General features: G+C 52.5%; 10 protein-coding genes and 1 long non-coding RNA gene across 17 annotated transcripts; 6 read left to right on the top strand and 5 right to left on the bottom strand.

Moving 5' to 3' along the window:
• Window positions 1-15,444: 15,444 nt before the first annotated feature.
• CAMSAP3 (calmodulin regulated spectrin associated protein family member 3) lies at window positions 15,445-30,233 on the top strand. 3 transcript variants are annotated; one of them, XM_059918590.1, is made up of 19 exons: window positions 15,445-15,701; window positions 21,169-21,422; window positions 21,723-21,845; window positions 21,929-22,024; window positions 22,210-22,242; window positions 23,113-23,160; window positions 23,420-23,558; window positions 24,166-24,305; window positions 24,393-24,486; window positions 24,566-24,620; window positions 24,771-24,844; window positions 25,158-25,227; window positions 25,364-26,744; window positions 27,932-28,071; window positions 28,150-28,406; window positions 28,759-28,858; window positions 29,271-29,383; window positions 29,462-29,580; window positions 29,666-30,233. In XM_059918590.1, exons 1-19 carry the CDS (start codon window positions 15,554-15,556, stop codon window positions 29,969-29,971), a joined length of 3,690 nt encoding a protein of 1,229 aa, XP_059774573.1. In that variant the 5' UTR covers window positions 15,445-15,553; the 3' UTR covers window positions 29,972-30,233. The 3 variants fall into 3 exon arrangements, with proteins under 3 accessions (XP_059774573.1, XP_059774572.1, XP_059774574.1); XM_059918589.1 differs by having other exon boundaries at window positions 25,313-26,744; XM_059918591.1 differs by lacking the exons at window positions 22,210-22,242; window positions 23,113-23,160 and having other exon boundaries at window positions 15,446-15,701; window positions 25,313-26,744.
• A 1,187-nt stretch (window positions 30,234-31,420) lies between these two features.
• XAB2 (XPA binding protein 2) lies at window positions 31,421-41,161 on the bottom strand. 2 transcript variants are annotated; one of them, XM_059918587.1, is made up of 19 exons: window positions 41,064-41,161; window positions 39,813-39,961; window positions 39,386-39,509; window positions 38,955-39,152; window positions 37,829-37,963; window positions 37,585-37,749; window positions 36,112-36,256; window positions 35,486-35,637; window positions 35,254-35,373; window positions 35,003-35,134; window positions 34,768-34,899; window positions 34,551-34,664; window positions 33,097-33,259; window positions 32,803-32,993; window positions 32,460-32,582; window positions 32,204-32,375; window positions 31,863-31,992; window positions 31,628-31,731; window positions 31,421-31,533 (listed from the first exon to the last, which is right to left on the bottom strand). In XM_059918587.1, the coding sequence occupies exons 1-19, from the start codon at window positions 41,112-41,114 to the stop codon at window positions 31,472-31,474; spliced, it is 2,562 nt and encodes an 853-aa protein (XP_059774570.1). In that variant the 5' UTR covers window positions 41,115-41,161; the 3' UTR covers window positions 31,421-31,471. The 2 variants fall into 2 exon arrangements, with proteins under 2 accessions (XP_059774570.1, XP_059774571.1); XM_059918588.1 differs by lacking the exons at window positions 31,421-31,533; window positions 31,628-31,731; window positions 31,863-31,992 and having other exon boundaries at window positions 32,285-32,375; window positions 32,803-32,970.
• Window positions 41,162-41,292: 131 nt separating this feature from the next.
• On the top strand, window positions 41,293-42,916 carry LOC132363490 (protein PET100 homolog, mitochondrial). The gene is given in 4 exon segments (XM_059919177.1): window positions 41,293-41,448; window positions 42,178-42,264; window positions 42,419-42,451; window positions 42,757-42,916. Coding segments are annotated over 4 exon segments (360 nt in total). The 3' UTR covers window positions 42,841-42,916.
• A 54-nt stretch (window positions 42,917-42,970) lies between these two features.
• Window positions 42,971-44,799, bottom strand: PCP2 (Purkinje cell protein 2). The gene is made up of 5 exons (XM_059919176.1): window positions 44,752-44,799; window positions 44,542-44,637; window positions 44,053-44,185; window positions 43,698-43,822; window positions 42,971-43,090 (listed from the first exon to the last, which is right to left on the bottom strand). Exons 1-5 carry the CDS (start codon window positions 44,797-44,799, stop codon window positions 42,971-42,973), a joined length of 522 nt encoding a protein of 173 aa, XP_059775159.1.
• Window positions 44,800-45,821: 1,022 nt separating this feature from the next.
• Window positions 45,822-49,262, bottom strand: LOC132363124 (uncharacterized). Its single transcript, XR_009502553.1, has 2 exons — window positions 49,086-49,262; window positions 45,822-46,045 (listed from the first exon to the last, which is right to left on the bottom strand). It is a non-coding gene; the product is annotated as an uncharacterized LOC132363124 (long non-coding RNA).
• A 2-nt stretch (window positions 49,263-49,264) lies between these two features.
• Window positions 49,265-57,559, top strand: STXBP2 (syntaxin binding protein 2). 2 transcript variants are annotated; one of them, XM_059918584.1, is made up of 19 exons: window positions 49,265-49,348; window positions 50,621-50,670; window positions 50,951-51,032; window positions 51,534-51,610; window positions 51,737-51,815; window positions 51,903-52,006; window positions 52,417-52,565; window positions 52,739-52,823; window positions 52,911-53,041; window positions 53,133-53,240; window positions 53,528-53,585; window positions 53,741-53,806; window positions 53,902-53,982; window positions 54,319-54,457; window positions 54,942-55,051; window positions 55,883-55,978; window positions 56,727-56,812; window positions 56,927-57,084; window positions 57,408-57,559. In XM_059918584.1, exons 1-19 carry the CDS (start codon window positions 49,312-49,314, stop codon window positions 57,491-57,493), a joined length of 1,782 nt encoding a protein of 593 aa, XP_059774567.1. In that variant the 5' UTR covers window positions 49,265-49,311; the 3' UTR covers window positions 57,494-57,559. The 2 variants fall into 2 exon arrangements, with proteins under 2 accessions (XP_059774567.1, XP_059774569.1); XM_059918586.1 differs by lacking the exon at window positions 49,265-49,348 and adding an exon at window positions 49,504-49,581.
• Window positions 57,560-70,132: 12,573 nt separating this feature from the next.
• On the top strand, window positions 70,133-71,435 carry RETN (resistin). Its single transcript, XM_059919857.1, is given in 5 exon segments — window positions 70,133-70,168; window positions 70,171-70,277; window positions 70,438-70,568; window positions 70,926-71,003; window positions 71,302-71,435. Coding segments are annotated over 5 exon segments (486 nt in total).
• Window positions 71,436-78,096: 6,661 nt separating this feature from the next.
• Window positions 78,097-80,258, top strand: MCEMP1 (mast cell expressed membrane protein 1). The gene is made up of 7 exons (XM_059919855.1): window positions 78,097-78,169; window positions 78,494-78,577; window positions 79,153-79,275; window positions 79,425-79,475; window positions 79,552-79,698; window positions 79,980-80,048; window positions 80,170-80,258. The coding sequence occupies exons 1-7, from the start codon at window positions 78,097-78,099 to the stop codon at window positions 80,184-80,186; spliced, it is 564 nt and encodes a 187-aa protein (XP_059775838.1). The 3' UTR covers window positions 80,187-80,258.
• A 1,412-nt stretch (window positions 80,259-81,670) lies between these two features.
• TRAPPC5 (trafficking protein particle complex subunit 5) lies at window positions 81,671-83,858 on the top strand. 3 transcript variants are annotated; one of them, XM_059919853.1, is made up of 2 exons: window positions 81,671-81,708; window positions 83,236-83,858. In XM_059919853.1, the coding sequence occupies exon 2, from the start codon at window positions 83,248-83,250 to the stop codon at window positions 83,812-83,814; it is 567 nt and encodes a 188-aa protein (XP_059775836.1). In that variant the 5' UTR covers window positions 81,671-81,708; window positions 83,236-83,247; the 3' UTR covers window positions 83,815-83,858. The 3 variants fall into 3 exon arrangements, with proteins under 3 accessions (XP_059775836.1, XP_059775837.1, XP_059775835.1); XM_059919854.1 differs by lacking the exon at window positions 81,671-81,708 and adding an exon at window positions 81,757-81,954; XM_059919852.1 differs by lacking the exon at window positions 81,671-81,708 and adding an exon at window positions 82,318-83,108.
• Window positions 83,859-88,365: 4,507 nt separating this feature from the next.
• On the bottom strand, window positions 88,366-95,961 carry FCER2 (Fc epsilon receptor II). Its single transcript, XM_059919851.1, has 10 exons — window positions 95,940-95,961; window positions 94,758-94,877; window positions 94,385-94,438; window positions 91,752-91,814; window positions 91,517-91,579; window positions 91,329-91,391; window positions 91,125-91,214; window positions 89,035-89,186; window positions 88,821-88,927; window positions 88,366-88,504 (listed from the first exon to the last, which is right to left on the bottom strand). The coding sequence occupies exons 1-10, from the start codon at window positions 95,959-95,961 to the stop codon at window positions 88,366-88,368; spliced, it is 873 nt and encodes a 290-aa protein (XP_059775834.1).
• Window positions 95,962-109,575: 13,614 nt separating this feature from the next.
• On the bottom strand, window positions 109,576-112,406 carry CLEC4G (C-type lectin domain family 4 member G). The gene is made up of 9 exons (XM_059919850.1): window positions 112,352-112,406; window positions 111,919-112,020; window positions 111,560-111,613; window positions 111,307-111,369; window positions 111,066-111,170; window positions 110,637-110,726; window positions 110,270-110,418; window positions 110,040-110,155; window positions 109,576-109,750 (listed from the first exon to the last, which is right to left on the bottom strand). Exons 1-9 carry the CDS (start codon window positions 112,404-112,406, stop codon window positions 109,612-109,614), a joined length of 873 nt encoding a protein of 290 aa, XP_059775833.1. The 3' UTR covers window positions 109,576-109,611.
• Window positions 112,407-136,881: the final 24,475 nt, after the last annotated feature.

Below are 136,881 nucleotides of genomic sequence, written 5' to 3'. Positions count from 1 at the left end.
CTGTTTATATATTTTGGAGATTAATCCTTTGCCGGTTGATTCATTTGCAAATATTTTTTCCCACTCTGAAGGTTGTCTTTTCATCTTGTTTGTAGTTTCCTTTGCTTTGCAAAAACTTTTAAGTTTCATTAGGTCCCATTTGTTTATTTTTGTTTTTATTTCCATTACTCTAGGAGGTGGATCAAAACAGATCTTGCCGTGATTTATGTCAAAGAGTGTTCTTCCTATGTTTTCCTCTAAGAGTTTTATAGTGTCCGGTCTTACATTTAGGTCTCTAATCCATTTTGAGTTTATTTTTCTGTATGGTGTTAGGGAGTGTTCTAATTTCATTCTTTTACATGTAGCTGTCCAGTTTTCCCAGCACCACTTATTGAAAAGATTGTCTTTTCTCCATTGTATATCCTTGCCTCCTTTGTCAGAGATTAGTTGACCATAGGTGCATGGGTTTACCTCTGGGCTTTCTATCCTGTTCCATTGATCTATATTTCTGTTTATGTGCCAGTACCATATTGTCTTGATTACTCTAGCTTTGCAGTATAGTCTGAAGTCAGGGAGTTTGATTCCTCCAGCTCCGTTTTTTTCCCTCAAGACTGCTTTGGCTCTTCAGGGTCTTTTGTGTCTCCATACAAATTTTAAGATTTTTTGTTCTAGTTCTGTAAAAAATGCCATTGGTAATTTGGTAGGGATTGCATTGAATCTGTAGATTGCTTTGGGTAGTATAGTCATTTTAACAATATTGATTCTTCCAATCCAAGAACATGGTATATCTCTCCATCTGTTGGTATCATCTTTAATTTCTTTCAACAGTGTCCTATAGTTTTCTGCATACAGGTCTTTTGTCTCCCTAGGTAGGTTTATTCCTAAGTATTTTATTCTTTTTGTTGCAATGGTAAATGGGAGTATTTCCTTAATTTCTCTTTCAGATTTTTCATTATTCATGTATAGGAATGCAAGAGATTTATGTGCATTAATTTTGTATCCTGCAACTTTACCAAATTCATTGATTAGCTCTAGTAGTTTTCAGGTGGCATCTTTAGGATTCTCTATGTACAGTATCATGTCATCTGCAAACAGTGATGGTTTTACTTCTTCTTTTCCAGTTGTATTCCTTTTATTTCTTTTTCTTCTCTGATTGCCGTGGCTAGGACTTCCAAAACTATGTTGAATAATAGTGGTGAGAGTGGACATCCTTGTCTCTTTCCTGACCTTAGAGGAAATGCTTTCAGTTTTTCAGCATTGAGAGTGATGTTTGCTGTGGGTTTGTTGTATATGGCCTTTATTATGTTTAGGTAGGTTCCCTCTGTGCCCACTTTCTGGAGAGTTTTTATCATAAATCGGTGTTGAATTTTGTCAAAAGCTTTTTCTGCATCTATTGAGATGATCATATGGTTTTTATTCTTCAGTTTGTTAATATGGTGTATCACATTGATTGATTTGCATATATTGAAGAATCCTTGCATCCCTGGGATAAATCCTACTTGATCATGGTGTATGATCCTTTTAATGTGTTGTTGGATTCTGCTTGCTAGCATTTTGTTGAGGATTTTTGCATCTATATTCATCAGCGATATTGGTCTGTAATTTTCTTTTCTTGTAGTATCTTTGTCTGGTTTTGGTATCAGGGTGATTGTGGCCTCATAGAATGAGTTTGGGAGTGTTCCTTCCTCTGCAATTTTTTGGAAGAGTTTGAGAAGGATGGGTGTTAGCTCTTCTCTAAATGTTTGATAGAATTCACCTGTGAAGCCATCTGGTCCTGCACTTTTGTTCGTTGGAAGATTTTAAATCACAGTTTCAATTTCATTCCTTGTGATTGGTCTGTTCATATTTTCTATTTCTTCCTGGTTCAGTCTTGGAAGGGTATATCTTTCTAAGAATTTGTCCATTTCTTCCAGGTTGTCCATTTTATTGGCATAAAGTTTCTTGTAGTAGTCTCTTAGGATGCTTTGTATTTCTGCAGTGTCTGTTGTAACTTCTTTTTCATTTCTAATTTTATTGATTTGAATCCTCTTCCTCTTTTTCTTGATGAGTCTGGCTAATGCTTTATCAATGTTGTTTATCTTCTCAAAGAACCAGCTTTTAGTTTTATTGATCTTTGCTATTGTTTCCTTTGTTTCTATTTCATTTATTTCTGCTCTGATCTTTATGATTTCTTTCCTTCTGCTAACTTTGGGTTTTGTTTGTTCTTCTTTCTCTAGTTCCTTTAGGTGTAAGGTTAGATTGTTTACTTGAGATTTTTCTTGTTTCTTGAGGTAGGCTTGTATAGCTATAAACTTCCCTGTTAGAACTGCTTTTGCTGCATCCCATAGGTTTTGGATCATCGTGTTTTCATTGTCATTTGTCTCTAGGTATTTTTTGATTTCCTCTTTGATTTCTTCAGTGATCTCTTGGTTATTTAGTAACGTTTTGTTTAGCCTCCATGTGTTGGTGTTTTATACGTTTTTTTCCCTGTAATTGATTTCTAATCTCATAGCATTGTGGTCAGAAAAGATGCTTGATATGATTTCAATTTTCTTAAATTTACTGAGGCTTGATTTGTGACCCCAGATGTGATCTATCCTGGAGAATGTTCCATGAGCACTTGAGAAGAAAGTGTAATCTGCTGGTTTTGGATGGAATGTCCTATAAATATCAATTAAATCTATCTGGTCTATTGTGTCATTTAAAGCTTCTGTTTTCTTGTTAATTTTCTGTTTGGATGACCTGTCCATTGGTGTAAGTGAGGTGTTAAGGTCCCCCACTATTATTGTGTTACTGTCGATTTCCTCTTTTATAGCTGTTAGCAGTTGCCTTATGTATTGAGGTGCTCCTATGTTGGGTGCATATATATTTATAATTGTTATGTCTTCTTCTTGGATTGATCCCTTGATCATTATGTAGTGTCCTTCATTGTCTCTTGAACATTCTTTATTTTAAAGTCTACTTTATCTGATATGAGTATTGCTACTCCAGCTTTCTTTTCATTTCCATTTGCATGGAATAACTTTTTCCATCCCCTCACTTTCAATCTGTATGTGTCCCTAGGTCTGAAGTGGGTCTCTTGTAGACAGCATATATATGGGTCTTGTTTTTGTATCCATTCAGCAAGCCTGTGTCTTTTGGTTGGAGCATTTAATCCATTCACGTTTAAGGTAATTATCAATATGTATGTTCCTATGACCATTTTCTTAATTGTTTTGGGTTTGTTTTTATAGGTCCTTTTCTTCTCTTGTGTTTCCCACTTAGAGAAATTCCTTTAGCATTTGTTGTAGAGCTGGTTTGGTGGTGCTGAATTCTCTTAGCTTTTGCTTGTCTGTAAAGCTTTTGATTTCTCCATCGAATCTGAATGAGATCCTTGCCGGGTAGAGTAATCTTGATTGTAGGTTCTTCCCTTTCATCACTTTAAGTATATCATGCCACTCCCTTCTGGCTTGTAGAGTTTCTGCTGAGAAATCAGCTGTTAATCTTATGGGAGTTCCCTTGTATATTATTTGTCGTTTTTCCCTTGCTGCTTTCAATAATTTTTCTTTGTCTTTAATTTTTGCCAATTTGATTTCTATGTGTCTTGGCGTGTTTCTCCTTGGGTTTATTCTGTATGGAACTCTCTGTGCTTCCTGGACTTGGGTGGCTATTTCCTTTCCCATGTTAAGGAAGTTTTCGACTATAATTTCTTCAAATATTTTCTCAGGTCTTTTCTCTCTCTCTTCTCCTTCTGGGACCCCTATAATGCGAATGTTGTTGCATTTAATGTTGTCTCAGAGGTCTCTTATGCTGTCTTCATTTCTTTTCATTCTTTTTTCTTTATTCTGTTCCGCAGCAGTGAATTCCACCATTCTGTCTTCCAGGTCATTTATCTGTTCTTCTGCCTCAGTTATTCTGCTATTGATTCCTTCTAGTGTAGTTTTCATTTCAGTTATTGTGTTGTTCATCCCTGTTTGTTTTTTCTTTAATTCTTCTAGATCTTTGTTAAATATTTCTTGCGTCTTCTCAATCTTTGCCTCCATTCTTTTTCCGAGGTCCTGGGTCATCTTCACTATCATTATTCTCAATTCTTTTTCTGGAAGGTTGTCTATCTCCACTTCATTTAGTTGTTTTTCTGGGGTTTTATCTTGTTCCTTCATCTGGTACATAGCCCTCTGCCTTTTCATCTTGTCTATCTTTCTGTGAATGTGGTTTTTGTTCCACAGGCTGCAGGATTGTAGTTCTTCTTGCTTCTGCTGTCTGCCCTCTGGTGGATGAAACTATTTAAGAGGCTTGGGGAAGTTTACTGATGGGAGGGACTGGTGATGGGTAGAGCTGGCTGTTGCTCTGGCGGACAGAGCTCAGTAAAACTTTAATCCACTTGTCTGCTGATCGGTGAGGCTGGGTTCCCTCCCTGTTGGTTGTTTGGCCTGAGGCGACCCAACAGTGGAGCCTACCCGGGCTCTTTGGTGGGGCTAATGGCAAACTCTGGGAGGGCTCACGCCAAGGAGTACTTCCCAGAACTTCTGCTGCCAGTGTCCTTGTCCTCACGGTGAGACACAGCCACCCCCGCCTCTGCAGGAGACCCCCCAACACTAGCAGGTAGGTCTGGTTCAGTCTCCCCTGGGGTCACTGCTCCTTCCCCTGGGTCCCAATGCGCACACTATTCTGTGTGTGCCCTCCAAGAGTGGAGTCTCTGTTTCCCCCAGTCCTGTCGAAGTCCTGCAGTCAAATCCTGCTAGCCTTCAAAGTCTGATTCTCTAGGAATTCCTCCTCCCTTTGCCAGACCCCCAGGTTGGGAAGCCTGACGTGGGGCTCAGAACCTTCACTCCAGTGGGTGGACTCCTGTGGTATGAGTGTTCTCCAGTTTGTGAGTCACCCACCCAGCAGTGATGGGATTTGATTTTATTGTGATTGCGCCCCTCCTACCATCTCATTGTGGCTTCTCCTTTGTCTTTGGATGTGGGGTATCATTTTTGGTGAGTTCCAGTGTCTTCCTGTCAGTGATTGTTCAGCAGTTAGTTGTGATTCTGGTGTTCTTGCAAGAGGGAGTGAGAGCACGTCCTTCTACTCAACCATCTTGAACCAATCTCCCCTATCTATTTCTTCTTAAGTAAGCTTTCGTAGTTTTGCATTTCAAGGAATTTGTTTATGCCATGTAAACTGTCAAATTTATCAACATAAATCTGTTCATAAAAATCCCCTCATTATCCTTTTAGTGTCTGAAGGGCCTATAGTGATATCCCCTCTTTTATGACAATGTGAAAGTTCTTTACAAACCTCTGCTTCTGTCACATTTGTTATTGTCCCGCTGACCAAAACAAGTCGCATGGCTAAATCATTACTTCGATAATCTGGCACACGGTTCCTCTTTGTGGTAAGTTTCTGCCCCTAAGGAACAGATTTGTTCATATTACTGGCTTAGTGATTTTGCGTGACCAGTTTTATTTATATAGGTGTAACGTGATTATTGGCCATACATCAAGACTGCTTGTTGTATGGTCTACCTCTCCACACTTCACCCTACGTCTCTTCCTCTCAGAGTACTCACTGCAGCTGTAATTAATGAATTGTGTCTGCAGCTATTCAATGTCTGTTCCCACTAGAACATAAGCTCCACAACGACAGAGACTGTGTCTGTCTTTGTCTGGCTTGAATCCCCAACTTCTAGGGCCGCGTAGGTGCTCTTTAATTAATATATTCTAAATGAAAACCTACAATGCTACACATGACTCACACCTTGACAATTATCTTCATGTCTTGGATACATAATTTAATGGGGAAGCTGAGCAACTAGGTGAGGGGGGCAGTGAAGCAGATTCCACAAGCATGAATTGAGGACCTACTATATGCATGATTCTGCTAAAGGAATGACTCTGTGGCCAGCAGAGCTAGAAGGGGCTGCTTCTCTCAGAAGTGAGCTCCCTGATCATGGAAAGAATCAAGGATAGGCTGGATGAGAGGAGACAGAGATGCTCTGCGTGTGGGGGGGGGGGTTTGTTTGAGCTCTGGGCGAAGATTTGTACTAGCCAATGTTTTGAGTTCCTTTCGTGTCTAATATTCTTTTTTGTTTTCCCCAGAGTTTTTTTATCTTCCAGTTTTATTGAGGTATAACTGACATACAGCACTGTCTAAGTTTAAGGTGTAGAGCATAATGACTTGACTTACATACGTCATGAAATGATGACCACAATAAGTTTGGTGAACATCCATCATCTTATATTGATACAAAATTAAAGAAATAGAAAATGTTTTGTCCTTGTGATGAGAACTCTCAGGATTTATTCTCTTAACAACTCTCATATGTAACATAACATACAGCAGTGGTAATTACATTTATCATGTTGTACATTACATGAGGTACAGAAGTTTGTACCTCTTTGGTTTCTAATAGTCTACAGTTCTGCTGCAGGGTTTAAGTTTGGGGAATGATAGGAAGTGGAAAAGGAGCACAAAGGGGGAATGCTAGGAGGAGGAAGGATGGAACTGTTGGGGGGAGAACAGCTTTGGAGAGAGCAGAGCATAGGCATGGATGGTGGCTGGGAAATTTTAGGTGAAGTTTCCACTCTCTCTCATCTCGCTTCTTCATCGGACTCCCTCCCTTGGGCCTCCCCACACAGATACCCTTGAGACCACTTTCCCCAAGGTCACCATTGAATGCTATGCCCTTGTATCTACTTGTGACTGCTCACTCCTTCTCCCGTGGACCCTCCAAGCCAGCCCTGAACACTGGGGATCCCTCTCACGTTCCAGAAGCTCTCACCTGCTTTGTCCTCAGCCTGTGTCTCATTTTCTCTGGGGCTTCAATTTCTCTGACTCCACAGGGTATCCCCAGCCCTGACCATGACTCTTGAGGGGCTCGCATGCCATGGGATCATAGCAGATGGGGCCATCACAAGACCCCAAAGTTTGTGTGATTTGCTTTTTCCAGTGTGTCCCTTAGCTGTGCCCTTGGAGTTGAAAAGGGTGGGTGGGCACAGCAATGAATTCAGAGGATGATAACAGAACCTTCATTTGCATTGAATGCCCACAGGCTTCACCAATGTCCAAAGAGCAATCAGAGCCCCCTTCTCTCTCCCCCTCTTCCTCCTTCCCCTACGATCACCTTAGACCTTGCTTTTCTAACCTGCGAAGTCACTTCCTCCCTTCTGTCTGCCCACAGACCTCCTCCTACCAGAGGAGGGAAAGAGAGAAAGGAATGAAGTGGATAGAAAATTTCTTCCCATCAAGGACATGCAGAGGACAGAAGGCACACTTGAGATAATCTCTTTCCCTTGACCTACATCAGTAACGAGTATGTGCATGAATGTGTGTGTGTGTGTGTGTGTGTGTGTGTGTGCCTGTACAGATACTTGCATTCATGAGTGTGATCGTGTGGGTATTATAGGGTATTTTAAAAAATTTTATTGGAGTATAGTTGATTTACAATGTTGTGTTAGTTTCAGGTTACAGCATAGTGATTCAGTTATACATATACATACATTCATTCTTTTTCAGATTCTGTCCCCGTATAGGTTATTACAGATTTTTTTTTTTTTTTTTTTTTTTTGGCTGCACTGCATGGGCATGTGGAATCTTAGTTCCCCAACCAGGGATCAAACCCTCAACCCCTGCATTGGAAGCACGGAGTCCTAACCACTGAACCACCAGGGAATTCCCTATTACAGAATACTGAGTAGCGTTCCCTGCTGGTTATCTATTTTATATATAGTAGTGTGTGTATGTTGATCCCAAGCTCCTGATTTATCCTTCCCCCCCAACCCCTCATGTTTCCCATTAGGTATATTTTAAATGTCCAAGTATGTATTTATGGATATTTATTTAGTATTTATATATGTGTCCCATTGCATGTGTTTATTATAGACTAATTTTTAGAGCAGTTTAAGTTCACAGCAAAATTGAGCACAGAATGCAGAATTCCCATATACCCCCTCCCACTCCCACGCATAGCCTCCCCTGTTATCAACATCTCCCACCAGACGGTGCATTTGTTACGACTGATGAACCTACACTAACACATCATCACCACCCAGAGTCCACAGTTGACATTAGGGTTCACTCTTGGCGTTGTACATTCTATGGGTTTGGACAAATGTACAATGACATGTATCTGCCATTATAGTATCACACAGGGTGTCTTCACTGCCCTAAAAACCCTCTGTGCGCCACCTATTCATCCCTCCTTCCCCCCCTAACCCCTGGCCACCACTGATCCTTTTACTGTCTCCATAGCTTTGCTTTTTCCAGAATGTCCTAAAGTTGGAATCCTACAGTCTGTATCATACAGCCTTTTCAGATTGGCTTCTTTCACTTAGTCATGTGCATTTTTCAAAGTTCCTCCATCTCTTTTCATGGCCTGATAGCTCATTTCTTTTTAGCACCAAATAACATTCCATTGTCTGAATGTCCCACAGTTTATTTATCCTGCTGAAGGGCATTTTAGTGACTTTCAAACCCTGTTGTGGGACTTCCCTGGTGGTGGAGTGGTGAAGACTCCGTGCTCCCAATGCAGGGGGCACCAGGTTTGATCCCTGGTCAGGGAACTAGATCCTACACGCGTGCCGCAACTAAGGAGCATGGCTGCCGCAACCAAATTTAAAAAAAAAAAAAAAAAAAAAAAAAGGTTCTGCTGTGTTTTTGTGTGAGGAGCAAAAGGGGCCAAATTATCCCTTTGAGACTATTTTACATTCGTGGAAACGCACGGGGCATCAGCCATCGTGATCTGTAAAAGATTATGAACTTCTGCCCTCTTTACATCCCTCCGGGACCTGAAACTCAACCTGTCCAAGATGAAACTCATCATCTTCCCCTCCCTCACCCAACCCGGCCTCTCATCCCATGTCCCCATCTCAGCCCATGACTCCACTGTCTACCCAGTTGCGAAAGGTAGAGAGATCTGGGCATCTTCCAAAACTCCTCCCTCCCCCCTCCCCATTATTAAGCAAGTCCTGTCAATTCTCTCTCTCTTTTTTTTTTTGGCCTGGCCGCATGCAGGATCTTAGTTCCCGACTAGGGATTGAACCCGGGCCCTCGGCAGTGAAAGCACCAAGTCCTAACCACTGGACCGCCAGGGAATTCCCCAATTCTTTCTCTTAAACACATTCTGAATGCTTGCTTTCTCTCTAGCCCCAAAGCCACACCCTAGGATCGGCCTCCTAAGCCACGCACGCTTCTGTGGTCCACCTGGCACAGGTAGGATTGTTTTGGAGATCCCAAGGCCCTCAAAGGCAGCCTTGAGTCTCGTACACATGCCTAGGTCATTCTGGACTAAGTTTCCAGATTTGACCTCATCACCTGCACACATGCATGGTTTCCAATGGGAGAGTGATTAATTCAGGCTGCCGGGGGACCTTTGGCAATGTCTGGAGACATTTCTGGTTGTCACAGTTGGAGGGTGGTTGCTACTGGCATCTAGTGTGTAGAGGTCAGGGGTGCTGTTAAACATCCAACAACGCACAGCACAGCTTCCCACAGCAAAGAATGATCTGTCCCGAAATGTCAATAGAGCCGAGGGTGAGAAACATTGTCCTAGAACCACTCAGATCCATCCACAGACCAGTGCTGGCCCCATCCAGCTGATTACTCATCCAGATAAGCGAGTACAGAAAATAATAAGCGTTTAGAAACTTTCTAGTAACTTGGCCTCATCATTTATGGACTATTGGGCTTGTGATTTGCATGTTTTATAAATTCCTTTTTTGTTTAACCATTTTTTATTTTTTTAAGATTTTTTTTTTATGTGGACCATTTTTTTTTTTACAAGTCTTTATTGAATTTTGTTACAATATTGCTTCTGTTTTATGTTTTGGTTTTTTGGCCACGAGCCATGTGGGATCTTAGCTCCCCCACCAGGGATTAAACCCTCAACCCCTGCATTGGAAGGTGAAGTCTTAACCACTGGACCACCAGGGAAGTCCCCTTTAACCATTTTTTAAATTGAAGTATAGTTAATTTACAATGTTGTGTTAGTTTCATGTGTACAGCAAAGGGATCCAGTTATACATATATACACACATATACATATATGTGTGTGTATATGTATATTCTTTTTCAGATTTCTTTTCCATGTAAATTCTTTTTTTAATTAATAGACTTTTCTAGAACAAATTTAAATTTACAGAAAAATTGAGCAAATAGTACAGTTTCCGTACAGTCTCTCCCCCAACACACACACATACAGTTTCCCCTATTAGTAACATCTTACACTAGTCTGGGACTAGTGAACCAATATCAATACATTATTATTAACTAAAGTTCACGCATTATTCATATTCCTTCAATTTTCCCCGAATGTCCTCTTTCTGGTCCAGGATCGCACATGACATTTAGTTGACACGTCTCCTTAGGTTTCTCTTGGCGGGGACAGTTTCTTGAGCTTCCCTTGTCTTTGATGACCTTGACAGTTTTGAGGATTATGGTCAGGTATACAGGAGGGTGCCTCTCAACTGGAATTTTAAAAAATATTTCCCTCGTGTTTAGACTAGGGTTATGGGTTTGGGGGGAGACAGATCACAGAGGTAAAGTGCCATTTTCATCACAACATCTCAAGAGTACATATTATGACTTTGGTGTTGACCTTAATCACCCAGCCAGGTGATGTAGTGTATTTGGCAGTTTTCTCCACTGAAAAGTTATTCTTCCCCCCCGCCCCGCCCCCTTTACTCACTGTTCCTTTTGGAAGGAAGTCACTGTGTGCAGATCTAACCATCCCTCAGGGTGAAGCACCTACATAAATTATCTGGAAACCTTCCATACCTGTCCTTCATTTGTTAATGTATCCGATCATTTCTTTGTATCAGTGCAAACTCATGGACAGTTATTTTATTCCTGGAGTTATAATCCAATACTATATTAATTTTTTTGTTCACATGGCTCTGGCTTTGGCCATCGGGAGCTCTTTCAGTTGGCTCTTGTGGACCCACAATATACCCCCATCCTTGATCCTTGTCAGCTGTTCCTTGGTTTCTGGCACTATGCATGTCTTTTTCTTATTTGGCCTCACCGCGTGGCTTGCGGGATCTTAGTTCCCCGACCAGGGATTGAACACATGCCCTCTGCAGTGGAAGCGTGGAGTCCTAATTACTGGACTGCCAGGGAAGTCCCATGCATGCCTTTTTCAATCTTATTTTCCTATTGAAATTCATTTTTATTGCATTTTAGGGATTGGGGATAAAAATTGGTCTGCACTGGCAAGAATTTGAGAAGCACTCCAAAACCTTCCAGCATCTTCCTCTATGTCCTTCACTCACACCCAGCTACAATGACCCATCCCGAGCGCCAAGCTTGTGCCTGCCCCAGAGCCTTTGCCCTGGCAGCTCTCTCCGCCTGGAATGCTCTCCCTCCAACTGTTCCGGGTCATCATTCCTGTCTCTGCCCATCTCCCTCTCCTCAAAGAAGCCTCCCTGTTCCAAACTAAAGCAGCGCCACCCTGGTTATCTCCAGTACACTCGCTTTGTTTTGTTACGATCCCAATAGTTTGTCCCTTTCTGAAATGATGTCTTTGATGTATTTGTTTATTGCCTCTAAATGGGAGTGTCATGAGGACAGGGACAACCCTGGGCATGCACAATAGTGTTTTGGTTTTTAAAAACATTATTTTGAAATATGTTAGAAATGTTTCCCTGAGGTCCCTGGGGGTCTGATAATAATCTCCCTCTACTCTGGCCAAACTTCAGAGGGGCCACCATGCGATACTGTCGGGGTGAGGGGGACAGAAACAGTGGCCATACCTGAATCCCATCACCACAGCTTGCTTTGGGCTAGAGGCACAGAGAGGGGACCCCCAACTCTCCTCCTCTGCTCTTAGATCCCCACAACTACAGGCCTTACCCAACCCCATTTGAAGGTCATAGATATTTAGAGAAGGTGGGCCAGCCTCGGGATGGAAGTTTCAGCGGGTGGAACTTGGATCCAGGTGACTTGGGCTCAAAGCCTCCTTCCATTCTCCTCGCCATGTGACTTCCGGGCTCTTGGCTTCAGTTCTTCTGTCTATAAAATGGGTATAATACTCACTATGCTGGGGTGGCGGTGAGGATTAGATGAGATTGTGCTGGGCATATAATACTCTCGAAAATTGTTACCTGGTAGCATGATCCCCGAAGTGCACACACGTGCAGAATTTTGCAGATGACTTTTTGGGGGTTCATACAGTTCCCTAAACCTAGTCCTGAACCCTTGACCTATAAAGCCTCTAAGTCATCCCCACCCCCAGCTTAATAAAACCAGGGCCCATCGAATGAGTTAGGAGGCTTGAGAGCCAGGCCCCCGGGTGAGCGAGGAGGCTGGAAGCAAAGATGCCGGGAAGACGAAAGGGGACGGCGGGGAGGGGGCCACCCGGTGCACAAAGGGGAGCCAGTGTGTCCGGAGCTGCCTGGGCCCCAGGAACAGGTCCCCGGGGAGAGGTGGGACGTCGATTCCAGCAGGCGTGGGTGGGGCGGTCCAGCCCAGCAAGGCATTCCAGTCCGGCCGGTGTGGGGCTGGGCTCCAGGAGGCCCCCGGCTCCTGCTCTGACGCCGCCGGAAGTCCCCTGGCTCTCGCCTCCGAGGACGGCTGAGTGCCTGCGGGGAACCTCCCAAGGCGAGAAAACCTTTGCCTGTGTGGTCACAGCGCGTCCCCCGGCAGAGTGTGCCAGCAAGCGGCAGGCACCGTCTTCACCCATGTTTGCCCTTGGGGTTCACAAAGGTCACGAGAATCTCCCCAGGGAAAGCAAACACACGTGTGAGCCGGCAGGACACGCCACGCTCCCAGGAGGCGATGGGCACGAAGGCATGCCCTTTCCCGCCATGTCGCCTCCCCATGCCCTGAGCCCCAGATCCCCCGACAGAGCCGCAGATGGGGACACAGAAGCCCAGTGTGAAAAGGACTTGTCCAGGTCTTTCGCGGGGGGCCAGGGCACACGCACCACACACATCCCACACGTGCGCTCAAACACATCTACACTGGCCCCTTGGTGCGTGCGCCCACACCTGCTCCTGCACGGGCACATCCAGACAGGAGGGCCCACGCCCCAGCTCCCCTCCTTCAGGCACACCCACCCACTGCCCCGCACCATGACACCCACACCTCAAACACGCCTGTGCAATGCATGTGGGATGGGGATGGGGAATTTCTACAAAGGCTGGGGCTCAGGGGCCACCATGGGTGGGGGGGAGGGGTGGTTCTCAGGAGCCTGACTTCCTGTAGTGATTTCTCATCTAATAAAAATTTTTTTTCATTTACTTTTTAAAATTAATTAATTAATTAATTTTGGCTGCGTTGGGTCTTTGTTGCTGCACGCAGGCTTTCTTTAGTTGTGGCGAGCGGGGGCTACTCTTTGTTGCGGTGCGCGTGCTTCTCATTGCGGTGGCTTCTCGTTGCGGAGCATGGGCTCTAGGCACGCCGGCTTCAGTAGCTGTGGCACACGGGCTTCAGTAGTTGTGGCGCGCGGGCTTGGTTGCTCCGTGGCATGTGGGATCTTCCCGGACCAGGGCTCGAACCCGTGTCCCCTGCACTGGCAGGTGGATTCTTAACCGCTGCGCCACCAGGGAAGCCCTCAGCTCATAGAATTTTATACAGTCAAGAAAACACTGTTCTGTGTGTGTGTGTATAGATTGAAACCCCCGCCGTAGTTGTAAAAATTCACCCACGTGGTCTCACTTATATATGACATACAAGTGCATCTAGATGCACACAAATACTTACCCTTACACACCCACAAAGCCATTCAAAACACAACTCCTTACACATGTACACCTACTCACACACTACAGCCATATGTTCACAACCAGGCACCCATAAATGCACTTACACATAAAGAGATACGTTCAGATACTCAGTTTACATTCAGAAACCAGATACACAGACTCATACATGTGCACCTTGTCAAACTCACACTCACAGATCTGTGCAAATATCCACAAATCCACACAGATATAAACACCAGCTTCACACACACAAATACACAAAATACACTCAGCGATACATGTCAACAAATAAACAGATAACATATAAACCCAAACACATACGTACACTTATTATACACACGAAACTACACTCAGGTATACACATCGGGACATATGCAAGGACCTAACACTCACAAACACAAACACTTGTGCATTCACAATTACACACAGTTAAGAGGCACACAGTAGATATCTTGACAAAAAAACACCATGGAACACACAGGCATATATTGAATATCCACAAATAGAGGCTCAGACATTTACAAGTATACCAGGTAACATCCACACAGTTGCATCATGTACACAAATATCTGCGTTCACACACACACAAATATATTCTCTCTCTCACACACACACACACACACACACACCTCCATAGTGACATACACAATCAAGCTCATACCACACATAGATTTGCTCACACAAATATGCAGTTCCTAGAGAAATAGGCACACTTTCACTCTCATGAATGCATCCAGAAATGGACATTCTTCCACAATTATACCCACTTCCACTGTTTACACACCCTGTCACACCACCTTAGCTCACACCATATACCCAAACACAGTCACCCACAAATACACTCACATGTAAATACACATATATGAGCAAAACACATTCCACAATCGCTCCCCCCACACACACCCGTGTGCACACAGTCATACTCATAGACTCATATACAAATGCACTTAGATACAAATTCATCATCCTCACTTACACACAATCGGAGCCCGGCCCCCAACAAATTCTGTTGATACCACAAATGCACGCACACACCTTTGCAAATATACCCAGTAATAGCCATTCAACCACACTCACAGATACAAGCAGTCACACTCCTGCATAATTACACACACTCTCAATTTCTCGCACATACTCCTTCACTGACATTCGTCACACCCTGACACAAAAGAGAAGTACATTCAGATGCTCGCAAATAGGCAAACTCACAAATGCACTGACAAAACACAAATACACACACACTCCTGAATCCTCAGGACACCAACACCTACACAACACAGATCCTTGTACACACAACACACATGAAAAACAAGGACACCCAAACGCGCGCGTTGTCACACTCGCACAGATACGGACACGCAGACACCCTCACACTCAACACCCTCCTTCGCCACCCAAACACGTCCAGAGATGCACACACTGATGCGAATACAGACACACGTTCTTGCACGCTCACAAGACACAATGAGAAACAGGTGCACACGCGCGCGCGCTGCCTCCAGGCCGGGGATGACAAGCTCACGCTCACATCTAAGGAAACACTTCGGCAGGCACACACACCCGCAAGCAGAGGGTCCCTCATCCTCCCCGGCGCGCGCGCGCACACACAGGCGCGCGCGCGCACACACACTCCTCCGCAGCCTGCCCCGCCACCACCGCAGTCTGGGCCCGCCCCACCCTGCGGCGGCGAGGGGCCGGGAGAGGCGAGGGGACAGGGTCGGGGGCCAGGCCCGGGGGCGGGGCGCACCTGGGCTCCGCCCCGGGGCGGGGCCGACGCAGCGTCGCGAGCGCGAGCGGCCGCACCTGGCTCGCCTGCGGCCGCGGCGGTGACGGTGGTGGTGACGGCGGGCCCGGCCCGGGTGCTAGCGCGGCGCAGCCCAGCCCAGCTCAGCCGGAGCGAGCGCAGAGCCGGTGCCCGCAGCCCCGGCGCCGCCATGGTGGAGGCGGCGCCCCCCGGCCCCGGGCCGCTGCGGAGGACCTTCCTGGTGCCCGAGATCAAATCGCTGGACCAGTACGATTTCTCGCGGGCCAAGGCGGCGGCCAGCTTGGCGTGGGTGCTGCGGGCCGCGTTCGGGGGTGCAGGTACCAGGCCGGGGGAGAGGGGGCGGCAGGTGCGGTGGGCGGGGCGCCGCGCCGGGGAGGCCGGGGCCGTGGGAACAATAGCGCCGGTCGCCGGGGGTCCCCGGGCCCGGGCCCCTGCGCGCCGGGCCTCTGGGCTTCCTGCTCGGCCCAGGCGGTGGACTTTGCCCGGCCGGCTGCGGGAGCGCGGTGGGGGTGGGGCCGGCGGCCCAGCTCCGCGCCGGGACCCGGGCGTCCCGGCCCCCAGGTGACCCGGGCAGGGTGTGCGGGCCGAGTGGTGTCTCCCACTGCGGGCCTCGCCTGGCCGCCCTCCCCCCCTTTACACACTCACATCGTGCGCGCCCGCGAGGACCCCCGCCCCCGTCCAGCCCGGACGCACACCCCGCGTCGGCCCTGCCTGCTCTGCGGGCGGTGAGGGGAGCGGGAAGCCCCTGTTTCGCCTCCACGGCCCCGGCCGGCGGCTGGCAGCTGTGACTTATTGCCCCATTTTGCTTAGGAGGCGGGCGAGCCCAGCAGAAGGGAAATGGCTTATCCAAGATCGCCGGGGGTGGGGGCCCAGGTGCAGGGCCTTCTCCCACTTCCTCCCCCCGGTCCACGTGTGTGAAGAACTCAGGCCATCCCACCGGGGAGGATGCGAATGGGTCCCTAGGATTTGCGGCCCAGGGAAGGCTCAGTAATGGCCTCATGCCAGAGCTGAGAGTCAGGGCCTGGCCGTGGGGAAGACGAGTTAATTAATTAAGGTCTGGGCCTTCTGGGGGGACGCCCTGCCCTCCCACTGGTCCTGCCCACTGGTCTTGGCACCAGCTGAGCACAGCCCATCCTCCCTTCAGTGGCCTTCCCAGATCAACCTGTTCTGGGTGTGGGTCTTGGTGACAGCTGTCCGTCTCCTGGTTCCGCCTGAGCCTGTCTTTCTCCCAGTCTCTTTCCCTGCACCCTCCCAAGCAGGGCCCACTCTGGGGCTCACCTACCCCCAAGGATCTGCTTGAGAAAGGGGGTGGGGGGTGGGGGGATGGTTGGCGGGGAGAGACCCAGGTCTGCCCCAGCCCCTCGCATCCCAGGTTATGAGGCCACAGAGGACTCAACTTTGAGAATCAGAATTGGCTTTGAGTCCCACGCTCCACCAGAATGTGGACGAATTAACCCAATTCTCTAAGCTTCTGTTTAGTCCTCTATAAAAGAAGGCATTTGTTCACTTTGTTATCCATTTCACAAATGTCTGCGGGGCACCCACTAAGTGCCAGGGCAGTGCTGGGGTGATTGGGGTCCCAGTTCCTTCTTTCACAAGGTGAGGGAGACTGAGCACAGGATTATTCTGTTTCTGGCACACAGTACATACTAAGTGGTTGTTGCTATTCCTGCTGCCGCGACCAGTGGTATTTTTATTAATGATAATATTATTCATCATCTGGTCAGGGGACAGAAGAGAAATGACTATTCCATTTCCCAGAAAGAAAAGTCAGGTCCCTGGGGGATGCCCTGACTCACCCGGTTCTGTTCTCACTGACCCAGCTCCCCTGCGTTGTGTGACATCCTCCCCGAAGTTCACGTTGCATCTGTCCCCCACCCACATTCTCTAAACAGAGGGGGACTGAGGAAGGTGGGACCCCAGGCTCTGAGCGGGAAGTGGGGAGCAGAGCCCTGCTTGGTTCCTGAACTCTGGGACTCTTTACTGATGCCTGTTGGGTGCCAGGCCAGTGCTGGGCGCTCAGGATGGAGAGAGGGGGATGAGACTTGAAACCAGATCATTGCTGCTTGGAGTGATAAAGTCGGTGATGTCCAGTTAATGTCGAGGCGTGCTGCGGGCCTTCCAGCGAGCAGGCTGGGGGAGGAAATCCCTGAAATCTTCCAGGAGAAAGGAGGAGAAAGGAAGGCTCCCAAGAGGAGGGAGCATTTGAACCTTGAAGGGTGTGTAGGAGTTTGCCAGGGGGAGGAGACCAACAGCGAGTTCTCCGAGAAGAGTGTACAGGTCCCGGTGGTGGCCAGGAGTGGCCAGGGAGATGAGGGAGTCTGGTGCAAGTGATGAGGGCCTCTCAGGCATTGGATGGGGAATCTGAAGGCCCTGGGGAGCCATGGAAGGTGTTTGGGGACTGACCAGATGAGATCAGATATGCAGTTGCCCCGGGGGAATAACGGCTGGGGGAAGGGGTAGTTCTGATGGCCCCAGGGTACAGGCGTGAAGAGGCTGGGCAGGAATGCAGGCTAGTGGGCGCCACAGAACTCAAGCTCAGAGATAAGGAAGGGTGGCATCTTTATGCAAGTTTGGGAAACACCACATGCAGTCCCTTAGGCCGCCAGAACCTCCAGGTGATGCTTAGGGAAGTAGGGTCCCATCGGCTCTACCCCTTACTAGCTCTGTGATCTTGGCCAAGTCATCTTAGCTCTCTGGGCCTGTACAACAGATAAGAATAAGTCTCGGAATAATGCAATGAGCAAATGCACACAAGGCGGTGGTGGTGGTGGTCCAAGGGCTAGCTGCGCTTTAGCCGTGCTGTCCAGTGTGGTAGCCACGAGCAACGTGTGGCCTGTCTGAATTGTGAGGTGCTGTAAATGTAAAATACACAGTGGCTTTGGAAGACTTTGTGTCTTCCAAAAAAAAAGAGAAAGTGAAATATCTCGTTAATAATGTTTTTATGTTGATGACGTGTTGAAATGATGATAGTTTGGATATATATTGGGTGAAGTATATTACTAAGTTAATGTTACTTGTTGCTACTTTTTTAATGTAGCGACTAGAAAATTTTAAACTTCCTGTGTGGCTCACATTCTATTCCTATCGGACAGGACTGCTGTACAGTAAATGCTCAATAGAGCACTTTATAGTATAGAGCGGTGGTCCTCAGCCAAAGATGAGTTTGTCACTTAAGGGACATTTGGCAGTGTCTGGAGACATTTCTGGTTGTTGCTACTTGAGAGGACAGTGCTCTTGGCATCTAGTGAGGAGAGACCAGGGATTCTGCTAAACATCTTAACAATGCACAGGACAGCACCACCCCCTGCCCCAATTCCCCACACCTCAGCCCCACTAAACACAAAATTATCCAGCCCCAAATGCCAATTGTGCCGAGGTGGAGACAGACTGGTGTAAAGTAAGGAAGGACTTGATAAACATTAGCTATCGGTAGCTCTAGCTCAAGTTGTCATCTTCAAGGCCCTGACAAGCCCTGCAGGAAAGAAACTTTAATTTTGCCGATGGGAGCAGGAAGCAACCGGGAGCTGGAGAGAGGAGGAGGAGGGTTTGGCTTCAGGGGATGCCAGGAGCTGAAACCAGATGACTGATTGGATGTTGGAGCGGGGAGGGGGGGCGGAGAGAAGGAGAGATGGTGATCTCTCGCTGTGATGGGAACAGAGAGAGGGAGCACGTTTGGAGTAAGACGCTGAGCATGATGGGCGATGGGTTTCGGCAGGTGGCAGTGCTCAGATGGCCGTGGAAGCCATCATAGTAGCGGGGGCAAGTCCATTGACAGGGCTGCTCAGACAGAGCTGTTGGGAGCCCAGCATCAAAGAGGCAAGTCAGGAGGTGGCCTGGCTTGAGTGGTGGGAGAGAGAGAAAAAGATGCCAGGGGGAGGAAGTTTTCCGGAAGAAGGAGGTACTCGGCAGAGAGCCCAGGCAAGATAGTGGGCGTTGGAAGGCCACTGCTGGCCTTGGGGAGGCCGGGAGCTAGGAGGGCAAGGGCAGATCAGGGAGGTTGGGACGGGCGTAGGGTGGAAAGAAAGAAAACCTGGAGAACTTTTTTTTTTTTTTAATTGAAGTGTAGTTAATTTACAATGTTGTGTTAGTTTCAAGGGTACAGCAAAGTGATTCAGTTATACATATATGTATTCTTTTTCAGATTCTTTTCCAGTATAGGTTATTACAAGATAATGAGTATAGTTCCCTGTGCTATACAGTAGGTCCTTGTTGTTTACCTGTTTTATATATGGTAGTGTGTATATGTTAATCCCAAACTCCTGATTTATCTCCCCCGCCCATCATTTTTGGTAACCCTAAGTTTGTTTTCTATGTCTGTGGGTCTATTTCTGTTTTGTAAATAAGTTCATTTGTATCATTTTTTTTAGATTCCACATATAAGTGATATCATATTATGTTTGTCTTTGACTGACTTCACATAATATGATATCTCTAGGTCTGGAGAACTCTTCTTTCAAGGGGCAGAGAGATGGCCCAACTCTACACAGGGTTTGGGTATTAAGTAGGAAGGTCAAGTGTGAGTTTAGGGTGTAGGAAAAGAGCGGGGGGGGGGGCAGGGAGGGGCTGAAAGCCAGGGTGCCTGGGTCCTTGTAGGTGAGGGCAGGGGCCTCTGGAGAGCATCGCTGTGAATTCAGGCACCTGAGGAAGGCCTGGTACGACACGTTCAAATGTTTTTAAGCAGTAGAATCCTGCCCCCTCCCATCCTTTCAAACACACGCAGAACCCCAGTATACAAAGCAGCAGCTCTGATTGGGATGAGCTGGGGCCTCCCTGGAAGACCCATAAGGGCACATCCAAACGCGTTGGCCTCTGTTGCCTCCTGTCTACCTCCCAGATCTTCCTGGTGGCTTATTCTGACCTTTCTCCTCCCCACCCTTGGGTCCCACTTGGTTGGGGCTCTGCCACCCCTCCTCCCTCCACATGGGGCTTCCTCAAGCCTCTTCCTACGCTGCCTCTGTTTCAGGGTTTCTGTGGCTGCCTCAGCCCCAGCCCCTCCTGTACCCCCATCTCAGCCACCACCCTCTTTCCCTTGCCTTCCGCCTCCCTCTGTCTCTCTTCCCCCTCACTCCCAATGGGGCCCTGGGTGCCTCTCCCCCCCTCCCCTTCAGTCACCAAGTTCAGGCCATTCAACCCCCACAAAGTGTCTGCAGTCTGTCCCCCCCCCCCCCATGGCATGCCCTGCCAGCCAGCCCCCCGACTCCACAGCTCATCCCACCCCCTGCTTAAGGCCTGGGTTTGAATCCCAGTCCAGAGCTGTGTGGCCTTCTTGGTGCCTAGGTTTCCTCATCTGTAAAGCGGAGTTACCACGTGTGCCCTGGCTGCTTCTTCCTAGGGTTGCCTTAAGGCAAAGCGAGTCCGTTGGGGCGGTGTAGGGCACCCAGGGAGATCGATTAAGTCACATTGTCCATTGTCGTGCAGTCCTTAGGTGAGGGCGAGAGGGGTGGCTACAAGACCCCGCCCATCTGGCCTCCGCCGCCTCTCCTCCGGGTCCGAGAGCCCGCCATCTCCCCGAGGCACGTGCTCTCTCCCACCTCCTCGCCTTTGTATGCAGACCCCCTGCCTGGAATACCGTCACCCCTTCCTCTGGCAAACTCCCCCACACCTGCGCCTCGTGTCTCAGCCCAGGTGCCTTATTCTCCCGTCCCGGTTCCATCCTCCCTGGTCCACACCCGCAACGACCCCCTCCCTTTAATTGGGTCCATGTAATTGTATGTATGCGGAGGGCTTATGTCCGGTGGCCCTGACCCGCCATGATCCACCTCCCCCTCCTCGCCCCGGCAGAGCTTGTGCCCTCGGAGCTGTGGGAGCCCTTCTACACCGACCAGTATGCGCAGGAGCACGTGAAGCCCCCGGTGACGCGGCTGCTGCTCTCGGCTGAGCTCTACTGCCGGGCCTGGCGCCAGGCGCTGCCGCAGCTCGAGACGCCCCCCAGCCCCTCTGCGCTACTGGCCCTGCTGGCGCGGAGGGGCATGGTGCCCGCGCTGCCCGAGCGCCCGGTGCAGGAGGCCGACCTGAGGCACCAGCCTATCCTCATGGTAGGCCACGCCCCTACCTCGTTAGGTCCCGCCCACCAGGCCAGGCTCCTCCCCTCATGGCTGCTCCCACCAGGCCAGGCTCCTCCTACCAAGCCTGGCGCCTCCCAAAAGGCACTAACTCTGGCTCCTGAGGACTTGCCTACCCGGCCCACCAGATCCCTAAAGGCCTAGTTTGTAACCTCAAAGCTTGGACTGCCTCCCAAGCCCCTCCCACTTCGAGCCCCTCCCACCGCCAGGTTCTTCCTCTTTCTTCTCCCTGGGAGGCGCTCTGGTCTCACCCTTCAGCTCTTGCCTCCACAGGGAGCCCACCTCGCTGTCATTGATGCCCTCATGGCTGCCTTCGCCTTTGAGTGGACAAAGACACTGCCTGGTCCCTTGGCCCTGGCCAGCTTGGAGCACAAGCTCCTTTTCTGGGTGGACACGGTAGGTGGGGCTTGGGCCAAGGTGGGCTGGCGGGGGCCAGGATCACCCAGTGACTGGAGCACTGACCTCTCCCTGCTCCCCAGACCATCCGGCGGCTGCAGGAGAAGACGGAGCAGGAAGCTGCCCAGAGAGCATCTCCCACGGCCCCTGCCGATGGGGTGGCCCCAGCGCAGACTTCGGTGAGCCTGGGGCGATGGATGGAAGGAAGGAAGGAAGGGCGGACCCTCGAGGGCTGGGTGGGCAGGTTGGAGCTGTGCCTCGAGGCCGTTCCTGCACTGGGGGTGCTGGAGGTGACTCTCTCTCTCTCTCTGCCCTCTCCCCTCTGCCACCCCTGCCACTCTCCTCTCTGCCTCTCTGGCATCAGTGTCCCACACGCTGGTACTGGAAGCTGGTTCCTGTAAGTGGGGCTGTTTCTCCGCCCCGTCTGCCTGCCCCGCTTGTCGCTGTCGGTCTGTGTGTCTGTTTCTGCCTGCCTGTCCTGCTCCCTCTCCTATCTCTCCCCAGATATGAGCAAAGGAAGTAGGACCCCAGCCCTGGGGGGACAGAGAGAAACCCTTTGGGAACCAAGGGAAGGGGGGAATCTCTGCTGTTCCTGAAAGGACAGACTTCTCCCCCGTACATGACTCACCTCCCAGTAATCAAGAGGCTTGTCCACTTGAGCCAAGGTGGGGAGAGGGAGGACCCCAGACCGTCAGACACATGGATCTTGACCCCAACAGGCAGGGCACATGGAGAAGACCCCTCTAGCCAAGAGAAAGATCCTCAAACCCAAAAGAGGGTAGAAGAACATTCCTAACTGAGACTCCAGCTTCCCTAAGGACAGCTCCCTGGTCTCAGTTTTGGGGGCAGTGGGGTGTCCATCCCTGAAGTGCAACAAGGGGAAAGTGACCACTGCAAGTGGCGGGGGTAGGTTTTGGGCTGAAGTCCCTGCCTTTGCTCACTTCAGGGCCTCCTTCCCCCCACACTAGGGCCTGGGTTGGGGGTTCCTCTCCTGCCTTCCTGCTTCCTCTGCATCCCCTCCCCCAGCTGGGACCTGGGTCTTTTGTTGGGGGGAGAGGATTCCCTGCATGAGTGGCTGCTCTGTGGGGTCCCTCCTGGCTGGGAGGAGCTGGGGTCCCCAAAGCCAGCCAGGGCGCAGTCAGGGAGCTGGATGGCCAGGGCTCAGGACAGGGGTCAGGGCTGTCTCCTCCCCCGCCGGAGGTGTGCTTGGGGGCCCAGCAAGTCAGCACCCCTCCCGCCCCGCTGACAGCTGCTCCTCTCCCCCCAGCACGCAATTGCCTTCTGTTTGAAGGAGTCGGGGAGCAAACCCCCCATGGTAACGTATCCCCCACCCCAGGGTCCCAGGAGTCCCTGTCCCCAGCCCCCGCTGCTGGCCTGGCTGCTCGCAGACACCTCCTCTGCCTCTTGCTGCTACCCTTCCCCTGCTCCAGGCTGGCCCCCCCACTCTGGCTCTGGGACCCCCGGCTTCACGCCCCCTCGTGGCGGAAACCCCAGGCCTCCCCGCCCAGCCTGCATGACTGCTGACCTGGGGGGGGCCAGCTTGACCTCTGACCTGACCCGGCTCCCACCCACAGATCCGATATCGCAAGGACCGCGCCGTGGCCCGACGCGCCCCCTGCTTTCCGACCGTGACCAGCCTCCAGGACCTGGCAAGTGGGGCTGCGCTGGCCGCCACGATCCACTGCTATTGTCCCCAGCTCTTGCGACTCGAGGGTGAGTGAATGCACCTGAGCCAGACCCCGTCCTTGCAAGCCTGGCACCCAGGCATTGGCGTCTGTCCCCAGAGTAGTGCAGTGATTATAAGTGCAGCTCCCAGAACTGGCAGACCTGGGTTTGAACCTCTCTCTTCCCGTAATGAGCTGTGTGACCTTGCACAAGTGTCTAAACCTCTCTGCGCTTTATTCAATTCACTCCCGCAGCAAATACTGATAGAGTACAAACTGCCAGATCCTGTTTTAGGTGCCAGAGATCCAGCCAGAACAATACAGACACGTTCCTGACCTCAGGCGGCTCACATCCTAGTTGGGAGAGAAAGACAATAAGTTCAAGAGGAATGTTCCGGATGTTAGGTGCTCTGAAGGGCACTGGGTAGTCAGGATTAGCTTTCTGAGTTGAGTTCTTGGGGGAGTAGCACTCCAGGTGGTGGGAACAGCAGATGCAAAGGCCTGAGGAACAGCCTGTCACGGTGCACACCTTGTGAAGAGGGCCTAGCCTGGCTCGTCAGAGGTCCTCTGTGCATGTTGGCTGCTGGGCCCCCGCTTCCCCGGGGCCCCATCCTCCTTCCCTTAGAGCTGGGGACACAGGCATCCTGTCCTTACAGAGGTGTGCCTCAAGGACCCCATGTCTGTGGCGGACAGCCTGTACAACCTCCAGCTGGTGCAGGATTTCTGCGCCTCCCGCCTTCCTCGGGGCTGCCCACTCTCTCTCGAGGACCTGCTTTATGTCCCACCGCCCCTCAAGGTAAGGCCATCTCGGGGCCCTGTGGGCCGAGGGGGGGTGTGTCGGGGGCCGTGCGCCTGGTTGGCTGACCCTGCTTTCCACCTCCAGATCAACCTGATGGTGCTGCTAGCGGAGCTGTTCATGTGCTTTGAGGTGCTGAAACCCGACTTCGTGCAGGTCAAGGATCTGCCTGATGGTCATGGTGAGGCCCGACCCTGGGTCCGGGGGGCATGGGGGCGGGGGAGGCCAAGCCCTGCCTGACCCTCCGCTCTGTGCTGCAGCTGCCTCCCACAGGGCCACGGAGGCCTCCCCACCTCAGAACAACAGCGGCAGCAGGTACCACTCCCCTGTTGGGTTGAGACTACACAGCCACAATGGGCTCCTCCTGCTGCGGGGACGGGGAAGGGAGATGATCTGGTCTCCACTCCCAGGAGGGGCGAGGGAGGGGGAGAGGGGGCCCCTCGGCTGATGCGCATCTCTTGGCAGTTCTCCTGTCTTCAACTTCCGCCATCCACTCCTGTCGCACGGCAGCCCCCAGTCCCCACTCCGAGGCTCCACAGGTGAGGGCAGGGAGATGGCTTGTCACTGGAGACCCCCATCCAAAGACCACCCCAGCTGACCTCATGTTGTCCCTCTAGACCCCTCCATTGGGTCCCTCTGGCACCTGAATGACTCCTTGGTGACACTCATTGGCCCCCACAGTGACCTCCCCAGTGGCTCCACAGGACCCCCTAGTGACACCACCCACAGTTATCCATCCGCATAATGACCCATCAGCGACTCACCCACTGACAACCCGTGGCTGACGCCACCCAGGGTCCCCAGTGACCCCCCAGAGTGAGCACTGAGTGACCACTCACTGCCCCTCCCCAGGCTCACTGAAGTCCTCCCCGTCCATGTCCCACGTGGAGGCCCTCGGCAAAGCCTGGAACCGTCAGCTCAGGTGAGCGCATCGCAAGGGCCCGGGCAGTGGAGCGGGTGGGGCCCAGGCTTGTCCCAGGGGCTGACCCCTCCCTCCGGCCGCCCAGCCGTCCCCTTTCCCAGGCCGTGTCGTTCAGCACTCCCTTTGGCCTGGACAGCGACGTGGATGTTGTCATGGGAGACCCCGTCCTGCTCCGCTCCGTCAGCTCAGACAGCCTGGGTCCCCCACGCTCCGTGCCAGCCCGGACCCCCACCCAACCACCCCCGGAGACTGGCGACCTGCCTACCATCGAGGAGGCCCTGCAGATCATCCACAGTGCTGAGCCCCGGCTGCTCCCGGATGGGGCTGCCGACGGCAGCTTCTACCTCCACTCTCCCGAGGGGGCCTCCAAACTGCCACTGGCTTCCCCCTACCCACCCGACGGGCCCACCAAAGCACCCACCTACTCGCCCCACCCCGAGGGCCTCTCGAAACCGTCTCCCTGCCCAGCAGGGGAGGTATCGAAACCGCCAGCCCTGTCTGAGGGCTCCCCGAAGGTGGCGGCTTCGTCCCCAGTGGCCAGCAACTCTGAAGTGAAGATGACCAGCTTTGCTGAACGCAAGAAGCAGCTGGTGAAGGCCGAGGCTGAGGCAGGGTCCCCGGCAGCCACCCCAGTGGCACCAGAGGCCCTGAGCTCGGAGATGAGTGAGCTTGGAGCCCGGCTAGAGGAGAAACGCCGGGCCATAGAGGCTCAGAAGCGACGGATCGAGGCCATCTTTGCCAAGCACCGCCAGCGACTGGGCAAGAGCGCGTTCCTGCAGGTGCAGCCGCGGGAGGCCGGCGGGGAGGCAGAGGCGGAGCCGGGCCTGGCCCCTGGTGGGGAGCGGCCGGCAGGCGAGGGCCAGGGTGAGCCGTCGCCACGGCCGAAGGCAGTGACCTTCTCGCCGGAACTGGGCCCGGCGCCCCCCGAAGGGCTGGGGGAGTATAACCGGGCGGTCAGCAAGCTGAGTGCAGCGCTGAGCTCGCTGCAGCGGGACATGCAGAGGCTCACGGACCAGCAGCAGCGGCTCCTGGCTCCGCCAGAGCCCTCCGGGCCCGCCCCGCCTCCCGCCGCGTGGCTCATCCCTGGTCCCACGACGGGCCCCAAAGCCGCGTCCCCCAGCCCCGCCCGGCGCGCTGCAGCTGCCCGGCGCAGCCCCGGGCCTGGCCCCAGCCCCACACCCCGGAGCCCGAAGCACGCGCGGCCCGCGGAGCTGCGGCTGGCGCCCCTGACGAGGGTGCTCACGCCTCCCCACGATGTGGACAGCCTCCCCCACCTGCGCAAGTTCTCGCCGAGCCAGGTGCCCATGCAGACGCGCTCCTCTATCCTTCTGGCGGAGGGGCCGCCTCCCGAGGAGCCCGCGGCCCGGCCTGGCCTCGTCGAGATCCCGCTGAGCAGCCTGGAAGAGCCCACGGCTGAGGATGAGGGAGACGGGAGCCCCCCTGGTGCTGAGGATTCCTTAGAAGAGGAGGCGTCTTCAGAGGGAGAGCCCCGGACCGGGCTGGGATTCTTCTATAAGGTGAGAGTCACCTGAGCAGGTGGGGGAGGGGCCGTGGGTGGATGGATGGATGGTCAGGGATGGGGGGTGTGGATGGGTGGGCAGGTGGCTAGACAGGTGGACGCATGGATAGGGCTTTCCCAGTGGATGGACCAACAGATGGAGCTGGTGGGGGAACAGAGGTGGATGGGTGGTTAGCCAGGCGGCGGCTGGCAGACAGACAAGGTGTGTATGTCCAGATGGACACATAGATGGGGTGGGTGGATAGACAGAGGGAGAGCAGGTAGTAGACAGTTGGACAGGGGTGGGCGGATGGATGGATGGGTGGGTGACGGACAGATGGACAGGAGTGGGTATACAGACAGATGGGGCTAGGGTCCTCTATGGCATCCCCTCCCTCCTGCTCCCTCCTTCATCCCCTACCGGCTCCCCTTCCTGACTCTTCCGTATCCAATCACTCTTCTTCCTGTTGGCATCCCCAGCCTGGGCCACCACCTCTTACCTGGACACCTGCAGTCACGTCCTGATTGGTCTCCACTGCCCACCCCTCACCACACACCAATCCCTGGCCATTTTCAACTGAGCGGTCAGCAAGATTTATTTAAAATGTAAATTGGACCTTGTCACCCCCTTATTTAAAACCCTTCTGTAGCTCCTCTTTGCTCTTAGAATAAAAGTCTTTCCCATGGCCGTAGGCTCTGCTCGCCCCTGACCTCATCCTATGGCATCCTCCCCAGCTCTGCATCCCAGCCACACTGGCCTCCCTGCTGTTCCACACCTGCTAGGCTTGTTCTGGCCTCAGGGCCTTTGCACTTGCTATTCGCGCTGCCCAGAATGCTCTCCTCACTGCTCACCCCTACCCAGTTCAGTCCTCATCATCCTTCTCCGAGGTTGCTTCCTCCGGGAGGCCCCTCTCGGTGTCCCCAGGCCAGGATAGGTCCCTCCCCACAATGTAGACTGACAGCAGCCTCTGCTGGTGTTCACCAGTGTTGGTGCGATACCTGATTGCCTTCCTCGCTGGGTTAAGCGCTTGGTGTGCCCAGAACCCAGCATGGGGCTATGCGCACAGCAGGTGCCCACCCAGTGCCTTCAGACCAATTACAAAAACTCAAGGACAGGTGAGCGGCTGGCAGGCTGGGTCGACACAAGATCAGACTCCAGCCGAACCAGGGGAGGGACAGCCAGCTACACTCGGTGCCTGCCCCCAGGATGAAGACAAGCCCGAGGACGAGATGGCCCAGAAGAGGGCCAGCCTGCTGGAGCGCCAGCAGCGGCGGGTGGAGGACGCGCGGCGGCGGAAGCAGTGGCAGGAGGCCGAGAAGGAGCAGCGGAGGGAGGAGGCTGCCAGGTGAGGCTGGGCCCAGCCGGGGGAGCCCTGCCACTGGCGTGCCCACAGCCTGACCGCTGCAATCCCCTCAATCTGCAGGCTGGCCCAGGAGGAAGTAGCCCCTGCCGGCCGGGCCCCAGCCGAGGAGGAGGTGGGCCCCCGGCGGGGGGACTTCACACGGCTCGAGTATGAACGCCGGGCCCAGCTGAAGCTGATGGACGACCTCGACAAGGTGCTGCGGCCCCGGGCGACAGGGAGCGGGGGGCCAGGCCGGGGCGGTCGGAGGGCCCCCCGGCCACGCTCCGGTTGCTGTGATGACTCGGCCCTGGCACGGAGCCCAGCCCGCGGCCTGCTGGGTGAGGCCCCCGTGGGTATGTGGGGCGGGCGGTGCAGGGTACGTCCGCAGGGCCGAAGCGTGGGCTCACAGGGGTCAAGGCTTCCACAGGGATGTGGGGCCACAGCGGGGTGAGGGCCGTGGGCAGAGCTGGCCTGGGGTTCTCTCCACAGCGTAACAGGTGAAGGGCCGCTTCGCACAGCCTGGCGTGGTGGGGTGAGGTGGGGCGGTCATTCTCCAGCGAGGCCGCGCAGGGCGAGGGTCTTGGACAGGGCTGACGGCACATCCCTCCCCAGCCACTCAGCTAAGGTCCCCTGGGCGAATGTGGAGGCGGGGGGACTCAGGGGGGCCTGACCCGCCGCCCTCTGCTCCAGGCTCTCGGCTCAGCAAAGTCTACTCCCAGTCCACGCTGTCTCTGTCCACCGTGGCCAGCGAGGCCCCTGGTAACCTCGGCGTGAGGAGGCCCACGTCTCGGTGAGTTTAGCCTGGGCGGGCAGGCGTCTGTGTCCCAGGTGGCCTCTCAGAGAGAGAGAGAGAGAGAAGAGAGAGTGTGTGTGTGTGTGTGTGTGTGTGTGTGTGTGTGTGTGTGTGAGTGCCTTAGGAGGCTGATAGGCTGATAGGGCACGAAGGAGTGCATCTGCCACCAAAGATGCAAGGATGCACACCTGAGAGACGGGACCCGAGGTTGTGCCTCTCTGCTCCCATGTTCAATGTGCCCGGGGCCAGAAGAGGGCCCTGCGTGGACTTGGTAGCCCAGATGATGTCAGTGGACGCGTCCTGCCTGCTCGGCTGTGTCCTGGGCTCGCCCTTCCCGGGTCCCACCGCATACTGATTGGGAGGCTTCGTCCGCCGCTGACCGCACCCCACCCCACCCCTCCCCCCGCAGGGCTCCATCTCCATCCAGCCTCATGTCCCCAAGCCGCCTGCCTGGCAGCCGAGAACGTGAGTGGGAGAACGGCAGCAACGCCTCCTCCCCGGCCTCAGTGCCTGAGTACACGGGTAGGTGGGACTTCGGGGGGTGAGCACCGGGCCCCACCGGCGGCCCACGTCGTCCCTGCTGACCGCCCCGCCCCCTAGGTCCACGGCTGTACAAGGAGCCGAGCGCCAAGTCCAACAAGTTCATCATCCACAACGCCCTGTCGCACTGCTGCCTGGCGGGCAAGGTGAACGAGCCGCAGAAGAACCGCATTCTCGAGGTGGGCCTGGGGCGGGGCTGGGACATGGCGGCGGGTGGGTCGCCGGGGCCCTGCTGGCCTGGCTAACTGCTTCCGCCCCCGCCAGGAGATTGAGAAGAGCAAGGCCAACCACTTCCTGATCCTCTTCCGCGACTCAAGCTGCCAGTTCCGGGCCCTGTACACGCCGTCCGGGGAGACGGAGGAGCTATCGCGGCTGACGGGCTACGGCCCCCGGACGGTCACGCCCGCCATGGTGGAGGGCATCTACAAGTACAACTCGGACCGAAAGCGCTTCACCCAGATCCCCGCCAAGACCATGTCCATGAGCGTGGATGCCTTCACCATCCAGGGGCACCTCTGGCAGAGCAAGAAGCCCACCACTCCCAAGAAGGGCAGCAGCACCCCCAAATAGCCCCGTCCCGGGTGCTCCGCAGGCCGGGCCCCGTGTGCTCTGGCCACCGCCCTCCTGGGGGACAGCCCAGAGGACAGTCCGTCGGTATGCCTGGGTCCTGTCTGTCCCCCCGTGACCTCGCCTGGGTGGGGCTGGAGTCCCCACCCCCTAACTTTGGTCCCGTCCTACTGTGGGGGCTGAGCTGGGAGGTTCAGGGACTCAGGGCTCAGCTCAGTCCCCCGTCTGTCCTCCCCACCTTCTCGAATAAAGTAATTTAAAGAGAGCTCGACTGCTGGCGTCTCCCCGAGGCTGGCTGGGGTGCCCGGTGACATCTCTGCCCGAGACGGGTTCCCACACTCGCCGGCTGTTCCCTGTCTCCCGTTCCCTCTTAAACCTGCTCCAGCCTCTCCTCTGCCCCCTCGACACGACCCGCCCCCCAGGGCCCCATGGCCGCTTCCCAGCTGTCTCTTAACTGACTTCTGGGCACCTGAGGCCTCTGGCCAGCCCTCCCCGCCCCGCTCGCTTCACTTTTCTCCTCAGTGTGGCTGTTATTATCGGCCCCTCCTGGCATTTGGTCCTTGGCCAACTGCTAAACGTGATCTCTCCTCCAGCTGTCTGCCTATGTTTCTAGGCTCCGTGACCACCTCTGGGCCGGGGGTTCCTGTTTCCCTCCTCTGAGCTCCACGTCCAAGGGTCTGGTTGCCGCCTTGGCATGGCCGCTGGGCGTCTCAGGTGGAGGAGCTACATCACAAGCTCGAGCCGGGCAGAGCTCGGGTCTCCCTGCAGCTCAGCCTCTCCAACGCCACCGGATCCCGCACATTCTCCTCCCGAGGGCCTCTCTGGCTCGCTCGCCTCTCTCTGTCCCCGTGACTGCACCCCCAGTCACCTCCTGCCACAAGCCGGTCCCCACAGCAGCCTGCCTGGCCTGTTCAGGGCACAAATCTGATTAAGTCCCTGAATGCTTAAAATCCTTTACTAGCTTAGAGCCCGCTAATGGCTTCCCAGAGCTTAGGACTAAGGACCACACCTAGGCCACGGCCCATGGCTGAGGTCTGGCTCCTGGCAGCTGTCCAGGGAGAGAAGCACCTCGCTAAGATCAGAGCTAGCTGGGGCCCGCCTGCCTCCAGAGCTCTCAGCCGTCTCTGCCCAAGGGGAGGGGGTGCCCTCACCCAGGAAAGAAGGGTTAGTGGTGGGGAGGCTGAGTATCTCTACTTGCTGATAGGGAGGGGGACAGGGGCCCCCTCCAGGCTCAGGGCCTCAGGCGGCAGAGAGACTGGCCTCTCAGAGCCCAGAACTGCTCTGCGGGGTTAGGGTGGAGCGTGTGCCCTGGCCCGGAGCCCAGCTGCCCCACCTCCCCACACCAGCCACTCTGGGGGGTGGGGTGGGGGGCAGGGCGGCACTGAGCTGGCAATCCCACGGGCACCTAGGCAGTAGGAGAGGTCGGGGAGGAAGGAGGCTCAGACCAGAACGTACGAACACAAGCTTCACTGGGGGAGCGGTGGAGGGGGTAGGGGATGGGAGTCAGTCTTCCTTCAGGCTCCCGAACACGGCGGCCGGCACGCTCTGCTGCTCCAGACGCACCTCTGGGGGTGAGGCGAGGAGGACTCGGTCACCTTCCAGGAGGGGGTCCTGCCCCCGCCTCCGCCCACCACCCCGCCTGGCCAGCCGGCCTCTTACCGTTGGGCTCCAGGTCCATCTCGTCCTCGTCCTCGCCCAGCTCAATCTCCTCCGGGTTGGCCTGCTGGGCCAGCTCGGCCAGCTCCTCCCGGGAGGCGTCACTCCTGGGGAAGGTAGGCGGCCGGGGGAGGGGGCCACACTGCTCAGCTGGGCCCGGCAGCCCCCCAGCCTCCCCACGCCTCCCCTGCTGAAGAGCTGGCTCGCTCCCAGCCCCGCTCCGCCGCCCCGCCCTCACCTCACAAACAGGATCTTGCTCTGGGCCCGCGAGGGCTGGTCCTGCTCGGCCTCAGCCGCCAGCTGCTCGGCCCGCTGTTCCAGCAGCTTCATGTCGTCCATGCCGCTCTGCCCGGGCGCCAGGTCGGACACTGCGGGGGAAGCGTGGGGGTCAGATGCCGTGGGCAGGCTGTCCTCAACCACTGCCTTAGGTGCCTGCGTCGGCCTGGGTGCCGCTGGGCGCCCCCCGACCTGGGCCTGAGGCCCCGGCCCTCGAGGCGTCCCCAGCCTGAGGCACGGAAGGCAGAGGAGACCCTGATGCTCCCAGACCCGGGAGACCCGCACTGGGCCGCAGCTGCTCACCAGTGCCCGTGGCGCTGCCCGACACCTTGAGCATCTGGGAGGCCATGAAGTTGACCTGGGTGTTGTACGTGGCCTGCACGCTGCGGCGGATCCGCAGCATCTCCCGGATGGTGTCCTCGTTGCCGTGCCGGACCTCGAAGTCCTTCCACGTCTGCCAGAAGGCCCCGGTCGTCTGCGGAGGGGCGGGGCCGGGGGACGTGAGCCGGCTGGCTCAGCCGCAGACTCCCACACCCACGGGCCCGGGACCCGTCCCTACCCGGGGGTCACAGATCTGCGAGCAGAAGCTGTAGATGGCCCGGGCGCGGTCGATCTCCCCGAGCTTGCACTCCATGTCCGCGAACCGCAGGCACATCTCCCGGGCGTGCTCGTCTGACAGCACCTGGGCGGGGTCGGGAGGGATCAGGGAGGGTGGGATGTGAGGCGGAGGGGGCCGCCCCTCTCAGGGAGCCCTGGTGGTGCCCAGCACACCAGGCCGGCCCCTGGGCGGGCGGGCCTCCCCACAGACGCATCGCGCAGGCTCGCTCGGATCCCTCGCCTACAGGACCCCTTCTTCCCCCTCCCTACCCCCAGCTCCCCACCCCCACCCCTGCGGCGGGCACCTCGATGGCCTTCTGATAGATGCTGCGGGTGTGGGTGACCCCGTAGATCTCGGCTGCCCGCTTGATGTAGATGTTGAACATGTCGTACTGCTGGGCAGGCTCCACGGCCCTGGTGGCGCGCTCGTACACGGCCATGGCGTGCCGGGCCAAGCCCCACTCCTCCTCCAGCTGCGCGTACAGCAGGTACAGGGCTGTGACAGGATGCGGCGGGGTGGGGGTGGGGGGGTCAGAGGTCAGTGGCTGGGCCCGTGATGCCCCCCCACCCCCACACTGAGCCTGCCTGGCCCTCCTCACTCTTTGCGTATTTGGGAGGGCAGCCATCCAGCGCCTGCTCAAAGAGGTCCCGTGCCCGCTCCAGCTTCTGGCCCCCGTAGCGGGCGATGAACTTGGTCAGGTAGGTGCTCCAGATGTCGGACACGTTGGGCCACTTGAACAGCGAGATGCCGCGCTCGTACGCCTGCCCCGAGGGGGAGTCGTGTGAGTCCGCAGGGGGAGACTCCTTAGGGCTCAGCAAGTGGGCCCCTTGTCTGCCCACCCCTCCCCATCCCACTTCTCCCTGTGATCACGTGATCAGAGCGCAGCCAGAAGGGTCTGTGTGCTGCCTGTCTCCCTGGACAGACTGCAAGGACCCCAAAGACAGAGCTGGACTAGGACTCACTGAGATCAGTCAGTGACTTTATGGCTGAAGAGGCGCGTGGAACCTCAGCTCGGCAGACACTGGGGCCCGGTGTCCTGGAAGACGGTTCACCACCCAGGCAGAGGGGCGGGGCCTGCCACTCAGGCAGCAGCGGCACTCGCGTGCGTGCGTGACCACCCCATCCATGTATGTGCACAGTCCCCACGTGTACACGAGAAAACCTCAGACAGTGGGGCAAAGCCCCGCCACACATACACATGCACGTGGAAAACACCCCACGTGCCTACAACCCGTAGCCTGAACAGCAAGGCAGGGACACCCCCACACACAGAGGAAGAACTCCGTGCCTGTGACAGGCTGACCTGTGTCCCCCCAAATTCAAGTTGAAACCCTAACTCCCCGTACCTCAGAACGAGACTGTGTTCTGAGATAAGATCTTTAAAGGAGTAACTAAGTTAAACTGAGAGGACTTCCCTGGTGGCGCAGTGGTTGAGAATCTGCCTGCCAAAGCAGGGGACACGGGTTTGAGCCCTGGTCCGGGAAGATCCCACATGCCGCGGAGCAGCTAAGCCCGTGCACCACGACTACTGAGCCTGCGCTCTAGAGCCCGCGAGCCACAACTACTGAGCCCGTGTGCCACAACTACTGAAGCCCGTGTGCCTAGAGTCCGTGTTCCGCAACAAGAGAAGCCACCGCAATGAGAAGCCCGCGCACCGCGGGCTCTAGAAGAGTAGCCCCCGCTCACCGCACCTAGCGAAAGCCCAAGCCAACCAACAAAGACCCGATGCAGTCAAAAATAAATAAATTTTTTTAAAAAAATGAGATCATCAGGGTAAATTTCATTCCAATACAACTGACAGCCTCACAAAAGCAGATCTGGGCACAGGAGGGACACCAGAAACACACAAAAAGGTGTCCACGTGAAGACACAGTGAGAAGGCAGCCTCTACAAGCCAATGAGAGGGGCCTCGGAGGAAACCAGCCCTGCCAACACCTTGATCTCGGGCTTCCGACCTTCAGGACTGAGAAAACACATCTCTGTTGTTTAAGCCTCCCGATCGGCGGTGATGGCAGCCTGGGTAGGGGACAATGCCATCCGGGGCCCCCTCACCTTGAAGCTCTCTTCAAAGTACTTGTGCTCCTCCAGGAACATGGCGTAGTTGATGACGATTTGGGGCGTGGCGATGCGCAGGTCCAGGATGCGGTCATAGACGGCTTTGGTGGACTGTGGGGCAGGGGGCCGGTCAGAGCCTGTCCCGGGGGCGGAGTCAGCGGCCCCCCGCGGGGCGTGTCCCATCCCACGCCCCCATCCCATCCTGGCAGCTCACCTGGAAGGTGCCGAGGCTCTCCTCCAGGTCGGCCAGCATTGACCACACCTTCAGAGACTTGTATACGCGGTTCTGCACGGGCTCTGAGCCGTCGAAGTACTCGGCGCGGCGGGCGGGCAGCGCCGTCGCCTTCTGCACGGGCAGTGCCAGCAGGGGGAAACCCACGGCGGGTGTCCAGGACCAGATCACACACCCTGAGGCTCCCCCACCCCCCCCATCCCGGGCTTGTGTTTACTCGCAGCAGCCGCAAGGCCTGGTCGTAGTTCTCGTGCCGCAGCTCCAGCTCGCCACACTCGCACCACACGCTGGCCAGGTCGTCCACCTGCTTGAAGCTCACCTTGGTGGCTTTCTCCAGGATGACGCGGGCCTGTGGGGCGGGCAGAGGCCAGGTTGAGACCCCGCCCGCCCGCCCCGCCTGTGGGCGCGGGGCGGAGGACCTGTAAGTACTAGTACATGCGACGCGCACAGGCGACACACGGCACTCACGTCATCCAGCTGCCCGTTGTCCTCGTAAAACTTGGCGAACGCAACCCACAGGGTGTGGGGCTTGCCGGTGGCCTTGAAGGGGTCCACAGTCTGCACGGCCTCCGTGTACGTGTTGATGATCTGGGCAGGAGGGGTGGGGTCAGGCTGGGCGGGGCCCTGGTCGGGGAGGGCGGGGCCTGGGGACGGAGGGCGGGGCGCGGATGATGCCCCTGGGGGCGGGGCCGCCACGTACCTCCCTCGGGCGGCCCTGGTGCAGGGCCACGCGCTTGTGCCACTCGTGCACGTGGTGCGGGTTCTGGCGCAGCAGGACGCTGTTGAGGAGCAGGGGCCGCCGGCTGATGAGCTGCTCAAAGCGAGCCAGGCGCAGCTCCAGGTCCACGTCGTCTGGGACCCGTGGGAAAAGCCGGGAGCAGGGGGGTAGGCTTCAGCACACGGCCCCCTGGCCACCTCCGTCTCTCAGCTCTCTCTCCCTTCAGCCCCCAGCTCCCCCGCCACTGTCCATCCGGGCACCCCCTCCCTGAGCTGCCCCAGGGCCACCCTGACCCCGTGCTTGCCCCGGGGCCAGCCTACTCTGGAACCCCCTCCAATCCCCACCATGCCCCCCAGCCCTTCTTCCCGGCCAAGCTCTGGCCCAGGCCCCCCTCCCCACCCCTGCTGTCCACCCAGCTCTCCCTTCCCGCCAGTGTCTGGCCCAAGCCCCACTGAGATGTGTTCCCAGTCCTGGCTACCTGCCGACATCCCACCCGCACCGCCCATTCAGACTCCCTCCCTGCTGGCCTCTGACTCCAAGACCCACGTCTCCCCTGACCCAGCCACTCGGGACACCCCCAGCCCCTGCGGTCCACCCCTCCTGCTCACCCTCCTCCTCCCGCCCCAGCTCCGAGGCAGTCTCCATCTTCGCCGCGATCATGCTCTCCTCGAACTGGGCATAGCTGTCGAACACCTGGGTGAAGTCCCGCACGGTCATCACGGTCCGGATGGCCTCCTCGTACACGTCCCGCGCCTGTGGGGATGGGGAAAGTGCTGGCAGGGGAGGGGCACGTGTGCCCACCGCATGGACACAGGGCATCCGGCAGCACCGCCCTTGGCACCAGTCCCAAATCGGCACCGCTGCAGGGCCTTCCCCGGGCCCACCCAGCTCCGTCAGTGCCCAGCCATGGTCAGAGCTCCCCTCCCCTCCTCTGCCAGAGTGAGCTGGGGGCCTCGGCTCCTCATCAGTAAACCAACGGTGACAGCCCCTCATGCAGACTCACTGTGGGGCTCGAGTGAGATGCACAAAGGGTCTGGCCCCAGTGAGACCCAACAGGAGACCAGCCACCCTGCAGGGACCCTAATCTCAGCTTGCCACGGAGTGCTCAGTCGTTGCTACAAAGTACCCCTCACGCCTGCCGGACCCCCCTTCTCCAGCTCACATTCTCCCAGTCACCCCCCCCCCAACCCCCAAGGGCAGCATGAAAGGAAAGTGCTGGCATGGGCGAGGCGCATCCCCACCAAGGGCGGGCCCATCACTCTGCCCCGTCCCTGGCTGATCCTGCCCCTGGCTGATCCTGCCCCTCTGCCTCTGCCTGGCCGCTGGCTCCAGCAGCCTCCTGGCCGGTCTCCTGCTGCCGGCCTCGGCCTGTGCATTCTGCTCAAAGTGTCAGCCTGAAGGGTCTTTGTAAGACACACACCTGGTCAGGCCTATGTCCTGCTCGCGGCTGGCTGGCTGGCGGCTCCCCGCAGCAGGACACAGCCCGCCCCTCCTCAGCCTGCAGGGCTCCCCGTTCCCAGTCCTTCACCACCCCCTCTGAGCCCCGACTCCAGCCCCTCCCTCTCACTCTGCTCCCCCCGGCCCACCCCCTCCCCAGCCAGTCCCAAGCCAGCCCCTCTGGGGACCTCTCAGAGCTCCACACCCCGCCCCCGCCCGGCCCCAAGCTCGCCACTCCATGGCCCGATGAGGAGAACAGCCAACACGGACACTGACAGAAACACCAACGCCTCAGAGGGACCCTCACACCGGACACCCGCTCGGTGCCTGAGTCCCAGTAGGCAAGGAAGTGACTGTTGCTCTCATTCTGCAAATGAGGCCACCCAAGCTGAAGCAGGTCCAAGGCCAGAGCAGAGAGATCCAGGTCTAGCTGGCCTGAGGTGGGTGCACTCGCCGGCAGGGCCGTGACGCCTGCCTCTCCCCACCTTCAGAAAGGCAAATGTGCACGGCGTACACATGCACACGTGTGCCCAAGCGGTCCATGTGCGCGTTTTCTGCTCACACGCGTGTCCTCAGGCATCCCCCAATACTACGTGCTGGAGGGAGACCCCGCCCCGCTCCCAGAGCCCCGCGTGCTCAAGCACCTTCTCGAAGTGACCGCTGCGGATGTAGTAGTCGGCCAGCGAGCACCAGAGCTTGCCCAGTTGGTCGGTGAAGCGGGTGAGGCCCCCGCGGATGATGGCGTCCACACTGAGAGACTGCACCTTGTCTGGGTTCTGGGAGATGAGGTCGCAGAGCTCGTGCCACAGCTGCAAGGCACGGGAAGGAGCGTCAGCCTTGTCCCTGAGGGGGCGAGCCCTCCCGCCCAGCCGCCACCCCGGGGCCCACCTGGTAGTTGGACTTGCCGGCCTTGGACACGAAGCGCTCGTCGTTCACCACGGTGGCCAGGCGCTGTGCGGCCTCGTCCAGCCGGTCGCTCGACTTGAGGTACTCGATGTACTCCTCGGCACTCTCGGGGCTCAGCTGGGCACCCACCCACCCGCCAGCTGTCAGTGGGGCCACGGGGCCATGCCACCGTGCCCCCTCCCACTCTGGGCTCTCTGTCAGCCGCCCACCACTGTCCCGGGCAAGAGCTCGCCCCGCACACCCACTCACAGCCACACCTGTCCAGCCTGGGCCGCACTGGTCCAGCTCCAGCCCTGACTGGTCCACTCTGGGCCCTGACTGGTCCAGCCTCAGCCCTCACTAGTCCAGCCTGGGCCCTGACTGTTCCAGCCTGAGCCTCACTGTTCCAGCCTGGGCCTCACTGGTCCACCCCCAGCCCTGACTGGTCCAGCCTGGGCCCCGACTGGTCCAGTCTCAGTCCTGACTGGTCCAGCCTGGGCCCCACTGGTTCAGCCCCAGCCCTGACTGGTCCAGCCCCAGTCCTGACTGGTCCAGCCTGGGCCCCACTGGTCCAGTCTCAGTCCTGACTGGTCTAGCTTAGACATCAGTGGTCCAGCCTGCACAGGCCAAGACTTGCTTTCATCACAAGCCCCTAAACAGTACTATGCTAAGCATTTCACGACGCATAAGAGACATTACAAGTTCAGGAAAACTGCACAATGCCTCCCCGCTATTTGCACCTCGACTCTCAGCCCTGCCTGTTATCTGTTTCCCTAGTCGTTTATCTCCTATTCCCTGCCCTCCCATGGTTGCACTTTTACTCTGATTTGTGTGGTCAGGTCACATGCATCTGTCTGCAAAGTTAGACTGAAAGCTCCGTGGAGGCAGCGACTGTCTTAGCCACGCTGTCCCCGGCACCTGTCTTAACGCTTGATGTGGTAACTAGCAAACTGTCTGGAGATTAAACACAGAACTCACAAACAAAACTCTGTCTTAAGAAGCCTTGTTCCCATATTCTGTCTGTTAGGGCAGACAGTGTCCCAACGAGCCAGTTTCTGGAAAGTCTTGACCTGGGGGAACTGGCCCACCTGCCTGAGCCTGGCCCCATCTCGCCCACTGAGGGGCTTACCTTGAGGAAGCGCCGGTAGCCCCGCACGGCGGTCTCAGGCAGGGGGTGTGAGCGCAGGAAGCGCAGGTACAAGGGCCAAATACGAGAGTGCTGTGTGATGGGCAACGCTCGGAGGGCACGGTCGAAAGTGCGGCGTGTGTGTGTGACGCGTCCCTGGTCCATCAGGAACTGGCAGTAATCTAGCCACAGCCGGGGCATCTGGAGGTGTGGGGAGAGGCAGGGTCTGAGCTGCCAGCACCACCACCAGGCCATGAAGACACCAGATGTCCATTGCAGCAGGACCCGGAACTCCCGTCCCCCTGGAACCAAGTCTCGCTCAACCCTGAGTGCACAGAGGCCACAGGACTCCAACGCCCTGCTCTGTCCACCTCCGTGGACTCTGAGCCCCACCTCCCCACTCATCCCCTGGCCCAGCCAGGCCCCCTCCCCACCTTGTGCATGAACACAAAGGCCCTCTCGTGGCAGTTGTTGACATCTTCGTAGGCAGGGTCGGTCACACAGCGATGCTTCACCTGTGCCCGGCGCGCCTTCAGGTAGCGGTACCAGAGTTTGTAGCTGGGGGGATGGGGGGAGAGGGGAGGGGCAGACAGCGATTGGTCAGCTTTATGGACCTCGGGACCCTTCATTCTGCCCCACGAGACAAGTGCTGGGAGAAGGGGCCCAGGGAGGGGTGACAAGTCTCTGCGATGGGGGAATGGCCGGGACGTCAGGGAAGGTGTGCTCACTGATCAGGGGATGTATACTCGGCGACACAACACATAGCAGTCACGTGGGACCTACTAGCAAGTTCTGGGGTGACTGGATAAGGTGGGGTGGGTGTGGGGCTGCGGCAGGCAGGGCAGCTGCAACCAATCTCACCTGCAGGGCAGCAGCTTCAGCGCCCGCTCATACAGCTGATTGAGTCTGGGCTTCGGGGCACCCTGCTTAAACTCAATGTAGCGGAGCCAGCATTTGACGGAGAACTGGTTCCGCATGATTTCCTCCTCATAGGGGAGGTCCTCCTCCTCCTGCCAGGGCCGGGGTACGGGGAGAAGACAGACCTGTTCTCAGAGCCTGCGTGCAGCACGACTCCACTCCAAACTCCAGACCCCTCCCCAGGTCCCAGATCCCACTCCCCACCATCGGGAGCCCGGTCACCAGACACCCAGATACCAGGAATCTGGTCCAGACCCTTCAGAATACTACTGCCTACAATCTGACCCAGACCATCAGACTCCTTGGTCATAGCGTTCTAGGCCAGATATGAGACTGTCACCCAGACATCACTCGTTTGGCCTTCCTAATCAAGCTATCCACTCTCTGGCCCAGATCACCAGACTCTTTTGCCACCAAGACCCTGGTCCGACGCCAGGCCTCTGCCCTAGACGTCAAGTGTCACCTCCTCACAACATGGCTCTTCCCAGACACCAGACGTTTGGCACCTCAGGCCCCCGCTAGCCAGAGTCTAGCTCAACTCTGCCCCAGAACTTAGAAGCTAGACCCTTATCTCAAAAAGAAAAGTATGTACAAGATGCCTAGCCTTTAATCGAGACACCAAGAATCTAGTGAAGATGCCAGGCTTCAACTTCAAACACCAAGCCTTTGACTCTTCAGGATTCCACGGGCCATCGCCTGATCAGCTCCACATCACCCGGTCTTTACTTCTGATTCCAGGGTTCTCCCGGTCCAGACACCATGCCCTTATCCCAGAAACTATAACGCTCAGGACCAAACCTAGACCGTTACCCAAGACACCAAGATTTTACCACTGAAACCAGAGACCTGGACTGGTCGTCATGCCTTTACTTCAAACACCAGGCCTCTCAAGATTGAGCTACGCGAGTCTCCCTTCTCGCCCACTCCCATTTCCGCCCCAGGCCCAGGACGCCAGGCCCTGAACTTCAACCACCGGCTCTTTACTCAGGTCACCTGGGCTCTAGCACCAGACCTTTGCTCCTGACCAACCTGGTCCGTACATCATGATCCGGTCTCTGGCCCGTAAGGGTCCTCCTGCCCTCAGACCGGCATAACTTTGGCCTAGATCCCCCGGGCGGCCAGGCCCGAATCTCCTGAGGCATCTAAGTCCCAGTGCCCCCAGGCAGGCCACCCCCGGGCCCGCCGCGGACTCACGAAGACAAGGTCCGGCCGCTCGGGCCTCGAGAGGCGCGCCATCACCACCATTTTCCTGGCACTCCAGGTACGCGCGGGAGTCGCGTTATAATGACGTCTCCGGCTGAAGGCCCGCCCCCTCGAACCAGGCCCATTTCCTATTGGTTGAACCCTCCCCGATTGCGCGCCCTGCGTTGTTGACTTTCACGTAGACGTCCAGCTACCGGAAGCAGAGAAGAAGCGCCCGAATATGACGTCATCACGAAACTCATCGGACCAATCAGGTTCAGCAGTGGAACCCTCGGACTCCCAATGAGCTGCTGTCTTGCTGGATGGTTGGGTTTGGGCGGAAGTGGCTTTGAAGCCTGAGAAGAGCGAGATGGGGGTGAAGCTGGAGGTGTTTCGGGTCAGTGAGGAATGGAGCGGTTGCAGGCCTGAGCGCGGGGTCTTCCTGGTTGAGGAGGAGGCTCTGAAAACGGGGACCTCTGAGAGAGGGAGCTCTGGAGCGAAAGCTCCTGAGATTTGAGAGGGACCTTTACGGTTGGAACCCCATAGAAGGGGGCACAGGGTTCGGGGCTCTGGGAGGGCTGGTGTGAGGAAAGCCTTGTGAGAAGGGTGATCTGGGGAGGGGGCTCTAAGAAGGAAGGCTTCAGGTTCTGGGGGAGCTCTCGGGGTCATAGTGGGTGTGCGTCTTTCTCGTAGGCATACTCCTAGAGTTAGGGGAATAGACTGAAGAATGAGGCCTAGGTCTGGATGTGCTCCGGGATCTAACTGGGGGTGGGATAATGAGGTCTCAAAGAGATGCCTTTACTGTAGTACGAGATTTTCTGTTCCTGGGGCGAGTGTGTGTGTGTGTGCGTGTGTGTGTGAGAGAGAGAGTGTGTGTGTCTTTCTTTGAGAGGGAGTCTCCCAGACTCGGAGGGGGCTTTTGGAGGGGGCTCTTGGATTATGGAGGCTAGGCTTTAAGGTGTGTGGCTTCTGTACCCTTGATGGGAGTTTTGGGGTTCTGGGGGCGCTGGGGAAGCACCACTGGTCTCTGTCAGGGGATGGTCCTCCAGGCTCTAAGCAGCCTCTGCACAGTTTTGGGGGGTGGGGGTGACTCCTGGCTCTTCTTATCCCGCCCCTGCCCTTCCAGATGACCATCTACCTCACCTTCCCTGTGGCTATGTTCTGGATTGCCAATCAGGCCGAGTGGTTTGAGGACTATGTCGTACAGCGCAAGGTGGGCACAGGTTCATTCCGGGGATGGGGGAGGGTATGGGGCACCAACCTGATGGGGACCAGTGTCTGCCTCCCCTGAGCCAACCCTGCCCCGGATGTGGGGCTCTGGAGGCTCCTCCTGGCTTGTGTATCCAGCTGTGACTTTGTCCCTACAGAGAGAGCTGTGGCCCCCTGAGAAGGAAGACCAGGTAAGCAACTTACTTTTTCTCCCATCAGAGGAGGGAGGAGCCTGGGTTCCTGTGGCCATGATGGGACCCTCAGTCATGGGCAGGGAACCGAGAGTGGAGGGACACGTGATTTCCTTACTGCCCTCTCCCTGAAGGTTGAAGGTAATCCCACTTGGACCCGGGTTATAATTGGCACAGGCTTCCAGTGTAGACACTGAACTGTGAAGTGGTGGTCTGGGGGATTAAGGGGAGGGGTGCTGGGAAAGAGGTCCAGGCCCTGAGGTGTGTACGCCCCTCCTTCGTTCCCATCCCACTCCCTTACCCAGCGCCAAGAGCTAGAAGAATTCAAAGAAAGGATACGGAAGCAGCGGGAGGAAAAGCTCCTTCGTGCTGCCCAGCAGAGGTCCTGAGGCCTCCAAGTGCCTGAATCCCTGCCTCTCCGCCCACAGAATGACACACATACACGGTTCTTCGTTGCTCGTGGAAGTGTTTTATTGTCTGCTTTTGGGGGCCAAGTGGGGCCCAGGACGCCTCAGGCCCTCATGGGGCTTGTGTCTGGGGCTGGGGGCTGCTGTTTCGACGGAAGCTGAGTGCAGTCGGGTCCTGAGGGGTGAGGAGGGGTTGGGGGCTGAGGGTCCCGGCTCGTTTCTGCACTCCATCCTGTGGATGCAGAGGGGTCAGCCAGAGGGCCAAGGGCAGTGCTGGCCAGTGCAGGTGGCAACCGGAGTCCCACCTCCCCCCATCTGCCCCCACCATCCCTGAGCTTCTCCACTCCTCAGTTACTCAACATTTAGGGTGGTATTTGGGAGCTGATGGGTCTTGGGGACATCCCTGGGATCTTGATCAGAACCCAAGCTGTGGGTGAGTACGTGTGACATAGACACATGGGTGTCTGGATGTGTCCTGGGCATGAGCTCGCGTGCTCTCCACCCTCAAGGTGTCTTCCCAGGAGCGGGTCTATTCTCTCTCGCCTCCTTGAAGTTCTCAGACTTGGGAGCAGGAGCCACAAGTTCTGACCACAGCTCTGACTTTAACATGCCCCCTGCATGATCTTGATCTCTTCCCAGCCCTGTCTGGGCCTTTGTCCTACCTCTGAACTGGGGTATTGGATTGGCCGGGGTCTTGTGACTGGCAAGTACGCAGGGTGGGCGCTCCTACCAGGCGTTCATCCCCAGGGGCGGATGATGGACAGGGGTGGGGGTGGGAGGCAGGGTTAGAGGGATCAGTGTGGCTGGTCTCTCCTCAGCCCTGGCAGAACATCACCTACCTTGGGGCCCACAGGCTGGAAGCCAGGCAAGGCGCTGACTGTCACACGCTGGTCATCCATGCGGCGGCCCTGGGTACTGGCCAGCATGTCCATGAGACTGTCCATCTCGGGTGCAGGGCCACTCTCTGCATGAAGCAGAGGCCGTGGGGAAGAACTCAGACAGCCCAGCTGGAGGCCCCCGACCCACCCCTCCACCCCGACTCACACCCTCCAGGAAGCATGCTCACATCTGCCCGCAACCCACAGGCATCTCTGTCCCCACTTGCCTGCTCACTTTCTCAGACCCTTGCCCACTGGTCCCCCAGATGGCCACTTGCCCCATGCACGCCCCCCCATCACACCCACTTCCGCACACCTCCCTGCCCACTCTCACGGCTCTCGGAGGCACGGCCCGGCCCCGCCTGCAGTGAGCAGCGCTGCTCCTCCATCCGGCCGCCCTGCACGTGGCTCAGCAGGTTGAAGAAGCCCTCCTGGTCTGGGGAGCCTGCCTGGGGGACAGACACACTCAGTCCGGCCGGCCCCTCAGCTGGAGGAGCCCTCAACTCCCCTCCTGGCCGGCCAGCTTCCCCCCGACCCCCGGGCCTGCCCTGCCCCTTCTGTGGCTCTCACCATGGTGCCCGCCGGTGTGCTGCTCTGCAGAGCTGCTCCAAATGAGACATGAGTGTCCTTCTCAATCCCGGCCCCCGCCCCAGGGGCCCCACCAGCAGTGCCACGTCACGTGGTGCTGCCCCGAGGGAGAGGGCCACCGTCCTAGATTGGGGCCTGACTGTGGGGTGGCCCGGGGGCTGGGACACGAGCCAGGGGAACGTCCCCCTGACAGCTCCTAAATCCCAGCATCCCTCACCTCACAGGAGGTCAGCACTGAGAGCCCTGACCTCTGCCCTGGGGTTGGGTTAGGCACTCGGACCCTCCCGCCCACCAGCACCTTCTTGGGCGGCAACTGGGTCGGGGGTCCCAGGAGACTCACGTGCTAATTAGGTGCCCTACAAACTAATTAGCCTTGTCATTCATGGGTCCTTGAGTTGGCGGTGTGGGGGGGGCGGGGCCTGCTCACCTTGTCGCAGGAGGCCGAGCCCCCATCCTTCTCTTCCTGGTCCATCATTGTCCGTGCTCCCCTCCCCTGGGTCCTGTCCACCTCTCCACTGGCCTCTGCCCTGGCCCCGTGCCAGAGGAGGCTTTTTAAGAGACTGGGACATGGCGGGGAGTGGATACCCAGCCCCAAATCCCCAGTTCACGCCCCATCTGCTCCCACCCAAGCTTAAGCCCCATAAAGATGATCCAGATAATTGTTTTTGCAGCATGAGGCTGGGGCTGCTGTGGGGGGTAGGAGGCAGGGTGACCTGGGTTCGGACATTGTTGGCCCAGCAGGACTCGCTGGGCCCCAAAGACTCTCAGGTGGGGTGCAGCAGTTGGCCAAAGCAGCGTCCCCACAGTGGGGAGCTTGGGCTGGCTGGGTCCCCTAGGGAGAGGACAGGGCCATAGGGCAGCCGAGGTGAGGTCTGAAGCTACCCAGCTTGCCCACCCATATCTGCCAGAAAGGCAGTTGCCATCTGCAGGTGGTGGGAGGAGGGGAAGCTGGGCCCGAGGACCCCTGAGGCACCACCAGCTGGCCTCTGTCTCCTGGCCACCCTTCCTCTACTCACTCTCCCCTGGTCTGGTTGCCCACCCCCGACTCCCAAAACAGGAAGGTCTGGTAGCTCCTGTCTCCCCACCGCCAATGCCAAGTTGGTCTGTCTCCTCTGATCTTTCCCCCCAGCCCGGCCTAGGGACTGGAGGCTAGACTCCTGGGGAGGAAAGCCCCTGCCCCCTCTGCTGAGCAGCTATGGCTCTCCCTCAGCGCCCCGTGAGAGGGTGCTGCTGGGAGGATCCCACCTGCACCCCACCCCATCCCCAGGATGCCTTTCTGGAAACCAGTTAAAGTTTCTTCTCGGAATACATGGGCCACGCTCTCATCACTTAATTGAAAAGCTTGGTCCTCCTCCCCAGGCAGCCCTCCACCATCCGGAGCCCCCATTCACACCCTCTCCATGGCCCCAAGACCCAGATGCCAACGTGATGTCCTGCTCCTCCCCGGACATATTAGTTTCCCAGGCTGCCTTAACAAAGTGTCCCAAACTGGGTAGCTTAGAGCAACAGACGTTTATTGTCATACAGTTCTGGAGGCCGGAAGTACAGAATTGAGGTGTTGGCAGGGCTATACTCCTGTAGCATGGAAGAGAGGGTCTTTCCTTGCCTCTCCCTGGGTTCTCGTGGCTGCCGGCAGTCCTTGGTGTCCCTTGGCTTGTAGCAGCAGGACTTCAGTCTGTGCCTCTGTTGTCACAGATGTCCCCCTTGTGTCCTTCACATGGCTGTCATAAGACATGGACACCAGTCACGTTGCTTTAGGGATTCACCCTCCTGCAGCACGACCTCATCTTTACTAATTGCACCTGCAGAAACCCTATTTCCAAATAAGGGCACGTTCTAAGGTTCTGGGGGTTAGGACTTCAACACGCTTTTTTGTTCCGTGGGCAGCCTTGAGCCCATAACAGCAGAAGACCTTGGTCACCCTCACTGAGTATAATGAGAGGTGGCAGACCCTACAGAGCCTCACCACCAGGGGACAGGCTGAGAAGCTAGAGGTGGTCCCAGCTTCCTCAGGGTCTCCCAGCTCCCTCCTTTGCCCCTGCAATCCATCCTTCCTCCCAGGAGCTGCAAGGGTCCCCTCCTTCCCCTGCTCAGAACACTCTTGGCCCCCATTGTCCTCAGGAGAAAACCCGAGCACCTTGGGATCATGGGAATGTTCTAAACTTGACTGGTTATGCTGGCCATCATTTAAAATTCTACAAATAACAAATGCTAGTGAGGGTGTGGAGAAAAGGGAACCCTCCTACACCATTGGTGGGGATGTAAATTGGTGCAGCCACTATGGAAAACAGTGTGGAGGTTCCTCAAAAAACTAAAAATAGAACTACATTATGATCCAGCAATCCCACTCCTGGGCATATACCCAGACAAAACTATAATTTGAAAAGATACATGCACCCCAGTGTTCATTGCAGCATTGTTTACAATAGTCAAGACATGGAAGCAATCCAAATATCCATTGACAGAGGAATGGATAAAGATGTGGTAAATATATACAATGGAATATTAGTCATGAAAAAGAATGAAATAATGCCGTTTGCAGCAACATGGATGGACCTAGAGATTATCATACTAAGTGAAGTAAGTCAGAAAGAGAAAGACAAATACCATATGATATCACTTATATGTGGAATCTAAAATAGGATACAAATGAACTTATCTACAAAACAAAAATGGACTCACAGACATAGAGAACAGACTTGTGGTTGCCAAGGTGGGGAATGGGGGATGGATTGGGAGTTTGGGATTAGCAGATGCAAACTATTATACATAGAATGGATAAACAACAAAGTCCTACTGTCCAGCACAGGGAACTATATTCAGTATCCTGTGATAAACCATAATGGAAAAGAATATATACATAGGGACTCCCCTGGTGGCGCAGTGGTTGAGAATCCACCTGCCAATTCAGGGGACACGGGTTTGAGCCCTGCTCCAGGAAGATCCCACGTGCCCTGGAGCAACTAAGCCCATGAGCCACAGCTACTGAGCCCGCACTCTAGAGCCTGCAAGCCACAACTACTGAGCCCATGAGCCACAACTACTGAGCCCGTGTGCCACAACTACTGAAGCCACCACTCCCAGAGCCCTGCTCTGCAACAAGAGGCCACCGCAATGAGAAGCCCGTGCACGGCAATGAAGAGTAGCCCCCACTTGCCGCAACTAGAGAAAGCCTGCACGCAGCAAGGAAGACCCAATGCAGCCAAAAATAAATTAATTAATTAATTTGAAAAATATATATATATACATATATGTATATTCTGAGAATCACTTTGCTGTACAGCAGAAATTAACATTGTATATCAACTATACGTCAATAAAATAAATTTAAAAAAACAAAATTGACTGGTGATGGATACACAACTGTGAATATGCTAAAAGCCATTAAATTGTATGCTCTTCGTGATCAAATTGTATGGTATGTGAATTATATTGCAATAAAACTATGAAAGAAAGAGGGAAAAGGAGAGGATGGGAGGGAGAGGGAGAGAGAAAGAGAAGGTGAGCAAGAAAGAGAAAGAGAAAGAAATAGAGAAAAGGAAAAAGGAAAGAAAACCCCAAACTCCTACATAGAGAGAACAGCCATCCTGGTTTGCCCAGGACTGTCCCAGTTTTAGCACTGAAAGTCCTGGGTCCTGTGAACCTCTCAATCCAAGGCAAATCGGGTTAGTCCTACCATGTCCCACAGAGGTCTGGCCTCCGTGGCCCCTCCAACCTCACCTCACTCCAGCCACTCCTCTGAGCTCATCCCTCCCTTCTCTCTGCATGGTTGCTCCCTGATGTCATTCAGGGTTAAGCCTAAAGGCCACACCCATAGAGTACCCCTCTGGCACCACCCTCAATAAAGCGCCCCCCACCGGGGCACTTGTTATCAGGTCACTGTTTATTTCCTTAAGGCATAACCGATTATTTTCTATCCCCTCCTCCTCCATTCAACTTTAAGTGCTGCCTGGCAGGCTTTCTGGTCTTATTCACTGTGGTCAGTCCCATGCCTGTCCCATGAAAGTGGCAGAGGACCTGGCACCTGGCCGACTCTTAAGAAACACCAAATAAAAGCACGGGTTCAGGACTGAACCAGCTTAGGACTCTGCATTCACACACGTGTGTCACACTTTAAATCCTCATTTAAATGATGAGGTGCTGCTGGACTGGGCCCTTTGCAATGATAAGGTGTCAACCCTTTGCTGGTGCACAGCAGGGGCAGGCCCTGAAATTTCTAGTCGAGCGTGAATTGAGGGGTGTGTGTGTGTGTGTGTGTGTGTGTGAGAGAGAGAGAGTATGCAAGCGGTTGAGCATGCCACTGAATCCACGTGCGTATCAGCAAGGCCATGACCAGCATACCTCCTGGGACAGACTCGTGTTTCAGATTGCAATAGGCCTACTCATCACGTGGCCTTGGACAAGGGTCCGGCCGAGCCGCTGTTTCATTGTCTATCCCGCATCTCCCGTCAGGGTCTCTGGCAGGATCGACCTGGCACAGGTCCCTAGCACACAGTAGGTGCAGGCTTAGCTTCAACCAGGCCTCCTCCCCGGTTTATCAAGTGTTGCCCAAGCCCGCTGCTGCTGCTAAACTCGCGGACATTACATAAGTGGGTCACGGGTTTGTGGCCCCGCGGCTCCGGGTGGGCACACAGTATCTTTCAGACAGAGAGAAACTTCGGGCAGGGTGGAGCTGTGCCTGGGAAAGATGAAGAGGTTATTACTGCCTTGCGATCCCACTTTCTCGCTGCACACAAGCTAGGGAAGTGTGTCTGAGCTCACGTCTGTGAGTGCGTCGTCCGGCGACTTGGTGCGCGTCTGCGTGGACTCATTCGCGGGTCGGCTCCACACGGAACCCATCTTCCTCTCTGAAAACCGACGGCGGGGCGGGGCCAGGTGCGCAGGGGGCGGGAGCCAGGCCCCGCGGGGCGGAGTCCACGTGGATGACGCTCAGGGCCACGCCCCCACCTTGGAACAGACCCGGAAGCGGCGGCGCCCTTAGGGGAAGATGGCGCCCTCGGGGCTGAAGGCGGTGGTGGGGGAAAGTGAGTGCCGCCCCCTGGGGGCGGGGGGCCGGGTGCGCACGGACTCTGGGACCCAAGCGGCGGGGAGTTGGGGGCCTGGCTGGGCGTCGAGCACCTGACGCTCGAGGGGGCGGACGGGGACTTGGCCTCAGCTGGATGTCCCGTCTCTCCCTGGAGGGAGCGGAACAAAGTTGGGAGACAGAACTCCGGGGACCCAAAGGAATCAGACTAAGGGTGGCGTAGACAGGCGCTGGGTAGGGACTCCTGGGCCCCCTAGGGTGCCAGCGGGGGGAGGGCACAGCTGGACATCCAGACTCCCGGATCTCTGGGCCGGGCGAAGTCCGGCGAGCTGGACTCTTGGGGCCCCATGGTGCGGACGGGGGCCGGGCCTGGGTGCGCTGGTCAGCGACCCCAGGTGGTGAGAGTGCTCAGGGGGCGCGTCCGGGCCCCTATCCAGGTCCATGGGTGGGGGACGCCTTCCTCCTTGCCCGGTCGCTAAGAGCCCCATGCAGCGTGAGGACCCAAGCATCCAGGCCCTGCAGGCTGGGTTCTTGGGGGAGGGGTGGAGGTCGCCCCCTCCCCCACCTCCGGTAGTTCCGGCCTCAGCGGCTCCTTCCGCCCTGGCCGTCATGATAACTGTGGACACGGCACTCTTGCCAGGCGGGGCTGCCTATCCACTCCCTCCACTAGGCAGGGCCCAGTATGGCTCAAACCCCCAAAACCCCAACTGAAAAAGGAGCCTCCTACATAGGAGTTAATGGGGAGACAGGAGAATCGCTGATTCCATTTTACAGATGAGGAAACTGAGGCTGGATGTTGGGTAATGGGATGACCACAGCCAGGCATACCTCAGACCAGGGATCCAGGGGTCCTGCGTTCTGGTCCAGGGGAAACTGACGGAGATGGAATAAGGGTGTGGCTGAAATATACAGGCCAGGAGTACTTGAGTAGCAGATAGGGAGGCTGAGAGCCCAGCTCTGGAGGCAGGTAGACCTGTTATGTGAGTCTTGGCTTTCCACTTATTCGTTTATCTAAAGCATAGTTATCCAGTGGCTACTTATGCCTCAGGCACTCGCCACTTAAGTGCTGAGGGTGCTTATGCAACTTACTTCTCTTCTCTGAACCTCAGTGGCCCTGTCTATAAATTGGGGGTGACTAGGAGCTACCTCACAGGACTGGGGGGAGGAGTAAATGGGAGTTCAGATGGAGGTCCAGCCCGGGACCCAGAAGGTCTGGGGGCACAGTGGGGCCAGAGGACCTGGCATCCTGATCCTGCCCCTCACTTCCCCGCAGAAATTTTGAGCGGAGTCATTCGGAGCGTCAAGAAGGATGGGGAGTGGAAGGTAAGGCTGAGACTTGGAATGCCTTGTCCAAACCCATGTGGGGGGCCCTGAATATGGGACTCCCTCCAACTCCTCGAGGAGGTTGCTGGTCCACAGAGGTGGGGTCAGGTGGGCCAGTCTGGAATGGGGTGGAGTGGGGATGGGGTCCTGGGTCCTCGTGTTCAACCAGCTCTTGAAGCTGTCAGGCCTGCCCACTGCCCCAGCCCCTCCTCAGGGACAGCTTCAGCCTCTCCCGCCCCCTTGTCTGTCCACCGGTCCATCTGTCCATCCATCTGGACAGGTGCTCATCATGGACCACCCGAGTATGCGCATCTTGTCGTCCTGCTGCAAGATGTCAGACATCCTGGCTGAGGGCATCACCAGTGAGTGGACACTCCCACCCCATGCTGCCCAGATGGGACCTGAGTGTGGGATCCCCTCAAATTCTCCAGAACTCCCAAATATGCAGCTTACTGCACAGACAGCCCTGATTTGGGAGCCCATGATAGGCAGACTTCCCATGCAGGGCTCCCTGGCTGTGATCTCTAAGGGGTCAGCCTCCCTGGCTGTGCAGCCCCTGTGTGTGGAACCCCATGTAGGACTCTCAGTGCGTGACCTCCAGAATGGATAACTTTCTGTGGGCGATCCCCAGGGGGTATGACTATGTGACCCCCCCGAATGTGCAGAGCCCTGCCCATGTAGCTCTTAGCCGTGTGACCCATGGGTGTGCACCTCCTGCTTAGGACCCTTAGGGAGTGCAGTCCCCCTGCTTCACCCCAGGATCTGACCCTCCTTCCCAAGTGTCCAGCTCCCTGAGTCAGAGACTCCCCATGTGCCCTGGCCTCACTGCCATCCACATGTGCCCCTTCCTCTGTTCCTACTAGTTGTGGAGGACATCAACAAACGGCGAGAACCCATCCCCAGCCTGGAGGCCATTTATCTGCTGAGCCCCACGGAGAAGGTGCCTATGTGAACGGGTGTGTGCGCGCATGTCTGCAGTGTAGGGGGGACAGGCAGCTGGCTGGAGGCTGGGGCAGGGGGTGGTCGGTCTAGGGGCCAGGCCTGGAGAGTGATCCGCATTCCTCAGTCGGTGCAGGCCCTGATCGCAGACTTCCAGGGGACCCCCACCTTCACCTACAAAGCGGCACACGTCTTCTTCACCGACAGTGAGTGAGGAGAGCCAGTGGGGTGGGGGTCAGGGCGAGGGGGTGTGTGGGCTGCCCTGGCCTGATGCCCCCTCTTGCTCACCCCAGCCTGCCCCGAGCCCCTGTTCTGTGAGCTGGGCCGCTCCCGGCTGGCGAAGGTAGTGAAGACGCTGAAAGAGATCCACCTTGCCTTCCTCCCATACGAGGCTCAGGTACAGCCCAGCCTCGTCCTGGGCAGGGGTGGGGGTCTGTCACTAAACGTCCCAGGTTCCCTCAGAAAGAGGCACCGAGACAAGTAAAGGGGACACTGAATCAGAAAGCAAAGGAGCCAACACCGGGCAGAATGAGCTCGTAGCGCTGTGGTGGCACCCGGAGTTCTGTCCCACTGGGCAACGGCAGGGGGCAGCATAGAGCTCACCTCAGCGTCGTCCCACCCAAGTTGGAGGGGGCTGAGGTATTTCTCCACCTCCTCCTCTAGACAGGAATTGGGGGCTGCCCCAGGCCTGCCTCCTAGATGGCAGAGCAGGCTCCAGAGACCAGAGGAAGCCCCGGGGAGTGGCAGATGGCGGCTGCTGGAGTTGGGCAGGGGTACACCTCCAGCGGCGGCTCTGTGCCCTCCCAGGTGTTCTCCTTGGATGCCCCGCACAGCACCTACAATCTCTACTGCCCCTTCCGGGCCGGCGAGCGGGCACGGCAGCTCGAAGCGTTGGCCCAGCAGATCGCCACCCTGTGCGCCACACTGCAAGAGTACCCGGCCATCCGCTACCACAAGTGGGGACCCCACCTGGATGCCACCCTCTGACCTTGACCCCATCCTGTTTCCAACCCCAGCCCCAGTCCTCACCCTGGTCCCCAACCCCATCCCCGACCCCCAGTCTGTGCCTGGCCCTCCCCAACCCCAGGCCCTGAGCTCCCCCACACACATCTGCCCACCCCACCCTCAGGGGCCCAGAGGACACGGCCCAGCTGGCCCACGCCGTCCTAGCCAAGCTGAACGCCTTCAAGGCAGACACTCCCAGTATGGGCGAGGTGAGGGGGCTTTCTGGGGAGGTGGGGGGAGGGCCCAGCCAGGGTCAGGGTCAATGTCCTCATCCCTGCCCACCCCCTCCACCCCAGGGCCCTGAGAAAAGTCGCTCACAGCTACTCATCATGGACCGGGCGGCCGACCCCGTGTCCCCACTGTTGCATGAGCTCACCTTCCAGGCCATGGCCTATGACCTGCTGGACATCGAGCAGGACACGTACAGGTGGGTGGACCCCAGGACTCGCCATCTGCCATCACTGTGGCCCTGGGTCCTCAGCCAGTGCTCCCGACCCTCATGTCTCCTGCTCCCCCAGGTATGAGACCACGGGGCTCAGTGAGGCCCGGGAGAAGGCCGTGCTGCTGGACGAGGACGATGACCTGTGGGTGGACCTACGGCACATGCACATCGCAGATGTGTCCAAGTACGTGCACGTGGTGGGCGCCGGGGGTGTGGGCTCTTCCGCACGCGGTCCCCACCCCCTCCCCCCGCTTTGTGGACCGGGCACGTGGCCTCCCGCTCTGGGTGAGCGCCCCTCGACGAGCCACACCCCTCCGCTGGCCTCCCCGATGCGTCCCCATTGTGGGCTCGCACGTGGCCTGTGTCTCCTGGCTCCCATCCCCTGCCCGTGCAATGCCCCCCCCACTCTGCCGTCAAACTGCGGTCTTGGCAGCCGTCCCCACCCTCCCCCCTGCCCGCTCTCACCGCCAGGAAGGTCACGGAGCTCCTGAAGACATTCTGTGAGAGCAAGAGGCTGACCACAGACAAGGTAGGGTGTGGGCCTGTGTCAGGGTGGGCAGCTTGGGAGGAACGCCCCTCCCACGCCCCCCCCAAAGATGGGGGCGGGGCCTCAGTCTGGATCCCTAGCCTGCAGCAGGGGCCTCCGGTAGGCAGGGCCTGGCTCACGCCCCTCCCTGTCCCCAGGCCAACATCAAAGACCTGTCCCACATCCTGAAAAAGATGCCACAGTACCAGAAGGAGCTGAACAAGGTGAGCGGGGGCGGGGAACCCGCCCCCTCCAACTGCCACCCCGTCTCCGCCCTGACTCAACCTCTGTTACCCCAATTCCCACCCCTGCCCCTCAGTATTCTACGCACCTGCATTTAGCCGATGACTGCATGAAGCACTTCAAGGGCAGTGTGGAGAAGCTGTGCAGTGTGGAGCAGGTGGGGTGAGCCCGGGGCAGGGGTAGGGTCTGTGGAGGGGAGGCTGGGCATGTGGGGGCGGGGCCTGTGGGGGCGGGGCCTTGGAGGGGCGTTTTCTGGGGTAGAGTATGGCTTGTGGGGGTGCCAGGCCCATGGAAAGGTAGGACCAGGGTAAGGGGCGGGGCCTATGGAGAGGTGTGGTCTGTGCGAGGGGTGGGGCCTCTCTGCGAACACGTGTAGAACCTTCAGAGACCTGGTGGTAGGATGAAATGAAGCCCAAAGATCTTGCCGAGGCCCCTGGGATGTCCCTGCCCTGCCCTGTCCCCCCACATAGTGGCTGACCCCCATGCCCCACAGGACTTAGCCATGGGCTCTGACGCAGAGGGCGAGAAGATCAAGGACGCCATGAAGCTGATCGTGCCGGTGCTTCTGGACGCCGCGGTGCCAGCCTATGACAAGATCCGGGTTCTATTGCTCTACATTCTTCTACGGAACGGTGGGTAGGGGGCAAGGGGGCGGCCTTGGTATACCGCCACTCACCGCAGTCTCCAGTGATCCTGGGACTCTCTAAACCCCACAGTTGCCCTGTCCTCGGGATGCCCCCAAACCCCACAGATACCCCTCTGGACCCTGGGCCTCCCTCCATTGGCCTCCGTTGGCATGGAGAGCCTGCAAATCTATGACGTCTCCAAATTTGGCCCCCTCAACTGATTCCAGAGGATCCCCCAGTCTACTACCCCCTCTGGGATTCGCATCCAGAATTCTAACATCAGGAATCCCCCCGCGCCAGCCTGGGTGGCTCCCCTGGTCCCGAGGGCCTCTGAACTGTAGGCTGCTCATGGTTCTGGCACCTCCTCACCCCACCGCAAGCCCCTCAACCCAGAAGCGGGCATGGCCACCTCTGTCCCCCCACCCTCCCCTCCCCCCCGCCACCCCGTGAGTGTCCCATCCACATCCGCCCGCCCGTCGGCCTCCTCCAGGTGTGAGCGAGGAGAATCTGGCCAAGCTGATCCAGCACGCCAACGTGCAGGTGCACAGCAGCCTCATCCGGAACCTGGAGCAGCTGGGGGGCACTGTCACCAACCCCGGGGTACGCTGGGTCAGAGACTGGGAGGGGGAGGCGGATGTGGGGGTGGGGCCGCCTGGGGAGCGGGCACTGAGTCAGAGGCATGACTGGGGGTGGAGGGCACATCACCAGGGCAGGGATACGCAGGGCATGATGTGGTTCTTGGAGGACAGGGAGGCTTGAGTGGGGTCTGGGGACCGGGGGGCACCAGGGCTGTCCCCAGCCTCGGCGGTCATAGGAGAAACAGGGCGGGTGAGGCGTAGCCAGAGCCCCAGTCCGTGTGGTCCGAGTCCCGGGGGCGGATAGCCGGGTCACCAGCATGGGGCACACAGTTGACTCTGGGCTCCCAGAGGTCTGAGGGCCACCAACCCGGCCGGGACACACATGGCAGCTTCCTGTGCTCCGATCTCCACACATCCCGCTTCCCCCGACCCTGCCTCCGCCTCTGGCCGCGCGCATCTCTCATGTTCTCCCCTCGCCGGTTGGTCCTCCGTCTCTCTCCCAGGCACCCGTCTGTCGCCCTGTCCGCCACCTCTCAGTTCCCTTGTTTCTGTGTCCTCCCACATCTGTCTCCATCTTTCTCTCTTAGTCCTGATCTCTCTCTTTGTCGCATCTTTGTCTCACTGCCTCTGTATTTCTTCCTCCCTCTCTCTCATTTTCCCTTCCTCGCTCTCTCTGTGTTTGTCTCTCTCTCTGTCTCCCTCCCTCCTTCTATCTTTCTCTCTGGTTCTCTGTTCCCTTTCTCCATCTTTGTCTGCAACCTTCCCAAGTCCGACAAGCCCCCAGCCCCATTTATGACCCGCCTCCTTCTCCCTGATTCCCCCACTGACCCCGCCCCGCCCTGCCCACCTGTAGGGCTCTGGGACTGCAAGCCGGCTGGAGCGGAGGGAGCGCTCGGAGCCCACCTATCAGCTGTCCCGCTGGACCCCGATCATCAAGGATGTGATGGAGGTACCGCTGGTGGGGGGTTGGGGCCTGACCCCCACTCCCCGCACCTATCCAGGCAACGCCCAGCCCTCTTCCTGCTCACCGTCCTAAGCCCGCGGGCTTAAGGGGAAATCCTTCATTATGGGCATCCCTGTGGCATCCGATTTGCTGTGTCGTGGGGGCATCCCAAGCCCACACTGGAGGAAGTGGGGTGTCAGAGGGGTCCCTCATAGGGGAGCTTCATTTCCTCTCCACCTGCTGGTCCCCTCCTCTGTCCCCCTCTGTTCGCTCCTGCCCCCCCAGAAAGCCCCCTGGGTCCCCCTTTGCCCTCCCCATGCCAGTTCCTGCCCATGCTGGGAACCAAAAGCAGCGGCAACAAAGAGGACCAGGCCAGGGACCTGGCTTCCTGGCTTCCTGCCGTCTGTGTGGAGTCCTGGCGCCTCCGCCTGCTTGGAGGCCAGTGACCTTGGCCCCCATATCCCCATGGACTCTGGATGCTGAGACTCCTGGGTACCTGAGGGGCAGGGAGCTCAGAATCCTGGGTTCCCATGGGTCTGTGGGTCCACACTCCTGGGTCCCTGAGGAGCTGAGCGGGAGCAGGGTCCTTAAGAAGCTAGGGGCCCAGGGTCCTGGGTACCTGAGGGGCTGGAGATACAGATGGTGGCTCCTGTCTGCCAGGACCTTGGCCCATGAACACACCCTATGGAGGGGGCTCCAGACCCTGGGCCCCGGCGCCCGGGCCCCTCTCTTCAGCCTCCTCCTCTGGCCCCAGGATGCCGTAGAGGACCGGCTGGACCGGAAGGTGTGGCCCTTCGTGTCTGACCCTGCACCCACGCCCAGCTCCCAGGCTGCCGTCAGGTGAGGCCCAGGGATGCCCCCCCTCACTGTGCCCAGGCCCGTGGGAGGTGAGGCTTGGGTATGAGGGTGGTGGTCTGCTGTTGAGACTGACCTTCCCCTGTCTCCCCCGGACAGCGCCCGCTTCGGCCACTGGCACAAGAACAAGACGGGCGTGGAGGCACGGGCAGGGCCCCGGCTTATCGTCTACATCATGGGCGGTGTGGCGATGTCAGAGATGCGGGCCGCCTATGAGGTGACCAGGGCCACTGATGGCAAGTGGGAGGTACTTATTGGTGAGTGGCCAGGACTGGGGCCCCTGGGCTGGGGTGGGGCCGGGAGCCTGCCTCTGTGTGTGTGGGTCCCTGGGGGACTGACATCTGCGTGCCTTCTGGGTCCCCAAAGCCTAGAGCCTCCGCAGGGCCTGGGTGAGAGGATACCGGATACCTGAGGGGCTAGGGCTTGGCTTCCCAGGGAAGGGGTCACCTAGGAGTGGACCCCTCTCTTTCCAAGGGGTGAGCCTTCTGAGTCCTTAGGGTCAGGGCCTGGTTTCCCGAGCACCCCACCTGGGGGGTGTCAGGGGCCGAGGCCGCTCCCCCAGCCCCATCCTCCTGCCCAGGCTCCTCACACATCCTCACCCCGACCCGCTTCCTGGATGACCTCAAGACGCTGGACCAGAAGCTGGAGGACATTTCCCTGCCCTGACCCTCCCACCCCCGCCTGACCCGCCCCTCTCCCTTTTCAGAGAAATAAACTCCCATCTTTCTGCCAGCTGGCACCCACCTCACTTTCTTTCCATGGGAGCTAGATGGGGACTGCCACCCTTGGGTCCCATTCCCTGACCTGTGCCTCAGGCCCCACCCCACCCTGTGGTCCTTCCAGAGGGCATCCGAAGCTCTAATTTGAATATTGGCTCCAAGATCTACTAGCTGCTAGGTTTTGGCCAACTTCTTGGGTTCCCCTTCCAAAAAATGGGGGCCAATGATGGCAGTGGCTTTGCAGAGGAGGTGAAATGGCGCCGAAAGCTGACGGCACGGGAAAATGACAGCAGCTGCTCCCCTACTGGTACTAGGGTTACCTCGGCTGCTCCGACGGGACCATCAGTAGTAGTAGTAACAAGCAGAACAGGCCCTGTATCCCAGCACCCCCAGCCCTTCAGGAACTGTCTCAGTGGGGCCTGGAGCCACACAAGGCCAGGGGTCTTCTCAGGCTCCTAGGATCAGAATCTGCATTTGTGTGAGGATAGGAACACAGCAAACGATGCCCAGTTCCCGCCCCAGAGAGTAGGAACTCCCCCTGCTTATCCTCCTCCCCAACCCCACTTTCTCCAGGCTGTTCACAGGGGCTCCTAACTGCAGGACTTATCAGACCCTTCACTGGGTGTGTTAGTTTGCTAAGGCTGCCATAACAAAGTGCCACATTCCGGTGACCTACACAACAGAGATTATTCTCTCACAGTTCTGGAGACCGGGAGTCGAAGATCAAGGTGCCGGCGGGATTGATTTCTTCTAAAGCCTCTTTCCTTGGCTTGTAGATGGCTGTCTTTTCCCTGTGTCCTCACATGATCTTCCCTCTCTGTGTGTCTGTGTCCTAATCTCCTCTTCTTCTTTTTTTTAAAAATTTATTTATTTTAATTTATTTTATTTTCGGCTGCATTGGGTCTTCGTTGCTGCACGCGGGCTTTCTCTAGTTGCAGCGAGCGGGGGCTACCCGTTGTTGAGGTGCACGGGCTTCTCATTGCGGTGGCTTCTCTTGTTGTGGAGCATGGGCTCTAGGCGTGCGGGCTTCAGTAGTTGTGGCACGTGGGCTTCAGTAGTTGTGGCGCACGGGCTTAGTTGCTCGGCGGCATGTGGGATCTTCCCGGACCAGGGCTTAAACCCATGTCCCCTGCATTGGCAGGCGGATTCTTAACCACTGTGCCACCAGGGAAGCCCCTAATCTCCTCTTCTTATAAGGATACCAGTCATATTGGCTTAAAGTCTACACTTATGACCTCATTTTGACTTAATTATCTTTTAAAAGTCTCATCTCCAAATACAGTCACATTCTGAGGCATGGGGGTTAGGATTTCGGCATATGAATTTTCTGGGGACACAGTTCAGCCCATAACACTCAGCTAAAGTGAGATGTGAATCTCACAGCCTGAATAAGATAGATGAAGGCCCTTCTCTCTGGGGCACCGACACACAGCCAGGCCGGCAGTCTGTGGCACAGGTGGCTGTGGGAGCCCCAAGAACACGGTAATCCACTCAGTCAGGGGCAGCCGGGGAAGGCTTCCTGGAGGAGGTGGCACTTACGAGAATGAAAGTGAAGAGGAGTCTGGGAAGGGAGGGGAGGGCACAGTGGAGGCAAAGGCAAGAGAGCGGAATGGAGCCAGAGGGAAAGGTCTTGAGGGACGACAAGGTCTGAGAGCCACCTGGGGCCTGAGTGAGGATTTGGCCCCTGCTGGGGTGATGGGAAACTACAGAAAGGATCTGAGCAGGGTCAGGTGGGGACCCCAAATCTAATGTTGGCGATGGGGCTCAGCTGGAATGAGTGCCTGGGGAGGGGGCCCTGGTGGGCGGGTAAATTGGGTATAGCGCCCCCCCAGTGGAGCGCTACTCATTTCCATCCTGTCACCTCTGGAGTTGTGGCCCCTCCAAGGCTGGGACCAGGGTGGCGTGGGCGGACACAGGACACCTGGGGCCCTCCTTCCCTGCCCACGGAAGACTTGGCCCTGATTTTGAGGTCACCTATCCTTTTGAGACTTCAGAGAAATCTAAAGACACTCTTCCCAGAAAAATCACACGGACAGTTTTGCAGGTAGGGCCTTGGAGAAGCAAAAACCCCTCCGATTCAGCAATTCTACTAAGATTTATGCGAAACGCCTAATAGGGCAGAAAGATGGACGTGCAAGGCTGTCGAGTAGATGGGGTGGGTGCAGGGGAGAAAGTGGGTCATCTCAGACCACTGAGACGGCCGGCCCTGGATGACCACCGCCCCACTTATGGCCTTGGCAGGGAAGCCTTTCGACTGGGAGACGGAGTGGGAGGGAGATGGTTTTAAAAGTTTAACTTTTAGGGACTTCCCTGGTGGCGCAGTGGTTAAGAATCCGCCTGTCAATGCAGGGGACACGGGTTCGATCCGTGGTGGGGGAAGATCCCACATGCCACGGAGCAACTAAGCCCTAGCGCCACAACTGCTGAGCCTGAGCTCTAGAGCCCGCAAGCCACAACTACTGAGCCCGCATGCCTAGAGCCGGTGCTCCGCAACAAGAGAAGCCACCGCAATGAGAAGCCCGCGCACCGCAACGAAGAGTAGCCGCCACGCCACCACGCGCAGCAAGGAAGACCCCAACGCAGCCAAAAATCAATTAATTAGTTAATTAATTTTTTAAAAAGTTTAACTTTTAAACTCGCCTCCTTGGGAAGCCGCGGTTTTCCTCCGGAACCCGCTTAAGGTAGGTCAGCGCTCTGGGCGCCAGGGGGCGCTGTGGCTCAATTTGCCGGCTGCTTTGATCTTTAGCGTCTGTAACCCGAGCTTGGGTGACCCTAGTTAGAGACGGCGGGGGTGGGGGAGGGGGAGAAGGTCATGAGTTACTCAATAGTTCTCAGCGCCAGCGAAACTCTGTTGCTTAAATCGCCTCGGCCTCTGGCCCTTATTTGTACGTAGATGATGTTGTAAAGTCTCCCACCTCAGGACATTTTGATTGTACAAATATTCACGGACCACCCCCATCCCCGCCCCCGCAAATGAGCCACAGCAGCCGGTAGTGTCAGGCCCTGACCACGTCCCAGGCATCCTGCCAAGCCCTCCACACGCATTACACAGAATTCTCAAAACCCTCGTGTGAGAGTAGAATCCACCCTCTCTCTCTGCATCCTATGAAGCCTCACGTCAGGAGCTCCATGATGTCATGTCCCTACGATTGGTCGGTGGGTTGGGGGCCGGGGGCAGGTGTCCCTGGTTTCCAGCAACTCTCCACATAAAGGTTTTAGCAGCCATGGATTCCCTCCGATCTCTCCTTTTTTTTTTTAAATGTAATTTTATTTTATTTTTTCCCGACGCTGCGAGGCTTGTGGCATCTTAGTTCCCCAACGAGGGATCGAACCCAGGCCACCGCAGTGAAAGTGCAGAGTCCTAACCACTGGACTGCCAGGGAATTCTCCAATTTTTTTTTTCTGTACTTTAAAATTTTATCTATTTATTTATTGCCAATATCTCTTGAAGATTATTTTCAAACTTGTCATTCCTCCCACTGGAATCAGCTGGGATCCTTCTTGAAAGGACTCTCAGCAACTACTAAAGTTGGTTCGTATGGAAAGTTACAACCTAGCGCGTTTTGTTACGTGTTATTGTGGGTGTGGATTAGGTCGCTGAATCCCCGGGAGGCAGCTGGACACACGGGCTCATCGGGGTGGCCTGGGGTGGGAACAGACCCCAGAGTCACCGGTGGTCATGGTATAAGCTTAGAGGCAACATCCAGGAACCACTGACTGCCACAATAATAATACATTAATATAATATTAATATATACCACGATAATATAGTATTAATATAATAATACATCATTATTATTTAATACTGTAAAATGGTCTGGCCCCGGCTGGGCGGTGGTTCTCAGGATGTGCTAAGAAGGAGGACTCCACAAAGTGAGAAAAAAGGATTCCTCAGGTCAGCATCAGGGCTTTGGAAGGTCAGGAGGGCACCCCTGGGGTCGTGAGCACTGATGTTCTTGGTTGTGGGGACATGGGGACACGTCATAGCAGGGAGAGTTCTCAGCCCGCGCTGTGCAGGGCAGGGGGCTCTTCTAGAACTATATCTCATCCAAGTTAACAGGAGGGAAAAGTTTGTGGTCTTGAATTTGCTCTACTTAAAAAAAAAAAGTGAGCGGGGGAAATAAATTAGGAGTTTGGATTTCTTTTCTTTTCTTTTTTTTTTTTTGGCTGCACTGTGCAGATCTTAGTTCCCCTACCAGGGATGGAACCCCGGGCCCACGGCAATGAAAGTGCTGAGTCCTAACCACTGAACCACCAGGGAATTCCCAGGAGTTTGGAATTAACAAAGACACACGACTATATATAAAATAGGTAAACAACAAGGACCTACTGTATAGCACAGGGAACTATACTCAGTATCTTGTAATAACCTATAATGGAAAAGAATCTGAAAAAGAATATATATATATGTGCGTATAACTGCATCACTTTGCTGTACACTTGAAACTAACACAGCATTGTAAATCAACTCTACTTCAGTTTTTTTAAAAAGCTAAAAAAATAAAAGTTTAAATACTTTACGGTACATTTAGACAATGGAAACTGACCCTGCATTAAAAAGAATTCACCCAAGAGAAAGGAAAATATACATCCACACAAAGACGTGTCCAGGAATGTTCATGACCTTATTCATAATAGCCAAAAGGTGGAAACAATCCAAATGCCCATCAACTGGTGAATGGAAATCAATGTGGTACATCCAGGCGATGGAATGCAGCTCAGTCAAGGACCAAAATACATGTTACGACATTAATGAACCTGAAAACACTATGCTAAGTAAATAAGCTTGATGCAAAAGACCACATAGTGTACGATTCCATTTATATGAAATGTCCAGAATAAGCAAATTCACAGACAGAAAGTGGTTGCCTAGGGGTGGGGGTGGGAATAGAGAGTGACTGCAAAGGAGCACAAGATTCCTTTTAGGGGTAATAGAAACTTTCCAGAATTGGATTGTGGTAATGGCTGTGCAACCCTGTGAAACTTACTACAGATCATTGAGTTGTACAATTGAAATGGATGAATGTGGTATGTAAATTATACTTCAGTAAAGCTGCTTTAAAAAAGAACGAGGGCTTCCCTGGTGGCGCAGTGGTTGAGAATCCGCCTGCTAATGCAGGGGACACGGGTTCGAGCCCTGGTCTGGGAAGATCCCACATGCCACGGAGCAGCTGGGCCCGTGAGCCACAACTACTGAGCCTGCGCGTCTGGAGCCTGTGCCCCGCGACGGGAGGGGCCGCGATAGTGAAAGGCCCGCGCACCGCGATGAAGAGCGGTCCCCGCACCGCGATGAAGAGTGGCCCCCACTTGCCTCAACTAGAGAAAGCCCTCGCATGAACCGAAGACCCAACACAGCCAAAAATAAAATAAAATAAATAAATAAAGTAGCTATAAAAAAGAAAAGTGCTGGGCTTCCCTGGTGGCGCAGTGGTTGGGAGTCCGCCTGCCAATGCAGGGTACACGGGTTCGAGCCCTGGTCTGGGAAGATCCCACATGCCGCGGAGCAGCTGGGCCCGTGAGCCACAGTCACTGAGCCTGCGCGTCTGGAGCCTGTGCTCCGCGACAAGAGAGGCCGCGATGGTGAGAGGCCTGCGCACTGCGATGAAGAGTGGCCCCCACTTGCCACAAATGGAGAAAGCCCTCGCACAGAAACGAAGACCCAAGACAGCCATAAATAAATAAATAAATAAAATTAAAAAAAAAAAAAAAAAAAAAAAAAAGAAAAGTGCTTTAAAAAAAAAAAAAGAAAAAAAAAGAGGGTTGGTCTTATATATCCTCATATTAGAAAAAAGAACGAAAAAGTGAGGGTCCCAGACATGGTGGAGCTGCCGGCTGGGCGGAGAGGGGTGGAGGTGGGATGGTGAAACCCCCAGGACCCTAGCAAAGCAAGAATTGCCTGAGGTCTCTGGGGGAGGGGCTGAGTGGCCCCGGGGAACCCAGCAGACGTTAAGGAAGCAAGGCAAGCTTCCCCCTTTTTTTTTTTTTTTTCTGTAAATTTGCTCAGAATCTGAAAACACAAGTTAACCAACAGCTACTGCCAAGAATATTGTGAAAAGACTCCTGGAGGTGAGGAAATAGCCCTGAAAGTGGGAAAGTTCTGTTCCTGTTGGGCTGAGATGGGGTCCCCAGGGCTGAGGTATTGAGGGGACAGGACAGGAAGAGGAAGTCCTGGCTGGTGGCCCCTCCACATTGAATGATCACTCGGAGCCTTGATCCCTGTCTGTGGCTGGGGAAATTCTGGGAAAATATTGATTCCCCCCCCGAAAAAAAGCGACGTTTGAAGCATCCACTACATACCGCGCCTCATTCTGTATCGTCTACATAGATTTACATAAAGTACTTGCTGGATGAAATAAGTCAGATGGAGACAGACAAATACTTAAATGTAGAATCTGTTTCTCCCCCAGCTTCGTTAAGATGAGCTTAAGGTGTACAACGTAGTGATTTAATACATATATACTGATCAAAGAAATGTTCACATATTGAGATATAGGGAAAGTCATTCTGGCTTATACATGAGTTAACTTGAATTTTATGCTAACTAGAACAGCCTGTTTGTGGTCTATGAAAACTACATTGTGCATCTGATTTAATTATTAAAGAAAAGGGCACAATGACCAGAAGTCAAGAATGTCCGTGTTCAAAATAAAGATTAAATGCCTCCCTTCCTGGGATGCCAATGCTGGTCCTCCTTTGATGATAAGACTCCCTTCCCAGGCGCCAAGGTCATACCGACTTGCTGTGTACATGATGATCTGTTTTTTTTTGAAACCTTGAAGGAGTATCTCCATGACTTGTTTGATGTTCTTTGTTCTGACAAGATATAAAACTGCGCTGAAAACCATGCGTCTCTGGGGGCAGTTCCTCAGAGTAATCAGAGAGGCTGTCTTCCAGGCTATAGTCCTCAGTTTGGCTCAAATAAAACTCTTTTCTGGGACTTCCCTAGTGGTCCAGTGGTTAAGACTCGGCGCTTTCACTACTTTGGGCCCGGGTTTGATCTCTGGTCGGGGAACTAAGATCCCACAAGCCTTGTGGCGCGGCCCAAAAAAAAAACAAAAACAAAAAAATCTCTCTTCTCTATTCCTATTATAGATGGTTTATTGATTATTTTCGTCGACAACACATTGCAAAATGATAACCTCAATGAGGTCAGATAGCAGATCCATCCCCTCACATAGTTGCCATGTGCGTGTGGTGAGAACTTTTAAATTCTCCTCTCTCAGCAACTTTTCAATACACAATATACAGTATTGTTAACCATCGTCATTATGTTGTACATTACACCACCAGAATTTATTCCTCCTATAACTGGAAGTTTGTTCCTTTCGACCACCTTCACCCATTTCTCCGACCTCCCAGCCCCTGGCAACTGCCAATCTCTGTTTCTGTGAGTTTGGTTTGTTTTTTGGGGTTTTTTTTTTTTAAGGTTTATATGTGAAATCTAAAAACGTTGAGCTATAGAAGCAGAGAACAGAATGGTGGTGACCAGGACCTGGGAGGTGGGGGAAATGGGGAGATGTTTGTCAAAGGAGACAAAATTTCAGTTAGATGATGAATGAATTCTGGGGAGCTAATGGACAGCATGGTGATTACAGGTAACACTGTATTGTGTACTGGAAAGTTGATAAGAGAGTAGATCTTCAGTGTTCTCACCACACACGCAAAGAGGTACTTATGTGAGGTGATGGAGATGTTATCTAACCTTATGTGGTAATCATGTTGCAACATAACACATGTATCATATCGTCACGTAATACACCTTAAACGCACACAGTGTTATATGTCAGTTGTGTCTCAATAAAGCTGCGGGGGTGGGAGTACTCACTTAATTGTCACCCAGGCCCCGTGAGGTAGTCACTGAGAATAATCCCATTTTACAGATGGGGAAACCGAGGCGCCGAGGTGCTTTAGCCACTTGCTCAAAGTCATGCAGCTAGTCAGTGGCTGAGCTGGGACTCCCAGGAAGGGGGTTGCAGCCTCCGCGGGCATCACCACCAGAACATCCCTGAAGCTCCTTGACATCTGCTCTTGTTGCTTGGATATGCTGGGCAGGGGAGAGTGGGCAGGTACCACAGGAAGGGGCTGGGGAGACAGCTCATCCTGGGTGGTCAGGGCCCCAAGAGCTGGGCTGGTCAGAAGGGGTTCTAGGAAACTGTGCCTAGCTGCCCCTTACTTTGCCCTCCACGTGTTCTCCCCCCACACCCTGCCTACTCCATGTACCCCCCACCTCATGGTACGGGTGGAAAAATGCCTCGGTTAAAAGTAAGGACTTTGAGGGACTTCCCTGGCGGTCCAGTGGTTAGGACTCAGTGCTTTCACTGCTAGGGGCCCAGGATCATTCGCTGGTCCGGAAAGTAAGATCCTACAAGCCAAGAGCTGCTACCAAACAAACAAACAAACAAACAAACAAATAAATAAATAAATAAGGACTTCGGCATCCAACAAATCTGGATCTGAAATCTCCCCTTCGGGAGTGACTCAGCCTCACCCAACATCAGTTCTCCCATCTGTGAAATGGGGCACGAGGTGAAGGCTGTCAGGAAGCTGTGGTCAGACTCTCCCTCCCGCCTCCACACCATTCCTCTTTTTAAAAAAAATTTTTTTAACATCTTTATTGGAGTATAATTGCTTTACAATGGTGTGTTAGTTTCTGCTTTATAACAAAGTGAATCAGCTATACGTATACATATATCCCCATATCTCCTCCCTCTTGCATCTCCCTCCCTCCCACCCTCCCTATCCCACCCCTCTAGGTGGTCACAAAGCACCCAGCTGATCTCCCTGTGCTATGCGGCTGCTTCCCACTAGCTATCTATTTTACATGTGGTAGTGTATATATGTCTGTGCCACTCTCTCACTTCATCCCAGCTTACCCTTCCCACTCCCTGTGTCCTCAAGTCCATTCTCTACGTCTGCGTCTTATTCCTATCCTGCCCCTAGGTTCTTCAGAACCCTTTTTTTTTTTTTTAGATTCCATATATATGTGTTAGCATACGGTACTTGTTTTTCTCTTTCTGACTTACTTCACTCTGTATGACAGACTCTAGGTCCAACCACCTCACTAGAAATAACTCAGTTTCGTTTCCTCTTATGGCTGAGTAATATTCCATTGTATATATGTGCCACATCTTCTTTATCCATTCATCTGTCGATGGACACTTAGGTTGCTTCCATGTCCTGGCTACTGTAAATAGAGCTGCAATGAACATTGTGGTACATGACTCTTTTTGAATTATGGTTTTCTCAGGGTATATGCCCAGTAGTGGGATTGCTGGGTCGTATGGTAGTTCTGTTTTTAGTTTTTTTAAGGAACCTCCATACTGTCCTCCATAGTGGCTGTATCAATTTACATTCCCACCAACAGTTTTTTTAAATTTTTAAATTTTATTATGTTTTTTATTATTGAAGTATAGTTGATTTACAATGTCATGTTAGCTTCAGGTGTACAACACAGTGATACAGTGTTGAGATATATATATATATATATATATAATATTTATTGTTTGTACTTTTTGATGATGGCCATTCTGACCAGTGTGAGGTGGTACCTCATTGTGGTTTTGATGAGCATTTCTCTAATAATTATCAAGGCTTTTACTTTTATTTTCTGTCATTCTTGTGGGACAGGAAGCAAGTGTCAAATGGTTCTTTTCTGATTGGCAGAGCTACCTGTCATTGCGACATCATCACTAGGCCAAGTTATGTAGCAAGGCAACCAATCAGAAGCGTAGGTTGCCTCTGGAAGTCAGTTTCACAAGAAGTGGCAACAGTTTCCAGTCCTCTGAGTGATACAGGCCTCTTTGTTCAAAATTACTTCAAGGACAGATGTATATTAACAGAGGTGAGAACAAGCTGGTAACACTTATGAATATTCACAAGATCTGCAGTGCACAGGAAAACCAGTTGTATGGGTAGAAAAAGCTCCCTCTCTGTGACTTCAGGACACAGTTTTCCTTCAGATCTTTGGGAAACTTTTTTTTTTCCAATCATAATTTTAATTATAAGTATTTGGTGGCAGTGGTTACACAACTGTATGCATTTGTCAAAACTCATAGAACTCAGTAAAAAGGGTGAATTTTGCTGTATGTAAATTATACCTGATGTTTTAAAACAGCAATCCTTGGGAAAAACAAAACATTCATGCAGTATGCAGGTATATAGACTTGTCAAAATGTATCCAACTGAACACATAAGATGCATTTTATTATATGGAAATTATACCTCAATAAGATTGATTTTTAAAAACTGTAGGTATGTGATTGCCCTATTGTACTTTTTAAAGCCCTGGTTCTAGAATTTTATTAAGTAGTATTAGATGTAAAAGGTCACTAGGGCTCAGTTTTGCTGGTAGAAATCAGGAAGAATAAAGGAATTTTTTTCAAGAGAATTAAGGGGCTATCGATGACAATAATCAATAAACAATCAGTAATAGTAATAGAAAGAGTTTTATTTTAGCCAAACTGAGGACTATAGCCCAGAAGACAGCTTCTCAGAGGAAAACTCTGAGAAACTGCTCCAGAGAAGCAGGGTTTTCAGCACAGTTTTATATCTTGTCAGAACAAAGAACATCAAACAAGTCATGGAGACACTCCTTCAAGGTTTCAGAAAAACAGATCAGCATGTACACAGCAAGTCAGTATGACCTTGGCACCTGGAAAGGGAGTCTTGTCATCAAAGGAGGACCAGCCCTGGCATCCCAGGAAGGGAGGCATTTAATCTTTATTTTGAACACGGACATTCTTGACTTCTGGTCAGTGTGCCCATTTCTTTAATAATTAAAGCAGATGCACAATGTAGTTTTCATAGGCCACAAGCAGGCTGTTTTAACTAGCACAAAATTCACGTTAACTCATGTATTAGCCAGAATGACTTCCCCAGACCTCAATATGTGATCATTTCTTTATCAGGGCATATATAACTCTTTCCTGCTACTGAACTAAGGGTTTTCAAACTGAGTCCCTGGGGAGCCCCAGGGGGTTCCACACATTCTCTCTGCTTTTCACCCTGCCTGTAGTTAGAGCTGCCCACTTCTTTTGCATCCTTCAAAAGCTTTTTGTAAAAAAATTTTTTAACATATTTATTGGAGTATAATTGCTTTACAATGTTGTGTTAGTTTCTGCTGTATAACAAAGTGAATCAGCTATATGCATACGTATATCCCCATATCCCCTCCCTCTTGCGTCTCCCTCCCACCCTCCTTATCCCAACTCTCTAAGTGGGCGCAAAGCACTGAGCTGATCTCCCTGTGCTATGCAGCTGCTTCCCACTAGCTAGCTATTTTACATTTGGTAGCGTATATATGTCAGTGTTACTCTCTCACTTCGCCCCAGCTTACTCTTCCCCCTCCCCGTGTCCTCAAGTCCATCTCTACGTCTGTGTCTTTATCCTGTCCTGCCCCTAGGTTCACAGCAGTATCCTTCACAATAGCCAAAAGGTGGGAACAACCCAACTGTCCACCAACAGATGATACACGAAATGCGGTATGGACATAAAATTGAATATTAGCCTTAAAAAGGAATGAGGTTCTGATCCATGCTACAACATGGATGAATCTTAAAATGTTATGCTCGGTGAAATAAGGCAGGCGCAAAAGGATAAATATTGTATGATTCCACTTATTTGCTATATGAACAGGCAAATTCACAGAAATAGAAACTAGAATAGAGATTACCAGGGGCTTCAGGAAGAGGAAGTGGGAGTTAGTGTTTAATAGGTAAGGTTTCAGTTTAGGATGATAGAAAAAAAGTTCTGGAAACGGACAGGGGTGATGATTACACAACACTGTATGGCTGAAATCAAGCCATACTCCCTCTAAAGACTAGGGGAAAGTCGGTTCTTTGCTTCTTCCAGCTTCTGGTGGCTTCTGGCATTCCTTGGCTTGTGGCCACAGCATTCCAGTGTCTGCCTCGGTGGTCACACTGCCTTAATGCTGCTGAATTTACACTTGAAAATGGTTAAAATGGTACATTTTATGTTACGTGTGTTTTACCACAATTTTTAAAAATCCATCCATATTGGAAACAAAACAAACCCAAACAATGTGAAAACCATTCTTAGCTCATGAGTCGTACAAAAATAGATGGTAGGCGGGACTTCTCTGGTGGTCCAGTGGTTAAGACTCCGTGCTTCCATTGCAGGGGGCACGGGTGTTCGATCCCTGGTTGGGGAAGTAAGATCCCTCATGATGCTCAGTGTGGCCAAAAAAAAAAAAAAAAAAAAAAAAAAGATGGTGGGCTAGATCTGGCCCATGGGCCGTAGTTTGCACACTTCAGTTGTCGATTATTCTATCGAAGGAATAAACGATGATTTTATCTATCTCTTCTATGGTGATAGGTATTTGGGAATGAAGATGCATGCAGTTCTCAAACAAGGACATTATTTTGGTTATGTTTGTGTGCCCCCTCCCCTCCGTGCAAGCTCCTGTATCTCTCCCTGCCCCGTCTACTATGGTTCCTGGAATTATCCCGCAGGTTCTACCCTCTGGACCAGTCCCAGCCTGGATGTGGGAAGGGAAGGCTCTTGAAGGAGAGGCTGTGGCACCACTAGGTCCCTGGACTCTACCCGGGGGGCTTCCTCTTAGCCCCGGATGTGGGAAGGGAGGCCCAGGATGCCAGGGCCAAGGATGTCTTAGCCAAGACAGGAAGCCCCACACTTGGAGGCCTTAAAGAGAGAGCTGAGGCAGAGGCATGTCATTCGTGTCCAAAATTTGGCCTGCTGAGTCCACGGAGAGGGTAAGTGACAGTGGCTCCCACCTTTAGGGGCAAAGCTCGGCCTCCAGCCCCATCCCCCATGGGGACCCAGGGTTTCCGATCCCACACATTCTGTGGGCCTGACCCTTCCCAGGTTGGAGAGGGGCTGACCCAGCTGGGGTCTCTCGGTTCCCTCTTGCAGCACCTACAGGATGAAGGCTCTCTCCCTCCTCCTCCTCCTCCCAGTCCTGGGGCTGCTGGTGTGTGGCAAGTTGCTGTGTCCCATGGATAAAGCCATCAGTGAGAAGATCCAGGAAGTCACCAGCTCCCTAAGTGAGCGCCCTCGCATCCAACCTCGGCTGTGGCCTCAGGGGCCCCCCTGATTCCTGACATGGAGCGAACATCAAGCCAACCCCAACTCCAACCCCAACCAAATCTCAACCCCAAACCCAACCCAACGCCATTTCCCACCCAGCTCCACCTTTAACAACAGCTCCAAACCCTCCTCCCTCCAAAACACCCACCTCAAAACAGAATCTTGGGAGGTGATGCGCTCCCGACCACCTGGGCCTTCCCCAGGGGCGTTTTCTTGAGCCCCCTGCCCATCTCCAAACCACCAGGGCCTGGGCAGCATGAGATTGGGGGAGGGGCAGCTCGGTTTCACAGTTACCTCCGTCACTCCTTCCATAGTTCCTGAGGCAATAAGGAACATTGGCCTGGACTGCCGGAGTGTCACCTCCAGGGGGGACCTGGCCACGTGCCCCTCAGGTGAGCACAGAACCCGTTGTCCAGGCTCTCAGTTCTGTTCTCAGTACCCCATAACCCCCTCCCCTACATCCAGCCTCTATCTCTCTAGGACCACGGAGTCTCAGCCTCTACTTCTGCAATGTCCTGGTCTGCACTCCCAGCCTTGTCCCTTCCCCCAACTCCCGGACCCCATTTCCTCAGGACACTGGTGTCCAGGCCCCCGGCCTCCCCGCCGCCCACGCTGCCAGCCCCCTGGAACCCCAGGCCCGCAGCCTCTGGCTCAGAGTCCAAGCTCTCTCCTCCTCGCTCCCCCTCGCAGGTTTCGCCGTCACCGGCTGCACCTGTGGCTCTGCCTGTGGCTCGTGGGACGTGCGCGCCGAGACCACGTGCCACTGCCAGTGCGCCGGCATGGACTGGACCGGAGCTCGCTGCTGTCGCCTGCGGGCCGAGTAGCCTAAGGTTGCGCTTGCGGGGGGGTGGGGCGCGGGCCTGGGGGCGTGGCCAGGCCTCGGAGGGGCGGGGTCCTGTCTCAGAGGGGCGGGGCTGGAAATAAACCTCCGAGAAGATGATGGAGAAAGCCTGGGCCCTGTGCTGTGTCTTCTGTGGGGTGTGGGTGACTGAGCTGGCATCTTCAAAAAGAGCAAGGCGCATAGGCGCCGGAAGGAGGGAGGTGGGGGACAGCCGTGACTTTCTTCTTCCCCATTCCCCCCTCCTCCCTTGTCCGCCACTTCTACTTCCAAAAATGGGGCCTTAACTTCCTGTAATGACAAGCACATCCAAGGCTCATGGCCTTCTTCAGGAGGGGAAGGGAGTGTAGCCTTTATTTATTTATTTTTGGCCACACCGGGTGGGCATGTGGGATCTTAGTTCCCCGACCAGGGATCGAACCTGCGCCCCCTGTATTGGAAGCACGGAGTCTTAACCACTGGACCAGCAGGGAGGTCCCGAGAGTGTTACCTTTGAGGCCACCTTGACAGTCACCCTAGGGTCTCGGGCCTCCTGGGAAGTTGCTGGGCCATTCTCCCCCGCTGCTCACAATGAAGCCTCATCTGGGATCTGGGTCTGGACAGGACAGGAACCCCCCCGCCCCCTACCCCACATACACTCCAGGGCCTCAAGCCACCAGCAGCCCCAGGGTCAGGGTGCATCCCTGAATCCATTGCTGAGTCCAGAGTCTGGAGCGCCATCCCTCACTCCCCACCTGCATCAAGGGACATTCGTACCCCTCATGAACACTCAAATATGAAAACACAGGACAGGGGACTTGTTTGCTCTTTGGTGTATCCTGGTGCTTAGAAGAGAGCACGGCACATAGTAGGTGCTCAGGAAAGTGTCTTGAATAAATAACCACACACACAGGTGAATACACCACCTAGGTACACACACTACACGTATGTACACAGTTACACATGGCCATGTGCACACACAGTACACAACCCAGTTACCACTGTCACACAAAGACACCACGCCCACAGACACACACATGCCCACTGTGGAGAGGGACCTAGGGACACATAGACACATGTATGCCTTGGACAGACACTCGTGCTTCCAACATCAAGTCCCCACCCCAGCTTGGATGACGTTGGTCTCTGTCTGGAGTCAAAGCCCTAGAAGGCAAATCCTCAGCATTGCTGCGGGCACAAATCCAGGTGATTCAAGGTCCGGTTTCCTGAGAATCTTAACCCAGGAGTCTCAAAATCCAGCCCCTGAGAGATGCAGACAGAGACTTCAGAACACTTAGCGCCCAGTCTTTTTTTTTTTTTAATTATTCTTTTTTTAAAATTAATTAATTAATTTATTTATTTTTGGCTGCGTTGGGTCTTCGTTGCTGTGCGCGGGCTTTCTCTAGTTGCGGTGAGCGGGGGCTACTATTCATTGCGGTGCGCGGGCTTCTCACTGTCCTGGCTTCTCTTGTTATGGAGCACGGGCTCTAGATGCACAGGCTTCAGTAGTTGTGGCATGTGGGCTCAGTAGTTGTGGCTTGTGGGCTCTAGAGCTCAGGCTCAGTAGTTGTGGCGCACGGGCTTAGTTGCTCCGCGGCATGTGGGATCTTCCCAGGCCAGGGCTCGAACCCGTGTCTCCTGCATTGGCAGGCGGATTCTTAACCACTGCACCACCAGGGAAGCCCCAGTGGCCAGTCTTAAGAGGGGCCCAAGACTTAGACGTCACAGACCCCAGCAGCACACTCCAGAGGCTGGAGAATGGGTGACAGGGTGGGTTTGTGGTTTTCAGGATGTTTTGGACTCTCTTCCCACTGACAACCACCCCCTATGATGGTACACCCACCTGTCTGATCATGGTAGTCGTGAGCTGAGATCACACAAACACTCCCCGTGCCCATGGAGCCCACCAGACCCCAATCCAGGGATTCCCCTCCCAGGTCCTCCCTCCTAACCCCACCTTGGCCATGGGGTTGGAGTGGGACCACTGCATCAGAAGAGAGTTAAGGACCAGAGAGGGTGAGTGTAGTACCTTGCCCATTCCGCTCCCTCACTGTCCCCTGACCCTGATGAGAATGCCTCTTTGTCTCCAAGACCCACAATTGTCCCCCTGTATCTGGACCCCAAGAAGAGCCTCTTTAGAGGTCTCAGTTCCAACACAGTCATCCTCCTGTCTCAGAGTGCAGACTTCGGCAGGCAAAGCCCCTTCTTAAGCCTCTTTCTTCATTTGCCAGCAGCCCAGCCCCCTGTAGTAGCCAAGATTGTGCTAGTTGCAGGTGCCGCACACCCCCCCCGTCAAGCTAGCTCGAGCTAAAGTGGAAGGACATTTCTGGATTATGTAACTGAGAGGCTCAGGGTTAGAACAACAGACTCAGGTATGGCTGGATCTAGGGTCTCAGATAATGTCTCCAGGACCCAACTCCCTGTCAGGTCTGCTCTCCTTAGTGTTGGCTTCACTCTCAAGCAAGTTCTCCCCTGTCACAGCACCAGGCTTATATCCTGGCAGTCTGACAAAGGGGAAAAAAGAGAGAATGCCCTTTTTCCTGGTTAACCCAATAAAAGCCTCAGGCTTGGGGACTTCCCTGGTGGTCCAGTGGGTAGGACTGCGTGCTCCCAATGCAGGGGGCCCAGGTTAAATCCCTGGTCAGGAGACTAGATCCCGCATGCATGCTGGCACAACCAAAATAAACAAGCAAACGAAAGAATCCCAAAAGGCTCCGGCCTGAGTCTCATTGGTTGAGTCTGGCTCATTTGCCCACCCCTGTGCCAAATTTTGGACTTTGATTGGCTGGGCCTGGATCATGTGCTCACCCTAAACCAATACCTGGTTAGGACACATTTTCTTTCTTAAAAGAAAATCGAGACTGTTGCTCCAGGAAAGGATCTGGTCAGGCAACCCCATGGAGCCCTCTTAGGCCACCATGACATGGTTGCTTGTGGGTTTCCAGTTCCGGGACTACCTTTTTCTCAAAGTCCAGAGGGCTGGAGCCTGGTCTTAGCCTCATCGGAGCCAGGGAAATGTGTAATGCCACGGCCCCGCCCCCTATGCCTGTCCATCAGAGCAGAGCCAGTTCCCCATTGGTCCATCTCTTCTGCGGCTATTACATCAGCAGGGGCGGGATCACATTTCTCAATGGCTGACTTCTTTGTAAGAGGAGATGGAGGAGCTGGCATCTAATCATTATTAAATTGATAGTCCTTGAACAGACAAGATTGGCAATACTTTAGGAAAGAGAACATTATCCTCACCAGCCAGATCTCGGGGACCATTCCAAAGTTATCTAGAATTTAATCACATATTTTAAACCTAAAACATACTCACTTTCCACACATAGAAAGTTTTAAACTTATTTTTTCCAAAGGGAGTGTAACAGAGCAGGACCCTACGGGGCCTTCCCAGGACAGACACCACCTCCCCCCATGTCCTCTGCCTGCCTCTTGTCTGTAGAAAAACTTTAGCCAAAGAATAAATTTAATCAGAGAAATGAAAAAATGCAGAAGCAAAGGAAAACAGTCAAACAGGACAAAATAATAGTCTTGCCATTAAGCAAAGTCAGGACCTTTAGTTCCTCCTCAAGGGCTATAGATAATATTCTGAGCCATAGGCTTTGAGCTGCTTAGTGGATACCAAAACCCCTACCAGGTGGGGGAAGTTAACTACGTGATGACCAGACTGTAGCCATGACATAAGCTGCCCCATCTTACACGATTTTGAGAACTGGCCTCAAGGAAATGGGAACAAACCAACCCTGGAACTGAAGATTAATTGTACTTAAGACAATCCAGATGACATTGATCAGACCACTGCATGACCAACTTCAAGGTGATTGTCGGAGCCGACTCTACTGTCTCTGCATGTAGCCCCCTCCCTCCATCTATCCACCCCTGAAACTCCCCTTTAAAAGCTTTTGCCCCCTGATCGGCAGCTGGGAGATGTCTTTTGGACATGAGTCTGCCTTCTCCCCAGGTTGCTGGCCTCCTTTCTTTTCAACCAACACTTGTCTCTCGAGTATCGGCTTTTGAGTGGCGAGATGCCGAACCTGAGTTCAGTAACAGGAGAAAATTATAATACTCTAGACCAGCACTGTCCAATATGGCAGTGAAATGTAGCCAGTCCAAGTTGAAATGTGCCTTAAATGTAAATACACGTTTGGTTTTGAAGACTTAGTACCCCCCCCCCAAAAAGGTAAAATATCTCAATAAACATGTGGTTCACAAACAACTGATTAAAAAATAGTCCAAAAATCTAAACAGACATCTATCCAAAGAAGACATAGAGATGGCTAATGGGCACATAAAAAGATGCTCAACATCACTAATTATTAAAGAAATGCAAATTAAAACCACAGTGAGATATCCCCTCAACTTATCAGAATGGCTTTTATCTAAAAGCCTACAAATGACAAATGTTGGCGAGGATGTGGAGAAAATAGAACCCTTATACACTGTTGGTAGGAATGTAAATTGGTCCAGCCACAATGCAAAACATTATGGTGGTTCCTCAAAAAACTAAAAATAGAACTAATATATGATCCATAAATTCCACTCCTGGGTATATATCCAAAAAAATGAAAACACTAATTTGAAAAGATAAATGTACCCCAATGTTCATAGCAGCATTATTTACAATATCCAAGATATGGAAGCAACCCAAGTGTCCATCAACAGATGAATGGATAAAGAAGATGTGATATATATGTGTGTATATATGTATATAAATATACATATATACACACATACATACGCACAATGGAATATTACTCAGCCATGAAAAAGGATGAAATTCTGCCATTTGCAACAACATGGATGGACTTGAAGGGTATTATGTTTAGTGAAATAAGCCAGACGGAGAAAGACAAATACTGTATGTTATCACCTGTATGTGGAATCTAAAAAAAAATTTTTTTTAATGAATGTATATAAAGAAACAGAAACAGGGGCTTCCCTGATGGTGCAGTGGTTGAGAATCTGCCTGCCAATGCAGAGGACACGGGTTCGGGCCCTGGTCTGGGAGGATCCCACATGCCGCGGAGCAACTAGGCCCGTGAGCCACAATTACTGAGCCTGCGCGTCTGGAGCCTGTGCTCCACAACAAGAGAGCCCGCGATAGTGAGAGGCCCGCGCACCGTGATGAAGAGTGGCCCCCGCTTGCCACAACTAGAGAAAACCCTCGCACAGAAACGAAGACCCAACACAGCCATAAAATAAAAATAAATAAATAAATAAATAAAGTAATATTTTTAAAAAATGAGATAGTTTAAAAAAAAAAAAAAAGAAACAGAAACAGACTCACAGATATAGAGAACAAACTAGTGGTTACTAGTGGGGAGAGGGAAGAGGAAGGGACAGTGTAAGCTTAAGGGATTAAGAGATACAAACTACTATGTATAAAGTAGATAAGCAACAAGGATATATGGTACAGCACAGGGAAATATAGCCATGGAGTATAGTCTATAAAAATATTGAATCACTATGCTGTACACCCGAAACTAACATAATATTATAAACCAACTATACTTCAATTTTTAAAAACCCTGCCAAAAATCCACGTGTGTTTCACATTATACTTCTATCAGAAGGCACCGCTCTAGACTTAAAGAAAAAATTCCTTACATACTTTGTCTCATTTTAATCCCCAGTTCTCAAGGTCAGGTAGACACAAAGAGAGATTTAAGACGCCTAGACAGAGTGGAGACAGTGTGCGTGCATGAATATGTATAAGCATGCAAATGAGCATGCCACGTGTACACGTGAGCAGATATGCGACTGGGGGTATTCAGGAGTGTGTGTGTGTGGGTCTGGGTAGGCGAGCAGATGTGTGGATGAGGGTGAGTGTGTTTCTGAGTGTTTCTCTGTCAGGGGTCTCCAGCTGGAGGAGGAACTACTTCCAGGGTTAGGTCAATGTGATGTCTGGCGTCAGTCCCAGATGTAGGGGTGGAGCTCCAGTGGTTAGTCCCATTGCCTCATATCCGTTCCTCTCCTCCAAGGGGCCTTGAAGAAGTAGAACTTCTCAGGGTGGAGCTGAAGGGTGGGACTAGGGCAGCGGGAAGGTAGGTGTGGGGACCTAGGAATCCTGCCTCCAAGGCTGGATACCCCTGCCCCCAAAGGTGGGACTCTGGGGTACCACAGCATCTCCCGTGAGAGCAAGAGGAGATGGGAGGATGAGGTTTACCCAGGTAGACACACACACACACACACACACACACACACACACACACACACAGAGCTTCCTGTAAAGTTCCTGACCATCCTCTTTTTAAAAAAAACTTATTTTATTGAATATAATTGACATATGACATTGCATAGGTTTACGATGTACAACATGTTGATTTGATACATTTGTATATTGCAATATGATGATCACCATTGCATTAGTTAACACCTCTACCCCAAGTTCCTGACCACTCTATTCTGTTTCTGGGTCTATGGGCATCTCTTCTTGGTCCTCCCTGAGACCTCTGGTCTCCTAAGATCCCTCTCTAGCCGGGGTTGGGGTGAGAATGTCCCAGGGTGGGAGGGTCCTGCATCCCTGAAAAGAGGAGGCTGACCTCTCCTTCCTCTCCTCCACCCCAACCCAGAGATTTCCTCATCTGCCCAGACACTTTCTGGTGGGTGGGGTTGTGTGTAGACAAATTGGCAGGCTGGGGACTACGGAGGCCGAGGAAAGCTACATGAACCAGGAGATCAAGATGCAGGCGGCAGCCTTCAAAGACAAGAAATGGGGGTCCCCAGACAATAAAGAAGGTTAGACACCTTGGGTGGGGAGGGGAGAGGTCAAGAGGGAGAGGTTCGGATGGGAGAGGTAAAGAGCTGAAAGTGGGGGCCAGAGGGTGCCTTCCCCCACCCAAAGTGTGTGTGTGTGTCTGTTAATCACCCAAATGTTCACTCACATCCTCTCCACTTAATCAAGATGTAGATCTTAGTTCCCCACTCCTTATCTTTACATCCAGAAATTTGTTGTGTGCAGGGCTCCGTGAACCAAGACGTCTGAGACCCCTCTCCCACCCTCACCCTTGCCCCAGCGCTCTCGGCAGCTTTCTTCAATCCCTCTCACTGACCTGCCCACAGGTGCAGATGACCCTTCCTATGAGAATATCATCTTCAAAACCCAGCAGCAGCCAAAGGGCAGTCATTCACCAGCCAAGAATAAGGGTAAGCAGCCGCCCACAAGCCCACATCACACAGCCTTGGGAGGGGCCCGTGGGAGGGACAAGGGGCGGTGTGTGGAGGTCAGGGTCAATGGTGTGGGGTGTGGTGGCATCAGGGCTTGTGTGTGACAGCGGTGGGGGGGGTAGCTTTGAGGAGGTGGTGATGATGATGGTGTGATTGTGCCGGTGGAGGTGCTGGTGAAGGTCTGGGTGTTGGTGATGGTGAGTAGGGGACCACGTGGTGGGTCGGGACAGAACCACCTAGACAGAGCTGATGAGGGTGCTGATGAGGTTCTGGTGATGGAAACAATGCTGGCAGCAACGGGCATTGACGTTGGTGGGTGTTGGTGACAGGGATGTTAAGGGGGGCGTGATGGTGACAGCGTTAGGGATAGTTGCTGGCGGCACTGGCCGGGGTGCATGTTGGCGGCAGTGTTGTTGATGGCCGCAGCTGCTTACGGTATCGGGAACAGTGGGTGTAGGTGAAGAGCTGTCGCCGGTGTTACAGTCAGCGCTGATGGTCTGAGTGGCAGTGTTGGGCCCTGGAGATGACCTGTCCTGCCTCTACCCCCGTTCCAGCCCAGTCCAAGCCACCCTCCGACCCCGCCCAGGTCCCCCGTTGGTTGCCTGGAGCCATGATGAACCTGTATGTTCTCCTCGCTGTGTCCTGCGTCATCCTCTTAGTCTTGGTCCTGGTGAAGAGTGAGTGTTTTGTTTTGTTTTGGTGGTGGAGGAAGGGGCTGGGGCAGTGCGGAGGGGTTCCCAGGAGCTGGGGCGGTCCAGTGCCGCTCTCAACTGCAGACCTGAGGCGATTCTAAGGTTTTCTGGCCTCCCCACCCCATCCTGAACAGATTCCGAGATGTCCCAGGAGCTGCTGGTCTTGAAAAGGGAGCTCCAGAACGGTGAGGGAAGGACCTGGGTCGGGGTGGGGGTAGGGAGAGCAGAGGTGACACAGACAGCCCTTATCTGCACCCGCAGTCTCTCTTTCGGTGGGAGAGTGCCAGGAGGAGGGGAAGAAGCGCTGGAGCGATGTCGATCAGAGCATCAAGGCGGCCAAGCAGAGCATTGACATGGTCAAGAGCAAGGTCCATGAAGGGAACCAGAAACTGAGGACGCTGGCGACAGGTGCCCTTAGAGACCTCCACTGGGCGAATTTGCCGCCATGCCCAATACTGGGCTGGGTGCTGGGGAGCCGAGGGAGGGGACAGCAGGGGTCCTGCCCTTCCAGAGCACAAGGTTTGGCGAGGTGATGGATGTCACCCTCCGAGTCACTTGGGGAGTATATAACTGCATGGGAACTCCAAGTACATGGGCTGTGTGGCACCCCAGGTTGGGGGCCGGGCAGGGAGAAGGCTTCCAATAAAGCTAAGAAAGCCCCACCTCAGCTTTTTCGTGTCTCTCCCCAGTCTCAAACATAAACGAAATCAAGACTACATTACAGGAAATCCTCCAGATGCTGAAGATGTCAAATCCAAGTAAGTTGGGTCCAGGGGAAGCAAATGAGGGGCCCCCTTGGATTTGGCCCCAGATTCTCTTTCAAGAGTGGCATCTGTCTGACCTCGGGTCTCCACCCTTCACCCCGCCCCCACCCCGCAGAGCCCACACCTCAATAAAAGAAAAGACATCAGAGCCCTGGCTGCACCTCGGAGGACAAGATAGCACCTCTCGGTGAAGATGGAAAATGGGGGCCCCAGCCTGGTCTGATGCTGCGCTTCATCCCACGTGTAGAAAATCACGTGTCTTGGTGAATGTGTTGTGGAGTTGCGTGTGGGCATGTGTGCTCGTGTGTCGGGGTAAGCACTTCACGGAGGGTGGGTATTTCAGTGTTTCCCACAGGAAGGTGTTATGGGTGAATGCTGAAGGTGGGAGTCATAGCGAGTGGGGTGTGCAACCCTTTGTCACTGTACATGTGATGCACATGTGTATTGCGGCGTGTTGTGAGTGTAATGCATGTCTCCGTGGGTGGCTGTGACACACAAGTGTGTCACTGTGGGTGTTGGTGACACGTGTTGCACGTGCCCATTTCAGCGTAAACACATGTGTGTCCTGCGGGATGTTGCGTGATGGAGGCGTGAGGGGGTGGGGTGGGCACACCATGGGAATGTATCACTGTAATTGTGGGTATGTGCCCTGTCACAACCACCTGTCACGCTGTGCTGGCCTGAACAGGTGTGTGTCAACACGAGTGTGCCTGATTATGCCACCGAGGGTGTTCAGAGCGTGGACCCGCATGTGTCCATTTGTTTCTGCACTCACATTCCGTGATTCATGATGATAAAGGCCAAGGGGAAACAACGCGTCTTTCAGATCTGTTATTGCTGTGGCTGGGGAGCTTTGGAACCTGGTAGGGAGGGTCTGTAAGTGTTCCGACTCGGAGAATGAGAAAGGTCACACGGTGAACACGTGGACGTATGCCAGGAACCCTGGGGGCACGAGGGGGCATGAGAACCAGTGTCCCCAGTGGGTCCCAGTGTGTCCATGAATGTGTACCCTGGGAGCGACTGAGTCTCTGCGCCGCTGAGTGTGTGCCCATGAGGGTCTGTGGCCTGAGATGTCCAATGTCTCCCTAAGTGTGCATGGGCCCACGGTGTATGAGCCCCTGAGTATGTACCGTGCTCGTGAATATATCTGTCCACAGGGCATGTATTCATGAGCGCACATGCCTTTAAGTGTACTATGCCCACGGCTCATGGATGTACGTCCTCTGAGAACTTGTGCCCACGGACATGCGCATGGACCCTAAGACAAGTGGACATGTGCGCATGGACATATGCGTGTCCCTAAGACAGGTGAGTGTGTGTGCATGGGCATACGTGTGCCCCTGAGACAAGTAGACATATGCCCGAGGACGCACATGTTCCCAAGACAGAGACATGTGCCCATCATCAAATGTGTGCTCCTGAGCAGATGGATGACCCGTGCCACTGTCCCCTTGGTCACGGGCCAACCAAGGCCAGCGAGGTCCCTGGCCCGGGCCGCACCCCTCTGTAGGGCCGCACGGACACGCGCGCCCCCGTGCGGCCACTCTCGGGAATCACAGAGCGCGCCCCGCCCGTCCCGCCTCGGCGCCTGCGCACGCCGGGACTTTTACGGCGCCGTAAAGCAGCTCGGCCGAATCGGCTGCCGCAAGTCCCGGTGAGACCCCGCCCGCCACCGCCCCTCCCGGCGCCGTGCCGCGTCCGGTCCCCAACCCCTTTCCGCGGGTCTTTGGGTCCTGGGTCAGGGTCTCGGCGTCCACGATCCCCGAAATCCCTCTTCGACCCACCCCGGGGGACCACGAGGAGGGTGGGCTCCTTCCCTGTTCCTCTGCCTGGTCCACGCCGGGGCCGGGGTCGCGGGATCCCGGTCTTTCCACGGCTTAGCTCACCAACCCCATGGCAGGTGGGTGGAGGGGTCTCAACACTCCTCCTCCCCTCTCGCGCGCTGGGCAGTCCCCATGTAGGCAGCTGCGCACCGGGGCAGGGGCGTCCTGTAGCTCCTGAGATTCCCCTCCCGTGGTCTTTTCATCCCCCACGCAGACCTGGTTGGGGCCCTCTCAGCATCCCCAGACCCTTCCGGCTTCTGGCCCGGTCCCTGCGTAGCGGGGGCGGGGTTCTCAGTTACCCCTCCCGACCCCACCCTTAGCAGGGGTCTGTGTGTCTCAGAGCCCTTGGGATTACCCCCCGCCCCACCCGCTGCCATTCCCATCGCTGATCCACTTTTTTTTTGGTCTCAGCACCCCCTAGGGATTTTCCCAGCAACCCCCTTCCGGGTCTCTCGCCACCGACAGCTGTGGCTTCACGCCCTGGGATGGGAGGATCACTGCGCCCCTTCCTGGCTCCCCTGACCTCCGGGTCCGACAGTCCGCCCCCTCCCTCTTTCCACGGTGGAAAGCACGCGGGTTGGGGGGTTCCCAACGCCTTCCTTGGCCGCCCCTCCAGTCTTTTTACAAACGCAGGCCCACTCAAAGAGGCATGCTTCGTGCATGACAAATTGGTGCTGCCCGAGGGTGCGGGTTTGGAAGGGTTCCCAGCATCCTCTCCTGGCTTCACCCATGTGTCTTGCCTGTTCCCCAAGCCCCCAACCCTCCTGGCCGTTGGTCTCTACACACCCCCTACTCCTCTCTCCCAGTTTCTCTGACTTTCCGCAGGGGAGAGGCAGGGAAGTTCTCTTCACCCAGGGAAGTCAGCGCTGTTGCTGCTGGAGCGCATGGCGGGGGCAGGGATAGTTGCCAGTGTACTCTCACGGCCCCCCATCCTCGTCCCCTTCCTGCCCTAAGTCTGACGCCCCCCTCCCCACGCACTAGTTTTCTGGTTACTCGTACAGGCGGCGGAGGGCTTAGGACGGTGCTTTGAACGCACAAGGATCACCTGGAACTCGAGGGTTGAGGGGGTGGTTTCGAGCGCCCCCTTCTGGTCCCCCTCTTGTCTCTCCTCCCACCTTCCCCCTCCACCCCCCTCCCTCCCAAATCCTCTCCTCGCCTAGGGTACAAGCCTACCCCCTCTCCCGTTTGGCCGTCGCTGGCTAGGCGTAAGGGAGGTATGCTTTACGCGCAGGTGGGTACCTCCTTTCCTTCTACTCCTCTCTTCCCACGTGGGAAATCACTGATGGAGCGCACAAGGGGGGTGGTTGAGAGGGGCTCCTTCCCGCCTGTGACACCCACGTTTTCTCGTCTCCTCGCAGGGCAGCGGCGGCATGGAGGCGCGCTTCACGCGCGGGAAGTCGGCGCTGCTGGAGCGCGCGCTGGCCCGGCCGCGCACCGAGGTGAGCCTGAGCGCCTTCGCGCTGCTCTTCTCCGAGCTGGTGCAGCACTGCCAGAGCCGCGTCTTCTCTGTGGCAGAGCTGCAGGCTCGCCTGGCCGCGCTAGGCCGCCAGGTGGGCGCCCGCGTTCTGGATGCGCTGGTGGCTCGCGAAAAGGGCGCCCGGCGGGAAACCAAGGTGCTGGGCGCCCTGCTCTTCGTTAAGGGCGCCGTGTGGAAGGCGCTCTTCGGCAAGGAGGCCGACAAGCTGGAGCAGGCCAATGACGACGCCCGCACCTTCTACATCATCGAGCGGGAGCCGCTCATCAACACCTACATCTCCGTGCCCAAGGAGAACAGCACGCTCAACTGCGCCAGCTTCACGGCTGGCATCGTGGAGGCGGTGCTCACGCACAGTGGCTTCCCCGCCAAGGTCACGGCGCACTGGCACAAGGGCACCACGCTCATGATCAAGTTCGAGGAGGCGGTCATCGCCCGAGACCGGGCCCTGGAGGGCCGCTGATTCCGCCCCCCCTCCCCCCGATAAAGGATGCAGATAGCCCCCTTCCCAAGCGTGTCTTGTGTCTTGTGTGAGGGCCTCAGAGATTCGCTCAACACCTTGACCCGGAAATTCCTTGGCGGTGCAGTGGTTAGGACTCGGCGCTTTGGCTCTTTCACTGCCGAGGGTGCGGGTTCAATCCCTGGTCAGGGAACTAAGACCCCGCAAGCCCCGCAGCGTGGCCAAACAAAACAAAAACAAACACCTTGACCCAGACCCCTGCCTCAGGCTGCTGAGGGATGCCAAGGCCCAAGCGTGTTTATTTATTATTATTATTTTTAAAAATATTTATTTATTTGGCTGCTCCAGGGTCTTAGTTGCGGCATGTGGGATGTTTTAGTTGCGGCACGTGGGACCTAGTTACCTGACTGGGGATCGAACCCGGGCCCCCTGCATTGGGAGCGCGGAGTCTTAACCACTGGACCACCAGGGAAGACCCCCAAGTGTGTTTATAGTACAATGGGGAGGTGGGGTGGGGGCAGAGGGAAGATAAACCAGGCCCAAGGAGCTGCTGGTATGGCTGCAGTAGGGAGAATGCTGGCACCTTCCGGAATCGCAGTTGGAGGGCATCCCTCGGCTGAGGAGGTGTGGAGCAGGGTATCAAGGTGGAGGGATCAGGCCAAGGGAGACTCCTTTAGACCAGGGGCTGGCACACTTTTTCTGTAAAGGACCAGAGAGTGAATAGTTTGTGCCCAGCAGCCTCTGTCCAACTACTTTGTGCTGTAGACAGCAGTAGGTTAAGGAGTGGGAGTAGCTGTGTGTCTAGAAAACAGACAGAGGGTGATTGTTTGTCAACCCCTCCCCCTTTTTAAAAAAAATGTATTACTTATTTTATTTTTGGCCACGTTGGGTCTTTGTTGCTGCCCGCGGGGTTTCTCTAGTTGCGGCAAGCGGGGACTACTCTTCGTTGTGGTGCGCGGGCTTCTCATTGCAGTGGCTTCTCTTGTTGCAGAGCACAGGCTCTAGGCGCGCGGGCTTCAGTAGTTGTGGCACGCAGGCTCAGTAGTTGTGGCTCGCAGGCTCTAGAGCACAGGCTCAGTAGTTGTGGCGCACGGGCTTAGTTTCTCCGCAGCGTGTGGGATCTTCCTGGACCAGGGCTCGAACCCGTGTCCCCTGCCTTGGCAGGCGGATTCTTAACCACTGCACCACTAGGGAAGTCCACAACCCTTTTTTTTTTTTTAGACCCTTGCTACTCAAAAGTGTGGTCCCGGGCCTCGGTGTCAGCATCCTCCAGGAGCCTGTCGGAAATGCAGACCCTCAGGCCCACCCCAGACTAACCACTCAGTCTGCATTTTAGCGAGGTCCCCAGGGGAATCCTGTGTGCAAACTGGGGCGGCTGCCCCCCTCCACCCCCCAAGAGTTTCCAATTCTGCAGATCCAGGGTGAGCCGGGGATTTGCATCTCTAACAAGTTCCTAGGAACTTCTGATAACTCCAGGGGCTGCACTTTGAGAACCCTGGCCTTAGAGACCTGGTTCTCAAGGGGAAATAGGCGGGGTCACTTAAAAGTCATCTGGGTGCTTAAAATAGTTTGCGGTTCATCTCTAAACACATGACCCCGTTACCTGAACACACGTTCCTTGTTGAAAAAGGAAAACAATTACATTTCGGGCAAACTGCCCTTTTGCCCACCACCCTTGGTCTCTTGATCACTCCTCACACTTCCCGCCAGCCCAATGAAAGCCCTTCAGGACTTTGGAGGGGAAAATTTCTTCACATTTTCGCTTCCCCCCCGACGCCCCTGGCCAAGACCTGAACAAGTGTGTTTTGAAGGGGAATCTCAGGTGCTTTTGGCTGGGTCACCCTCACTGCTTATGAGCAGGGTTTAAGGGTGGAGTGGGTGCAGCTTTTCAACTTGCTGTTCGGAGGGCAGCACGAGATGGGGAGATGGGGCGGCGAGGGGGGTGGGCGCCAGGCTTGGTCAGGGGCATTTTCAGTCATCTCAGCAAGAGGTGGGCCTCAGCACACTGCAAAGAAGGTAGTGTGTGTCAACAGGATAAATGAAACTACCACTGTGTAGTGCACAGATGATCAGGAAATGGCTGTTGGCTGGGGGCCGGGGGGGGGCCCAAGGCAGCTGGGAGAGGGGGTGGCCAGGGTAGCAGCGTGAATCTGGGGTGAGGGGGCAGTGTCAGTACAGAGACAGAAGCCACAGGCCTAGAGGATGTAAAGCCAGCGGCTGTGGTACCTGGGAAGCTGGATTTCAGAGGGAGCTGAAGGAGTCACCTTTGGGTTGAGCAGCCCGAGGTCCTCAGGGACCCTAGTGAGAGTGGCTTCCCGGGGCCCCCTGGGGCAGGGGCCAGATTGCAGGAGCGAGGGGCAGGAGGCAGGGATGGCAGGACCAGCTCCATCCAGAGTCCCAACAGTAAAAGATGCCCTAGAAAAAGAGGGCAGGAGGGGAGGAGAGGTGGCTGGTCCCCAGGGGATGCTCGAGAGCTTGGGAGCTGCGAGAGGAGGGTCCAGGGTCCGTTGCTTCCTGTAGAAGATGCGTAGGGACTCGTGGAGAAGGGAGAAGGTTTGGAACAAGCTGTAGGATTGTGTAGCCAGGCACCTGTTTAGGGCAAGGGGAGGACCGAGAGAACGAACCGGCCGCCGTGGTCCTACAGGTTCCCATCACAGCGGCTCTGACTTCGGATGCTTGGGACTGAAGCCCCCAGATAGGTGGGGTGGGGGGAGTGAGGAGGACGAACCCAGCACCAGCCCTCGGTGAACCAGGCAGGCAGCATCCCTTGTTTCACAGGCCCCCGAAGCAGGTTCCGAGAGAAGGTCTCACATTAATTTAATTCAACAAATATTTATTGAGCGCCTACTATGTGCCAGGCTCTGGGGACACAGCTGAGAACAAAACAAAGGCCCTTGCCAACCTGAAACAAACAGATCGGTAAATTACGCATTCTGTTGAAAGGAGAAGAGTGCTGTGGTGAGAAAATACAGTGGGGTAAAAGGCGTGGGGAGTCAGGAGGTGTCATTTTAAATGGGAGGTGGGGGAGGCTGCATGTGCAAAGGCCCTGTGGTGGGAGTGAGCCTGAAAGTTGAAGGAAGAGTGAGGAGGCTGGTGTGGGTGAAATTGAGATATGGCGCATGGGAAGGGTTCACACGATCACAAAGGATCCTGTAGGACTTTGGCATTTTCTCTGAGCTGGAAAGAAACTTCTGGGAGGTTTGGGGCAGTGAATAGGGAGACCTGGGCAAGCGAGGACAGGGGCTACACCAAGGCTGCAGCAGGATAGGCAGCTGTGTGCTGGCTTGGAGTTCCGAGGAGAGGTCTGGAGGGGGACAAAAATCTAGGGCTGGGGGTTGGAGAGAGCTAACAGGTGCCTGGGGGTTCTAGCCCATGTTTCACTGCAAGGGGCCAACTCGGTCCCCACCCCATCCTGGTCCACGTGGCTGGGGCTTGGTCTGGCCCTTGACGCCCAGAGTCCTGGGTGGTCCAGCTTGGTTCTCTCCTCATGGATTCCTCTTTCTCGAGTGGGCCCAAGAATCACGTGACCACGTCTGACTCTTCCTTTTCTAGGCCAGGAACTGGGGGTGGGGTGTGCAGCGAGGCACTTAACCAGGGGCATCCTGAGATCCTGGTCTGCCTCTTTCCACAGCCTCCCGGAGGTGTGGGGCTGACCTGGGCCAAGCCTGGAGCTGGTGCTGCCTGAGCGGGGGTGGAGCCGGCAGCTCAGGACCTGAACTGGCCGCCAGGTGACCTGGCCATCTCCCCATTGGCCTCTCCACCCTTCTGTGTACTGGGCCCTGTTCTGGGCTGGGAACTAGGTTCAGGGCGGTCCACTGCCTTGCCCTGCAATATTCCTGGGGGTCTAGGGGTGTTCTCTGCTCCATCAGACCCCAGAGTCTTCATCTCCAGGCCCTGCCTAGTAAATGCTTCTTGTAATAAAGTAGGAAACAAAACCCAAACAACTAGGGCGGTATAAATGCCACTTCAGTTCCTGGTACTCAGAGGTGGCCTCAGACACCAGGCTCTGGAACTCCCAGCTCCCATGTTCCACGCCTGGAGACCAGAGCCAGTGAGGAGGGGCCAGTGTGAGGGGCCATCATCACCCCATTTCATGATGCAGGTTGGGCAGGGAGCACTGGCTACCTGAGCCAGAAGTCTCTGTGCTCTGGTGCCAAGAGATGGCGGGGTGGGGATGGAGGAAGCACGCTGGGGTCTGAGGTGTCCTCCGCTGCTGCCCGGAAGGCCGGACTGCCAGGCGAGGAGAGGGCTTCTAGCCTCCAGGCTTGCGGGCAGAGGTTCTCACAGTGGGAACTCCGAGCCCCTGAGGGCAGGGCAGCGGTGACGGCCAGCTGGGCTGAGGGGCGAGGGACAGGCCCTCCGGGGTGTTGGCGGGGACCCAGGGATGAGTACGCTGCTTCCGTTTGTTGGGGGTCCTCAGGGTCCTGCTGTGGGCCCGGCCATTCTCGTGTTCGAGGTGGGAGAGGAATGCAGAGGGGTGCAGCTGGCGGGTGGGCAGGGGGCTGTGAGGGTCCACAGCCCAGGGGACACAGGGCCGGGTTGGCGGGCGGGCGCTCAGCACGTGGCCAGCCGGTCGCACACCCAGCTGTTCAGGTAGCTGCCGCAGAAAACGTCATTCCACTGCCCCGAGCCCTGCATCATCACGCAGTTCTCGCCCTGGCCCGCGTCGTTGGGCTCCCCCGGCTGCCAGTTGCTGGAGCAGGAGGCTTCAGGTCAGAGGACGGGGTACGGGGAAGGGTCCCCACTGCCTTCAGCCTTGACACACCCCTCCAAGCCTGGGCCCTCCCCACCCCATCCCTGGATTCCCACCCCAAGTCCCTGCAGACCAGAGACACCCTCCCCCCAGTCTGAGCCTGCATATCCAAACCCTGACCATCTCCCTCGGTTGCCATCCAGAAGCTCCCCAAGACCCAGCCCGGGGGGACGCATGCCCCCAGATACACTCCCCTCGCATCACAGAAAGGTCCCCCTTCTCCGAGGGCCCCTCCTCTGCGTTCCCCTCTCTTCACCTGTAGCCCAGGGGGCTACTGTCCATCCAGATGAACTCCCCCTCGATGTCCAGGTCCCGAAGGCCAATCCAGGAGCCCCTCTTGTTGGAGTGTTTGGTCAGGAAGTCCTGGGGAGCAGGACAGGGCTGGGGAGATGTGCCTGGGTTCCCCCCACCACCACCACACAGGAAGTCAGGGCGGGGATCTGTGTCCTCCCCGCAGAGCCCAGGCCCACCTGCTCCTCCTGGCTGCGGACGCTGACCAGCCGCCCGTGCAGTTTGCTGCAGGCGTTCCGGGCCTGGATCCATTTCTTGGTGCCCTTACCGAAGTAGTAGCACTTCTTTTGGAAATAGATCCACTCCTCGGGGCAGATGTTGCACACAGAGCCTGTGGAGGAGAGGCTGAGGGGGGCAGCGGTGGGGGGGTACCACGGCGGGTGCCGTGGCGGGTGCCGTGGCGGGTGCCGTGGGTACCATGGGCAGGGCGGGTGGCAGCGTCTCTCCTGGGGTCTGGGCTGAAAGCAGGTCCAACCCAGGGCCTAACAGAGGGTCTCCCAGGTTGCCTCCTTCCCTGGAGGTCTGATGCTGACGTCATCATCACTGCAGCTGCCCACGATGGCCCGCAGCATCTCTGCACCACCAACACCACAGCCAACACCACCTTTACCAACACCAGCTCAGCCACGCTTAGTCACCGGTGCCGACGGCAGGGCTGAGGCCAAGACCGCCAGCATCACTTTCCCCATTGCTGTCCCCACCGACAGCCGCGTCCCCCCAGTCATAGCTCTGGCCGCTGTCGCTGCCAGCACCCCCCAAACCAGCACTCTTGGACACTTTCTGGGAAATTGAGACGATTTTCTTCTAGTTGGTCAGGGGAGCCTGTGGTGGGGATGGGATGGGGTAGGAGGAGATTGGAGGTCTGGGTCCTGACGGCCTCCATAAGGGACCAGCTTGGTCTTTCTCCCCTTGCCCCAGACCCAAGGACACTCTCAGGCACCGTCATTGCCGCCACTCCCAGGTGGGAGGCTAAAACCACTGTTACTGGACTGACTCACTCGTGGTTTAAAATAGATTTTCTTAGAGTGAAGTTCATGGAGGGCTCCATAGCTTGGGTGGAAGTTTTCTAAGGGGTCTGGGGTCCACAGCAGTTGGAGGAGCCCTGAGGAGACTTCTCCCACATCAAACATTAGCCAGTAGGCAGCCCTCTGGGGGAGCAGCATGAAAACATAAGCAAGCATCTCAGGACTTCTCGTAAGTCTTAACCACTGGTGGTCCAGTGGTTAAGACTTACGAGCTTCCACTGCAGGGGGCACGGGTTTCATCCCTAGTCGAGGAAGTTCCACGTGCCTCAAGGTGCGGCAAACAACAACAACAAAACAAAACAAAAACACAAAACCACAACAGAGAGCATCTCTGGTCCCTTCAAGAAAACTTTGGGGCTGGTGACCTGGCTCTGTGTCACACCGTCACCGAGAGACAGCTACAGAGCTGGACCCAGACCCCAGGCCATGGGGGCCGGACTTTGAGGGGGAGGAACTCAAGGACTGACTGGGGATCAAGGTGAGCGAGAGCCAGATCCCCCCTCCCCCTCTCCCGGGAGGAGCACAGCAGGGTTTCTTGCTGGGACTCCCAGAGCCACACTGAGTCCCAGGAGACAGCGCTCCTCCACACGGAGCAGAGATCCTTCCTCTTCTCTGACCCAGCTGGGGCTTCCCAGAGGTGGGAGGCCAAAAATCAAGGGTAGATAGGGGCAAGGGGGTGGGGACTTCAGGCAGTAATACCCAGGTCCCACCCGAGGTTAAAGGCACAGTGATCGAATGTCTGCTCTCTCTGCAGCCTGCTGGCGCCACCCCCACGACCCTCGGAACTGCCAGCATTGCCTCCATCACGGCCGCCCCTGGGGAAGATGTCATGGTCCCCCTGGTCCCCACTACTGCAGAGGTGATCCCCCCGTCCGCCCCCTGGTTGGGTCAGACAATCCTCCGGAAGGGCTGTGGCTGAGGGCATCCTACCCACGACCCTCCCCCGAGTGGAGACGGCCAGAGGCGAGATCAGTAAAGAGGACCCAGCAATGGTGAATGCGAGACAGCTTTTCCTGGAGGAAGGAAAAAGCGTGGGAGCCCCGCACCCAGGTCGGTGGAGGGGAGCTGTTGGAATCAGAAAGGGCTTTCTCAGGTGTCGCCCATCGGCCCTGCCGCACACGTGAGCACACACCATCCACACTGTCACGCTCACACCTCTACTGCACTTTGGAACACACTGTCACACACCCATGTTGTCACCCGCATGCACCGACGCCCCCACGGGTACAGACGCAATTGCTCACCGATGGACTCGCGTATCTCCATCCACAACTTCCCCACCTCTTCCTGGAGTCTCCCCAGTGAATCCAAGGCCTCGCGCCTCTCATTCAAGCCTTGGGTAGTTAGGTCGGGGGGGGTGGGGAGTGGGCAGGGGTCAATGTGTTTGTTTTTAATTTGGGGGCCACAAATCCAGGCATACCTCCCTGCCCCCCTCCCCTGAGGCTCACTGTGGGACTTCAAGTTGCTCAGGTCAGCTCGAAGACCATCCAGGTTCCGGGAGAGCTCAGATTCTGATGGGGGTGGGGGGCAGGGCTGGTGTCAGGGATGATACTAAGAGTCCCGGAGCCTGGCCCCCAGCTCCACAGCCCCCCATGGCTCTAGGACCAAGCCCCCCAACCCCACCCCCATCTCTCACCCTGAGATTCCATTCTCTTCTGTTCAGCTTGGATTCTCTCCATGTCCTGCAGCATCTGGGCAGCTGATTGCAGGGGTGGGGACTTGGTGGTAAGAAAGTTCTCAGACTCACCCCCCAGTCCCCCCTTGGCCTCTTTGCCTGAGTCTTTAGGGTCACCTGCCCATTTTGCAATTCATGGTGGTCTGGAGCCCTGTGTCCACGTGTTCATTCATCCACCCTAGCTCAGGTCACTCACCCTGGGATTTCTGGGCCATCTGGTCGCCCTTGTGTCTTTCCAAGTCCTTGGACACCTGAGAGACTGGGGAGGCAGGAGAGAAGACTGGTCCTCAGGAGCCAGGAAGACAGGTCCGAGAATCCCCCCTACCCCAGGCCCAAGCGCAGGGACCCCTGTCACATAATCACAATGGCCACAGCCATTGTTTAATTTAAAAACAATTAAAAACTGTTTTTAATTTCAGGGGCACAAGTACAGGCAGATCTGGTTTTATTACACTTTGCGGATATCACATTTTTTACAAATCAAACGTCTGTGGTGACCCTGCATTGAGAAAGTCTATCGGTGCCATTTTCCCAGCTGTGTCTGCTCACTTCGTGTCTCTGTGTCACATTTTGGTAATTCTCGCAATATTTCAAACTTTTTCATTATGCTTGTTTCTGTTATGATGACCTGTGGTCAGTGATCTTTGATGTTACTCTGGTAATTGTTTCAGGGCACCATGAACCATGCCCATATATGAACTTAATGGATAAATGTTGTGTGTTCTGACTGCTCCACCGACCGGCCGTTCCCCCACGTCTCTCCCTCTCCTCTGGCCTCCCTATTCCCTGAGACACAACAGTATTGAAATGAAGTCAACGAATATCCCTACAGTGGCCTCTAAGGGTTCAAGTGAAAAGAACGGTCACACGTCTCTCACTTTAAATCAAAAGCTAGAAATGATGAAGCTTAGTGAGGAAGGCATGTCAAAGGCTGAGACGGGCCAAAAACTAAGGCTCTGGTGCAAAACAGCTAAGTTGTGAATGCAAAGGAAATGTTCTTGAAGGAGATTAGTAATGCTACTGCAGTAAAGACACAAATGGTAAGGAAGTGAAACGGCCCCATTGCTGATAGGGAGAAAGTTTTCATGGTCTGGATAGAAGATGAAACCAGCCACAACATTTCATGGAGTCAAAGCCTCACTCATCCAGAGCAAGGCCCTAATATTCTTCAATTCTATGAAGGCTGAGAGAGGTGAGGAAGCTGCAGGAAAAAAATGTGAGGCCAGCAGAGGTGGGTTCATGAGGTTTAAAGAAAGAAGCCGCCTCCATAACATAAAAACGCAAGGGGAAGTAGCAAGTGCTGGTGTAGAAGCCGCAGCAAGTTCTCCAGAACATCTAGCTAACTCACGAAAGTGGCTACACTAAACAAGAGATTTTCGATGTAGATGAAACAGCCTTATATTGGAAGAAGATGCCATCTAGGACTTTCATAGATAGAGAGGAGAAGTCAATGCCTGGCTTCAAAGCTTCAACAGACAGGCTGTCTCTCTTGTTAGGGGCTAATGCAGCTGGTGACCTTCAGTTGAAGCCAATGCTCATTTCTCATTCTGAAAATCCTGGGGCAATTAAGAACTATGCTAAATTTACTCTGCCGGTGCTCTATAAATGGAACAACAAAACCTGGATGACAGCACATCTGTTGACAACACGGTTTACTGAATATTTTAGGCCCACTGTTGAGATCTACTGCTCAGAAAAAAAGGTTCCTTTCAAATTATTACTCTTCATTGACAATGCACCTGGTCACCCAAGAGCTCTGAGGGAAATAGACAGTGAGATTCATGTTGTTTCCATGGCTGCTAATCCAACATCCGTGCTGCAGCCCATGGATCAAGGAGTCGTTTCGACTTTCAAGCCTTATTCTTTAAGAAATACATTTCGTAAAGCTATAGCTGCCATAGATGGTGATTCCTCTGATGGTTCCGACCAAAGTCAACTGAAAACCTTCTGGAAAGTATTCACCATTCTAGAGCCATGAGGAACATGGGTGATTCATGGGAAGAGGTCAAGCTGTCAACATTAACAGGAATTTGGAAGAAGTTGATTCCAACCCTCATGGATGACTTTGAGGGATTCATGACTTCAGTGGGGGAAGGAACTGCAGATGCGGTAGAAACAGCAAGAGAACTAGAAGTGGAGCCTGAAGATGGGACTGAATTGCTGAAATCTCAGCATAAAACCCTCCACCAGCATAAAGATTATGATTCACTGAAGGCTTAGATGATGATTAGCATTTTTTAACAAGAAAGTATTTTTACATTAAGGTATGTACACTTTTTTAGACCTAATGCTATTGCACGCTTAATAGACCACAGTATAGTATAAATATAACTTTTACATGTACTGCAAAACCAAAATAGTCGTGTGCAATATTTATTGCGATATTCGCTTTACTCTGGAACCAAACCGCACAATATCTCCGAGGTCTGCCTGTACTCAGGAAAGTGCAGGCAAGAATCCAATGAACGTGTGTACCCCTCCCCCAGCCAGAATGAAATAAAAAAGCAGCAGGCGTTTCTCGAAAACTCACTGGACTCAGTTCTGAGCCCTTTGAAAGTCTTAGCTTCTTTCAGCCTCTGAGCGCTAAAATGATGCCCATTTTACAGGTGAGAAAGCTGAAGCACGGAGCAGTTAGGTACGATTCCATCAGGCACTTCTCAAAGCCTCCCCTCCAAGAGTCTCTGGGTTTTCACACCCCTGCGGGGCATAGACTGACCCTTAGATCCTGGGAGGACACTGGAGCCCAGACCTTCCCTCTCATCCCACAGCAGTCAGTGGCAGAAGCAGGAGAAGAGCCCGGTCCCCCTGCCCCCCTTGGCCCCTCCGTACCCTTCTGGGCAGTGGCCTCCTCCAGCTGTTTCAGATTTCGTGCAGTTTCCCAATCTGGGGAGAGGGAGGGAGAGGAGAGGAAGGATATTTCAGGTGCTCCATCCATCCACACCCCACCTGCCAGCGGGGGATGGAGACCTTGGGTATACCGTGTGGGAGGTGCCGAAAGGGGGGGAGACTGGTGTCCTGGGGCAGGGCAAGGTGCCCTCGAGGGAGGGTGGGAGGGGCATGGGAAGGGGCTGGTGGGGACACGGTGGGAGACACGATGGGGAAATTGGGCTCTGAGGGGTATGTTGGGCTCCCCAGGATCTGAGAGTGGGGGTCTGTGAGGGAACACGAGAAGGGGGCCCTGTGGGGCTGAGGGTGTCCTCACGCCACAGGAGAATCAGAGCCAGCAGCCCAGCGCATAGAACTGTGACCACCAGCCCCAGCAGCAACAGCTGTATCCCTCTCCTGCAGCAGTGCCTCTGCCTTCTGTGAAGTTTCAGAAACTCTGCCAGGAGTCGGGGGGAACAACGAGGAACGCAGGGTGAGGCTAGGCTCCGGCTCTGCCAACTTCCCAAAACCCAGAAAGCCAGAGTCCTAGGAGCTTGTCCAGAGCCCACACTGAAGCAGAGGGTCTCAGTGGACCCCCAGCCTCCTCTGGACACTTTCTCTACATGCCGCATTCATGTCCATCGGCAACCATAGCCCCCGATCTTTGTCTGTCCATCTCTGTGTCTGTGCATCTCTGACTCTGTCCCTCTGCTGGTCCAGCCCAATGACGGCCGCTCCTTATGCCCACACTCCAGCGGCCAGCGAGCCTGACTTGGGGCCAGAGAGACACTGGCCATAGAGACAGGTCTGGGGCCAGGAGGTGAGACCCCCCCCTCCTCCAAAGGCTCCCTCCTCAGGTGGCTGACCCCGACCCAGCTCTCACCTGTGCCCCTTCTCCCTTGTGTGGATTCAGTTACCCCCCGCCAATGCTGGGTTCCCAGCATCACCTCAGGAAGACTGGGTCCCCATTCCCCTGCCCACCCCCCGACCCCCAGCCCTCACCCTGTTGCCTGCTCCCTACTTTGAGCTCCTACCCTAAACACCAGACACTGGGTCTCAGTTCTTCCCCATATCTGAGCTCTTCCCTCACCCCACTCCAGGGCCCCCCAAAGCTCTACCTTGATGCCCCACTGCAGCCACAGGCCGCCTTCCCTCAGCCTGGCTGTGAGGAGTCATCATGCTGAGTTCCACTTGTTCTGAGTCCCCTTCACGTGGTCTTCTCTCTCTCAGGTTCCTAGTGCACCAACTGGAGCTGGTGTTTTTTGTTTTTTGGGGTTTTTTTGTCGTGAGCGTGTTGAGTCAGAGAAGGGAGGGACCCGCAGCTTCCTTCTCCTGCCTTCTCTTGGCTCTGTGCCGGGAAACCCAGTCAGGGCTCACCTCCTTCCAGTGCTGGGCTTTTGCTAAAAATTCACTCTTCTTCACAGATAGGGACCCAGGAGCCCTTTTCCCCTCCTAGGTGGGAGATCAGGAGGTCAGGTTTCTTGCTTTTGCCAGGGTCAGCTTCAGAGAGTTCTCTCACCTGAGTATGAAGTTTCCTCCATTACAGCGCTGCTTGGTTTCTCCCAGTGATGGGGTGCTCACTACCTGTCAAGGCAGCCCACTTGGCGGGCACAGTCACCGCTCTGCCTGGGATCTGGGTTTTAACGAGGGTTAGGGTTAGATGTCAGACTCCAGTTACTGGCACAGGACAGCACCTGGGACTTGAGGAACTCCATGACCATTGGCTGATTTTGTTTAGTCCGTGACTGGGAGTCAATGTTGCAGTTAACTGGGGGATGCAACTGGTGTGGAGGACCAGAGGCCTGGGACCAGAGGTGGGCGCCCCAGAGCCCATCACATGCGATGTGCACAGCAGGTGTTCCATGAATGTGCACCTGAGTGATATTGGCAAGTGGCTTAACCTTGAAACCAATTTCCTCATCCACAAAATGACAATATTAAGGATACCTACACGGTAGAGGAGGGTGGTCTGCTCTATATGAATGTGCTTTGAACAAGTCTTGGGACACAGTCAGAACCAAAAATATTATCAGCTCTTGTTACTCTTGCTGCCTGTGCCACCTTGGCCCAAGAATCAACCTTTCTGAGCCTCAGTTTTCCCTTCTGTAAAATGGGGGTGATGATAGTACCCAACTCATGAGGCCGGGGTAGGACCAAATGAGATAACAATGGACATGAGGCTTGTGGCACAGCGCTGCACACAGTGGGTCTTCAGATCTCAAATGTTTATCAAGCATCCCAGGTCCGCTGGGAAATACAGACTCCATCACCCAGGCCTCAGTTTCCTCCTCTGCCAATGTGCCCAAGGAGTCCTTAAAAGTCTCTTGACTCTAAAGCACCTATGTGCCAAAGAGCATGGGCTTTGGGGTCTGACAAGCCTGGGGGCCACCAGCTGCCCCCCTTGCTGGATGACTATGGGCAAGTCACTTCCCCTCTCTGAGTCTCAGGGAAATGGAGATGGGGGCAGCCAGGCTCGATGAACGGCTGCTCAAACCGGGTCTTTCAGCATCCCAGAGGAGGCCAGAGGTGTCACCACCCTGCAGCCGGACATGCCTGAGCCCATGTTGGCCAGACCTGGGGCTGAGTCCTGGCTTCACCCCGGATGAGCGACTCAGTTTGTTCATCTGTAAACTGAGGGTGAGCGGCAGCGCTGGTTCTCCCCTGGAGGCCCCTGGAGGCTGTATGATACGGCATTCGAGGTACTGGCACACAGTAGGTGTTCTGTAGGTGAACTGAGGTACCGAGAGGGTAAGGAACCTGTCCGCACCACACTGTGGTGGGACTGGACCTTGAACCCAAAATGGGTGACCTCGGAGCCTATTTGCTCCACAACTGGGGGACACGGCCTCCTGGTGGGTGTCTGCTGCTAAGGGCCAGGGCGGCAGGGCCCCGATGCCAGCCTGTTTTTCCAACACAAGAGCTCCTTCCGCTGCTTACGGCCTTCAGTGGCTCTCCAGCATCCTGCACGATCAGCCCTCAATGCACCCACCAAGCACATCTTTCCTGCTCAGTCACGCAAATCAGCCGGGTTTCACTTCCCCAAACCAGGTCCCTGGCAATTCTGTCCACACCTACCCCTGCTTTCCTCCCTCAAGGGAGGAAAGGTCATCCCTCAAGACTCAGCCCAGGGGTCGCTTCTTCCAGGAAGCCTTCGGTGCCCACTTTCCACTATCAGGTGGGTAACAGAGAGAGGTCACTGGGGGCCACTGGGTGGGCAAAGATGGCAGGAGGCCTGGGGGGTGGGAACCCTGGGGGACTTTTATGGAGGCCAGGTGGGGGTGGGGACACTGCAGGGGCCTGTCACCTGGTCCAGGAGCCATAGGAGGTGGCCTGGGACAGTGGCAATGGGGATGGAGAGAAGCAGGTAGGTTTGAGATGAGATAGCCTTTATGATGGGAGGGACGTGGGGGTGGGTGCTTGGAAGATGCTATGGAAAATGGCCAGTGTGGGTGAACAGCTGGGCGGTGAGGACACAGGAAGGAGGAGGAGAAAGTTTGGGAACAAGTCCTGCTGGGCTGCGGGGAGGCCACAGGACGGGGTTCCGGATAGAGGCTGGGCCTGTGATGGAATCTGGTGTTTCCGAGCTTCTGACAACTCTGCAGGCCCAGGCACCCCAGCCCCAGGCCATACTGGTGCCCAGTGGCCCTACATGTTCTAACTGGGACTCGACGGCTTGCATGATGCTAGGTTCCTGCCAAGACTCAATTTAGACACCCACACAACACACACACACACACACACACACACACACACACACACACACACACACCACAAAAGCACAAATCGACATGCAAAGGCATCCACACAACACACATACAAAGATTCAGACACACGGACAAACAACACTATCCAACCACAGATACCTACACAATGCAAAACTGCACATGCCCCACGTGCACACAGACACAACCCAGAGGCATCTACACAACACACACACAAAGATACAGACCACAGGATACCACCAAACCACACACGTACACAACGCATACACATAGATATACACAGACACAGACAAATACACAGAAATGCACAGAGGTACACACAACACACACACACAACTTAAACACACAGAGACAACACACAGTGGAACTACAGATGCAAGATAGACGCACCCAATGTGCACACACACAACGTAATCACATGCATACATAAACACAAACGCACATATAAGTGTACCGAAACATACACACACAAAACTCACAGACATAGTGACACACACCACAGCTATGCAACACACACGCACACTCGCAAGTACACGGTCATACAGACACACACGTACGCCCTCTACCGGTCTTCTGCAGAACTGTTTCCAAAGAGGGCTTGATGGACAGAAGCAGGGCCCTCCTCCAGCAGCCCTCCTGCGGGAGGAGGGGAGGAGGGCTGGACTTGGCCCTCCTCCCCCCACCCCCATCCCCCACAGGCCTCAGTTTCCCCTTAGGACCTCTCCCTCCACCTCTGTACCACCGCCCGGCTTCAATCACCCCCAATCCTTGCTACTTCCCACATCTCTGTGTTCAGCCCCGTGTATCTCCTGTGCATCATTCGTTCATGCGACGAAAAAACACATCAACAGTCAATCTAGGGCTTCCCTGGTGGCGCAGTGGTTGAGAGTCTGCCTGCCAATGCAGGGGGACACGGGTTCGAGCCCTGGTCTGGGAGGATCCCACATGCCGCGGAGCAACTGGGCCCGTGAGCCACAATTACTGAGCCTGCGCGTCTGGAGCCTGTGCTCCACAACAAGAGAGGCCGCGATGGTGAGAGGCCCGCGCACCGCGATGAAGAGTGGCCCCCGCTTGCCGCAACTAGAGAAAGCCCTCGCACAGAAACGAAGACTCAACACAGTCATAAATAAATAAATAAAAGAACGTGAATTTCTTTAAAAAAAAAAAAAAGATAAGCCTTCTTCCTTTAAAAAAAAAAAAAGTCAATCTAAGAAAGAAACGGAAAATTTTATTGGAGCCAACCTGAGGATTATAATCCAGGAGACAGTCTCTCAGAGAGCTCTGAGGGCTATTCCGAAGAGGTAAAGGGGGAAGCCAGTATAGATGTGATTTTGGAGAAGGGGTGTTCGTGCAATCGAGCAGTCATCTTTTTATTAATTTTTTTAATTTTAACTTTAAATTTTTTATTTTATTTTTTTTGGGCCACGCCACGCGGCATGTGGGATCTTAGTTCCCCAACCAGGGATGGAACCCACGCCCCCTGAATTAGAAGCACAGAGTCTTAACCACTGGACCACCAGGGAAGTCCCTCATCTGTTTTTTTTTTTTCATTTTATTGAAGTATAGTTGATTTACAAAGTTGTGTTAATTTCTGCTATACAGCAAAGTGACTCATTTACACATATATATTCTTTTTCATATTTCATATTTGAGTACTCATCTTGGTAGAAGGTTGCTGCTGTTCTCGAGGGACAGATATCTTAGTTAATGGTTTTAGTGGTTTCCTAAGGATGGGATGATGCAAGAAACTGAGCTCATAAAATTGTCTCCTGGAAATCTCTGTCTATCCGAGGGCCAGTTCTGCCAATTTTCCTACAGCACAAAGTGGCTCATCCTGATCTTCGCCCTGAATTCCTTGTTGTAGGTCGGCAACTGCGGTGGCCAATGACTTGATTCTTGAAGAACTGGATGGTGGGCAACAAACATCCTTTGTTTTACAATCCCCTCCCTTTCGGTCTTAATTTCGACCAAAGTTTGGGAGGCCTTTCGTGACCAATTTGTCCCATGGTGCCAGGAATGCTCATTCCCAGGTCTGGAGAAGATTTCATGGATAGAGCCACTCAATGTGTTATTAGTGGGCTGTTAACAGTAGCCAAAAGCTTCTGGACTACCTCTCTTACTAGCTCATTATGGTCCAGGAAATGGTTCCCCCTTGTTGCTTCTTCCCATAGCTAGAGTTACACTATTACAATCACTGATCTTATAAGACTATATGTTTGATCAACTGTTTCAAGTCACCTAATCGTGATTAAATCTACCTGAGGCTCGATTACACATTTTTTTTAAAGTCTTCTTTTTAATAAATTTATTTATTTTATTTTATTTATTTATTTTTGGCTGTGTTGGGTCTTTATTGCTGCACGTGGGCTTTCTCTAGTTGTGGCGAGCGGGGGCTACTCTTTGCTGTGGTGCATGGGCTTCTCATTGCGGTAGCTTCTCTTGTTGTGGAGCACGGGCTCTAGGCACGCGGGCTTCAGTAGTTGTGGCGCATGGGCTCAGTAGTTGTGGCTCATGAGCTCTAGAGCACAGGCTCAGTAGTTGTGGTGCACGGACTTAATTGCTGTGCAGCATGTGGGATCTTCCCAGACCAGGGCTTGAACCGTGTCCCCTGCATTAGCAGGTAGATTCTTAACCACTGCACCACCAGGGAAGTCCCTCGATTACACATTTGGTCATGCAAGAAACAATAATCTGGTAAAATAGGCAGAATACAAGTAATATAGCTAGTGGCATTAAGGAGGTCATAAGTAAGTATTTAAGCTGAGAACTACCATTAGGTACCGCCCAGGATCGCCCCAGGTTGTCTGACCAGTCTGTTCTGCATCCATCTCTATCTTTAAGGAAAATGGTATATTAGCATTGTATGGAAAGTTCACCGAAGATGTCCGCACCTATATGGCGAGTGGTGGCTCGTCGTGACCCCTTACAGATTGTGGAAGGAATGTCACCGTCTAAGGAGTTACAGGGCTGGCGCCAGAAGGAGAAAATTGATCTTTATGGTTGAGCAGGTATTTCTGCCGTTGGGGAGGTCTGGTTCACGCATAACGCAGATGCACGATGCACGCAAGAGGGCGAGGGAGGAGACCAAAGGGCAGAGGAGAAGTTTTATGTTTAAATTTTTCTCGTCTCCCCTTAAAATGTGAATTTTTATTTCATCACTGTCATTCACTCACTCATTCATTCATTCATGCATTCAGTGAGACACTGGACACCATGACGGGCCCTTGGGGCTGATGTCATGAACAAGCTGAACAAAAACTCTACCCTTGGAGCTGACGTTCTATCCGGGGAGACAGACAAATGTCAGATGGTGACAGATGTCAGAGACATAAAGGAGATAGGAGGAGGGGGTGTCAGAGGCACTATTTAAATAGTGACCCAGGAAAGCTCTCTGAGTGGGTGACGTTTAGCCGGAACCCCTGCAGGGAATGAGACCCCCAGCTCACGGATGCGGGGAGGGATCCCCAGCAGGGGAAACAGCACGTGCAAAGGGCAAAGAAGAGCCCGCAAGGCCCCGTGTAGCTGCCACCTTCCCCTTCTGCACACGCCTGGGGATCCCCTGGGCAGCAGGGTCTGTTGGAGGAAATCAAGGGGAGCAGGTGTGATGAACAGAGTGAGCCCAGATGCGACCCCTGCCTGGAGTTCAAGGGCTTTACCTGCTCAGCCTCTCCAGCCACACCTCCCCCCACCCCCACTTCCTACAAGACTCCCCAGGTGCACTCTTACACCTCAGGGCCTTTGCACTGCCAGCTCCCGCTCCTGGGGTGCCAAGCTGGCCTGCAGTGACAGTTTGCACGGAGGCCTCCCTGACTGCAGAGGCCGGGCTGGGGGCCTCCTCTGAGACCCCACAGTCCTCTGTATTCCCCTTACCCAGTCCATCTGTGTTAGGTGGGCCTCTCCTGGGACCCGGAGCTCCCTGCGGGTAGGACCTGGGCACCCTTCCTGGAAGGTCCCTGAGCTCACAGGCAAATGTGCCCCTCCTCACTCCCCTTCCCAACCATCATCCATGCAGAGAGCAGGTCAGCAGGAAGAGGAAAGGCACGTGGGGGATGGGAAGGGGCTGGCTCTGCATTATCACCTCCTGGAGCCTCACGTGGCTGATTGTGGTTTTTTGTGCTGTTGGGGGTGGGGAGGGGTTGGAGGGGGGGGCTCAGGATGAGGGGGACACAGAGGCTGGCTTGTCCATATCCTTCCTTCTGGAGAGACTCCCAGGCCCAATGCCCACTCCCTCCAGCCCCTCCAGGCCCCAGCACACCCCCAGGAACCAGGGGGCTGAGCTAGCCCATCCTGGGACTCCTGAGAGCATTCCAGGACTGCACTGGGAGATTCGGGGGTTTCTCTCTGACATTGCCCATGGTTCTCTGAGAGGATGGGATGTTGTGTGGGGACCAGGCTAGAGGATGGCTCCCAGCCCCCTAGAGATACAGAAATCTTGGACCCCAGGCTCCACCATCAGGGACCCATGCTCTGACCTTCCTGGAGACCCAGGAATCCAAACCCTTAAGGACCCAAGAAGCCAGGACCCCAAGCCCCACACTCAGCGACCCAGGCCCCTAGCCCTTTGGAGATCCAGGATTTCAGGACCCCAGTCCTGACTTTCAGGACCCCAGAAATCCAGGCCCCCCAGGCCCCCAGCCCCTTAGGGACCCAGGAAGCCAAGACCCTAGTCTTTTTTTTTTTAACACTGGCTCTGTTTTGTTTTATTTATTTATTTGTTTGTTTGTTTGTTTGTTTGTTTATTCCCAGTTTTTTGGCCATGCTGCATGGCTTGCGGGATCTTAGTTTGCCGACCAGGGATTGAATCCCAGCCACAGCAGTGAAAGTGCCAAGTCCTAACCACTGGGCAGCCAGGGAATTCCCCAATACCCCAGTCTTGACGCTCAGGAAGCTAGAAATCCAGGACCCCAGGTCCTCAGTCCCTCAGGGACCAGGCCCCTAGACCTTAAGGACTTTGGTCTAAGATGGTGAGGTTTTTCTGCTCCATCTGGCTGTTCTGCGGGCTGGTTCCCTAGGTTGGTCAGGACGGTAAAAGTGCTGCCCTCTGCTGGATATACCTTGCCACTGCTTCCCCCGACTGGGTGACTCCCCACAACCCGTGTGGGTTAGAGAAGGCCACGGAGTCCCAGCTCCACCCCCTTCTCCTGTGGGCCTCAGTTTCCTCATCTGTAAAGTGGGGATATGCACAATTCTCCCACGTAGGTTGTCGTGTGCATAAGTCCTTCCGCACAATTTTAAAAAAGTCTCTTCCACAGGATAGAGAGAAGCCAGCAACAAATGGGAACGCTGTTAGCACTATTTCCCAAAACACATCGCCGTCGCGTATCTCCCATTATTAATACACGCCCCCCCGCCCCCAGCCACAAAGCACAAAGGCTCTTGGAAGAAAACCCAAACTCCCTGCAGCCAGCAGGGCCCTGTGTGGCTGGCACCTTCCTTGCCTGCATCGTTCCTTTGCTCAGCTCCAGCCACATCTGCACACTTTTCTGTTTTTTGAGCCCTCTGGCTGGCCCTTCCTCATCCTCCAAGTCTCTGCCCTCCAAGAGAAGTGGTCCCAGCTAAACTAGCCCCTAGTCCCTCAGTCACCCTGTCAATGGTCTCTATGACCCCCACCTGTGAAGGTGTCCGGTTTGCTTATATCTTGCACGGTGCCCATTAGAACACGAGTTCCAGAAGGGCAGGGGCAGTGCCTGTTGTCACCACTGAGTCCCCAGCCCGTGGCTCAGGGCTAGGCACACAGTAGGTGCTTTACAGGCATCACATCTGTAGGAGTTTCTTAATGACTGCTGTAAGGAATTACCTCAAACTGGCTGGCTTTAAACAACGTAAGTGTATTATCTTGCAGTTCTGGAGGTCAGAAGCCCAATACAGGTCTCACTGGCTAAAATCAAGGTGTGGACAAGGTTGCCCTCCTCCTGGACATTCTAGAGAGAATGTTTTCTTAGCTTTTCCAGCTTCTAGAGGCCCCCCACATTCAATGGCCTGTGGTCCCTTCCTCCATCTTCAAAGCAAACAGTGTAGCATCTTTCAACCTTTCTCTGACTCTGATCCTCCTGCCTTTCTCTTATAAGGGCTCTTGGGATAACACTGGGCTCACCTGGGTAGTCCATGATCATCTCCCCATCTCCAGATCCTTAACTTAATCTCACCTGCCAAGCCCCTTTCACCCTGTCAGATTGCCTATTCACAGGTTCCAAGGATTGGGACGGAAACATCTTTGGGGTCCATCGTTCAGCTGACCACAGCACCTGAGGAGGTAGATGTTATTATTGTTCCCATTTGATAGATGCAAAAACTGAGGCTCAGGGAGGCAAAGTCACTTGCCTAGGCTCACCCATCAAGTAAGTGGCAAGCACAGGTTCTAGACTGTGGTCTTTCTGTCTGCAGCTGCCAAATCCATCCATTTGAGCCATCTGTGAGTGGACGTGGGGACATAAGAGAGGGAAGAGTTGGGGGCAGGATGGTGAGGTGGATGGCAAAGGGGCTGCCAAGGGGACAAGAGGAGTGTGTGCTCTCTCCTACCCTGGGGGCTTCCCCAGATACCTCAGCCAACCCAATAAGATGCCTCAGGATCCCAGGGGGTTTCCTGGAATTGGGGGGAGGGATGTGGGAGGTTGGAGAAGACAAGCTACTCTGTCCCAAGTTCACTTCCTTGGAAAGTGGGGTGACAGATAGGGCCGTTCCATCCAGGAAACCCTGGCTGGGCTCCAAGGTCACCTTTGATTTGCTGACTCAGCCCCAGACAGTGGGGTCATGTGGTCACTCAGGGGGCTGTTGGTGGGAACACCTACTGGAAGAGGGTAAGAGGGTGGCCTGAAGGGGTCTCTTCTGCCCCCAACCCCCTGCTTCCCAGCGCAAGCCACTTTGGCCTCTCCAAGACAGACCCTGCTTTCCCTCCCCCACCTCACTCCTTAGGATAGAAGTGCAGGCAGCGGGGGGACTGCTTTTCCAGAATCTTCCACTTCCAATTTCACCACGTGGGCACACCACCTTCTATTTCTCCTCATCACCTCCCCTTCATCACCTGCCAGACTGTGAGCCCCAAGAAGGCAGCAACCACAACCTGAACCCCAACATTTCATTATGACAATTTTCAAGCATACAGAAAAGTTGAGTTTTAGAATGAAAATCCATCCCTAGATTCTACAATCAACACTGTCTATATTTGCTTGATTACAAATCTGTTCATCCATCCACCCTTCAATCCATTTTATTTTTCATGCATTTCAAAGTAATGTGCAGACATTAGCCCACTCCAGCCCCCTAAATATCAATACTAAATCCCCCCCCCCAAATGCTCCAACCCACAGACCGTGAACTAGAGGTCAATGTTCGCTGGCTGCTCTCCTAACTTTTTTCCCTTTTGAGTAAAATAACTTAGAATGAAATACACAAATTCCAGCAGTGTTTTCTTGGAGCTTTGACAAATGCATTCACCTGTGTAATCCAAACTTCTATCAAGGTACAGAATGTTTCCATCATTCCAGAAAGTTCTTTCATGGCCCTTGCCAGGAAGTCCCTACCTCTGCTCCCGGGAAACCATTGTGCCCACAATTTTCCAAGCTTGAGTAGTTCTGCCTATTCTAGAACTTCATATAAATGGGCTCATAGCGTCTATACTATTTTGTGGGTGGTTGCTTCCGCTCAGTCTAAGGTTTTTTACCTCTTGTTCTCCATTGGAACTCCAGTGCCTGGCTTACAGTAAGTGCACAAGAAATGTTTCTGGGTGAGAAAATGATTGCATTGAATGAATGAATGAAGGAAAGAAATTGCTCCTTTTTCACAGAGACTTGCTCTCCCATCAGCTCTCCCCTCTCCAGCTTCTCTCTGGCCAACCTCCTCCTTGGTCTGCTGAAGCACCACTATTGTCACCCCCAGAAGACCCCTCTTTGGGGTGCAGTCAACAACCCTTCTATTTGTCTCTGTTCAGGGGGCTGTAATTCCAAATAGCAGAGACCCCTCCCCCACCTCCTGCTTCCCAGCCCCCTGCCCCGTCTCCTCTTCCCATGAAAACACGTGTTATCAGGCACACGTAAACCCGTGCTTCCTGCCTTCCCACAATATCAGCTTCAATTTCCAGCCTCATTTCCGCCCCTCCTGCTCTTCTCTAGATAAGCACCTCCACCTGGTTCTAGAACTGCTAAAGCCTCTCTTGGGTCAAAAATACCCTCCCCGAGCAACCAGAGCCTGGAGACATCGCTGAGTATTGGGGAAGCAAAAAGGGTGCAACCACTTTGGAAAACTGTTTGGCAGTTTCTTACAAAGTTAATCACTTACCTACTATCTGACCCACTCCCAGGTATTTACCCAAGAGAAGTGAATACTTAAATCCATAAAAAGTTCTGTATGAGATTATTCACAGTAGCTTGATTCATACTCTCACATTCAAACAACACAAACATCTGTCAACAGGTGACTGGATACACAGATGGTGGCCCAGCCAGCCAATGGAAGATGACTCAGCAATGAAAAGAAACAAACTACAACAGCGTGGGTGAATCTCAAAAACACTATATGCCTGGAGAAAGAATCCAGGCACAAAGCACTATACACTGTACGATTCAATGTATGTGGCATTTGAGAAAAGACAAATCTTGTCAATAGTGATGGAAAGCAGGTCAGTGGTCAGTGGTGGCCTGGGGGAGGGGAGGAGGTGAGGATTGATTGGGAAGGGACAAGAAGGAATTTTAGGAGGTGATGGAAATGTTCTACATCTGCAGTGCAGTGGTGGCTACACAGCTGTATACATTTCTCAAAACTTGTTAAATTGTAAGCTTGAAATAAGTGCATTTAAAATAAAAAAATTTTTTCAACTGTTGTAAAATAAACATAACATAAAATTTACCATCTTAACCATTTTTTAAAAATTATTATTTATTTATTTATTTTTGGCTGTGTTGGGTCTTCGTTTCTGTGCGAGGGCTTTGTCTAGTTGCGGCGAGCGGGGGCCACTCTTCATCGCGGTGCGCGGGCCTCTCACTATCGTGGCCTCTCTTATTGCGGAGCACAGGCTCCAGACGCGCAGGCTCAGCAGTTGCGGCTCACGGGCCCAGTTGCTCCGCGGCATGTGGGATCTTCCCAGACCAGGGCTCGAACCCGTGTCCCCTGCATTGGCAGGCAGATTCCCAACCACTGCGCCACCAGGGAAGCCCCCATCTTAACCATTTTTAAGTGGACAGTTCAGGAGTGTTAAGTATATTCGCATCGTTCTGCAACAGATCTCCAGAATTGTTTCATCTTGCGACACTGAAACTCCGTACCCATTAAACAACAGTATTTGTCCTTTTGTGACTGGTTTACTTCACGCAGCAAAATGCTGTAATATGTGTCAGAATCGCCTTCCTTTTTAAGGCTGAATAATATTCCATTATATGGATGAGTATATTTGGTTTATCCATTCATCCATTGATGGACACTTGGGTTGCTTCTACCTGTTGGCTATTGTGAATAATGCTGCTATGAACATGGGTATGCAAATATCTTTTCAAGACCCTGCTTTCAGTTCTTTTGGATATCTGTCCAGAAGTGGAACTGCTGGGTCACATGGAGTTTCTGGGGGGAGACTGATCCTCGTGACCTTGATTTCAGTCCAGTGAAACTAATTTTGTTTGTTTATTTTCTCTTTTTGGCTGCACTGCACAGCATGTGGGATCTTAGTTCCCCGACCAGGGATCGAACCCGTGCCCCCTGCAGTGGAAGCTCGGAGTCTTAACCACTGGACCGCCAGGAAAGTCCCAATGAAACTACTTTTGGACTTCTGACCTCCACAACTGTAGAATAGATGTATTCTATTCTATTGTATTCTATTCTATTCTATTGTATTCTATTCTATTCTATTCTATTCTATTCTATGTATTGTTTCAAGCCACCAAGTTGGCAGGCATTTGTTACAGCAGGAGTAGGGAACTCATACACTCTTCCAAGCTGACTGTCTGGAAGTCCATCAGTCTGGTCAACAGTCTACTAGGTATTTTATCTGTCCAGAAGTCAGATGGCTCCTGGGCAAGGTCAATGCCTTGCTCTGGGTTGGAGTTTATTTATTTATTTATTTATGGCCACACCACTCAGCATGTAGGATCTCAGTTCCCCCACCAGGTATCGAGCCTGCACCCCCTGCAGTGGAAGTGTGGAGTCTTAACCACTAGACTGCCAGGGAAGTCCCCTGGGCTGCAGTTTAGAGGGTTCAGTGAAGGGTTGGGGGTTTCCTGGTTACAGCACTGAAAGATTCCGCCTGGCCAGGGAGTTTGGGTGCTGTTGCCTCCTGTTCCTACTCAGTGAATGCTCTCAGGGCTGGGCAGCTTGGGGGCTCCAAGCAGATTTGGTTCTGGACTCAGCTCTGCACAGAACTAAAAGCTGCTAGCCTGTCACTCCCCTCAGTTGGGCAGTTGGACCCATCTCCACTGGAAATGCTGGGAGAGCCCCCAGGTCCCCAAGACGGGAGCAGGAAGCTTTGGGAGTGCAGGGTAAATTCAGATCAAAAGTCTCCAGTTGATAAAGCTAGGCTGTGTGCACCCCACACCCCCCAAACGGGTTCAGCCATGCCTTACACTTTCCAACACCCTCTGCCTGCAAAGCCCTCCCTTCCCAGCTCCATGTGCTGAAATCCCATTGTTCTTGGAAAGTCCATCTTCTCTGGATGTATTCCCTGAACATCCCACAGAACCTGGGTGCCCGAGATGAAAGGGACAATGCTCATCAGATCCGGGCAGCCCCTCTCCCACCTGTCTCAGGGCCTTGTGTCAGGCTGCCTGTAGTCTCCACAATAGGATGACAGTCTCCTCAAGGAACAGGGCCAGCACTGCAGCATCTCAGCAGAGTTCCTCTCCCTGGGGACACAGGTGGCTCCTTCAAATGCATCATATCACTCCTTCATATATTCCTCAGTCGAGTCACTGGTCACATTGTCCCAGGGGTAGGGATGGGGGTCAGACTCATTCCTGTGTCCCCCGTGCCCTACAGCCCTCCTGGCCCAATGCAGGTTACGCACTGGGTTTGGGGGGCATCATAAGCCCCTGAGGTCAGGGTCACTCACATGGATGACATCAGAGTCTCTGAGATAAAGCTTAGAACAGCTAACCAGAGCCAGGGGCCAAGATTCATTTCTCATTTATTGAGGCTCCCTCGGGCTGCGAAGAAAGCTCTCAAAATCCCTATCTTTGAGGCCTTCCATCTGCATGGTAAAATACAAGTAAATCAAACAGCTCCATCCCTCAGTTACTTGACCTTGGTTAGGGAGGGCGATAGGGTCAGATCACAGGGCCGGGGAGCTCAGATTTTGGAGTGGGTGGAGACTAGCTGAGGTCCACGCGTGAGGGGTTGCAGTGAGGCTGGAGCGGAGGTCTCAGAGTGCAGTTACTGGCCTACGCTGTGGGTGGGGTGGGAAATTAATGGTGGTGGGCGGAGCCAGGACGGTGAGCGGCTCAGGCGATTGGACAAGTGCCAGTGGGCGTGACTCTGGGGCACTGGGGGAGATCAGCAGCTGAGCCTCTTCTCACAGATCCAGCTGTCGTCCCTGTTGTCGCACGGTGCGTCGTTCCACATCCCCGTGCGGAGAATCATGATGCAGTCCTCGCGCCCCAGCGAGTCATTGGGCTCCCCCTGATTCCAGTAGCTGCAGTGGTTTGGCGGAGGTGTTGCTGGGAGGCTAGGCTGAGGATGGCCACGGGGTCCAGCCTTCCTTTCCGGGGTCTAGCCTGTTTATTGCTTGGGTCTAACCTAGACATCCTGAGGGTCTAACCTGAGCACACGCACCTGGGATATAACTTTCTAACCCCAGAATTTAACCCTAGTCACTTCCTGGGGTCTATCTAGCCCGCCCATCCCTAAGTAGGCCCTGAGATCTGGCCGAAGCGCTTCTCCTAGGATCCGAACTGTCAGCCTCCCCAAGTCCCTTCCCTCACCTGAAGCTGAGCGGGACTCCGTCCACCCACTGGTAGCCCTGGATCCTGCGCGCCCTGCGCACGGCCCTCAGGCCCAGCCAGTAACCGCGGCCACCAATGTTCCGACTTAGGAAGCCCTGGGCAAGAGGGGAGACTGAGCCTCGCGTCCGTCCCGCCCCGCTCCCAACCACGCCCTCTCAGGTAAACTCCTTCTCCCCGCCCCCCCGCCCCCCAAAGCCGGAGCTGCGCACCTGCTCATCCAGGCCCCCGACAATCACCAGGTGCGCTCTGGCGCCCTCGCAGTGGCGCTGCGCCTCCACCCACGTGGCCCGTTGGGTGGAGAAAAGGTAGCAGGAGCCCTGGAATGGCAGCCACGACTTGGGGCACTCCTCGCAGGAGCCTGCAGGGTGGCGAGGATCAAAGAGGTCATTTGCTCCCGAATGGAGCAGATGGTGAGGATTGGGGAGGGGAGTGTTGGACCCCCGGGCTCAGGGTCGGAGCCACTGAGACCAGGCCAAGGTTAAAGGACGGGGCCAGGCAGATCAGGGAACCCTGGGGCCCAAGGGCGGGGTCCACTTGTCCTCGCCTCTCCCCTCCACCCCTCCGGATCGTGCTCACGGTTCCCGAGCCGGACTCCTTCCAGCGCCCGGAAGAGCTCACTGCGGATGTTCTCACGGTCCCTACCGGCTTCAGCCAAACTCTGGGTCACTGCGAGGTAAAAGGAGTCCAGATTATAGCTAGGCTCAGCATCAGTAATAGGGTCATGGTTAGTTAAGGTCAGCATCCACTTCCGTGGTCATTGCCAAGGTCAAGAATGACATCACGGTCCAGGACTGTTATAGCTGGGTAGGGTCCAGTTGCGGTTGGGGTTAGGAGTTGCAGTCAAGGTCAGAATCCAGAGGTCAGGGTCAGGATGGAGGACACGATTGGGGTCAATGGTCAGGATCACAGGATAGGTGGGGGTCACAGAGGGGTCCGGAGGTGAATCAAGGGTAGGGTAACAGCCGGGGTGAGGGGTCAGGGATCATGGCAATGTCCCGCCCTCACCGCGCTCGCTCAGTTCTTTTAGGGCGCTCTCCTGCTGGATCAGCTTCGACTGTGCCTCTCTAAGCTTGGTGCGCACGGTCTGCAGCTGCGTCTGAGTCCCCAGGCCTGGGAAGGGGGGCGAGGATGGGGGCGGGACATCTGAGACCAGCCCGCCGCCCCCACTACGCGCCAGGAGCCCCGCTCCCACTCGCCTCCTCCAATCCCGGCCACAAGCCCCGCCCCCTCGGTCCACCAGTCTCACAGCAGCTATTGCAGGCTTGGATCTCCTCCTTCAAGACACCCAGCACCACCGTCTGCTTCGAGGCTGGAACGATCCCCCGTCCGCCCCACACACTCCAGGTCACCCTCGGGGACTCACGGGACCCTACCCAACTCCAGGGCCAGCCTTGCAGACTGTGAGATCCCCACCGACCCACCCACTACCCCGACGCCAGGGTCCAAGACCCTTCCGCCCCCGAACTTTGGGGACCCAAGAGCCCCTGTCCTGCACGTACAGTTTGTCCTCAGCAGATCCTGTTGGCCGAGCAGCGCCCCGCGCTCTGTGGAGGCTGCGGAGAGAGGGGGACTCGGGAACTCTCCCCGCGGCCCGAGGGGTGCGGGGACCCCGATCACCGGACGCACAGAGTGGGTGGACAGGCGTGCAGCACACGTGATGTGCACACACACCGACAAAGGACAAACACATTCACAGGCACATATGCACACACATGGGTGCACACAAACTCTGTTCCGAGGTGTTCACACTCAGACCCAGGCAAGGGCCTGGGACCTGGCTGGTGTGTTTAGGGACGGAGAAAAGGTCTATGTCCCCAGGGGGGCTGGACACGACCTCCCCCATCATCCAGTCACTCACCCTTGGAAAACAGGACGCTCAGAACGAGGGTCCACAGGATTGTGACCACCAAGAGAGCCAGGGCCAGGAGGAGGGGTCTCTGTCCCCAGCGTCCCCAGTGCCCTGGGATAACACGGATGGACTCCTGAGCTCCTCCAATACCAGGACCACCCTGGATCCCTGGGCCCTGAGGACTGAGCCCTGGATGCTTGGGTTCCTCCCAGGAAACTGAGATTCAGAGAGGTACAGTAACTTGTCTGTGGTCACACAGCCCCTAAGTGGCAGAGTTGAAATTTGAATCCAGGTCCAGTTGGCTCTAGGGCCTGTGGTGTCTCTCCTGCACTCACTATTTAGGCCCTCTCTTGGCTGATCCTCTCCATTCTCCCATCAAACCCCAAACCACTGGTCAGAGAGGGACCCAAGGGGATCTGTGAGGCAGCCCCATTGCTCATACCTCCGGGGACCTCCTCCAGCCTGCCGTCCCACTTGCTGTACCCGACAGTGTCCATGGTGAGCAGGCACCCAGCTCTGGGAGTAGATACAAAAGTAACCCCATCCCTCTCCCCGCCCCACCCACCCTCTTCCTTCCTTCCCATCTCCTGTGTCTCAATTCCTGGTACAGAGAACCACTGACCAATCACAGCGATGGGCCCTTTCTGGGCTGGGCTGGGCTGAGCTGGGCTGGACTGCAGTAAGGGTGGGGTGGGGAGGGGAAGTGGGGAGTTGAGGGGGGTTGAGGGAGGGTAGAAGGAGTGGGAGGAGTGAAGTGTGTGTGTGTGTGTGTGCGCGCGTGCGTGTAGTCCCAGCCTCTTGGGCACTCATCCCCAACCCCCACCATCACCAGGCACGTGCTCCAGCAACCATTTCCAGGCTCTGCTGGGGCTTCACTTTGGAGCTCAGTCCGCATCTCTTATAGGTCTGGCGTTGGCCTTCCTCCTGAGAGGGACAAGATGAACCCAGCCAAGTTCAAGGCAGCTCCCTGCGGGTACCTGAGAAAGCCCCTTCAGGTGTGCGCCCCCCAACCCCATGCCAGCTGCTCATGGCTCCTCAACTCCCCTGCAGATGCCTGCCAGAAGCTACCTTTGACCCTGACCTTTATTCAGTCCTCTTCGACTAGAAGGGAGAACACAGCCAGTTGTTGCATGGAGGCCAGCTAAGCTTCTGGACTCTACTATTGGGTGTGTGTGTAGGGTGTCCATATGCAGCTTCTAGAAGCCTCTGTTTTTCTCCTCGGTGCAAAGGGGGACAGTGACAAGGCCTCCCTCCAAGGGATGCTGTGATAAAGAAATGAGGTTATGCACGGCAAGCCTTGGCACCATCCCCAAGCACAAAACCCTCCAAATGTCATTCATTCTTTCAACTAATATTGGACACCTACCACATGCCAGGTATCGATCAAGGAACTGAGGATACAGCAATGAACTAAAGAAGAAAATTCCTTTTTTCTTGGAGTTAACATTCCAGTAGGGGGTAGGGAGAGACAGACAGCCAATAATGAACATAATTAAAAGGTGAGTTGGAGATTGCTTCAAGATGGCAGAGTAGACGGACATGCTCTTACTCCCTCTTTTGAGAACACCGGAATCACAACTAACTGCTGAACAATCATCGACAGGAAGACACTGGAACTCACCAAAAATGATACCCCACATGCAAAGACAAAGGAGGAGCCGCAATGAGACAGTAGGAGGGGCGCTATCACAATAAAATCAAATCCGATAACTGCTGGTTGGGTGACTCACAGACTGGAGGACACTTATACCACAGAAGTCCACCCACTGGAGTGAAGGTTCTGAGCCCCACGTCAGGCTTCCCAACCTGGGGGTCTGGCAACGGGAGGAGGAATTCCTAGAGAATCAGACGTTGAAGGCTAGCGGGATTTGATTGCAGGACTTCGACAGGACTGGGGGAAAACAGAGACTCCACTCTTGGAGGGCACATACAAAGTAGTGTGTGCATCTGGACCCAGGGGAAGGAGCAGTGACCCCATACGAGACTGACCAGACCTACCTGCTAGTGTTGGAGGGTCTCCTGAAGAGGTGGGGGGCAGCTGTGGCTTACCAAGGGACAAGGACACTGGCAGCAGAAGTTCTGGGAAGTACTCCTTGGCGTGAGCCCTCCCAGAGTCCGCCATTAGCCCCACCAAAGAGCCCGGGTAGGCTCCAGTGTTGGGTCGCCTCAGGCCAAACAACCAACAGGGAGGGGACCCAGCCCCACCCATCAGCAGACAAGTGGATTAAAGTTTTACTGAGCTCTGCCCACCAGAGCAACAGCCAGCTCTACCAACCACTAGTCCCTCCCATCAGGAAACTCCCACAAGCCTCTTAGATAGCCTCATCCACCAGAGGGCAGACAACAGAAGCAAGAAGAACTACAATCCTGCAGCCTGTAGAACAAAAACCACATTCACAGAAAGATAGACAAGACGAAAAGGCAGAGGGCTATGTACCATATGAAGGAACAAGATAAAACCCCAGAAAAACAACTAAATGAAGTGGAGATAGGCAACCTTCCAAAAAAGAATTCAGAATAATGATAGTGAAGATGATGTAGGATCTCGGAAAAAGAATGGAGGCAAAGATCGAGAAGATGCAAGAAATGTTTAACAAAGATCTAGAAGAATTAAAGAACAAACAAACAGAGATGAGCAATACAATAACTGAAATGAAAACTACACTAGAAGGAATCAATAGCAGAATAACTGAGGCAGAAGAACGGATAAGTGACCTGGAAGACAGAATGGTGGAATTCACTGCCATGGAACAGAATAAAGAAAAAAGAATGAAAAGAAATGAAGACAGCCTAAGAGACCTCTGGGACAACATTAAATGCAACAACATTCATGTTATAGGGGTCCCAGAAGGAGAAGAGAGAGAAAAAGGACCCAAGAAAATATTTGAAGAGATTATAGTAAAAAATCTGCCTAACATGGGAAAGGAAGTAGCCAAACAAATCCAGGAAGCACAGAGAGTCCCATATAGGATAAGCCCAAGGAGAAACACGCTGAAACACATAGTAATCAAATTGGCAAAAATTAAAGACAAAGAAAAATTATTGAAAACAACAAGGGAAAAACGACAAATAACATACAAGGGACCTCCCATAAGGTTAACAGCTGATTTCTCAGCAGAAACTCTACAAGCCAGAAGGGAGTGGCATGATATACTTAAAGTGATGAAAGGGAAGAACCTACAATCAAGATTACTCTACCCGGCAAGGATCTCATTCAGATTTGATGGAGAAATCAAAAGTTTTACAGACAAGCAAAAGCTAAGAGAATTCAGCACCACCAAAACAGCTCTACAACAAATGCTAAAGGAACTTCTCTAAGTGGGAAACACAAGAGAAGAAAAGGACCTACAAAAACAAACCCAAAACAATTAAGAAAATGGTCATAGGAACATACATGTCAATAATTACCTTAAACGTGAATGGATTAAATGCTCCAACCAAAAGACACAGGCTTGCTGAATGGATACAAAAACAAGACCCATATATATGCTGTCTACAAGAGACCCACTTCAGACCTAGGGACACATACAGACTGAAAGTGAGGGGATGGAAAAAGTTATTCCATGCAAATGGAAATGAAAAGAAAGCTGGAGTAACAATACTCATATCAGATAAAATAGACTTTAAAATAAAGAATGTTACAAGAAACAAGGAAGGACACTACGTAATGATCAAGAGATCAATCCAAGAAGAAGATATAACAATTATAAACATATATGCACCCAACATAGGAGCACCTCAATACATAAGGCAACTGCTAACAGCTATAAAAGAGGAAATCGACAGTAACACAGTAATAGTGGGGGACTTTAATACTTCACTTACACCAATGGACAGATCATCCAAACAGAAAATTAATAAGGAAACACAAGCTTTAAATGACACAATAGACCAGGTAGATTTGATTGATATTTATAGGACATTCCATCCAAAAACAGCAGATTACACTTTCTTCTCAAGTGTGCATGGAACATTCTCCAGGATAGATCACATCTTGGGTCACAAATGAAGCCTCAGTAAATTTAAGAAAATTGAAATCATATCAAGCATCTTTTCTGACCACAACGTTATGATATTAGAAATCAATTACAGGGGAAAAAAACGTAAAAAACACAAACACATGGATGCTAAACAATACGTTACTAAATAACCAAGAGATCACTCCAGAAATCAAAAAATACTTAGAGACAAATGACAATGAAAACACGACGATCCAAAACCTATGGGATGCAGCAAAAGCAGTTCTAACAGGGAAGTTTATAGCTATACAAGCCTACCTCAAGAAACAAGAAAAATCTCAAATAAACAATCTAACCTTACACCTAAAGGAACTAGAGAAAGAAGAACAAACAAAACCCAAAGTTAGCAGAAGGAAAGAAATCATAAAGATCAGAGCAGAAATAAATGAAGTAGAAACAAAGGAAACAATAGCAAAGTTCAATAAAACTAGAAGCTGGTTCTTTGAGAAGATAAACAAAATTGATAAAGCATTAGCCAGACTCATCAAGAAAAAGAGGGAGAGGACTCAAATCAATAAAATCTGAAATGAAAAAGGAGAAGTTACAACAGACACCGCAGAAATACAAAGCAACCTAAGAGACTACTACAAGAAACTTTATGCCAATAAAATGGACAACCTGGAAGAAATGGACAAATTCTTAGAAAGATATACCCTTCCAAGACTGAACCAGGAAGAAATAGAAAATATGAACATACCAATCACAAGTAATGAAATTGAAACTGTGATTAAAAATCTTCCAACAAACAAAAGTCCAGGACCAGATGGCTTCACAGGTGAATTCTATCAAACATTTAGAGAAGAGCTAACATCCATCCTTCTCAAACTCTTCCAAAAAATTGTAGAGGAAGGAAAACTCCCAAACTCATTCTATGAGGCCACCATCACCCTGATACCAAAACCAGGCAAAGATACTACAAAAAAAGAAAATTACAGACCGATATCACTGATGAATATAGATGCAAAAATCCTCAACAAAATACTAGCAAACAGAATCCAACAACACATTTAAAGGATCATACACCATGATCAAGTGGGATTAATCCCAGGGATGCAAGGATTCTTCAATATATGCAAATCAATCAATGTGATACACCATATTAACAAACTGAAGAATAAAAACCATATGATCATCTAAATAGATGCAGAAAAAGCTTTTGACAAAACTCATCACCGATTTATGATAAAAACTCTCCAGAAAGTGGGCATAGAGGGAACCTACTTCAACATAATAAAGGTCATATACTACAAACCCACAGCAAACATCATTCTCGATGGTGAAAAACTGAAAGCATTTCCTCTAAGATCAGGAAGAAGACAAGGATGTCCACTCTCACCACTATTATGCAACATAGTTTTGGAAGTCCTAGCCACGGCAATCAAGGAAGAAAAAGAAATAAAAGGAATACAAATTGGAAAAGAAGAAGTAAAACTGTCACTGTTTGCAGATGACATGATACTATACATAGAGAATCCTAAAGATGCCACCAGAAAACTACTAGAGCTAATCAATGAATTTGGTAAAGTTGCAGGATACAAAATTAATGCACAGAAATCTCTTGCATTCCTATACACGAATAATGAAAAATCTGAAGGAGAAATTAAGGAAACACTCCCATTTACCATTGCAACAAAAAGAATAAAATACCTAGGAATAAACCTACCTAGGGAGACAAAAGACCTGTATGCAGAAAGCTATAAGACACTGATGAAAGAAATTAAAGATGATACCAACAGATGGAGAGATATACCATGTTCTTGGATTGGAAGAATCAATATTGTGAAAATGACTATACTACCCAAAGCAATCTACAGATTCAATGCAATCCTTATCAAATTACCAATGGCATTTTTTACAGAACTAGGACAAAAAATGTTAAAATTTGTATGGAGACACAAAAGACCCCGAATACCCAAAGAAGTCTTGAGGGAAAAAATTGGAGTTGGAGGAATCAGACTCCCTGACTTCAGGCGATACTACAAAGCTACAGTAATCAAGACAATATGGTACTGGCACAAAAATAGAAATATAGATCAATGGAACAGGATAGAAAGCCCAGAGATAAACCCACGCACCTATGGTCAACTAATCTCTGGCAAAGGAGGCAAGGATATACAATGGAGAAAAGACAGTCTTTTCAATAAGCGGTGCTGGGAAAACTGGACAGCTACATGTAAAAGAATGAAATTAGAACACTCCCTAAAAGCAACCTAAATGCCCATCAACAGACGAATGGATAAAGAAGATGTGGTACATATATACAATGGAATATTACTCAGCCATAAAAAGGAACGAAATTGGGTCATTTCTTGAGACGTGGATGGATCTAGAGACTGTCATACAGAGTGAAGTAAGTCAGAAAGAGAAAAACAAATATCGTATATTAACGCATATAGGTGGAACCTAGAAAATGGTACAGATGAACCAGTTTGCAGAGCAGAAATTGAGACACAGACATAGAGAACAAACGTATGGACACCGAGGGGGGAAAGCGGCGGGGGGTGGGGTGGGGATGGTGGTGTGATGAATTGGGCAATTGGGATTGACATGTATGCACTGATGTGTATAAAATGGATGACTAATAAGAAAATAAATAAATAAACATTAAAAAAAAAAAACCAGAAAACCAAATGAATAAGTGTAACAACAACAAGTCTTGAGGAAAACCCAAGCCACCAGCCTGGCATATGCCAAAGTGTTACCATTTGCTGGTAAACAAATAAAGCATTTTAAGTTCAGATAAAATAAAATAAAATAAAATAAAAAATAAAAGGTAAGTTGAATAGCATGGTGGATCTCAACTGAGGGCAATTAATCTCCCCAGGGGGTATAGAACATGTCAGGAGACATTTGTGCTCTTCGCAATTGGTGGGTGTGCTACTGGCATCTAGTGGGTTGGAGACTCACGATGCTACTCAACATCCTACAATGCACAGGACAGGCCCCCACAAGCAAAGACTGATCAGTCCCCAGTGTTCATATGCTGAGGATGAGACCGCTAATATTGTGTATTAAAAAGTCACAAGTGCTACGAAAAAAAAAAAAATTAAAGGAAGACAAGTCAAGTTGGATAAAGGACCCTGGAGTGCTGGGCTGGGGCAGTGACCAGCAAGTAGGGTGGCCAGGGTTGGGCTCACTGAGAAGGAAAAATGTTTTTATTTTTGTTTTTTTGTAAGGAGCACTTCTTGCATTGCAGCCCCCCTTGTAAGTGCCTACACACACCTTCTGGCATCCCCTCAACAACCCTCAGAAATAGCAAACCGTATCCACTTCGCGTTTAAAAATTTTATTCGATGCCTATTCTCTTGCCTTGTTTCAGAAAGGCATGAGAGAGACAGATGTGATAAAATAAAATGAAGAGATGAGAATTTTTTTTTTTAAAAAAGGAAGACAATCATTAGTATAATTCAGAGTCATGTGTTCTGCACCGTCTTCCCAAGGTCCCCAGTGGGATTCAGCTCCTGAGCTCATCCTGTATTGGCTCTTTCTCTTCCCTCTCCCACTTCCCTACATTCCTCCAGGGGCTTCTAGAACCACCGCCCAGGTAAACTACAAGTCCTCAAATCCTTATCTCAGGCTCTGCTTCTGGGGTGACCCAAAGACTCCTTGGCCGTTTCTACAGACCAGCAGAGTAATACACTCAGCCTGGCAGGTCTCCATAAGAGGTAGCTGCTATTATTTTTGCTGTTGATATTATGATCTTTCCATGGTTGCCATCCAAGATCAACTGGGACCTCTAGTTAAATGAATTGTCCAGTTTCATGGAGAGAGTCTGCCAGAAAAGATCTTAGAATTGCTGATTTGTAGCCCGTTTTCCTGGCGGTAACTATAAGGCGGATTGTCAGGTGATGATAAAACTGGATTGCTTCTACTTCACGGGAAGGAATCCGGAGCTCATACAGGAAAGTTGGCTTGCCCAAGGCTACCCAACCAAGAGGTGTTGGTGCCCTGACCCAAAGCCATGTTCCTCCGCCACAGAGACAATTCTCTTAGTTACTGTGGGAGACTGAAAGATCCCAGCCAAATCCCACCCATCTCCTACACAAGCCTCTCTGCGATGTGACTTTGTTACTCCTCACGTCACGTGGAATCAATTTCCTCTCCCTCAGAATCTGGACTATCCACGTGACTTGCTTTCAAAAGTGGGCGTGCAGAAGAACCAACACGTGACTTCCGAGTCTGGGCCCCAGGGTGCTTTGCGGCTTCCACACACGAGCTCCTGGGATGCTACAGGTCTCCTTGTTAGAGAGCCTGGCTTTGATCCGTGAGGATGAGAGGCCACGTGGAGGGGAAAGTGGTCCAGCTGGCGGCCAGCAGCAAAGATCCTCTTGGCTCTTCCAGCCATTCCAGCTGCCATCCCAGTGCAACAATGCAACCGATTCTAGGCTAGACCAGGAAAGCAGCCACTGGGTAAACCCATGGAATTGTGAGTTTTAAGCCCCAAGTTGTAGGGTGATTTGTTATCTCGCATAAATAACTGAAACAGTCATAAACATAAACAAGCACATTCTTGTACTCCAAGCAAACGCAGTCTGGAGTATGGGGTGAGTAGGGAGGGGAGCCCCTTTCCCCTGGCAGTTGGGTATGTCAGAGAATGTTCCAAGACAGAGCAGACGGGCCCTTTTTTCCTTTCAACCTGGACGTTCTCAGAAGCGTGACCCTTGTCTCCAGAATCTCAGCCCCCACTCAGGTGTGAATGCAGTCATTTGGCTTCTGGCACTGCAGCTTTCCCAGTGACTTGGGTTGACCACTGCAACTGCTTCTACTCAGAACCAGGCATCTTGTGGATTTCTCTGAGGCACATTAGCAGGTGGCCATGCCAAACTTCCTGTGGCTTCCGGGACACCTGCTTGTCTAGTGTGTGTGCTACCCTATTGCAGACACTTTCCTAGGCACTGGAGATTCAGCAATGGACAGAACTGGCCAAAATTCCCTTTTTTTTTTTTTATAAATTTATTTATTTTTGCTGTGTTGGGTCTTCGTTTCTGTGCGAGGGCTTTCTCTAGTTGCGGCAAGCGGGGGCCACTCTTCATCGCGGTGCGCGGGCGTCTCACTATCGCGGCCTCTGTTGTTGCGGAGCACAGGCTCCAGACGCGCAGGCTCAGTAGTTGTGGCTCACGGGCCTAGTTGCTCCGCAGCATGAGGGATCTTCACAGAGCAGGGCTCGAACCCGTGTCCCCTGCATTGGCAGGCAGATTCTCAACCACTGCGCCACCATGGAAGCCCCAAAATTCCCATTTTTAATGGATATTACAATCTTGTGGAAGGGAAGACAGTAAGCAAATGAATATGTACCATGTATTCTAGTGTCATAGAGCAATAAGTATATACACTATCCTATACTATCCCACCAGGGAGTGAAGGAAAAATGAAGTAGTGTACGGAGGTAGTGAGTGATTTGGAGCAGCTGCTTTAGGACGATCAGGAAAGGTCTTTGTGAAAATGCAATATTCTTTGGAAAATGGTTTGACAGTTCTTCAGTCAGTTAAACATAGAATTACCATGTGACCCAGCAATTCCACACATAGGTATGTACCCAAGAAAAATGAAAACTTACATCCACACAAAAACTTGTACATGAATGCTTATAGCAGTGTGATTCATAATCGCGAAGAAGTGGAACTAAGCCAAATGTCCATTAACTGATGAATGGATAAACACGATGGGGTACATCCAAATGATGAAATATCATACAGCCTTAAAAAAAAGAACAAAGTCCCGATACATGCTATGACATGGATGAACCTTGAAAACATTATGCTAAAGGAAAGAAGTCAAATATAGAAGACCACATATTGTATGATTCCATGTATAAGAAATGTCCAGAAGAGGCAAATCTATAAAGGCAGAAAGTAGATTAGTTATTGTCTAAGGCTAGGAGTGATGGGGGAAACTGGAGGGTAATGGTTACGGGCTACGGGGTTTCTTTTCAGGATTATATAAAGTTCTTACATTGGTTGTGGTGATAGATGCACAACTGTGTGAATATAATAAAAACCACTGCATTGTACAGGTGAATTATATGGTGTGTGAACTATATTCCAATAAAACCAGGAAGATAGGGAGAGAGAGGGAAGGAAGGAAGGAAGGAAGGAAGGATGGAAGGGGCAACATTTAAGCAGAGATCCAAATGAAACAAGGGAATAGCCATGAACATATTGGAGGAAGCACACTCCAGCCAAAGAAAATAACAGGAGCAAAGGCTCAGAGATTTACTCTCATTTATTTAATAGACATTTATTCAACACCTCCTAGGTACCAGACACAGTCCAACGGCTGTGGATATCGCAAAGAAGCAGCTGCAATCTCTGCCCTTGTAGAAGTCACACATTAAACCAAGAATTCCAATTACTATGTTACTGAAACAAAATGTTGCATAAACTCATTTCTTTTTCTAATCAATGGCTTTCTCTCTTACTTTCCTGATTCGCAAGCAGCTCAGATTTTCCTTCCTTTCTCTTGAATTGTCCAAGAATCTTTAGGGACTCTAAAAACCAAGTGTGGGAGGAGAGGGAGCAGAAAGGTTTCCACCCCAAGTGGAGACTGGGTCTGAATCAGACCATTCTTGCAGTTCCTCTCCAAACTACACAGTGGCGCTGTTGAAGACTGGTCTCCAGGGTCTGACCAATGAGATGGGCAGCCTTTTGGGTCCAGATACCCACAAGGCAATGCAGTCCTTTGCAGGAGGACGATTATAATCCCTCCAAGGGACATGCGGGCTGAGATACAGAACAAGGTACCTACTATGGCCTCTTATGCATTCATTTAACAAATATTTCTTGAGTTCCTACTATGTGCCATCCCCTGTTGAAGGCCATGTCATGGCAAATAAGACAATCAACCCCAGCCCAGCTGGATCTAAATGTAAATATTTGCAAAGCCAAACTTTGGGGAAAATATCCGGTAGAAAGGATTTCTTAGAAACAGACTCACAGGGACTTCCCTGGGGGTTAAGAATCCACCTGCCAATGCAGGGGACACGGGTTCGAGCCCTGGTCCAGGAAGATCCCACATGCCGCGGAGCAACTGAGCCCTTGCGCCACAACTACTGAGCCTGTGCTCTAGAGCCCACAAGCCACAACTACTGAGCCCGCGTGCCTAGAGCCCGTGCTCCGCAACAAGAGAAGCCACCGCAGTGAGAAGCCCGCGCACCTCAACGAAGAGTAGTCCCCACTTGCCACGACTAGAGAAAGCCCGCGCGCAGCAACAAAGACCCAACGCAGCCAAAAATAAATAAATACAATAAATTTATTTAAAAAATTAAAATTCTATTAAAAAACCTGATTTGTCAAGTGAAATCCTTAGTGGCTTCATTTTCAATCCCTCGTTATCCCCCCCTTCCCCACCTTCTCTCTCTCTCTCTTTTCTCCCCCTTAGTTAAAAAAGAGTCTTTACGTTTTTATCACTGTTTATGTTTTAATTCGTTTTGCTCCTCTCGCTGAATCTCATTGTGGTTTTTGATTGTGTTCCCTGACTCCTGGAGATTTTGAGTATCAGTATATGTTGATTCACTCTTCTGGTTTGATTTTCTATAAATTGTACCCTTTTACCCATCTTTTTCTTTTTCTTTTTCTTTTTCTTTTTTCTTATTAATTTATAGAACCTCACTAGTGAATAAGTAAAACTCGGTGGGCACGCACTCTGAAACAAATGAGTAATAAACTAGTTGCAGAAGCAGCCGTGGTCTAGATCCCAGTAACCTAGGATGGCAAAAAGCAGAAACCACTTGAGATGCATAGCGCCGGGACATTTCTGTAACTTACACACACAATCACACCAAGTGTGTAAGCATGTGTATCGCCCACATCATGATCTTGGAGAGGCAGCAGCAGTGAGCGGTGGCTTGAAGTGAGATCTTAGTTCCCTGCCCAGGAATTGAACCTGGGTAGCCTGGATGAAAACCAGGACTCCTAGCCACTAGGCCAGCAAGGGCTAGAGACTAGAAGCAAATTTCCCCTGGCTCTTACTCCCACTGAAAAATGCATTTCTCAAGGAGGCAAAAACTGTAAAAACAGGCACAAAGTTTATTATTAGAGACACAGCACAGCACAAGTGGGAGAGCACATAGAGAGACAGTTTGTTTAGTTAAGACAGAAGCAAGGCAGAGATACACACCTGTAGAGAAAAGGGCTTGGGCGTCCTCCCTAATGAGGAGCAGTGCAGTTAAGAGGCGGTTCCATCATTCATATAGGGCAGTTCTTCCGGGTCTCTGTTTACCTCTGGCCAATTACCTGGTTTCTTTTTCCACACCTGACCTGCCCTAGGACCCTCCCCAACACGTGTGCACAACTTTTTTCCAAGATGGATTCCAGCCCAGAGGCCTATGGGGGGCCTTGGCATCACCTATCATGGGGTGCTGCCCCCTCTTTTTTGACCCCAAGAAGCCTTTCTGCACAGGTGCAGTGTCTCCCTTGCCCCAAGGATGGGACATATATGACCTCTTGATCTTTTCCTCAAGCAGGGTTTAGCCCCTCTTTGTTCCTGCCGTGACTGTTATCTTAAAGTGTCCTCAGGGGACAAAGCCTGGCTATTTATCCTGTTTCTGTTGTTATTTCCATCTCAAAGTGCAAACAGGAAGCCAGTTGTAAATACCTAATCTGGAGCCCATCTATCTCCTGCCTCAGTCAGAGAGGCTGCCTGTAGTACAGAGTGGGGAAGAATGGTTAGACATTAAAAGTCAGCAGTACTCAGAGACCAATGCAGGGCTGAGGAAGGTTATTGCCCACAAAATGGGAGGGTCCCGCTCCTCTTCCTAAAAGTCCTCTGGTTCCGGGACACAAGATCCATCTTGCTTTTGTCATCAGAAATGGAACCTGAATCAACAGGGGCTGACAGCTGCCTTACCAGCAGGAGGTTACAGTGGGGCAGGACCTTCAGGGAGGGCACACCCTCCTCCTGGGGCTCTCCAGGACAGCAGTACTCAGGAGGGATGAGGGCTCAGTGGGAGGAAATGGAAGAAAAAAAAAAAATCCACAAGTGTTGCACAATCTCACCAGAATATGTTCTTAGGAAAGGATCTAGCTGGAAAGGATTCATCAGCCCTTATGGAGGAGAAACAATGAATTTGTTTGGGGGCATGAGAAGAGGTTTTCTGAAAGAGGTAGCACGGGAACTGGGCCATCAAGGACTTGTGCACTGTTGACAGAAAAAGGAAGGGTCTACCAGGCAGAGGGCACAGCCAAGGCAAAGGCAAGGAGGCAGGAACATGGGTCTCTCTTGTATATACTTGTAGCTGAAGCTGCCTTGGGGAGGTCGGGGGAGATGTCCAGTGTTGCCAGGCAACCAGAAGGCTGTCCACTCCCTGTCTTGTGCCCAGAATTTGTCACAGGGGAAATTAAAGGGAAAGGGAGGTCCCAGGCACAAGCCTGGCCACACCCCTCTAACCTTTAGCCCTGGCTCACTCCAGGGAAGGGAGACCCATGGCGGGGGAGGGGGGGCGGCGGGGGGGCAGGGAGCAGGGAGGTAGGAAACATGTGACCAGGGACTTTAGAATGCCATATTTTTATAAATGAATTTTAAATTAATTTTTATTGGAGTATCGTTGCTTTACAATATTGTGTTAGTCTCTACTGTACAGCAAAGTGAATCCGCTACACGTATGCATATATCCCCTCATTTTTGGATTTCCTTCCCATTTAGGTTACCTGACCAGGGACTTTAAAACCATGTGATGAGTCTGGGAGGCACAGGGGACTATGAGGACCCCTAGAGGCATCTGACTCAGGCTGCAGGATCCTGGAGGACTTCCGGGAGGAGGTGATGCCTGGAGAAAAAAGCCAGAATTATTCTGGAGGATGAAAGAGTGTTCCTAGCATGATATTAACGCTTGCAAAGATTGGGAGGAGAGAGGGTCTAGGACTCTTCAGAGAAGCTGAGACTAATCCAGGGGCAGTAGTCTGAGGGTGGGGTGCCAGCTGGGGCCAGATCATACAAGGACTTGAATCGTGCAGACAAGGGGTTTGAACTAGTATGGGAGGAAGGTGAAAGTCACGGGATTCAGTCCCAAGGCCAAGACCACTCTGTGATTTCCATTCTCTCCAGAGACAGGAAGCTTACTAGTCACCAGGGAACCCAGCTCGGTGCAAAGGATATCTTATGCTTTGGTTGCTGCTGTTAGTTTTGGTTTTGCTTTGGCGTGCTTTTTTTATTAAGCACGCACAAAGGTATGCCAGAGAAAAACATGAAAACCCTCATGCCTTTCACTCAGCTTTATCAGGTTTTGACTCCTTCGTGTTTTTGAGATCTTCTTAAAAGTAAATAAATTATAGCTGATAGCCCCATATGCCCCCTCTGGTCTTATTTCTCTCCTTCCTTTCCCAAGGAAAATGCCCTCCCGAACTCGGTGTTTATTCTATTAAAACCTATCTGAATTATGTGTGCATTTAGACAATATATGGAGTTGTTTTGCACATCTGGAAGCTTTACCTAAACGGTACCATGGGGCTTCCCTGGTGGCGCAGTGGTTAAGAATCCGCCTGCCAATGCAGGGGACACTGGTTCGAGCCCTGGTCTGGGAAGATCCCACATGCCGCAGAGCAGCTAAGTCCGTGAGCCACAACTACTGAGCCTCCGCGACTGGAGCCTGTGCTCCGCAACAAGAGAGGCCGCAACGGTGAGAGGCCCGCGCACCGCGATGAAGAGTGGCCCCCACTCGCCGCAACTGGAGAAAGCCCTCGCACAGAAACGAAGACCCAACACAGCCAAAAATAAATAAATAAATAAATTTATAAAAAACAAAAACAAAAAAAAAGTACCATGTGGTCTACATCCTTCCACAATTTATTTTTGTCCCCTCCACGTTGCAATTATGAAATATATCTATTTAACACTCATTCCTCATTAGAAAAAAAAAGATAAACACAAGAAAACAAATGCTGAAGTAAACAAAGAACAGGATAGAACTTCCTTCATTTGATAAGTGGCAATTTCCAGGAACCCACAGAAATGTCTTACTTGTGAATTATGAAAAACATTTTTGGTAAAATCAAGAACAAAATAAGGATGCCCGTCTTGCTATTTTCCCAGTGCAATAGTAAATAAGACCTAAAAATATTGGAAAGGAAAAGTGAATGTTAACAGTGATCATATTTCCAGAAAGTCCTAGGGACTTAACTTCTGGACTAATTAGAGGACTCACCAAGATTAACGTACAAGGGAACAAGTTTCTATGTTCTAGCAGTGAACATTGGAAAATAAGAAACAAATCCTCTACCTAATATACGAAAATCCCTTGAAAGTTAAAGAATAATCATAACAAGACTATGAATAAAGCTGTTATTCTCCTAAGAATGTGTCTGAACAAATCAAGACAAAAAGTGAGTTCCCCAGAAGAACACTCAGTATTTTAAAGAGTTTAATTCTCCCTAAATGAATTTATAAATTCAATGCTAGCCCAATTAAAATCCTAAATAGATTTTTTGATAAAATTGTTTTATTGTGGTAAAATATACATGACATAAAAATCTACCATTTTAACCATTTTATTTATTTTTTAAAAACTGAAGTAGAGGGCTTCCCTGGTGGCGCAGTGGTTGAGAATCTGCCTGCCAGTGCAGGGGACACGGGTTCGAGCCCTGGTCTGGGAAGATCCCACATGCCGCGGAGCAACTGGGCCCGTGAGCCACAACTACTGAGCCTGCGCGTCTGGAGCCTGTGCTCCGCAACAAGAGAGGCCGCGATAATGAGAGGCCTGCGCACTGCGATGAAGAGTGGCCCCCACTTGCCGCAACTAGAGAAAGCCCTCGCACAGAAACGAAGACCCAACACAGCCATAAATAAATAAATAAATAAATAAATAAATAAAAACTGAAGTAGAGTTGATTCACAATGTTGTCATTTTAACCATTTTTAAATGAACAGTTCAGTGGCATTAAGTACATTCACATTGTCGTGCAACCATCCCCACCATCCATCTCCAGAAATTTTCCATCATCCCCAACAGAAACTCTGTCCCCATGAAACACTCACTTTCCATCCCCCTCCTCCAGCCCCTGACAATCACCATTCTACTTCCTGTCTCTATGAATTGGACTCTTCTAAGTACTTCATATAAGTAGAATCTTAAATAGATTTTTTTGAGTCTTTTTAAAGAAACTTAATTTGGAAATAATTTTAGAATCACAGATGAGTTGCTACCACAATACAGAGAGTTTGGTGTACCCTTTACCCAGCTTCCTCTGTCAATAACGTCTTACGTTACCGTCATACATTTGTCACAGCGAGAAAATTCTTACTGGTACGATACTATTTTTTTTTTTTATTGTTGTCACTTTTTTTTTTTTTTTTTAAAGGGGATGGATTATTGGGGGATATATATTTTTTTAATTAATTTATTTATTTATTTATTTATCTTTGGCTGTGTTGGGTCTTCGTTTCTGTGCGAGGGCTTTCTCTAGTTGCGGCGAGCGGGGGCCACTCTTCATCACGGTGCGCGGGCCTCTCACCATCGCGGCCTCTCTTGTTGCGGAGCACAGGCTCCAGACGCGCAGGCTCAGTAGTTGTGGCTCACGGGCCCAGTTGCTCCGCGGCATGTGGGATCTTCCCAGACCAGGGCTCGAACCCACGTCCCCTGCATTGGCAGGCAGACTCTCAACCACTGCGCCACCAGGGAAGCCCGGTACAATACTATTAACTAAACTCCAGGCTTCATTAGATTTCATGTTTTTCCACCAGTGTCCTTTTTCTGTTATAGGATTGCATCCAGGATCCCACACTATATTTAGTCATTGTGAAACCCTGTAACTCATATTGGGATTTGAACCCTCACGCTGGGACTCGAACCCAGCCCAAACCCAGATTGGGACTTGAACCCACAGTCATTTAACTGAGAGCACACACCTGGTCTCAGGATTTAATGAAGTTCAGGTTCTTGATGTCTCATCGCAGAAAGAATTCAGTGAGACAAAATGATAGGTAGGAAGTGGATTTATTTAGAGAGAAACACTCTCCACAGACAGAGCGTGGGTCATCTCAGAGTGCGAGAGTGGCACCAGGGTACGGGGTTGTCAGTTTTTGTAGAGGTGGGTAATTTCAAAGGCTAATGAATGGGAGGAGAATTCCAGCTATTTTGGGGAAGGGGTGGGGATTTCCAGAAATTGGGCCACCGCCCACTTTTTGACCTTTATGGTCGGCCTTGGAACTGTCATGACGCCTGTGGGTTTGTCATTTAGCTTACTGATGTGCTACAATGAGCGTATACTGAAGCTCAAGGTCTAGTGGAAGTTGACTCATCTGCCATCTTGGACCTATTTGGTTCTAATCAGTTTATGTCATGTCCTCGGGCTATGTCATTCCTTTAAAGGTTGTGCCCTGTCCCCTTCCCTCCTGTTTCATTTGTATTAGTTTGTTCAGTCTGCCATAACAAAGTACCACACACTGGGGGGCTTAAACAACAGAAATTAATTTTCTTGGATCTGGAGGCTGGAAGTCCAAGATCAAGGTGTCAGCAGGGTTGGTTTCTTCTGAAGAAGAACAGAAGCAAAAAGGGAACAGAAGCAAAGGGGGGAAATGTAGGGCCTTCAAGACAAAATTGTAGGTCTCCCACCTAGAGTAATGAAAATAAAAACAAAAGTAAACAAATGGGACCTAATTAAACTTAAAAGCTTTTACACAGCAAAGGAAACAATAAACAAAACAGAAAGACAACTCACAGAACGGGAGAAAATATTTGCAAATGAATCAACCGACAAGGGATTAATCTCTAAAATATACAAACAGTTCATGCAGCTCAATATCAAAAACAAACAAACAGGGTCTTCCCTGGTGGTGCAGCGGTTAAGAATCTGCCTGCCAATTCAGGGGACACAGGTTCGAGCCCTGGTCTGGAAGATCCCACATGCCTCAGAGCAACTAACCCCATGCGCCACAACTACTGAGCCTGCGTGCCTAGAGCCTATGCTCCGCAACAAAAGAAGCCACTGCAATGAGAAACCTGTGAACCACAACAAAGAGTAGCCCCCACTCGCCGGAACTAGAGAAAGCCCATGTGCAGCAACGAAGACCCAAAGCAGACAATAATTAATTAATTAATTAATTAAAACAACCTAATCAAAAAATGGGTGGAAGATCTAAATAGACATTTCTCCAAAGAAGACATATAGATGGCCAAGAGGTGCATGAAAAGATGCTCAACGTCACTAATTATTAGAGAAATGCAAATCAAAACTACAATGAGGTATCACCTTACACCAGTCAGAATGGCCATCATCAAAAAGTCTACAAACAGTAAATGCTGGAGAGGGTGTGGAGAAAAGGGAACCCTCATGCACTGTTTGTGGGAATGTAAATTGGTACAACCATTATGGAGAACCGCATGGAGGTTCCTTAAAAAACTAAACATAGAGCTACCATATGATCCAGCAATCCCACTCCTGGGCATATATCCAGAGAAAATCATAATTTGAAAGGACACATGCACCCCAATGTTCATAGCAGCACAGATTACAATAGCCAGGACATGGAAAAAACCTATATGTCTATCAACAGATGAATGGATAAAGAAGATGTGGTACATATATGCAATAGAATATTACTCAGCCATAAAAAAGAATGAAATAACACCATTTGCAGCAACATGGATGGACCTAGAGATTGTCAAACTGAGTGAAGTCAGAAAAAGACAAATATCATATATCACTTATAGGTGGAATAAAAAAAATGGTACAAATGAACTTATTTACAAAACAGAAATAGAATCACAGATGTAGAAGACAAACTTATGGTTACCACAGGGGGAAGCAGGGTCAGGGGGAGGGATAAACTGGTAGATTGGGATTGGCATATACACACTATTATATATAAAATAGATAACTAATAAGGACCTACTGTATAGTACAGGGAACTCTACTCAATACTCTGTAATGACCTATATGGGAAAAGAATTGAAAAAGACTGGATATATGTATATGTATAACTGATTCACTTTGCTGTACAGCAGAAACTAACAGAACATTGTAAACCAACTATACTCTAATAAAAATTTTTTTTAAATTGCAGGTCTCGCCACCTATTCCTGCCACCAACAAAACAAACCAAAACAAAATCCACTAAAGTAAGTCGATTTTGCTGCATTGACATAAGCAGGTAACATTGAGCTGCCTATCTCATAAAACATCCCCAATACATGACACATATGAACAAAAGGAAAATAGTAAATTCAGAGAGAGTAATTTAAAAGATTCACAAAATGAAAATTCACACAAATCAGCTGAGGAAAAAGTCCCCCAGAAAAGGAATCAGGAAGTAAAGAAAACCGTAAGTCAACACTTTAAAGAGAATTAAATATATTCAAACAAACAAGCATTTGAGGATATGAAAAATCATCTTACATCAAAAATTCAAAAACTAAAGAACCAAGTACTGATGTGGGCAGAAAAGAAAAACAGGGGTAGATGAAGAGAGATTTGAATCAACTCAGGAAATAAGTGGAAGAAAAAGAAAAAATTATTTCAGAAATGCAGAATAAATTATAAGGTACCCAAGAGAGAATAAACTCAAATGAAAGTGTAATAAAGGGCATTGGATAAAAGCAGAAAAACAACTAAGAAAGTGACAATGGGGACTTCCCTGGTGGTCCAGTGGTTAAGACTCCACACTCCCAATGCAGGGGACACAGATTCAATCCCTGGTCAGGGAACTAAGATCCTGCATGCTGCATGGCACGGCCCAAAAAAACCAGAAAGCAAAGCAAAGAAAAGAAAGTGACAATGACATGAAGAAAGAAGTGAAAAGGCATCAAAGGGAAAGGAACAGAAATGGAATTTCAGACACTGAAGGAGTAATACATGCATTATTGTGGTCCTTGAAGAAGGAAAACAAAACAAGAAAACAGAGCTGATATTTAAAATCATAATCCAAAAACTTTCCAGAAATAGAAAATCACCTGAAATTACACACTGAGAGGGCTGGCCAGGTACTTGGGAAAATTAACCCAGATGGTCAACTCTGAGACATATTCCAGTCAGGCTACTTGATTTCAAAGATTAAGATAAAATCCTTAAGCCTTCCAGATCAAATAATTTACAAAGTCATAAGAATTAGACTGGTATCAGACTTTTCAAAACTAATGTTCAAAGCAAGACAACAATGGAGGAGCATTAAAAAAAAGAACTCAATGAATGAAAGTGTGAACCAAGGATTCGATATCCAGCCCAGCTGTCCTTCAAATACGTACAAGAAATAAGGAACTCTGTACCCACTAGCCTTTCTTGAAGAATCTCTGAGAGGATTCCCTTCATCCAACAATGGGATGATTTTTTTCTCATAGAGGCATGAATTAGAAATTTGTAAATTGGTGCAGCCACTGTGGAAAACAGTCCAGAGGTTTCTCAAAAAACTAAAAATAGAATTGTGATATGACCCAGCAATTCCACTCCTGGGTATTTATCTGAAAAAAACAAAAACATTGATTCAAAAAGATATATGCACCCCAATGTTCATAGCAGTATTATTTACAATTGCCAAGACATGGAAACAACCTAGGTGTCCATCAAAAGATGAATGGATAAAGAAGATGTGCCATATATATATACATATATATATATATATATATATATATACATATGTACACACACACAATGGAATACTACTCAACCATAAAAAAAGAATGAAATTTTGCCATTTGCAGCTACGTGGATGGACTTGGAGGGCATTATGCTAAGTGAAATAAGTCAGACTGAGAAAGACAAACACTGTATGATATCACTTATATGTGGAATCTAAAAAATACAGCAAATTAGTGAATACAACAAAAAAAGAAACAGACTCACAATATAGAGAACTAGTGGTTACCAGTGGGGAGAGGAAGGGGAGGGGCAATATAAGTGTGGGGGAGTGGGAGGTACAAACTATTGGATGTAAGATAGGTTACAGGGATATATTGTACAACACAGGGAAAATATCTAATATTTTGTAATAATTATCAATGGGAAGTAACCATTAAATTTGTATAAAAAATACAAATCCACAGCTAACATCATACTCAATGGTGAAAAGCTGAAAGCATTTCCTCTAAGATCAGGAACAAGACAAGGATGCCCACTCTTGTCACTTTTATTCAACATAGTTTTGGAAGTCCTAGCCACAGCAATCAGAGAAGAAAAAGAAATGAAAGGAATCCAAATTGGAAAAGACATAGTAAAACTGTCACTGTTTGCGGATGACATGATACCATACACAGAAAACACTAAAGACGTTACCAGAAAAATTGTATAAAAAATAAAAATAGGGCTTCCCTGGTGGCGCAGTGGTTGAGAATCTGCCTGCCAATGCAGGGGACACGGGTTCGAGCCCTGCTCTGGGAAGATCCCACATGCCGCGGAGCAACTGGGCCCGTGCGCCACAACTACTGAGCCTGAGCGTCTGGAGCCTGTGCTCCGCAACAAGAGAGGCCGTGATAGTGAGAGGCCTGCGCACCATGATGAAGAGTGGCCCCCACTTGCCGCAACTAGAGAAAGCCCTCGCACAGAGACGAAAACCCAACACAGCCAAAAATAAATATTAAATAAATAAATAAATAAATAAAAATGCAATAAATTTTTTTAAAAAATAAATAAATAAAAAATAATTTTTTTTTTTTTTTTGCAAAAGAAAAAAAGTTCTGTAACTCCTTCCTGTGTATTCTCTGGCTGAACAAATAAGCAAATATATTGTGGTTAATGAGAACCACATTTCTCACTGTTGGAGAAAAGGTGTTACAAATAAGGAAAGGGGAAAAGCTAGGGACTTCCCTGGCAGTCCAGTGGTTAAGACTCTGAGCTTCCACTGCAGGGGTCATGGGTTCGATCCCTGGTCAGGGAACTAAGATCCCACAAGCTGTGTGGTGAAGCCAAAATAAAAGAGGTGGGGGAGGAGGAAGACCAGAATGAACTCTGTGATGTTGGACTACAAGTAGGGTATCAGTATGAACTCATGGTTTTTAATATATGTGTCCAGATAAGTAGATACAGAAATACAGACATATAGTATGTCTATGTATGCCTATTTGTACACACGCATGTGTTTCTGAGCTCTGTCTCCCAAGAAGACCTAGAACAATGGACACAGCAATATCAAAAGCACACCTAAACCACAAGATACCAAAATTAGTGGATAAAAGTTTGATGAGAAATGGAATATTTTCTAACTCCCAACGTTATCTCCTCGCAAGATATTTATTCATTACAAAGAGGAAAAGACTCACTTTGCAATGGAGTAAGCTGGTGGGCACCACCTTAACCAGATAACTGCGGTTAATGCCAACAATAATAGACATAGCGACATTACATAACCTTTGAGATGAGGCACTGGGAAGTATGCAACACCACTTCTGTGGTATTTTTGTCAAAAAGGATAACCTCAATCTAATCAGGAGAAAAAAAAAAAACACCAGATAAACTCAATCTGAGGGACAGTCTACAGAAAAATTGACCAGCACTCATCAAAAATGTCAAAAGCATGAAAGACAGGACAAGACTAAACCCTCACAGATTGGAGGAAACTAAAGAATGACAATTAAATGCTATGTGACATCCTGAGTCAGGAAAAGGACCGAATAAGGTCTGTAGTTGGGTTAATAATAGTGTATCAATGTGATGTTCCCGGATTTGATCATTATACTGTGGTCCATAACATGTTAACCCTGGAGGAAGGTGGATGAAGAGTATTTAGGAACTTGTGTCTTTTCCCCAACTTCTCTTGTAAGCCTTAAAATCATTTCAAAGTACAGAATAAAATAAATAAATGCATCCAGCACTTCTTTAACCCATAACTTTTATCTCAATGCAAAGTTTCTATTGAGTTTGTGCCTTTAGTGGTTTCTCCACCAGCTGAGCTCCAAGGTAGAGACTCAGGTGTAATTTATTTGGGACATGACCCTGGGAAGCATGACAAAGGCAGTGGGGATGTGAGAAATGGTAGGGAAGGGAACCAATAATGAGGATGTTAATAAGGAACTAATGATGGTGGGCAACTGAGGCTGAAAACTTTGCCTCAGAGTCCTCCTTCCAGAAGGATAAGTGAGCTGGAGTATTTAACCATTAACTCTGATCAGTCATTGGAGATGTGGTGGCATCATCATTCCTGGGCATTCCTGGCTGCCTTGTACGTGGGTAAGGAGGACTCTGATGGTCAGGAAAAGTCTTTAGGTGGCCAAGTGTCTCAGATGCTGGGCATTGGATGTGTGGGGGCTGGTACACCCAGGAACATACATCAGTCAGCTTAGGTTGCATTGCAGTAACAAACAATCCCAAAACAGCTTAGAACAACAAAAGCTATTGCTTGCTTATATGACAGGTCTGTGAGAGTGGGCTTCTGATATTCCCAGTCATATGTTGAGTCTGGGGTATCATTCCTTCTAAAGCACTTGAGTGGTTCTTTCTTGGCCTCATATAATTTCTCCCCATGCATGTACCAATCAAAACTCCACCAAAGACTGAATGGGGGGGGACTCCCCTGGTGGCACAGTGGTTAAGAATCCACCTGCCAATGCAGGGGACAGGGTTCAGTCCCTGGTCCGGGAAGATCCCACACGCTGCGGAGCAACTAAGCCCGTGCACCACAACTACTGAACCTGAGCTCTAGAGCCCACGAGCCACAACTACTGAAGTCCTTGCGTTCTAGGGTCCGCGTGCCACAACTACTGAAGCCCGCGCACCTAGAGTCTGTGCTCCGCAACAAGAGAAGCCACCACAATGAGAAGCCCGCGCACCACAATGAAGAGTAGCCCCCGCTCGCCGCAACTAGGGAAAGCCCAAGCACAGCAATGACGACCCAATGCAGCGCCCCCTCCACCAAAAAAAAAGATTGAATGGGGACCCTCTGCAGATTCTTAGAGCTCTCTCTATTCAGTTCTCTCTTCTTGGGACTCTGTCCGTTGAATTCTAGCCTTTCCAGCCTGCCTGAATTACCAACTCTATCTCTTCAAGCCAGTGAGAACTCAGAGCTCTGTTTGGGTTTACCTTCCCTGCACTGCAAACTGGAAACTCCTTCCAGTCAGTCAGCTGGGTCAATTGTAGGGCCCACCTTGTTTCTCCCCTTTCAAGGACCACTGCATTACACTTATCTCCAGAGACTGAAAATAATTCTTTCATATACTTTGTCCAGTTTCTCACTTACTTCAAGCAGGAGCTGGTACCGCATCTTGGCTGGAAATTATCATGGGGATCTCTTAATTCTGTCTTTACAAACACAAGCTGGTAAATAGGAATTATAATAATTACTGGAGGGATTTTTCTTGAGAAAAGCCATTCCAGCATTCACTGAATTTGGACAGTGTGATTCCTGGATCATTTTTGTTTTCAACACAGTTCAACGGTTTCCATTTTTTCCCCCTTTGTCCCCTTTTATTTCACTGGAATTATTTTTAATAATCAATCATGCTAGCCTCATAGAATGAGCTGGGAAGAATTCTCTCCTCTACATGCCAGGTGCATGGTTGGGAGCCGAGGTTCTGGAATTCCTCTGTGGACAAGTTAATAAGAATCTGCATAGGCAGAATACTCTATGACATACATCACAGCAAGATTCTTTTTGACCCAGCTCCCAGAGAAATGGAAATAAGAACACAAATAAACAAATGGGACCTAATGAAACTTAAAAGCTTTTGCACAGCAAAGGAAACCATAAACAAGACCAAAAGACAACCCTCAGAATGGGAGAAAATATTTGCAAATGAAGCAACTGACAAAGGATTAATCTCCAAGATTTACAAGCAGCTCATGCAGCTCAATAACAAAAAAACGAACAACCCAATCCAAAAATGGGCAGAAGACCTAAATAGACATTTCTCCAAAGAAGATATACAGATGGCCTACAGACACATGAAAGAATGCTCAACATCATTAATCATTAGAGAAATGCAAATCAAAACTACAATGAGATATCATCTCACACCGGTCAGAATGGCCATCATCAAAAAATCTACAAACAATAAATGCTGGAGAGGGTGTGGGGGAAAGGGAACTCTCTTGCACTGTTG

The sequence above is a fragment of the Balaenoptera ricei genome, chromosome 3, assembly GCF_028023285.1.
Source record: "Balaenoptera ricei isolate mBalRic1 chromosome 3, mBalRic1.hap2, whole genome shotgun sequence".
Classification (NCBI taxonomy): Eukaryota; Metazoa; Chordata; class Mammalia; order Artiodactyla; family Balaenopteridae; genus Balaenoptera; species Balaenoptera ricei.
The sequence above is the reverse complement of the archived record's forward strand: the minus strand, read 5'-3'. Positions and strand labels throughout refer to the sequence as shown.

Bases quoted from the DNA above. Each gene is read 5' to 3' on its own strand.
- CAMSAP3 (XM_059918589.1), top strand. From the start codon at position 15,554: ATGGTGGAGGCGGCGCCCCCCGGCCCCGGGCCGCTGCGGAGGACCTTC. The intron at 23,161-23,419 runs GTAACGTATCCC...TCCCACCCACAG, and splicing joins CGGGGAGCAAACCCCCCATG to ATCCGATATCGCAAGGACCG. The intron at 23,559-24,165 runs GTGAGTGAATGC...CTGTCCTTACAG, and splicing joins CCAGCTCTTGCGACTCGAGG to AGGTGTGCCTCAAGGACCCC.
- XAB2 (XM_059918587.1), bottom strand. From the start codon at position 41,114: ATGGTGGTGATGGCGCGCCTCTCGAGGCCCGAGCGGCCGGACCTTGTC. The intron at 36,257-37,584 runs GTGCTTGAGCAC...CCATCCCCACAG, and splicing joins GCAGCGGTCACTTCGAGAAG to GCGCGGGACGTGTACGAGGA. The intron at 31,732-31,862 runs GTGAGGGCGGGG...TACCTTCCCCAG, and splicing joins AGCAAGATCCTGTTTGTGAG to GAGTGACGCCTCCCGGGAGG.
- PCP2 (XM_059919176.1), bottom strand. From the start codon at position 44,799: ATGATGGACCAGGAAGAGAAGGATGGGGGCTCGGCCTCCTGCGACAAG. The intron at 44,638-44,751 runs GTGAGCAGGCCC...CCCCCGACCCAG, and splicing joins GCTCGGCCTCCTGCGACAAG to TTGCCGCCCAAGAAGGTGCT. The intron at 43,091-43,697 runs GTAGGTGATGTT...CTGCATCCACAG, and splicing joins TCCAGCCTGTGGGCCCCAAG to GATGGAGTGCAGAAACGAGC.
- STXBP2 (XM_059918584.1), top strand. From the start codon at position 49,312: ATGGCGCCCTCGGGGCTGAAGGCGGTGGTGGGGGAAA. The intron at 51,033-51,533 runs GTGAGTGGACAC...TGTTCCTACTAG, and splicing joins CCTGGCTGAGGGCATCACCA to TTGTGGAGGACATCAACAAA. The intron at 53,241-53,527 runs GTACGTGCACGT...TCTCACCGCCAG, and splicing joins CACATCGCAGATGTGTCCAA to GAAGGTCACGGAGCTCCTGA.
- MCEMP1 (XM_059919855.1), top strand. From the start codon at position 78,097: ATGAACCAGGAGATCAAGATGCAGGCGGCAGCCTTCAAAGACAAGAAA. The intron at 78,578-79,152 runs GTAAGCAGCCGC...CCCCCGTTCCAG, and splicing joins TTCACCAGCCAAGAATAAGG to CCCAGTCCAAGCCACCCTCC. The intron at 79,699-79,979 runs GTGCCCTTAGAG...GTCTCTCCCCAG, and splicing joins ACTGAGGACGCTGGCGACAG to TCTCAAACATAAACGAAATC.
- FCER2 (XM_059919851.1), bottom strand. From the start codon at position 95,961: ATGGAGGAAACTTCATACTCAG. The intron at 91,215-91,328 runs GTGAGCCTCAGG...TAACTACCCAAG, and splicing joins GAGCAACTTGAAGTCCCACA to GCTTGAATGAGAGGCGCGAG. The intron at 88,928-89,034 runs GTGGGCCTGGGC...CCTGCTCCCCAG, and splicing joins TCCGCAGCCAGGAGGAGCAG to GACTTCCTGACCAAACACTC.
- CLEC4G (XM_059919850.1), bottom strand. From the start codon at position 112,406: ATGGACACTGTCGGGTACAGCAAGTGGGACGGCAGGCTGGAGGAGGTC. The intron at 111,614-111,918 runs GTGAGTGACTGG...CTCTCTCCGCAG, and splicing joins GAGCGTCCTGTTTTCCAAGG to CCTCCACAGAGCGCGGGGCG. The intron at 111,370-111,559 runs GTACGTGCAGGA...GGATCGTTCCAG, and splicing joins GGATCTGCTGAGGACAAACT to CCTCGAAGCAGACGGTGGTG.